The 143,840-nt window shown below is 43.1% G+C and overlaps 5 protein-coding genes across 9 annotated transcripts; 2 read left to right on the top strand and 3 right to left on the bottom strand.

Annotated features, from left to right (window-relative positions):
* Positions 1-22,379: 22,379 nt before the first annotated feature.
* On the top strand, positions 22,380-30,417 carry perm1a (PPARGC1 and ESRR induced regulator, muscle 1a). The gene is made up of 4 exons (XM_085443055.1): positions 22,380-22,628; positions 22,945-26,615; positions 28,949-29,065; positions 29,227-30,417. Exons 2-4 carry the CDS (start codon positions 22,967-22,969, stop codon positions 29,355-29,357), a joined length of 3,897 nt encoding a protein of 1,298 aa, XP_085299181.1. The 5' UTR covers positions 22,380-22,628; positions 22,945-22,966; the 3' UTR covers positions 29,358-30,417.
* A 1,098-nt stretch (positions 30,418-31,515) lies between these two features.
* plekhn1 (pleckstrin homology domain containing N1) lies at positions 31,516-45,344 on the bottom strand. The gene is made up of 16 exons (XM_085443056.1): positions 45,167-45,344; positions 43,424-43,514; positions 43,093-43,254; positions 42,214-42,294; positions 41,452-41,542; positions 39,571-39,704; positions 38,923-39,072; positions 37,724-37,804; positions 37,539-37,614; positions 37,155-37,300; positions 36,704-36,856; positions 35,808-36,050; positions 35,232-35,387; positions 34,625-34,870; positions 34,348-34,408; positions 31,516-32,399 (listed from the first exon to the last, which is right to left on the bottom strand). Exons 1-16 carry the CDS (start codon positions 45,238-45,240, stop codon positions 32,215-32,217), a joined length of 2,130 nt encoding a protein of 709 aa, XP_085299182.1. The 5' UTR covers positions 45,241-45,344; the 3' UTR covers positions 31,516-32,214.
* An 11,766-nt stretch (positions 45,345-57,110) lies between these two features.
* klhl17 (kelch-like family member 17) lies at positions 57,111-70,202 on the bottom strand. 4 transcript variants are annotated; one of them, XM_085443518.1, is made up of 12 exons: positions 70,015-70,202; positions 66,141-66,405; positions 65,319-65,440; positions 64,988-65,209; positions 62,488-62,604; positions 62,152-62,383; positions 61,579-61,723; positions 61,195-61,362; positions 61,011-61,099; positions 60,788-60,861; positions 60,467-60,648; positions 57,111-57,974 (listed from the first exon to the last, which is right to left on the bottom strand). In XM_085443518.1, exons 2-12 carry the CDS (start codon positions 66,352-66,354, stop codon positions 57,746-57,748), a joined length of 1,794 nt encoding a protein of 597 aa, XP_085299644.1. In that variant the 5' UTR covers positions 66,355-66,405; positions 70,015-70,202; the 3' UTR covers positions 57,111-57,745. The 4 variants fall into 4 exon arrangements, with proteins under 4 accessions (XP_085299644.1, XP_085299646.1, XP_085299643.1 ...); XM_085443520.1 differs by having other exon boundaries at positions 62,170-62,383; positions 70,015-70,094; XM_085443517.1 differs by lacking the exon at positions 70,015-70,202 and adding an exon at positions 69,239-69,660.
* Positions 70,203-70,351: 149 nt separating this feature from the next.
* On the top strand, positions 70,352-92,518 carry noc2l (NOC2-like nucleolar associated transcriptional repressor). Its single transcript, XM_085443597.1, has 18 exons — positions 70,352-70,526; positions 70,940-71,059; positions 71,442-71,625; positions 71,706-71,952; positions 73,695-73,785; positions 73,907-73,985; positions 74,137-74,247; positions 74,361-74,474; positions 74,590-74,778; positions 75,097-75,236; positions 76,429-76,540; positions 79,310-79,423; positions 81,231-81,332; positions 81,561-81,704; positions 87,300-87,413; positions 87,548-87,686; positions 89,562-89,651; positions 92,274-92,518. The coding sequence occupies exons 1-18, from the start codon at positions 70,507-70,509 to the stop codon at positions 92,408-92,410; spliced, it is 2,247 nt and encodes a 748-aa protein (XP_085299723.1). The 5' UTR covers positions 70,352-70,506; the 3' UTR covers positions 92,411-92,518.
* A 995-nt stretch (positions 92,519-93,513) lies between these two features.
* Positions 93,514-143,351, bottom strand: samd11 (sterile alpha motif domain containing 11). 2 transcript variants are annotated; one of them, XM_085443311.1, is made up of 13 exons: positions 142,459-143,351; positions 141,236-141,327; positions 129,106-129,281; positions 119,225-119,334; positions 112,096-112,188; positions 108,882-109,046; positions 103,616-103,769; positions 98,510-98,625; positions 98,253-98,331; positions 97,367-98,145; positions 96,774-96,907; positions 95,544-95,654; positions 93,514-95,286 (listed from the first exon to the last, which is right to left on the bottom strand). In XM_085443311.1, exons 1-13 carry the CDS (start codon positions 143,156-143,158, stop codon positions 95,011-95,013), a joined length of 2,985 nt encoding a protein of 994 aa, XP_085299437.1. In that variant the 5' UTR covers positions 143,159-143,351; the 3' UTR covers positions 93,514-95,010. The 2 variants fall into 2 exon arrangements, with proteins under 2 accessions (XP_085299437.1, XP_085299438.1); XM_085443312.1 differs by lacking the exon at positions 95,544-95,654.
* Positions 143,352-143,840: the final 489 nt, after the last annotated feature.

Below are 143,840 nucleotides of genomic sequence, written 5' to 3'. Positions count from 1 at the left end.
AACGTGCTGCTCACATGGACAGCAAAAATCTTTGAACCGTCTCTGCGTCGAGTGCATAAATGTCTGAGTTGATTTAGCCTGGGTGGGGAGGATGTGCACTCTTTAGATGATCGTTCACAATGAGGTGTCAGGTATGAGACAACTATTCCCTGGAGCAACAGCCACAGAGGGCCACGTCTTCATCCCTTTCATACTTCAGTGACTCATGAGTATTTGCTCCTTTAGAGAGAAGAGATTGGTAAATGCATGTTTGAGAAAGTTACTCTTTTCTGTTTTGCTCTGGGGGGTTTTTCACTTCCCTTGAACTCTGCCACTGGTTTCAGTAGCAGTCTGAGACAAACACGCTCTTCTTATCCTTTCTGTTTCAGCTCCAGTGCCTTTCAGATTTCAACTGACTTTTCTTTACCTTTCTGACTGCTCTTTTCCCCTCCTTTTGTTCCATGTCTTTCAGTCGTTGATTTACAGCAGGTCCACGGGGGAGAGGGACATGTTTGCTCATTCTCTCAGCAGAAGGGGCCGGCAAAAAGCTGGCAATCAGAACGAGCAAATATATTCATGCAAAGTCAACCCGACTGAAGGGAATTGTGGGATGTTTGCTGGAGTAGAAATAGGGATTAGGAGGCCATGCTGTGACCACAGGTGCCTGCCTTTTTACAACTATTGCATTTCTTTACTCGCCAAGGAGGCAGATGCCTTTTCTCGTTACTTGTATTGTAACTTTTTTTTTCTATAGAGTCTATTGAGTTACTGAAAGAGAGACGGTCTGCTCAAAGCGCATATCTTTTTGAGGCTCACTAATTGTAACGCAAAACCATTTAGGTAAGGTGAAAATATCCTGCCTAGAAACACAAGACCAGTCACACACACATGGATGAGAGTGAAATGCAAAATTTAAACACACAGCAGTTGCAAGCATAGACAACAAGGTCACAAATTCCTGTATTTCAGTAGGATTCAATGATTTTGCCTTGAATGGTGACTGATAAGACGCAGTCAAGAAGTAAACATGAGCAACTGTGTCATTGTTTCCAAAAGTCCCCACTTGCTCCCCGTCTAGACTGAAAAAATCCACATTCAATGTTATCATCTCATTGAGTGGCCTTTATCAGCTGTAATCACTCCCATACCTGTGGCCTGTATAGGAGCCCTCCCACCTAAATGCAGACCAGAAGGTGCAGTGACAAACAGAAAGCAGTCCCCATCATGTAGGGCACCTAAAGTAACCTGATAACATGGAGTTAATATTATAAACTGCAGTTAAACCCAAACTTTATTTTTCCATAACTTTCTTATTTCAGTGTTCATGAGTATATAAAATTGTATCAGGCTCAAAAAGCTTTAAAAAGAAATTGGTCCACATAAAGCTTACTTTTGTTTTTAAATATTTATATTTTTACTCAAACATGCAAAGGTTGAAATTTTTATGATGTCATCTACAGCTCAGTGCAGCAGGCTGGCATTACCCACTTCCCTGGCTCATTCTGCTTACACCTTTCCCATGAGGATAGAAAAAGCTGTGCCCATGCATCAGTGCAACAACATGAGTATGTGCAGCTTCTTTTTCTGGTGGCAGGATGAATGCCATCTTTACCATTTCAGAATTATTATTATTTTAATCACAAGCTGATGAATTTATGTCACATAAACATGAGAATCACTGCAAATGTAACCAAAGCAACCATGAAACAAGTGGATTTGCAGTGAAATGCTGCTCGTGGATTTTCCTACCTGGGCCTGTTTTAACTACTGTGCTGAAAGAGATACTGATGTGTTGTGTATGTCTAGCCCACTGTAGCAACACTGATATCAAATGTTGTGTCAAGGGCAACAAATGGAGGCAGATTATCCACTTCGGGGAAGCAGCCGGAAGAAAACGAAGAAGATAATCAATCAAGTGTGTGAAAAAAATACTTGCACTTGATAAAAAGGTTTGTTTTTGTCTGACCCTGACTTATGCATCATTTCTACCCCAGCTGGTTTAGTGACAGCTGGACTGGATGGGACAGTCTGACTGGTTTCATTGTCTTTTGCACCAGCTGAGTAGGTCTGCCACTTCTAGGTTATGTAGGGTTTCAGAGACTGAATAAAACACACAGTATATGCTTGCCTTGTCACTCATTCTGTTTTTACCCCTGTTTTTCCATCACACCTACCCTTAATAACATTTATTTCATGTAATCGGACCAACAGTTGGGTATATGAGGACTTTTATTCACCTTTCTGTGACTTTGTGATCCAAGGTGCACCTATTCACACGGACTGTATAAATGTTGTTTGCCTAAAAAGTAATGGGGCTGAGCAATCTTGTCAGACAACTTTACGGCACAATTTAGGAAGAAGTGTCAGTAAGTAGGTACATGGCATGCTTTTGCAAGCTTTGCTGATCCTTTGGTGCACAATTAGTGAAGCATGCCACTTTGCAGCAATGTGTGATTTCCCACAAATGTTTTTTCAGTATGACTGCCTGCTAAGTAATCCATTAGCAGTGGTAAAACTAAGTAGCATTTACCAAGCACAACATAAAGGTGCACATAATGCTGAACCAGCCATTTACAGATTTTTAAAAAAAAATTAAAAAAAAAACAAAACAAAACAAAAAAACAGCAATTTTTGGCAAAGAGGTATCCCTCCTTTCAGTACCTTTTCCTCTGTGCTTGCATCCTTGCACTGCTGTATGCCCACAGAGGAAGTGATGCAGTGTCACAGCAGAACAAAAGTCTATTACCTAATAAAAGAAACCACAGAGAAAACACAGAGGACAAGCGTGAGAAAATAGTGAAGGAGAACAGGTTTATGGCCCCATGTTAATTGAAGTGATTTAAAAAAAGAATCCCATATTCCCGGAAGGAGGCTTGAAAGCAACAGGAGAGCCCTGAGCAAAAGAAACAAGGGTGTACTGCTGTAAAACAGCTGTTCTTCACTGTTACCCCCATCAGCCTTTGCACAAAGACACAGGTGCGAAAGATCAATGCATACAAAGATGTCAAGAAAGCATAACACACACTCAAAAAAAGTGACAAGGGAAAACACTGATTACTCCTAAATATTCATTATGTTACTCCTGATATTTACCTTTTGAAAACACAAACCAAGAGTGGTCACAGTCAGTTTTAATCTCTCTCGTGGTTTCACATAATTCCAGTGGCATGACTTTCAGACAGAGCAGTCCCACTTTAACGGTGTCAGGTGAGATCAAAACAGTGTGCTTTCAGTATCACAGTCATTTTAAGGTCTCTCTTCAGCCCCACAGCTCAGCCATTTTTGAGTCAGACTAGACCCTCTGTCTCTGGGTTTTGTTCTACAAACCTCCTGCTGGAAGCTGAGCTCTAAGACAAAGCCCTGTTTACACTAATGGCCCACTAGGCCTTTTGCCACAGAAACAAATAGCAGTGGGGGGAAGTCAATAGAATTTAACATTTTGACATTTTTCCTCCAGCTCTCAAAACCAATATTGACCCAGCTCCCCTGCATGGCTGTCTTTAGTCCAGGACCTTGGCATACAAATCAAGCCAATGCAGTCAGAACCGCAGGCAGTCAGTCGAGGGGTGAGGCCAACAATAGCCTACCCAGGATGGGGCTCTCCCACTGGGCAGGCAGAGTGGCCACTGTCCCTGGTCTCAAGCTGGTCCGCTTAGGCCTGTTGTATGAAAGAGCTCATGCTATCCTGCCCGCTTTAATGATTCCATCTGAGAGGACCAATTGTGTCTGTACTCCAGACCCTGCTGGTGAGTGAGGTGGACAAGTACAAGGGACAGTGGGGGCGCTCACATGTGCAGAACAACCCCATAGCGGGCCAGTACTTCTCAAAGGGCAGATTACAATCAATTAGAGCCTAATGAGAGGGAAGCTGGACTTGTAACCTGTTGCAGCAGGGTAGTTGTTTAGAAAGCTCACAGTTGGCAGACACATCAATAACATTTGAAATAGCTTCGGATTGAAAGCAAGACACAGCGGGAAGCCCCTGAGTGCGTGGCCATGTATGCCTGTGCTGCTTCTGTTGCTTTACCCAAGGCGACTGAAGAGAGAAGAACAAGGATACTCTATAAAAATATACTGTGTTTTGGGCATTTTTGACTTCTGTGAATTCTTTCATTCATTCAGCCATGATAACAAGCCTTATGGCAGCGGGTGTCGTGACCCAAGAGCTCACGCAGAGAGAGCTAACAAAAAAACATTTGAGACATTCATAAACATGGCAATCAGCAGTTTAGATTCTTCTTTCAAGTGTGTGTGTGTGTGTGTGTGTGTGTGTGTGTGTGTGTGTGTGTGTGTGTGTGTGTGTGTGTGTGTGTGTGTGTGTGTGTGTGCATGTGACTGTAAAAGGAGGACTTTAGCTGTCACCAGAGAAAGGGCAGAGTGTGGGAGCTTGTGTCGCCGCCCAGCAGGAGAGCTCGTCCTCAGGCCGCTCTTACCTGTGGAGCCTCTTTCTCCACGGGGAAGGTTCTTTGCGTGGCAGGCTGGCCCACCGCAGGGGGAGCAGGGGATAGTCATATAAGGGAAGGTGAAACAGCAGGAGTAAAAGGGACATTTTGGCCTCGGGTGAAATCAGTTCAGCTGAGGGAACAAGTGAAGGTAGAAGTCTTCCAAAAGGCTTCAACCTACACAAACTGTGTGCCGACAGAAATTCTAGTTTACTTCTAGTAAAGAGCAAGGCCACTGGGGCGATAAATTATGATTACCCAGCCATCCATTCACGAGCCACACCTTCACATTTTTGTCCTTATGTGACCAGATAAAGTGTAGGTCACGCCACTGAAATTACCAAATCATTACCAAATCATCAACTGGTACTTTGTATTCCCTGAAATGAATAAGAGGTCTGTATTTTTATGTATTACTAATATCTGTCTGATTATGACTGTTCAGCCAGATGTTTCCTGCTGGCAGCGAGCAAAGATTCTTTTAAACATTACTGCCATCCTTTGTTATCTTTAACCATCTTATTGTTTTTTTTTATTTTCTTTTTTGAAGTTGCTGTCATTTATATGTAGGTGAGCTTACCAGTGTTTTAAACACAAAATGGACTTACCCCTGTTATGTTTAGTTATATTTTTATGTCATGAACCACATGGATATAAAGGAAAAAATACAAGTGGCATAAACACATACACTTCGAATAAAAAGTTTTAGCTGAGTCCGAAATCGTTCCATAATTCAATAAACCGGGGCTACATTTTAAGGCTGTTAAAATAATAATTTACATTTTACAAGTTTGCCTTTCTACAATTAAATAAACATGAACGGGCAATACTGAAAAGCTTTACCAACAGAACGCAAACCAAAAGCAAATTAGTACCTGACCACATGCCTACATGTGCAAATTAAAGCTGTTCCCTGCACCATGCAGCTTGAATTTCCCTGTAGCAGTAACACTAGGTAAAAAGACAGATTTATACTATAAAATTCAAATATCAAGAAGGCGAAGAGCTTGTCGCTTGAAGGAGGTAATTAGAAATACTTTGGCTTTAGAGCAAGTGATGCTGATAAATGATAGGAAGAGGGTTGGAGAGCTATATCTGTCACAAAGCAAGCCAACTAACGTCTTCAACCACTCGAAAGCACACCGTAAACTGCAGTATGATGAATGCATGGAAGCTGAAGAAGAACGATGCAATGGTGCTAATGTGAAACATAAAGCATCAACTCATGTATGGATGGATGGGTGGATGGATAACCACTACAAGAATGTTATCCATACATACATATATGAATAATATTGTGATGTGTATTGTAATTTTCTGGGTTTTGTCCTTTTGGTCAGCTGCCTTTCTTTGTGGAGGTTGCACATTTTGCCTGTGTCTGAGGGGATTTCCGTTGGATACAACCTCCTCTCGCAGTCTCTCACAGGCATGCGTGTTATAGATGGATATAGGTTTGAGGTCCAGAATAAAAAATACAGAGCTGCGTGAATACATGGATAAATGTTTATTCTATTCTAAAGTCCAACATTAAGTGATGTTATTCTAGAAAAGCAGCACATAAAAAAATACCATAATCATCTGACAGTTCATGATTCGTGTCATAAAAAATAATGAATGAAATGGACAGTGGGTTCAGATGATATCACATTATAATCTTGAACTTTGTCCTTTAATGGGGAATTGCATCATGTTGTAAAATTGGAAAAATAATGAACCCCAGCAGCCCATTACATCTTCTTACCTGCTGTTCTTCCATTTCTTGGACCAAACAGATCAAAACATACCGCCAGACATCAACTCGACTATATCTCACTATGGCCTGCCCACCATAAAACTTAATGCTTTGATTGAAATGTTGCAGTAACCAAGCTTTGAGCACATAAACTCACTTAAAGCTGACAGAGACCGATTCTTTCCTTTCACTGGGACAATATTAAAAATGCCTCACCCCTTTAAATCAGCTTCTCGTGCTGTGACTGATGTGGGAACACTTCCCATCCCCAACCGATCGTTGTAATATATGATGCTGTTAGTTTCCTCATGGCAAGCAGTTGGGTAGCACCGGTCACCACTGTGTTGAAACACTTTTAATCAACCAGAGCCTACTGTGAAAGCCCGAGCCCCGCCCGGCTCCCCACCTGCCAGAACCGAGCAGTTCACCTCAGCAACCTCAAAGCGATGGCGAGTATTTAGTAATATCACGCGGCGGTCCGGCAGCGTCTACTATAATGTACCAACTGACAGCACCGGCCTCGCACAGCCCTGCTACCCCCTTCTAAGGTTATATTACAACACAGTGGGAGCTCTGAGAGAGTAGAGGACGGGAAGCTGTGATTATTTGGAAGTTCTCAAGACAAGCTGGCGTGTTCCCAGGCTATGGTGGGGGTAGGCTTTCTCCCAGCATGCCATGCTCTGTGCAGTTTGATTAGAACTAAAGTAGACAGAGCTTCTCATGTATGCTGTTTCTATTGGCACATTTCTTCCAATTACCCATCAACCCCACTCCATGAGTCAGAAGTGCCCAAAAAAATACATGCATTTTGACCCTTGAGACCCTGTGTGGGTTTTCCCAGTGTTATTATTCAAAGAAGCGTGTAAACCATTCAGAGTAGAACTGTGTGCGCGGTGATAAACCACACTGCACCGTCAAACCCACGGAAATTAAAGGTGATTATTCCATGATGAAGGCAGAGATTAAAAAAAAGGAGGAGAGAAAAGAAACACAAAGCCCCAAATTTGTAACATAAAGTTATCTGACGCTGACAATAAATGTATGATTACACAGGTCTGAAAAGAGGCAGCCCAGAACATGTTTGCATAAGCATCTACCAGCATTACAGTTACATAAGAGGAGAACTTGCAGTGAACCCAGGAAGAGTAATGGCATGACCATTAGCAGTGGCAATGCCACAACTTGCTTCTTCTTCAGATCAAGAGGGCTCTGCTTTATTTTTATGGTATGCTTTACCTGCTTTCAGGCCAAAGAAATAAAAAGTCTTAGCTGCATGGTGCTGTGTGATGATGCTATTCAGCGTATGATGTAAGATGCCCAGATTACACAAAATGATTGATTCTTGCTATATGACAAATTATTATTTTTATTATTATTATTTTCTTTTTCTGAGTTTGAAGAGAATCTCTAAGTTTTAGTCCCCACTTAGAGATACTGATATGTGATGATGCAGATGAATAAAACAAAATAATGATTTATCCAGTGATTCCACCAGGTTTCAGGAACCGCCACACAACAAAAGCTAACAACTGCTAAAATCAGGCTAATTATCTGAAGCGACCCGAGAGCTAACATTACTGGGAAACCAACATAATGAGGGGGTTTCCTCTTCTTCCCATTCTGCTGTTTGAATCCAAAGACTATGGACATTTGAGAATACACACTATACGGCTGATAATTCTCTAGTGTAAAAGGATTGTAACTCTGAGAGGTTTTAGGAGCTGATGGCATTAGTATAGCTGACCCCTGACCATTTGCTTTTGTTGCCCTTTCCTTAAGTAGAGGAACACATTAGCCACTGCTTCTTATTACCCTTTCTGTTATGGCAGCACCAAGCCAAGAAGCAACCAGCTTACCTCTTGTTACCTAAGCTCTCTATTTGGCCTCGTATAAGAGTCTCTTTCCTTGGAGAGCTGCTCTCCCAGCAGACCCAGACGAGCTCAGGGAGCACTTGTCAGAGACCTGTTGTATTGCAGAATGAATGGCGAGGCCTCAGTACAAATTCTTACACGCTCTCAGGTGGCAAAGGCCAGCATTGACTGACTGGTTGTGTTAATTTAGCTGCCTTTCAGTCTACAGGCTTCTGGGCCTCAATGGCAAAAGAGCTAAAAAAACATCTGAAGTGTCAGAGCAAGAATGTGCCACTCAGCCCTGAAGAAACACATCATTAACAAATGTCTGGCAACAAACAAACACTGATAGTTAAACAAACCAGGGAGGTAAGCGCTACCACGCTGCACACTGATAACCTGCACAGTGGGTGATCCACATTAACAGGAAACAATCAAACTGGAGGAGGAACTCTGCTAAACTTTTGAACCACAAAAGAGCTGTGGTGCGACAGTTTGTGGTACGAGAGGGAAAAACTGTGCCCACTCTCTGTCATTCTTCCCAGTGATAAAGCTGCGTGGCAGCTCAGACTGAGGTTACTCGGGGGATGGCCCATACCCTCAGCGTGCCAACACCCACTCTGACCAGCAGGCTGACTCAGATGCTGAGGGCAGACAGGGCACTGCACACCGACAGACATTTGACTCAGACTTAGTTATGTGCACTCCTGGCCTGAGGCGTTGCACTGAAATGCTTTGCAGCCAAGCTTTGATTTACTGGCTGGTTTTGGCAAGGATGCATGCAACCGGTATCACACGCCTTTTCCTTACAGGAGAGAGACACCCTGAAAACTGGTTTCATCCTCATACTACAGCCCACATCTAAAGATAATACAGTCACAGAGGGCAAGGTGCCACTTATGAGTCCATTAATTCATTTTTACACACTCTCTCTAAACCATCATATATAAACTGTAACAGTGGTGGATGTTCTCATTCGTCATGTGAGTAATGAGATCAGCATATGAGCAAACAATCTCTGTGACTCAATGATTGTACTAAACGTTGTATTTCAGGCAGTTTTTTTCCTACTATTGATTATCTGATTCCCTGTGCACAGTCCAAAGACAACAATGGTGATGCCAAGTTGATCATAGGTGTGAATGGTTGTCTGTCTCTTTAACAGACTAGGGACCTATCTAAGTTGTCTACTTCTCGCCCTATGCCCTTACCCAGGTGGGATGGGGTCCAGCCCCACTGCAACCCTAAACTGGATAAGCAGAAGAAGCTAGCTGGCTGGCTGGCTGGCTGGCTGGCTGGCTGGATGGATGGATGGATAGGTATATGATGTAAGAGGGGATATCCCTATTATGTTCATTTCAGACATACAGCAGTGCTAGCCACCTAAACCACCAAATACGGATTATTGTGAACAGTAAATCATGCAAAGCTACTCTTTATGAAATTGGCTTATTAAATATCATTCAACTTAAATTAAATAAACTTTAAAGTGCTCCGAAGAGCTGGAGGGAAACTAAAAACTTGTTATCCTCTGTGGGTTTGTGAACAGACACTCCCCCATTAAAATAAAGACATTGATGAAAGTTTTAAATCCATAATAACTATTTTCTCAACCACTTGAGGACAACAAAAACATGTTGTGAGCAAGTAGACATAACCTTAGCAAATCTGGTGGCAAACAGTTATGTATTGCATATAATTTTGCTGTTGTTTTATAATGAACTTAATTTGAGCTACTGCTTATCACTGGTTCTTTTTTATCTTATTGTTCTTACCATGCATATATTTCCTGTGTCAAATCAGCAGTTTAGCCACTTCACACAGCTTCTCTTCTTTGCACATACGGCATAAAAAATAGAAGAAGAAGAATCCTTTAATTGTCCCACAAGGGGAAATTTGGTTTTAACAGCAGCCAGAAAGACACATATACAAACAAACAGTACACAGGACACAGAACAGAAACATACACAATTTTTTTTCTTACATATTTACATTAAGGGCAATGGTTACTATAAACAGAGTACTGTACAGTTATTAAATAAAATAAAATTGTAGTTCGAATCGGTTGATTAAATGAGGGACAGAGTTTGACATTTCTTTCTTTTACTCTGATTTTTTGGACCTGTTTGTGCAGCAGCTCTGACATGTCTGCAAGTCACAGCTCTCCTGTTAACACGTCGACACTTCCAGTAGTTTCGCATGCTTGTTGGCGGGTCATGTGTTCTGTGCAGATGCCGTGAAGAGAGAGTCACGACACGTCACGGCTGCTGGGAAACTTCAGGCAGTGAGAAGTAATAATATAGCTGAGGTCAAAGCCTCGTCACATTGCATGTGATGCAAGTGGCAGACCAACAGCTCCATAGCTTTGCAGAGCCGTGTGGAGACTTTCATGTGGTGAGTGATGTGCTGCAGTGTGACTGGTCGCACCACTTCCTATTGTTCCCTTGTCACTGATAACCTCTGTGACTCGGGCCAAAGGAAGGAAGGCCGTCGATTAGTTTGTGGCAGTGGGCTTGTCAGCTCTTTGTCCACCAATAACTCATTAACTTAAAGAGTCCTCTGAGAGAAGAATGAATCCTCACATGGCTCGCTGTATGGTTAACTAAGAGTAAACAGCCTTTCAGGCATCTCTGAGATGTGATATCCTCCAAGAGGAGTGAGCACAAGCCTGTCAGGAGGGAATAGATTCATTCTATCCTTTCATTTTAAATCATCAGTTATAAATAATGAGAAATGCACGTTTTTAAATGACTTTAGAGCACTTTGCTCTCATTTACACACATACGCAACAAGAAAATGGGATTGCAAACAGGTTGTGTGGAAAGTTTAGCGGAAACTAATAAAAAGGCATTTAAAATAACCTGAACATCTATGATGAACAGTATGGACAGTAAAAACGAAGCCATGTTGAAGCCAACTCTGGTAAATGTTGGTAATATTGTTCTTATCAAAAGCTGTAGCTCAGAGGTAAACAGTGTAATCTGCTTCACTGATTAACTCAGCTGATCAGGCCTGTGGGACTCTCATGCTGTCAGGACAGAGACCAGAGTCAGATGAGATAACATCACACCTCGGGTGCTGAGCTGATGTCATGTGTCTGCTGCCTTAATTGTTCACTGTTTATCTGCGTCAATGTGCTGCTCTCACTCGGCCTGCTTTACAATCATTTCAGCTGTTTCATTTGAAGTGAAAAAATGGCAAAAGTTAACCAAATTTCATGTGCAAGAAGTCAGACTGCCTTAAGCCTGGAAACTGAAAGGAGAATTAAACCCACTGTCTGAGGTCTAAAAATACCTTGACACCAGCTAATGCGTGATGATGTGGTTACACACTCAATGTAGAAGGGAGGAGCGAGCAATCAGCATGGAACCAAAAGGTTTCATCACTGTGTTTCACAGCCAAGATGGCTTTGCAACCTATGAAAGAACCATTTGTGAAGCTGCAAGTTTAGCCGTGGCGGACAGCTTTCAGCAAGTCTGCTCAGTTTCCTGGCAAAAGTACAACATAGAGAACAATTACTGGCCCACACAAATTTTAACAGTTTTAGTTTTGGATTTTATTTTATGGAGAGAAATGGTTTTGTTTGTTTATTTGTTTGGTTGGTTTTTGTTATGTTTTTTTTAAACTTGTGAACAGCCTTATCGTTCCATTCAGAGATTTAGGAAATAAAGTTAGTAAGTCTTTTAATGTTAGTACTGCTAATATAAACAACATTACAAGGGACAGACAGACAGATAGATAAAATATAATAATATTAAAAATAATAAGTAATAATAAATCAGTCACACAGGTTCTCCTATATGGATCAGTGAAGATACAAATAATATGGTTGTTTAAATAAGTTATAAAATCTGCACGAGTGACTGTTTTGTCAGCTTTGGACTAAGGATGGACTCTATACACTTGCTCACTCAGTGTAGAGAAGAGTCATCGTGCCACCAGCTGTAAGCCAGGGCTACGAGACGGCAGAAGTATACAGTCTATACTCATCCGCACACTTATTAGCAGAGACCTAACTTGGAAATTAATTGGAAATGTCTCTTAATTTCATGGTTGTATAGTGGCTAACAACAGAAGTTACAGTTAAGTACAGAGAGCTGTCTCTCTGCTGAATCCACATATTTGGCAGTTTGCTCTCTGCCACTGCTTTTATAAATAAACGCCTTTGGAAGTCTCACACTTTTGTTTTGTTTTTTGCAACTGTTACTTACCTGTAAGGTTAGCAGGTCTTAAACTCCTTTGTGCTTCAGCTCTGGTGTCAAACGGTGGTTGTTAATCGCCATCTTGTGGTGAACACGGCGCACTACATGTTGAGTCGAGGTCATCAGGGTCGGCCCATACCTGAAAAGCAGGATCTGGTATTTACATGACGAGGCATGTGCTCGTGAACACATTTGTGTGTTTCTTGTCAAAGGGAAAGCAAAAAAAAAAAAAAAAAGACAGAAAAAAAAGTCATTTCAATCACCCTAATTAATTAATGGCTATAAGCTGTCTAATCTGGGAAGCAGAGGTTCTGCAGAGGAGTATTGATGATCCCCAGTGTGCTGACACTGCCGGGTGGTGATGCTTCAGGTGAGCCAGTAATGTGTTGTTAGTGCTCCTGATCAAATCCCACCATTGTCAGGACGAATGATAATCCTCCTGAGTACCTGCAGGCAGTCCTACATCCAGCAGCAGCAACAGAAGGATACAGGTAGCAATGGCCTCTTTAGCCTAACAGCTGGACTAGAATAACCCCTGGTGCTTTGAAACGGTCCATTACCTTATTTACAGTGGGCTCGTGTTTATGGATAAACACGCAAACGCTCTGCTCTTTTTCTTCAGAAAACTACGGTTCATTTATAATTAGTTCACATTAGACTTGAAAGGCTTAGTTTAGCAAGTTTAATTAGCAGACATATAATTTCAAAATTATACCTCAAATTGAAAAGAAGGTAAGCAAGAAAGAAAGAAAGAAAGAAATCTTAACTGGTAAATTTGAACGAATGTGTCAGCAAATTCAGCCTGAGGAGGCCGTTGATGTAAATGTTTACTGAGACCACGAGATATCCAGGACAGCAAGAGACAGGTGCTTATATTTTAATAACTACTTTAAAAAAACAACGGAAATGAACAAACTCAACTAGCTGAAATTAACTAAATTCAAAGTAAAAGTATAAAACATTAAAAAAAAAAAAAAAGATAAGATAAGAGCTCAAATCAAAACTGTAGATTCAAGCCTTTTTAAAAACATGAATGTGGGGAGGGTAGGGTGGGGATTACACATTCCAGATGTTGAGCAGTGGAAGTGAGTGGGGATATGCCAGCTTATACTTCTGCATCAACATATTGTGGAAATGTCTTTGTTTCTGTAAGGTAACTGTTCAGCACAGGATGCACTGAGGCTGCCTGCTATTCTGTGATGCTTTCCTCCTTTCATCCTGTCATGCTGAGTGAGCGCAAGCACAGGTGTGGTTTACTTTTCTGTGAGGCGTGAGAGCCAGAGCTTTCAGTTTGCAGCTTTCAGGCTACTTCTGTGTTTCATGTGAGTAATCTCTTTAAACCAGCATGTGTCTGTTCAAATCAATGATAAATGATGCTATTTTAATGTACCAGCCCTTTCTGCAAGAATTCATCTGTTGTTCAACGCTTTCTGCACATTCAAAACGTATCTGTGTTTTAAAAAAAAAAAAATTCAGGAATAAAAACTGTGCAAAAGTGCAATTCTGAAAAGAAATCCATATTTTGTCAAGAGTAAAACATAGAAAACACATCAAATGTTAAAACTGAGAAAATGTACCAGTTAAAGGGAAAAAATAAGGTAATTTGGAATTTGATGGCATCACTCTAAAAAACAGTTGTGACAGGGTCGTGTTCACCACTGTAACAACAGCAGACCTGCTGCTGGATTGCTAGGAGAGGAAAGTTGTCCTGTTCTTGCCTGATAGATGATTCTAGCTGCTAAAGAGTCCTGGGTCTTCTTTGTTGCATTTTTCATTTCGCGATGCGCCAAATGTTTTTAGTTCTTTGGAGGTCTGGTCTGTAGGCAAGCCAGCTCAGCACCAGGCCTCTTCTACTATGAAGCCATGCTGTTGTAGTCAATGAAGTACTCGAAACAGAAAAAGATGTCATCTGGATGACTAAGACAAGATAAGATAACCTTTATTAGTCCCACACGTGGGAAATTTGTTTTGTCACAGCAGAAAGTGGACAGTGCAAAAGTTATATAGCAAAACTTAGAATACAATATGAATAATATACTGTACACAACTGTACAGAATAGAATAAAATCAAATACTATATAAAGTAGAATAAAATAGAATACAATATACAATAGGATATAAATAGAATACAAATTCTATATACAACTGAGTAAAAATACAACTTTGTCAGAAAGGAGTATTGCACTTAGTCTTATTGCACATGTGTGGGTTTGTGTGTGTTTGATTAGCTGCAAAAGTCTTTGTTGTGGAGTCTGACAGCAGTGGGGAGGAAAGACCTGCAAAATCTCTTCGTCCCACATCGTGGGTGCCGCAGCCACTGGAGGAGCTGCTCAGTGCTGTCAGAGTCTCCTGCATGGGGTGGGAGATGTTGTCTAACAGGGATGACAGCTAAAACCCTCTATATACCTTTCAGCATTGATGGTGGCTTTCCAGATGTGCAATCTGCCAACAATTTGGAATACCTAGATCTCAGTTTTTAAATATCTACAGTATACTGTCAGGGAGCTCCTGAGTACTTTGGAAGACTGGGAAAGGACATAAAGTGTCTTTGTGTAATTCTCAGGGAAGGTTTGCCAGTTCTCAGAAAGACATCATTGATTAGGAGTACTGAAACAAAGTCAAGGGATGTAACTCTATTTAAGATTGTATATCCTTATTATTGAATACCATTATAAAGTATCTAGACTTGAGGCTAAGAGACTTAGACTCAAGACTATAATAAATAAAATTATTCATGATATTACAAAGATTCATGTCCCATGTTTTAGGTCATGATAGAGATATATATAGTAGGAGTGGGAGATAGAGGATCCGAAGCATTTGAAATAATGTCTTAAAGACAGTTTGGAAGTCTAATAAGAGGATATATATATATCAGACATAGAGGACAGTTACAAGTACCTGGGGATCCCGCAGGCGAATGGGAACCATGAAGAGGCCGCTAGAAAAGCTGCAACCACCAAGTACCTGCAGAGGGTCAGGCAAGTCCTGAGGAGTCAGCTGAATGGTAAGAACAAGATCCGGGCCATCAACACGTACGCCCTGCCCGTGATCAGGTACCCTGCTGGGGTAATAGGCTGACCAAAGGAGGAGATAGAAGCCACTGACATAAAGACAAGAAAGCTCCTTACCATGCATGGAGGGTTTCACCCCAAGTCCAGCACCCTGAGGCTGTACGCTAAGCGGAAGGAAGGGGGCCGGGGACTGGTGAGTGTCAGCACCACAGTCCAGGATGAGACAACGAACACCCAAGAATACATTGGGAAGATGGCCCCAACTGACCGAGTGCTCAGTGAATACCTCAGGCAGCAGAAACCCAAGAAAGAGGAGGGAGACGAGGAACCATCATGGAAGGACAGGCCCCTGCACGGTATGTACCACCGGCAGATAGAGGAGGTGGCTGATATCCAGGAATCCTACCAGTGGCTGGACAAAGCTGGACTGAAAGACAGCACAGAGGCACTAATCATGGCAGCACAAGAACAAGCTCTGAGCACAAGATCCATAGAGGCTGGGGTCTATCACACCAGGCAAGACCCCAGGTGCAGGCTGTGTAAAGATGCCCCAGAGACAATCCAGCACATAACAGCAGGGTGCAAGATGCTAGCAGGCAAGGCATACATGGAACGCCATAACCAAGTGGCCGGCATAGTGTACAGGAACATCTGTGCCGAGTATAACCTGGAAGTACCGAGGTCACAATGGGAGATGCCCCCAAGGGTGGTGGAGAATGACCGAGCTAAGATCCTGTGGGACTTCCAGATACAGACGGACAAAATGGTGGTGGCTAACCAACCGGACATAGTGGTGGTAGACAAACAGAAGAAGACGGCCGTAGTGATCGATGTAGCGGTTCCGAATGACAGCAATATCAGGAAGAAGGAACACGAGAAGCTGGAGAAATACCAAGGGCTCAGAGAAGAGCTCGAGAGGATGTGGAGGGTGAAGGTAACGGTGGTCCCCGTGGTAATCGGAGCACTAGGTGCGGTGACTCCCAAGCTAGGCGAGTGGCTCCAGCAGATCCCGGGAACAACATCGGAGATCTCTGTCCAGAAGAGCGCAGTCCTGGGAACAGCTAAGATACTGCGCAGGACCCTCAAGCTCCCAGGCCTCTGGTAGAGGACCCGAGCTTGAAGGATAAACCGCCCGCAGGGGCGTGCTGGGTGTATGTGTATGTATATATATATATATATATATATATATATATATATATATATATATATATATGTGTATGTATTAAAATATTTCCTATTTTAATAGCATAATATAAAGAAATAAAGGGTCCCTTGTTTTTTACAATTACAAGCACCGTCTACTTGTTGGTAATTCATTCTTTTACGCCCACATAGTGTAAACAGTCTGTAGTTTCATACTGGTTTTAATCAGACTCTACATCAACCTGTGTGGTACAAACAGTCTGCACACTTCCTAAACAGTCTCCAGTGATGCAAAATACAAGTCTTTGTCTGCTATTTTCTGTCTTCTACCCTTTGCTGTAATTTAGGCATTGCACTCCTTTTTGACACAAAAGGTGCCACCAGCCAAGGATGCTTGGTAACGGGACCATACAGAAACTGCTCTCTGTTTAAACACCATGTCACCGAGCTGGTGATGAATGTGTTTTTTACTGGGTTTTGTTTAATTAACGCTGAATTACCGAGCCTGACATGGTAAACAATTAGGGTGAAATTCTGTCACATTAGTAGCTGTGAAACAGCCCGAGCGGATCTCAGTCTCAGCTCCATAAACGCACTCATAAGAGCTTAATCCTGTTGATGGAAACAGAATCCCACCCATGGCAAAACAGCCCCGCTGCCCCAGGTGCAGTAGCCACTCAGGCCCAGGCTTGTCTCCCTTTATTGAGGCTGATGAATTGAGAGGAGCCTCTTGGGCATGCAGCCCAGGCTGTGGTTTGGCTAATTAGAGGCTCTGTTTTCTCATAAATATCTATAGCAATGAAAATTAGGTAAATAAAGGCTGCAGTTCCACCCTGTGAAAGTGTGAGGTAAAAAAGTCTCAATGGAGAGTGACACTGTGAGGGAAACCTGGCAGGTGTGTGCTTTTACAAGAGAAATAATTGTTCTAAATTGTTACTTATAATGACAGCTTAATCTGCAATTGAGCTATGCAAACACAACCTCATTGGGGCAGCCTCACCTCTGGTGCTGGTGCCCCAATGAGGTTTATTGGTGCCTGGACCTGGGAGTATAGAGTGTGTATGGGGAGTGTGAGTGTGTGCATGGCAAACATTTCTGTGCATCTCTAAGTTGGGTGTGTGTGTGAATGTTTGTGTGCATGAGGGTGGGAATGCATCCTTGTGTCTGTGTGTATATTTTTGCCTATGTCACACAGACACACAGTATCTTGGGCTGCTGCTGCTGCCTCCAGAAATATCTTGTATTATTAGTACTGTGTGCTGTTGCATGCATATGTTGGTTGTTGCTATGGTTTCCCAGTAGGTTTTTTCCCCTCTCCCTCTATCCCTCTTCGTCTCCTCTATTTTTCTCTCAGTCTCTTTCTGTTAACTTTTTCCCCAACTTCACTGTCTTTCTTTCTGTTTTTCCTCTGTCCACCAGCCTCGTCCGTTATGTTGTAATAATCCAAAATAAAAAATCCCAATAAAGTTCTAATAGATTTTGACTAACGAAGGCCATAATACTCCACTTGTGAAAGTAAATCTGTTTGACATTTTTCGGCCTTCAGGCATCACTTCTGATTGCTACATATACAAATAAAATGATCAGGTATAACATTACAACCACTGGCAGGTGAAGTGAATAACACTTCATCATGGCACCTGTTAGTGGGTGGAATATAACAGGGAGCTATTGAACATTTTGTCCTCAAAGTTGATGTGTTAGAAGAAGAAAAAAAGTGTAAGGATTTGAATGAGTTTGACAAGGAACATGTTGGAATAGCTAAACAACTGGATCAAAACATTTCCAAAACTGCAGCTGTTGTGGGGTGTTCCCAGTCTGCAGTGTTCAGCATCTATCAAAACTGGTCCAAGGAAAGAAAAGTAGTAAAGTAGCGACAAGGTCATTGGAGGCCAAGGCTCAATGATGAACGTGGGGAGCAAAGGCCTGTGTGTCCAATCCAACAGATGAACTACTTTTGCTCAAACTGATGAAAAAAGTTTATACTGGTTCTCAAAGAAAGGTGTCAGAATACACAGAGCTGCAGACCAGTCAGGGTGTCCATGCTGACCCCTGTACATCGCTGAAAGCACCAACAATGGGCACATGAGCATTTGTGTGGGTCATTTACCTGGGGAACACCTGGCACCAGAATGCACTAAAGGATGAGTGTGACACTTTGGACAGTGTACTGCTGGGACACTTTTGGTCCTGCCGTCTATATGGATGTTACTTTGAAATAAACCACCTACCTAAGGATTGCTTAAGACCTGTTTCATAGAAATAGTATTCCCCGATGGCGTCTTTCAGCAGGATAATGCACCCAGGATAATGGCACAAATAGTTTGAGGAGCACAACAATGAGTTTGAGGCCTTGGCTTGGCCTCCAAATTCCTCAGATTTCAATCCAATCCAGATTCTGTGGAATGTGCTGGACAAGCAAGTCCGATCCACAGAGGCCCCACCTCACATCTTACAGGACTTAAAGGATCTGTTACTAATATCTTGGGGCCACAGACCCCAGCACACCTTCAGGTGTCTAGTGGACTCCATGCCTCCGCGGGTCAGGACACAACACAATATTAGACAGGTGGTCATAATGTTATGCCTGGGTGTATTGTGAAGGCTTGTTTATTCCTAACAATAGTGACAGGGAGAGAAAAATCATTTGGGAATTGTTCTTTTTCTAAATTATCAGTAATTGTCATCATTAGTCAGTACATTCAGCTGCAATAAGGTTACATTCAACATCTGATAATCTGAGATTAACAGCAGATAATGAGATCGGGCCTGATCGGTTATCTTGGTATCTTTTAGTGTTGGGAATATTTTGACAGCAAGGATGTTCCCGTAATCACGTTGTTATTACTGAGTCCTGCTGATAGCTGTAAACAAAGGCTCAAGGCCTCCTCAGGTAAGACATCCTCGCCTTTTTAGCAGTTTGGCAACAACCAAACACAAATATTTTAGAAATCTGCCAATGATGTGTGTAAATCTAAAAACGGTGCTCTTATTTTTGTTTTCATACCCAAATTTGAGCTGGCACTCTGAGAGTTTTATCAAGCACACCATTCAACCACTACAACCAAATAAATAACTGTAATTTGGCATCATAATCAAAAAATACTAATGTGCTTTGCAATTTTCTGATTTTTCTAAAACAGTATATTTAAAAATTCATGGATAACAGAAATAATTGTATTTTAGTATATAATATAATATAATTTCAGTTAGAAAGCTTGGTGGAATTTCTGAAACATAAACTTTACATTGATTTACAGTGCCTTACATTAATTAGTAAGGCACTGTAAATCAACACTATCAATAAAGTCACTTACATCCTTTCTTTTTTCTCTCACTCCCACCCTGTCCTAATCTTTTACTTATTTTGCCTTCCTCGTTCCCCCCCCCCCTTCCTTCTTTCTCTGCCATTTCCCCCTGTCTCTTCCCATTAATGACCTAAATATTTACAGTTCCAGTTGTAAAGCCCCTTTGTTGTGGAAGAAGCCTTTGTTAATGGCAAGCTAATACTAGGACTTTAATATGAACCAATAGGTGATTCCGCAGAAGGAGAGGATTCAAACACTGGACACAGAAGTCAGAAAAAATGTTCAAAAAGCAAATGTTTGGTCAGGAATCGATGTACACATGCAGACAGTAAGATAAAGATTCATGAGGAGAATAATCAAAAAGCACAAGGAAACAATAAAAGACAACAAAAAAATACAAACCTGGAAAAGATATTTGGAATGCAAACTAGGAAAGAAAACACAAGGAGTGCGAACTGGAAAGCTGTGTAAAGAGGTTGATCGTGTAAAGCAGGGGTGTAAAACATCGCTGGACTGTTTTGTAAATGTGAAAGAGGGCATAGACTTCAGACTTTAACCTTATTTTCTAATGTTTTACAACTTTTCTACCGATGAAGGCCTCCCCCACGGCCATTCATGCTACACCAACGTAACAGATAAACAGTTAAATTAGAGAAAAGTTACTGTACTAAAGTAATTCTGTTTTTGTTTGTGTGTTTGTTTTTTACAGTAGTAGATTTCAGAATTCTGTCAATTAAATAAAATGCTTTTTAATTACAGGACAGTGTGAGCAATGAGTTGCAAAAATGTTCTGTAATTTTAGACATTTATTTCTTACACCTTAAGCCCAAAGAGTCATGCTGACAGATTTCTTCTTTTTGTTACAGCAATGTTTCTTTGTTATGTAGAAAAACTGAAAATGTAAGAAAAAAAATGTATGAGAAACTGTTCATTCGCTAAAATTCCAATAAAAATTTCACTTAAATTTTTCATAGTGTCGTCCTTCCCTGTGTTATATGGTAGTAAAGCATAAGACACCAGCAAATGCCTGTTGAGCAGAATTAGGCAAAATCTTACTGACAATTAACATTCACTCAAAGTTAATCACCCTAAATCCAGCCCTAAAGACACCCTCCAAACCAAATGATAACACGATGCAAATAAGCCCATCAAAACACTGCAACGAAGAAATAGGCTTTATGTTGGAAGGAACACACAAAAAAATCACGATAAAGGAAACAGAACTTGTCTTCACTATTAGACAGGTGAGGTTAAAACAAAGATTGAAATGTAAATTATCTAATGACACAAGGACTGCTTGCAGTCTCTAATTTAACTGTATTGCTAAATTTCAATAAGCTAATTGAGGTCTCATAATTAAAAATTCTCTTATCAGAAGGAAACAGGAAATATCTGGTTACTTAACGTACACCCTCTAACATTCCTCACAGACTTTGGGTTATATTGATGTACTAGCATCATACAGCTCAGCACATCCCAAAAGTGAGCTATTGGATTGAGATGTGGTGACTGTGGAGGCCATTTGAGTCCAGTGAACTCTCTGTCATGTTCAAGGAACCAGTTTGAGATGATCTGAGCTTTATGACATGTCAGAAGATGAGTACACTGCAGTCACAAAAGGATGGACATGGTCAACAACAATACTCAGACAGGATGTTGAATTTAAAGCATGGAAGTTTCCCCCATCACTGCTGCCAGTCTAAACTGTTAACACAATGCATGATGCATCCACGCTTTCATGTTGTTTATGCCAAGCTCTGAAACCACCATCTGAATGTTGCAGCAGAAATCGAGACTCGTGAGAGCAGACAACATTTGTCCAATCTTCTCCAATTTTGGTGAACCTGTGTGAGTTGTACTCTCGGTTTCCTGTTCTTAGTTGGGAGGAGTGACACCTGGTGTGGTCTTCTGCTGCTGTAGCTCATCTGCTTCAAAGTTTGATTCAGAGATGCTCTTCTGTGTATGCTGTGTTTGCATGTTGTTGCAGTTGTTATGTCTACATGTTTGAATGCATTTCAATGCTGCCATGTGATTGGCTGATTCGATATTTACATCAGTCATCAGATGAACAGTTTATATTAACATGCCATAACCTGACAGACAATAAATGACCTGGACACACACATGTGCTTGTATGTAACACCTAATTATTTATTAAGACTATTTAAATTGAAGTTAATCAGTGTATGGATTGGTCTGTGTATTTTTCACTAAATTGTGTTTTGATCCTTTGGCATTGTTTTTAGAAACTGCCAATAAAGCACCTTTATTTATTTTCTTAAACATCTTTATATTTTTTTTTATTTCCTCAGATAAAGCAATCTTATTTTTTTCTTTGTATTTCTGATTTTCAGCCTCAGAAGAGTCACAAATGACGTCTAAGTCATTTGTGCCACTTTCTTCCGTCTGTCTTTCTGGCTCGCCTTAGCTGGAAACATTGCATGGGAAAGTTTCATATTGGCTGTCACCCCATGATGTCACAACAGTGAGGTATCAGCTGACTGACACACACCTCACATGACACCCATATCTGCTGAGGGACCTCTTTTATAGCTGCTCCCAGCCACTCCGGCTACTTGCTGAGGTTTAAGCACACTTATTTGACCAAAAGTCAGGATTAATAATAAAACATACGTAACTTTAATTAAATATGCCAAGAGTTTTTCTGCTAATTAAACAACAGTAACATTAAAGCTACTCTAAAAGCAGATTAGCAGTTTTCCAGGGGAGAATCTATTTAAAGTTCAGAAATGTTATACCTCTGTTAGAGATGGCGGCTGTGAGAACACTGCGTGTATTACGTGATCAGAAGCACCGCTCTATATTTATCAGATCATGGGGCTTGCCTTGTCGCATGCTCACATGCAAGAACACCTACCAGAGGACGTACAGTATGGTGCTGCAGAGACTTCCTTGACCTTCATCTCCTGTAGAGCAGGACAGCTTGAATCAGGACAGGTAGGAACCATGTTTGGATGTAAAAGTACAACAAAACAGCTAAAACACATAAACATTTGAATTCTATATGCTGTAATTTTAATATAAGTAAGTTGTAAGTTGTGGCATTTTAGTTTTATGATTTGCATTGCAATTTAAATTGTGGATTGAAAATGACGCGCACTTAAAATTCATATCCTTGGATTTTTCATAAGCAGCTTTATTAATGAGTTGATTTGAGATTAGAGTTTGCTAGTCATCCTGACAAGATCTGTAAATGTTAATATTACCTGATAACAAGGGTTTTACTTGACAGCTCTTTAAATTGATTTTGCAGGTTTTGTTGAAGTTGAAGCAAAATGGAAGAGTTTGAATACAGTGTGGAAATCTGTGACCGTGACTGGGAGCGCTTCTTTGCAGAGTGCGAGGAGTGTAATCTGCTTCCTCCATCGCTAGCAGGTCTCGAAGATTCGGGGATGAGTGACATTGATGACACGGGGTCTGTTCTTGCCATGAGGGCTCAGAGAGTCGATCTAACCGCAGGCTTTTCTGAGACTGACCGCCCTATCGATGGGGCGCCACACTGTGAGGGCTCTCCTGTGGAACACTACCTCAGCAAACACGGCATAGGAGGGATGGAGAGCGTCCTCTCGGGCAGCGAGGAGGATATCCACCTGCAGTCCGTCAATATGTTTTTTGAAAGGCTGAAAAGTCTGACAGAGCCTGAGCCAAGCCGAGTGAACTTTGGAAAAAACAGTGAGGCAATACAAGAGACGGAGCGGTGCAGCGAAGGGCAGCAGGCCAGTAGAGATGCACTGCCAAAAAACATCCAAAAGTTAAACTTTCTGCCTGCCAGGGGTGAAACAGCAGTTGGCAAAGAGAGCAAGAGGCCTGTCGACACCATCAGAAAGACAAACACACTGAGAAAAGTGCACTCTGACCCCAGCATTTCCTTGCAACATGCAGCCAGTAACTCAGTACTCCACACTAACAAATCAACTGAAACTGAGTTATTCATCAGAGAGGAAGCCTGCACAGAACCCAGAGTCAGCGACGTACAGCAGTGGAATCGTGACTCACTGTGCACGGCCGTCTGCTCAGTGACCACACCAAACAAGGTGCAGACATGCGCACTTCTACATGACTTTAAAGAGGAAGAATTGTTGAAACACCTCTGTAAAAAGTGTGCCACTGATTTAGCCAGTGATTTGGACATGGCAAATATTAAATGGCAGGAAGACCAAACTCCTATTGTTTCACAGTCAGACACAGCATGTTCAAACAAAGCAGTGATCCAAGAATCTCCGTCTGCTTCCATGAAGAGGAAGAGGAGAAAGAAGAGACGGCTCAGTGTGGAGCAAGGCGAAGGTGGGCACGGATACGAGAGGCAGGTTTTAGTCAAGCCGAGCGACTCGGAGGAGGAGCAGTGCCCGTCAAAAGCAGGAACAGGTCTCTGCTTTTCTGAGGATATCAAGTCGTTTTATTTAAACGAACCACAGAAAAATCTCACATCTCTTCTAACACCATATTCAATGACCAGCAGCAGTTTCCCGGTGATTATATCTTCTAATCCTCCATGTGATAGTCAGCACCAATATTTGTCAGAGAGTGTGGGCAGGCAGAGGAGGAGTACAGATACATCCGACAATAATTCAGCAAACAATAGCTCAGCGACCACACTGAGTCAAACTGATGACAGTGCAACGTCTGCACCAAACAGCAGTGCTACTGTGGCAACAAACTCAGAGGTTTGCAGCGAGTCGCAGGAAGAAAAATCAGCTGGACTGAAAATGTATCCTAAACTGCCAGTTTTAATGACAGTAGGTGAATATGGTAAACCAGACATGGGCAGAGAAAGTCAGAGCGGGGACATAAAAGTCGAGGGGCGTCACTCCGTCACTTCACCTGAAAATGAACAGAATCTCACATCTGCTGTAGAGGTCAAAGCAGTAACTCATAGTCTTTTATCGAGCTCAGAGTCAAATGCTACTTCTGTGGAAGTCGGCCAAAATGACAGACAACCCGCCGCTAAGTCAGTCCTGGCTGTGGAGGCTGGAAATTCTGGCGGGGACGAGCCCACACTGTGTCCCAGTGAGGCTGAGCCCCAACAACAGCTGGAAAAGGAGTTTCACAACACAGACCAATATAGCGGCACAATGGCAAACACCGACTATTCTCCACCTACAGCCTCGACTTTAAAAGGCTTGCTCACAAAACCTCTGCAATTAAAAACTTCTGCCTGCAAAGTTATCAGCGCTCAATTTACATCTGATAGTTTTAATCCCTCGCCCGATGAAAGCTTTCTGTCTAAAAGTTCACCCTGTATAGGTGTGAATACAGAGTGTCCTCTTGAGGTTCACACCTCACCCAAATTAGATATTTCAGAGAAAAGCACAGAAACACTAGCGGCATCACAGATAACAAGCAAGAGTCGAGCAGAAACCAAATCACCCGTGTCTGAAGATGTACTAACAAGTCTTTCAGATATCACAAATGTATCATCCTGCGGTACTCTGAACACAGAGTCACGGTCAAATGGAAATATCAGAGACATGCCAGCAAGTTTCTGTTCATCTGTCAGCGAGCAAGAGTCTGGAGGTCATGGAGGAAAAAAGGGGGACGAGAAATCTGGACTCAAGAGCCCAGACTCAGTGTGCGAGTTTTTGGGAAAAGCGGAAGATGCCATCTTGGTACCCGAAGCTGAATGTAAACCTGAACGGGTGCTGAATCCAGTGTTTGCTATGTCTTCCTTTTGGAGTGAGATGGAGAAGCTGACAATAAACGACATTCTGGGTTTGAGAATGATCAGCAAAGCTGCTCCACCCAGCTCCCTCCCACCGTTACAGGAAAACGAGGAGATGGCAGATTCAGGCTTTTTCACTCAAATAGACGAGTCCACACCCGAGCAAACGACCGAGGACGCCTCTGGTTTCCCCGATGCTGTAGAATCATGTTTTAATCCTAATAGCGCGGCCAATTTTTCCCCTTCACGAAGTGTTTTATGGGACAGTGAATCAGCCCACGTGAGCCGAAGTGCTGATATTTACCCTGAAAATGTGATGCTGACATCTGTGAGCGACACTTCTCGACCTTTCCTCTCAGAAAAGGCTGAAAAGTCCCTCCGAAAGATTTCCAAAAATATCAGCGTGCACAACTTACGTGCACTCGAGTCTGAGTCATTTAGCTACACGCAGAAATGTGAAACTTTACAAACAGTAGATGAAGGAGAATCTCAGAAAGCAGAGTATGTCTTGCCTAAGCAAGACAAAGGCACAGATCCTCTGCCTTCCTCTCTGACAGACAGTTACAGCATCTCTCTCATAGATATATTTCAGTACTTCTTTGGAGGGAAACAAACTGCTCCCAGCCAACCAGCTGCAGATAACTTAACCACCTTCTACGATGACGGGAATTCAGTCCCTGAAACGTATGATCATTTTTTCTCTGAGTTCGACACAGAAAACTTCTTCTATCCGCTCATCGCAACTGAAGATGAGACCAAAGACAAGCCAGTTCCTATCTTTTCCAGCTCTCGCTCAGCTAACAGAAAATTCCAGTTCCCGGAAGCTTATGATTATTTCTTTGCCTCATCATCCTCATCTGACGAGTCGGAATCCGATGAAGAGGATAACACCGGTCCTGTCAGGGTATTTACCAGGTTCAGCCGCAAGGCGAGCTCATCTCATATTTCTAAAGACATGTATGATGATTTCTTTGCAGAGAACAACCTCAGACAAAACTTCTTCTGGAAAACAACATTCTCCTTCAGGAACATAAATTTTTCAGCATCTACAGTCCAAAACCAGGCGTCGCACTCTCTGTCTCTCGTACCTGCGAGACAAAGGGGCGGTTCTCATGCAAGGACAGTTTCTTCTCTGAATGCACTGGGAAATGAAGACGTGATGTTTCCTGATCCACTGCTCTACCACTTTGAGGACAGGGTAGTCAGCCAACTAGCACAGCAGCCTTTCAGATACGAAGACCTGCAGACGGCCGTTTCAAATCCAAGTAAGTCCACTTTAACACAACGATGCACACAGTAACCGTGGAAATGCGTTAGGTTATGAGATTCATTGCAATGTGCAGTGGTCGAATCTTCAGTATGTATCCTGGATTTCAGACATAACAGTTTGGATTGGTTTGATTTAAAAAAGTAAAGAGATGAGATCTCAGTAGCATCTTCACTGAAATTCCAAGTAAATGATTCAATTTGCCTTTATTTTTTGTAAGAAGTTGAAAGGGAAAAAAGACAGAAAATGCATTTTCCCCTCATTCATTCTTTATATTCTCCCAGCTTAACCATCTGATTTTACAAACATGTCCACGTATCAGATAGGGGTCTAAATTTGTCATCGTTGCACAAAGCAGCACTCAGTTGCTTTCAAATCTTAAAATGACCTGTGATCAGAGATGGGCAGTAACGCGTTACTTGTAACGTGTTACTGTAATCCGATTACTTTTTTCAAGTAGCGAGTAAAGTAAGGGATTACTATTGCAAAAACAGTAAATAGATTACCGTTACTTTCCCGTAGGAACGCTGCGTTACTGCGTTACTAAAACCGTGATGTTTTTGGGAGAACGTCTCATGACAGTGATGTAAGCAAGTGTGACGTTCATGACAACAGCTGTGTGCAGATCAACAATGGATAATATATCGAGTGCGGGAGAGAGTATGAGCGTGCAGCGTTTAAAGCGTGGAAGTACTGACCTTACTTTGAGTTTGATTCCATAAAAAGTGACAAAAACATTAGCGTCTGCTGCGCGTAGGAAGAAAACTTCTTTTTACAGCGAAAAAAAACCCTAAACTTCCAAGCAAGCACCGAGTGCGCTATGACGTAATGGGAAACTCACAGAGAAACTCGCGGATTCTTCCACTGACCGCTGTGGCACACCTACACCAGGGTAAACCTCCGCCTACCCGCAGTCCTGCTTTACAGGTGAAAATAGAGCAAAAGGACCACTAGTCTTTGATTTTATTTATTTTCTGCTGTGTTTTACTTGCATCTACTTGAAAGAGTGAGTGTAAACACAAAATATATATATATATATTTTATGTGCTGGAATGTGTTTAAATATTAAACAAATTTCTTCCAGTCAGAGAATGTTGCATATAATTAAATTTTAAAGTTAAAAAATTAAAAGATTAAAACTAATAAAACAAGTTTAAAAAAGAGACTTTTCCATTTGATTACATTTTGTATGATGGATTATGCAGAAAAAGTAGAATTGGGCTGAAAGATCTGTTGCTTTATCACCTATTCAGGTTGTAAATCGTGTTTTTTAAAAGTAACTAAGTAACTAAGTAATTAATTACCTTTGAAAATAAGTAATCATTAAAGTAACGGGATTACTTTTTTGGGGAGGTAATCAGTAATTAGTTACTGATTACTTTTTTCAAGTAACTTGACCAACACTGCCTGTGATCAGCCAAAATCTCCTGAACGAGGCAGCAAACACAGCCCAGAGGAGGTGAATAGAGTCCAGTTGTCTTCTGAACACTTCACCTACAGTATGCTGGACCTGATATTGTTTTCCACTCCAGCCTCAATGGAAAAGTGAAAAAAATTCTGTATTACAGTATCTTAGAGTGACACACTTAAACTTAAAAAAGATGTTTCGAAGAGCAAGATGAAGACTGCTCTAACTGTATGAACCTGTCCAACAGATTGCATCTCTGTGAGGCCTCCAGACAAAAAACCAAAACTAATAGACTATTTTTCATTAAATCAGGTTTAGTTAAGCTCTTTTTTGTTTTCCTCACATGTGGACGACTGTAACGTTGGACATGTCCACTGCTCGGTCAGCTGTTACAGTCCTGACTGGGACAGATTCTCTTTCCTCAGCTGTCACACGATCCGTACTGGACTGCAGGCACGCAGGAGTGAAGCTAAGGGGAATGGTAGTGCGTGATAAGTTGACTTCACTCAATGAGCGTCATATCTGAGCTCTAAGCCGGCTGTAATTGTGTTTGGCTGTGAAGGAAATGAAATTACCTCATATTTATTCATGAGTCTTTATGTGTAAATCCCTCTCCTCCTCCAATGCATTTAATTAATATGCTATATGATATCTGAGCTCTTTTGCTTACCCATGAGGGTTATCTTTAAGGTCACAAATACTCACTAGATATATATATACTTATATACTCCTAGAAGTGAACTGTCTGCAGGTGTTTCGAGGTTTACTGGGGCACTGTGTGAGAGCAGAGGAAGGCCAAACTTGGTGGGATTTTATTTACAGCTGCAAAACACAAATGGATTTCTTTGTACATGGTTGTTCCATTCTTGTGTGTTGCATTTGCACGAACAGCTTACCCACTCAAAACATTTCTGTCTTTGAAGGGTTGGATGCCCCATTCCTGCCGCTCAAACAGTCAGACATGTGTCTGGTTTGCATTGCGTTTGCCTCGTGGGTGCTGAAGACTGCAAATCCTCAAGTCGGAGATGCTTGGAAGGCTGGTACGTGTGCAGCATCAGGGTGTTTAATACCACAGAAAATTTCCTTTTCCTGAAATTACAAAATGGTTCTTATTAAGTGACTGCGCTTCAAGTCCTGACACACTGAAACTTGGATTTTAGCAACAGGATTACTCACTTTTTCACTTGCATTTTCCACACAGTTCTGCTGGCCAATGTAAGTGCCCTGTCAGCCATTCGATACCTGCGTAAGTACGTCAAAGCGGAGGCGGCCGGCTGTGAAACGAAACTGCACCGCAGGGCGCTGCCTGCTCCTTCACCTCTCGGCCTCTAAATATGTCGAGGCTGAAGTGATCCATCTTTTCCAGAAAGTCCGCGGCGGATTGTTGAAACACGTTTGCACTGTGATTACTGATCTTACGTCTCACTGAGCTTTCCAGAGAAAGTGTTTATTTTAAGAGCAGTTATTTAACTTGAGTGAAACTTTAACATCCGAAAGTGTTCAGAAAAAAAATGAAACGACCAAAGGCAAGATGAGGCAAGCTCATCTGACTGAAAGAAGGCTTTAGAAAAATCAGATGCATAAGTATAACCATATCCAACTTCTTAATAGCAATGAACTGGTCTGCATTGGTGCATCATATCTTTATTCTCTTCCCCCTCCTGCCCCCCCCCCCCCCCCCCCCCTCTTTCTTAAATAGATAACTATCATATCTGATATCATATCTCACAGTACAATAATATTGAATGGGTTGCATTGTTGTATTTTGTCATGTTTCTCAGGTCTTTGTCTGAATTTCTACGAACATTATTGCTAAGGATTGTCTTATTGCATTGGAGTCACACTGGGTTAAATATGTACACTTGGGTTTTAAGGGGTATTTATTATTTTCTTCTTTTTTTTTGGGTTGTATGGAAGCCCCAAACGCAATTTCATTGTTCTTGACAATGACAATAAATAAATAAATACTAAAATACTAAATACTAAATACTATGTGTGAAGCAAGCTTGGAGGTGATGAGTGATAAGTGGATTAGTGTGAGAGACTGTAGAGATTCAGGAGAAATTTACACAAACTTGCTTCCATTACATGACTTTTGGTAGCAGATGCTTCTATTTAAATCAACCAAACTTTTAAAATATTCTTACTCACAGTTATTGTATTTTACAGATTTGCCACTGTAGCCGCTCCCATTCAGAAGCATAATTTATTTAAGGGGGACAGCATTCTGTGCCAGTATCAGTTATATGTATATTATATATTATGTGAATGGTATTTTATGTTAATGACAGAGATCTGTATACTGTTGTCATATGTTGCACTGAGCTGTGGATGTTGATGATAATGGCAGTGATGCCTTTCAGTTGAACTAAAGTAAACAGTGTAGGTTGTGTGCTGTGTGTGTTATTGAAAAAGCAGACGTGCACGCAAACCTTTCTAAACACTAGATGGCGACATAAACTCATGTAACTGGACGCAGCTGTGTGATTTACAATGTCTTTCTTCCCTAGAATAAACAAAATACTGCCGATAAATCAGTACAGAAATATAAGACTAAGCTTATATCACAATGTATTTTAATATACTGTTTAAATTTAAAGAGTTTAAAAGTTTGGTCAGTATTGTTGGTATTCAAAGAGCACTCTGTCAAGACGTTTTGTCCAGCAGGGGGCAACACTGGACCATAAACTCCAAGTGTTTCAAAGTTCTCTTGATTTTTCAAAGGAATCTTTTTGTTGTTGTTGTTTGTTGAGCCAGTTAACACTGACTTATGAATCATTTGAGCATGAAAAAGCTGCCTAATAGTGATGAATCACTGTTGTGTCTACGCGTGACAGACAACTTAGCAAATAGCTTTAAATTGTATCTTCAGGCACTTTGTTACTAGCAGAAATCTAGTTTCTCATAGCTTACAATCATTTTATTAATTGAATCCAGGAAAAATACTAAAGAAAAGACAGATATAAAATAGTATTTTTGCACCAACTAAGGTGGATTTTCATACAAAATACTGACTTTTAAAACTGGTTATAATTGTACAACTCTAACCCTGAAACTCTTGTTTTTAAATCATTTACTGTATTTCCGTGTATGCCTGCATGTTTCAGTCAATTGCACCACATTTTGCTACAAGATGTAAAGAAATTAGAGAGGTCACATGATTTTTCCAAAACACTGTACAATCTATTAATCACAGGTAAACTGTTGTTTATTATTTGCCTACATGGAAACTAAATGGTGTCTTACTAGACTTTGAAAGAGGCACCTGGTGAGCTAGTGTGTGCAGACTGCAGAAAACCTGTTTTACAACATAAGGTTTGCATAAAAAGACTTGTTTTATTCTTACACTGTTATTTTTCTCACGTTCTAATATAAACCAATCCTTCACCACTCACTATTAATTTTATTTAAAGCCAAGACACTTTGACAAATTATTACCTTTAAAGTGTTCCTATTACTATATGCAGAAGAGGACAAAACAGACACAATATACTGAAACTTTTAACACTTTTATTTCCAAATATAAATAAGCACCTCAAACAAAAATGAAAAAAAGCCACAGAGGTATCAGTACTGTGCACCTCTGATATTATTATTATTATTATTATTATTATTATTATTATTAAGTCAATATTAGTCAGTTACAGCCACATCTATTTGCCTTGACAGTATAGCACAATAAAATAAGAAGTGTACAAGATTTACAAAAATATACATATATTCTTTACTATAACAAGCCCTGATGGAATGCTTTAATAACATTACACATTACAGTATAATATGAAATGAACAGCCTGTTTGAAAAACCTATAAATATTTTTAAAAAGAAACTGGGTTTACTACAGATAAAACCAATGACAGTGCACTTACAGCATATAGCAGATTTAGAAAATATTATTCAAGCTACACAGTATATACAGCATCCTCTACTGTCTCCTTCCACAAATGCTACATATTAAACAGACAACTGAAGCCTTTGTTTGCCACCTCCATAACGTTTTGCTTCATCCCGTCATTCCTCTGCTCAACTGCCCGACGTCTAACAAAGCAGTTCCTGGGATTTGTTGGTTCCTACTGTACACAGTGGGACCAGCACGATGCTTGCTGTGCTTGCCGGCTTTTATTATCCCCCTGATAGAGATCTGTTGTTTGCACACGTCCAGACGAGCGCCGGGCCATCCTTTTTGTTTTATGACCATCTCTGTGGTGTTGCCATGGCACCAAGCCCTCTGGCCCCGAAGTCTAATCCTGTCCAGTCTGTTGAAATTCCAGCCGTTGGCTGGATCATTCCTGTATCACAGTCGAACTCCCAAATGTTGTCATAGTCTACTTCCTGGTCATCTGGTTCTGCGGGTTCGAGGTATGAATTGCGACCTATAAGAATTGAAGACGATTAACATACTTGTAGTTTCACACAGCAAAAAGCAAACCTCACCCTGTTTAAGTAAACTTGGAAACAGTCCCAAAGTAATTATGGTGTTATGTGCATTGTCCCAAAATATGGTCTTACTGTAAAAACCAGTAGAGCTGCATAATCCCTGCTGCACCACCTTCTCTTGTTATTTATGGTCAATAGTAAAAAACGTGCAGCCCGTCAAATAAAATCACCTGGTAAAATCATGTTTACTAGTTTATCTGGATAATCAGATAATCTGGACTGACCAGAGAAATCCTAGTCTTGTTTCATCAACGATAGCAGAGCCTGTGTGAGCAGTTGTGTGCTGTCAGTCACAGTGGGGTTATAAATCCAATCTGTTGAGCAGTGTTCTCTTACACTGAGCTTCACCCTGTTGGGACAACTGCACCAGCATATTTAGAGCGACACTAAGCTCTAATTCACTGCCACATTTGCACATTTCCTACACCTTCAAATCTGCAACCTTTAACCTTCCGTCTACCTGCTGACAGACCCGGGAGTTTAATCACACCAAAGTGCGCACAGTGTTGAATTTACAGTGTGGTTGGAGCGTGGCCAATGTTGTGTGTCCTTTTAGGCACACAGGCTCACAGTGCTGACTTTTATAGCTCAAACTTTGAGATTGGAGATTTCAAAGAGTCTCCATTGGTGGTGGGTCTCATTAGCAACAGGGATGAGACCGACTACAGAAGTGAGGTGAGACGCCTGGCCACGTGGTGTGCTGACAACAATCTCTCTCTGAATGTGGAGAAGACGAAGGAGATTGTTGTGGACTTCAGGAGAATGCACACCCAACATGCTCCTCTGACCATTGACGGAGCGTCTGTGGAGAGAGTGAGCAGCACCAAGTTCTTGGGTGTGCACATCACAGAGGATCTCTCCTGGACGTACAACACCACAGCACTGGCCAAGAAATCACAGCAGCGTCTCTTCTTTCTCCGCAAACTAAGAAGAGCAGGAGCTTCAGCCCCCATCATGTACACTTTCTACAGAGGCACCATCGAGAGCATCCTGTCGAGCTCCATCACTGTGTGGTTTGGAGCCTGCAATGCGTCCTGCCATAGAACCCTCCAACGCATAGTGAGAGCTGCAGAGAGGATCATTGGTGTCTCTCTCCCCTCCCTCCAGGACATTTACAGCACCCGTCTCACTAAAAAAGCCCTTTGCATAGCGGCTGATCCCACGCACCCAATGCAAAGCTTCTTCAAGCTGCTGCCGTCAGGGAGGAGACTGCGGAGTCTCCAGGCCAGGACCAGCAGACTGAAGGACAGCTTCATCCATCAGGCTGTCAGGAAGCTTAACTCCCTCCCGATTCTGCCCCCCTCTCCCCTCTTCTCCACCACGGTCTCACTGAACTCTGTCACACACACACACACACTCACTCTCTGACGCACTCACTGGCCTGCTCCAGTCACTTTGTGGAGCATTGGACTGCTTAAGCATTGGACCTCATAAGACTTTGCTGTTACACTATCTCTTACCGTACACTACTAAATCCCCATTTGCACTATTTGCCTATTTTGCACCACTATGCCTTCTTACTTGAATATTGTATATTGTATATTGCATAGCTTTTTTTTGTTATACGTAAAATTGTATTGTATTTATTTAAATTTTTACTTTTTAATTATTTTATTTGCATTTTTCTAATCACTAGGGTTTGAGAGTAACGCAATTTCTATTCTGTGTATGTCCTGTACATGTGGCAGAATTGACAAATAAAGCTGACTTGACTTGACTTGACTTGTTTCTCCACAAAGAAAAAAAGGGGCTCTGTATCTTTGTTCACAGGATGAAATGAAAACATTTCCTATCTGGGCTAGGAGCACAAAAATGACACGCAGGCGTTCTAAACATAAAAGGAATGTTTTATTTGGCTATTGATTGCATGCCTTTAATTCTTACCTGGTGAGTAACCATAATGCATCTGAGCAGGCTTTCTGGCAGAGCTCGACGGGTGAAGTATCTGTCAGCAGATGTGAAAACAGAGACAGTTACTTCCTGTGATCAGTTACAACAAACATCCTCATGGTTTCTTAAAAATGTGTGTTTCTTCTGAACCTGTTTAAATATCACCTGCAGCACACTTGCTGTGCTACCATACAGTTTATCATTTCACTCTGCACTACTGCATTCCAGAAACCGGAGTGTCCTGGGAGATGAGTATCTCTGTGCCTCTCACCTGCTCTTGCATTTGACCTGGCACAGGCAGCAGCTTTAGCCTCGACACAGCCTCTGCTCTCTGCTGCGCTTGGTTCTCAGGTGTGTCCATCTCCAGGTCCAGAGCGTGGCCCTGGGAGTTGGTCAGGACCAGGCTTCTCCTGCCGCGTCCACCCATAGGAGGGTCGTGGAGCTGGAAGGAGGAGGGCAGCATCTGGGGTTCCTGGTGGTGGTACTGCTGTTGATTCAGCTGTTGCCAGAGCCGCGGCTAAGAAACAAAGAAATAAGATGTGCATTTTTAGCACAAAAATTGCAACATTCCTCAGTTACAGTGGACAGTAAATGTATCCAATAAAATAAATGATGACTTCATAAAGAGGAATAGTGCAGTAAAACTGAATATTTTACTGCACTAGTAAATTAGGCCAAACTAAAATAATTAAATGACTGGTTGGCTAAATCACAATTTAAAACGTTTAAACTTCTATAGAAGATTTGACATGCTCTAAAAAAAGAGTTATCATATGACCAAATACTCATGTGTTTATGGGTGTTTGCACTGCTTGATATCAGACAGGCTGTGCAGGTGTAAATTGAACCTGTGGATCCAGTATCATTGGCCCACTTACCACTGGCCTGGCCTCTTCCAAGGAGTAGATTTCGGGGGTGCAGGGCTCATCGTAGAGAGGCGATAAGGGTTGTCGTGGGGCACACATATCCGAGTGGCGCTGGGAGATGTCAAGGGAGTACTTCAGGGATGTCTGAGGAGTGCTCCAGCTGTTAGACTGGAGAGGATTTAAACAGAGGCAGGAGTTAGCTTTACAGTAAGGAGAAATTTCCTTGCATTTGTAACAATAGACACAGGAAGTAGAAAAATCAACTAATCCACAATTAGTTGTAAGTGTTACAGTGTGATTGTGTCTTTGTGACTTATTCCAGATCTGCACCAGTGGAGCAGTAGAGTGCACCAGACTGGCTTAAGCTCTGTTTATAAACTCTAAGAGAGATCTCATTCCTTGCATCTTTGATTAAATTGATCTTTCAACCAGCCTAAGTGGCAGTGTTACTCCATTTGTTAACACCATATGCATGTCTCAGTCTATTGCCTGGTGTCTATTTAGGTTACTGCACACATGACACGTAAAATACGTCAGCGGTCTCAAAGGGAATATTCGGTTATCGAGTTAGACGCCAGACTGAATTACCTTGACAAGTGGAGCTTTCTCCAACCGCTGCGGGCTGGCCCGGTGCTGGGCAGAGTAGGGTATGCTGTAGAGCTGAGACAGCTTGGAGCTCTCTGCAGGCTGGAGGTAGGAGCTGTGCTGAGGGGATGAGTAGCGCACCGACAAAGGTCGTAGGTCACGCTCGGGCCTCGTGTGGGAAGATATGCTATTGCTTCTGCTGCCTAGCTGGGCAGTCTCAGTCGAAGAAGGACGGCTGGAACTGTACTGTAAGGACAACACACCCAAAGGACAAAAGTCAGCCAAGAACTGGAGCTTTAGATCACATGTGCCAGCACAGACTGTCTCTTTAGCTTCTGTTTGCTCGTGTTTTTAGCAAACAGTGTCATGTAAGTGTGAGAGAAAAATGTCTCTGTTTAATTTGTGCCTTAGATCTGAAGCTGAACACTAGCATCTGGGCGTGCAGCACGCTCTACTTTAGCTAATTGGATAGGCAGGCAGCTTACAGGACCCGCCCCCCCTTTCCTGGAGGAGTTTGGTCAAATGTCCTGATAATGCAGAATGATTAGGAAACTGCTGAAGCAGAAGCTAAAGGTCTCTTATGACTCCAAATCTATAGTTTTCGCAGATAGGCATCATTTCAGTGAAAATGACTTTGTTCTGTCTTTCCTTTTCTTTGCTGAAGGCCTGAGGATCAGCACCGGAGCCTTTGTAACAGGAGCACTTTGGTCTCTACACCTTGCTTAATAATTAACTTTGTGAAAGAAAGCATCTGGTTGCTCAGCTCCAACAAAACAAACACAGGCTTTTTTTTCACAACTCTGACCATATTTATATCTGTGCAAATATTGGTGCGTGCGATTAAGTCTATTAGATCACTTGAACACTCATGATTGAGAAGTAGCACACAGCCGACTTACACAACGAGGCTCGGAGTACCCAGGGGTGAGAGGGTTCTCGTCAAGAATTGGGAACTGAAGGTTTCGGGATCCTCGTCCACTTGGGGGCTGGCTAGACTTAACAGACTCCATTCTTCCTTGGCTGTGTCCACTCCACCTGTCAAACTGAGGGGCCTGGAGATTAAAGGGCACAAAGCACGCATTAAATATGTAAAGCAAGCGACTGTGAATAAATCTTTCAGACTTTGGTCATGTCTAGACCTACAGTAAATTGTTAAATTGGTAACACAGTAGCAAAAATAGAGGAAGTCAAGTATATAATCATGCTGAGTGTTAGTTTACAAAAGAGGCAAGGCCAGACTCATACTTTAATTCACTCCACCCATATTTTCACAAGAGATAGCTCTCTTAATAGCAGCTGTGGTCAGTTTAATTATGTTTGTCCCCTGAAAGCAAGGAAAGCAGGCCTCACCTCTGTCTTCGTCGGGGTGTAGATGATGTCATAGACGGGAGGCGGGGGGCTGAGAACAGGCACGTCAGCAGCTTTGAACTGCTGGATCCAGTCGCAGAACTCGGTCCTGTCCAGACAGGACACCACTATGGGGTTGATCATCTTGCCTGGGAAGAGAGGAGGGGAGGACAAAGCCTGTCATTCGGTCCACTTGCTCACTGGAATGTGCTATAGCAAGATTGTCATTCAGCAGGGATAAAACCAGCTCATTCATATGGGGGGGGGGGTTACACTCTGTGACGCTAGCAGATTCATGGAAAAGGGCACTTAGCACAAAAACATGCATAAGAATGCAGGCTCATTAAAATCTCTTTAACATGGATATGACTAAAGAGCAGTGTTTACCTTCAATCATGAAGGTGTTGGGCTTGACGTCTTGACAGGGCGTGGTCACTGTAATCATGTTGAGCGGAAGTTTTCCCTGCAATTGTATAGCAACAGGTTAACACAACTTTCTCGTGCACACTCTTAATATGTCGGATGCATTTAGCCTGTGACTCATTTGAACATCAGAAAGGGGTCAACCTCACCTTATAGAAGAGCCCGTCGTTCTCCTCTGATAGGATGATCAGGGTCGATGGGTACATCACCAGCAGCCTGTCATTCTGCTCCTGAGGACAGAGAGATTTATGAAGCGTGTGGTTTTCTTTTGCTGAGAATTTATATTATTTTTCAACCAGAAGCAACATTTTTGCATAGTTTCCCAATTTTGTATATCTTGTTTACATATTTTACCATGTGTGCCTTTCACTTGATTTGTATGTATGCCTCCTGTTTGTATATATTTCCCCTGTGTACTGTTTATTCCTGGTGTTTTAATATTTACATTTTATTCCTGCACTTGATTGTTGGGTTTTCTCTGTATTGTTCTCCATTGGGTCTTTTACCTTACTTCTGAAGGTAAGAAGGCAAGCCCTGATAACTCAAGCAGTGATAAGATACGAATAACCTCCGGTGCAAACACAACCATAAGACCTGTGCGAACGTTAACAAAACCAGCGACATTATCTTTTAATACGGCGCTGTGAGAGGTACACTTTAAATCTCAGTAGGATCTCCACTCAGAACCAGTTAGTGGGGGGATTTAAAGGTGCGGCAGAGGGACGGTTTATGTTTCCACTCTCTCTCTCACTCTCTCTCTCTCTCGGAGGGCGTGTCTGGATAGACAGCTGACATTCCAGCTGTGAGGTGAGTCGAGTCACTGCGTGAGCCCAGCAAATGCCTCTCACACACCCAGGCCCTAAATCTCAAGCACTTCAATGGGACTGCCGATTTTTTTCCCACAGAAAATAAACTGCAGAGATCCACGCAAGTTGTGTCATGACTACTGTTTTTTTTTTTATTGGCTGCTAAACGAAGCCCTGTTTGCGGTACTTTTTTTTTGTCTTCTTGTATGTTTTTCAGGAGCAACCAGGTTGCAGGTGTCTCGCACTGCTGGTGCACCATGACAGGAAACAAAAAGGAGCTGAAGGACATTATATACACATATAGACTCCACCCTTTTCATTCACTCCTTACATTTTGTTGAGCTGATGTTTGTGTTTGTGTTGCGCAATGTGAAAACTATGTGAGTCACCTAGATTAAGGGCTGATGTTATCCTGACTATAATCATGGGAAAAATTCTCAGAGTTTGAAAACATGAATGTATCATTTGTTACCGTCTGTACAGTATTAGGCAAGTGACCCATAGCAGTGATTCAGTCTTGATAAGAAGCAGAGGTGACGTACCAGGCAGGGCAGGTGCTGCAGTCGCACCTTAGTGACATAGGTGATGGTGCCCAGGCTGTCTCGCTGTGAGCCTTCCCACTCGTGGATTGGCTCTCTGTTGATGGAATTTCTCAGCTCCTCTCTTCCCTCGAGAGAGTTGTCCTTGTTGAGCTACACGAGTGAGTAAACAAGAGATGAGTTAGGTGAGTCGGATCATCACCTGAGTAAATATAAGAAAAGCTCGGCTTTTCCTGAAACATAATCGTGTTCGTCTGCCTTCCTTCCCCGGCTTGTACGCCAACACCGTTTTAAAGAACTCATGACTCTGTTTCTTTTCTCTTTTTTTTCGTGATACATCCACATTCACGTGTTTTATCAACTAATTCCCCACCTGTGGGTGTAGAGTCAGCACTTTACCCCTGCACAGATGTGAGGGTTAGTTTGATGTAGGCCATGATGCGGTCAAGGCCACTCCCTAGTATCGAAGCCTCAGGGAGAGCCAGCAGTGAGTGACCCACTTGACTCACCTACATCTACACGCACGCACCCATCCTGTTTTATGAGCCAGGACTGAAGCCAAAGTATTTTCTGGCTAATTCAATGTGTGACTTAAGAACACACACACACATACAGAGGCCAAAAAACCACAGGCGAGGCTGATGAACTTACTCTCACTCTAGTGTAGTTTTCTGGTGACGTTGCATTTCCTCCATTAGCTTCAATGTTTTCTCTGAGCAGCCCAAACCACATGTCCATTTCTTCTTGGTTGGCGAAGTAGACGATGATGGGATTCAAGCTGACGCCTGCAGGATGTAAAAGGTCACAGGTCAAAAATGTAAACCGCTTCCTCTTTCTAAGCCCTTTTTTTTTTATCTCACAGTGGCAGATTATTCATGTCCACAGTCTGCCTGCTTTGATGTTGTGAGGCGTTATGCAATAAGGGCCATAAATGTGAACACATGTTCAGGACAGTCAACCACATGTAAGACCTATGTTGGAAAAACCCCTCTGACCTGCTGTGTTTGGTATTTAAGGATTGTAGGAGATTTTCCTTCCCACACAGTGCTTATCCAGAAGGAATGAACAGGACCTGGGATGAATAGATCTGGAATCTCCCTCTACCTATCAGTCCCACACATACCACAGATAACCAGCACAGATAGGTAGTCTATTTCATTCCCGTCCACTGGCTTTTTACTGTAATCGTCTGGAACCGTGAACCTGTTGACTGCTCCCTTAATAAGCAGCTCGTCTGGAGTCTTGTGTTGACTTTCTTTTCACTGCAGGTCTTAATTTTAGACCGTGACCACAGCACTCCCTAAAACTTAAAGTTATCTTTTTCACTCCCTCAAATCTTTCCTCTTTTTTTTTTAAGTTCAAGCAACGCAAACATTACGAAAACGTCTCTCCCGGCTTTCAGTCAGTCAGGTCATTGACTGTTGTTGAAAATGTGCCACAATAAACATCTTGTGTTCACAGCTACATGTGTAAAAGCTTCCAGGAATTTTTACACATCCTCTTGTGTTGCTTTTGCACAGTCACCCCTCTAAGTCATCGACAGCGCATTTTCGACTCAGTGAGAGGAAGACGTCGGCCTCCCTCAGAGAACCGATGTACATCAGCTCTCCCTTTTTGACTCAGAACTTCCTCATGCTTCCTCCAAATGTTTCCGGGCAGCTGTGCCCTGGGGAAGGTTAACGAAGTTTAAAACCAACCAATAAAAAACAACAGTGTTGAATAACAGGCTTGATCTGGGAAATTGCAAAACCAAAAGCGTGAAAGAGCAACACCGGAGAATGTCAATATTCTGGCAGCAGATATAAAAGTCCAGTCCACTTCTCTCGTTTTTATTTCCTGTGCTATTACAAAAGCTACGTAGCCACAACAGCTTTTTGTGATTTTAATTTAAGAAACTTTCGGATACTTTTTTTTTTCTTGCCCATTCAAAGTTCAAAAGCTAAGTGGCATTTCAGCAAGCCTTAACCTGAGCAGTTTTTGGAAAGTGGCACCATAGATTATAGGCGGTGACAAGGTTAAGAGCGGTAGCTGGGCTTTTCTGCTCAACAGCTGGGCCGGCTGAAGTGCACCTGTTGTCTAACAAGCAGGGTATTTAAGGCCAGTTTGGCCCTCCCTGACCGAAGGCGGAGGGGGCTCAGCTCTGGTTCATCTCGGTTTTGAGAGGAGGTGAAGAGGTGAGAGGGATTGCGGGACCTTTGAATCCCCAGAATGTGATAACAGTGGAAATGCTGCAGTCTGGAAATAGTGGGGGGTTTTCTTTTCTAAAGAGAGGAGAATTTTTACTTTGATCTATAACTGATGAGGCGGTTCGACACAGCTGACCACACAACAGAAGATTAAAACAATAAATAAAAATTGTGTCAGTCTGTCTCATCATCAAAAAGAGCTATCCACAGCTCTACGTCATACATTTTCAGTCTAAGTGATCAATTACCTAAATTCCACAAAGCCAAAGAAACAAAACAGCATTATTGGATACCACGGCACAATGCCAGCAACCACTTGTGTCCTTTCTACTGAAGTCAAACATACCATTTATTTGAAAGGCGAATTCCTGGGGTTGGCTGTGATTGCAGTTCTGCTGCAGGCTGCAGATAGTGAGCTCTTTCAACGGAAGAGTCCCCTGCACATAAACAGTAAAACAACTTCAGTCATGGCGCTTTTCACTCATTTCACTTTGCAACTTGTTCTCTAATGTGTGCCTTTCTCTTATTTTTATAGCATATATTTCTTTCGTTTTGTGTTTATTCCTGCTGTGTACTATTGATATTGACCCACAATTTCGTTGTGCATGCACAATGACACTAAAGAGCTATTCTATTCTCTTCACTTGCACACAAACATTCATAAACTACAAACCGTTCACTGCATCATCATCAGAGCTGCTATATGATCTGTTTGAGCCATCTGTTCAGCTCTAGTTCTTAACCAAAAATTATTCACCATGACAGTGAGGTCAGTCTTGGAAGCCAATGATGTATTCATGTCTGACTTCCATTTTCCGTCCTCTATAAGCCTGACTAATACTGCACACAGGTGCTTAGCTGTCTCTTTTAGAGAAGGGGTTTAATTGGCGGTAGCTACTGATGATTAATGGCTGCTCACGTTTTATGAGGCAGGTGAAGACACGTAATCATACCTTCTGTTTACCAACAAAGTGCTGGTTGACAGGGGGATCTATGTCAGAGCGTATGATGAAATGACAATCTTTTTTTTTTTTTACATCTAACCTGAAATCGTGAGGATTTAAAGGAAGGGATTGTTGATAATGTTGCTTGAATTTTGAAAACTCACCTGGTATGTCAGTCCGGTTGTGTTGTTGGAAACAAAATGAAGGTGTGTCTGGAACAGATCCAGGTAGCAGTCGTGTATATCCTGAAGAGACAGTAAGAGAAGATGAGCCAAATGTGCCGTGTAGTAAAATCTATCCCACCTGTGAGGATTACTGTTCTGCATTAAAACTGCAATCTCCGGTTGCAGGTAAATGAAGCTGTGTATGCATAAAGGCCCGTGCGGAGGCGCACGTTATTACTGTTTATTTTGTATCACACCATCTTACTCAAGCGTTTTCCTCTGATTCACTGAGTGCCCACCGTCTTGTTACAGTATTATTTTGCTCTTTACTGCACAGTATGTTCTTTTCCCACCGTGACGTCATTCCTTCAATTAATTTTTTTTACGCTTATTGACAGAGCTGTTGTGTCACAACTTTGACAAATTGCAGTTCCCACCAGCAAGTCCTCTATCTGTGCCTGGGATCAGACACACTCTCTCTGTACCCTGAGGTTTTCTCATGAAGCTGTTGCACAACCACAGCCTATGCAAGCATGTCCAAACACAGGCTGCGGTTCTCTTTTTGGAAAACGTATTGGATCTTTCGCAGCCAACCAGTGCGTCAAAGCCGGCAGCGAGTTTCATTGTGTTTGGTGGCTGCAGCCACATCCTGTTAATCTCCACCTGTTTTGTTTTTTTGTTTTTTCGGCTTCTGACACTCACTGGGTTCGCACAGGGATGACTGGCATGATGTGTCACCATAGGCTTGGCCATTGTTGGACATGACTTTAACCGCAACGAGGTAGTTGCAGTATAATCTTTGTTTTCTTTTACAGCTGTGTTCCTGACATTGCGACACATGGTCATTAAAAAAAAAAAAAGGTGCTTTGCTGCGCTCACCTGACAGTGGAGGAAGCGGAAACGAACTTTGGAGCTGTGAATCATCCGTCCATAATTCTTCACATTGATGCTGCTCTTCTTCCAGCCGCTGATCGGGTCGTAAGCAAACGGAGGATCCCATTTGATGTTTTCTATCGTCTGCAGATCTTTAGGGGACATTTCCTGCAACCAACAAGTCACAATATTAGTTCGGGCATGTCAGCAGTAAAGCAGTCAGACCTGAATTTAAAGTCAGAAAGATTGGCACAGGGCTTGAAAACCACAGCCGAGCAGTTCTGTTTGGCATGTAGATGAATGACGTTATGTTTTCAGAGCTGATGGAGGTACGTACCTTCCTCGGGGTGACAGTGCAGAGGATATTTATGATGCTGTTGGACTTCTCCTGTCCCTCCTGGGGATTATACTTGCGAAACAAGCGACTGCTGTCATGAGAAAGGAAAACTATGTGTTAATACTCACTCTCCAGTGTTTACCGCCTAATCCATGTTTAGCTGTTTGGTTTATTTCCCAATCAACTTCACGCCTATAAGGATTCCAATATAGTCTCCTATGTACAGTTAGTGAAATAACCTAAATCTAATGTTTGTTATAGCAAAGCTTTTCCTTCCAAAGTCACACTTTAGTTTAAATCACGTTGTCTGTCTCCTAAATCAATCAGCATCCACATGCCTGGCTCCCACTCTGTCAGTGCCAGCCCTTTAAATGATAAGAACAACTGAGTCTTGTGTTTGTGATAGCGAGGATATCCACAGGGAAAAATCAGCATTCAATGTCTCTCTTTGTTTTGCATGACCCTCATCTATTACCATTTGTGTCACATCTTCACGAGGAAGCTCCCACACTGCAAAGATAAGGCTTTAGAGACTGCTTTTACAGCTTCCGCTTGTAGTTTATCTGCTTATCTGTACATATGTGTGCCAGTGTCCTCAGTTTAACAACGCAGGCTTTTGTTTTTATGCTGGGAATCAAGGGTTGTCCGTCCAGGACGTCCATGTGCAGAATTAATTATTTATTAGTGCCTATTGAACAATAAAAAAATAAAACTTTCTAAAATGCATTTATGCGCAGTGAATAAATATAATGGTCCTACATTGTGATGTAATCTGCATCTGCAAGGTGGCAGAGGAATGTGTTGTAGATAATAGACAGGTAGTGGATTTGCACACCCAACATTCTCCAAGTCACTGCTGTGGCATTCAGCACCATTCACTCCCCTTTTCTTCAGGGAATACCTGAGCCTGGCCTGATTCTCCAACACAAAGAGGTTGTACGGTAACAGAAAAATGGAACACTGACTGTATTGTTCATCCTGATCCAGTGATCCTGCCTGGAAGGTGTATCACTGTCCAAGTTTGAGCCGCTGAGCTTTTAAAACCAACGGTCTTTTTAGGGTCGCAATGCTCATCTTTTTATTTAAAAAAAACTTTAAAGCTACATGAGATGTTTAACCAAACTACATCCTGAATCGTTAGTCAGAAGATGAAGAATAGAAGCAGTGGTGAATTAGAACCAGATGTGATGGTCTAGCAAGGCTGAATCAAGGGTAACATGCCCAGGCATATAATCCTGGGGGATTAAAAGAAAACCAGGTAGAAAACCAAGTGTAAGCCAGCAATCTCCATAGTCACGTAGTCATGTACTAACTTAGCAGACTAAACCTTATCATTTAAGAATAACAGCTCAAAATTAATCACGTTAATACTCAAGTCTGGATTGGTTTTTGTGTGTGTGTTCATCTTTTGGAGGGAAAACAGAGTAATCGACAGCTGGCAGATCATCTTCACAGAGATGCAAAGAGGAGGCAAATGGTAACTGGATCATTGACACCGTTGGCCAGACGGACAGGCTGCTCAGGCACGACTCCGGGACTATTCTGTATTATGATCCTGAACCTGGCCCCACAAAATGCACAACCTCTGTGTAACCCCACTTCTCAAACCCTCAAGAAATACCAAGAATACCTTCCGGGTGAAAGCCAGTGTCTAAAATAACAATCTGCTGTCAAGGGCATGACTCTGTTTACACACCGACACAAGTACAGTATGAACACCCGGAGAGATTGAATAGTTCTTACCTGTTTCTGCGTATGAAACTCTTGCTGGAGAATCTGAAGTTGTGCTGGGGGACACATGACATACTGCTCCCCATGCTGCTTTCCTGTGTCGGGCTCTGCGCCTCTGTGTAGATACGCTGTAAACTCCCTGTGTGATGGATGAGTCTAATCCAGACGTGTGGTGCGCTCACTGCTGAAGTCAGACTTGTACTGAGGCAGAAGTAGGGAGGGTGAAGAGTCACTACTGTGTGTGAGTAAAAGGGGGTGGAGTTTGGGGCTGTGTCACAACAGGTTGTGTGTGTGTGTGTGTGTGTGTGTGTGTGTGTGTGTGTGTGTGTGTGTGTGCGTGCGTGCGTGCGTGCGTGCGTGCGCGCTCGGTGAATAAGGACACACACTCCCCTGACCTGCCCTGTCTGCTAAATCAATCCCGACAACAAAGCCAACAGGAGGGGGTTCAAGGAGAAGTGTGCCATTTCACACCTTCCTGGAGCCAAATGGAGCTCATTGTTGGCTCACCGCTGCAATAACTGGCCACTAAACACGCTGGATGGTGTGTGTCAATCACACGGGAAGATGGGAACTTCTGCTGGCATGTCCAGACATGAAAATGCCTCCACACTTAAGTATTCTATTTATTACTGCAAGGTAAGTATCTGTGAGCTTTTGGTTAGTAGACTGGATAAAAAAAAACACAGCACAGGGCTTAAAAAGGGTCAAAACATCTGTTAACCCCAAAGAGGGGAAATGTCTGGCGTCACATTGTTTTCAGAGCAAGGATATATGAAATGTGATATTTTCTTATCCATGTTTGCAACAGAGGGAACAGGATGCTTGTGAATTCAACCACTGAAATTTTCATAAGCCAAGAGGTGTATGCAAACACATCTTGTTTGCATTTTAGGAGGATGTTCCCAAATTAAATATCCACTACCTAAAAGTGAGAGTCACTCTAAGAAGTTAGGTCTTAACACCCATATCTGGTTAAAGGTGTCAATTCCCAGGTTTCCAACTTCCTTCATAGAACACGCGGTCTTATCGGTCAGACAACAAAGCCCAAAACTCATGATCACGCTCTGTTTGCTCATTGATTAGATCATTGTCTGTGCTGAGCTGCTGCACTAGTGTCATAAATTTTAAGCGCACGCTGCGGTCTGTCAGTTGTAGTGATGGGTCGTTCGCGAACGAAATGGCTCTTAGAGCCGGCTCTTTGACGTGAACGACGCGAGCCGGCTCCTTATCGCGAGCCGTCACGTGGGTTTTTTTTTTTCTTTCTCTCAGCCTCTCTCTCGCACTTTTTTTCCGTTTCACTCTGCACGCCAGCCTTGTGCTTTACGCTGGGCAGAGGGGGGAGGGGCGGTAGTTACACTCAGTAGCACAGGAACAGAGCCAGAGAGAGAGAAAGAGAGGCAGGGACAACAACATTAGAAAGGTATAGTAATCATCCACAACTATTTTCGGTTGCAGATGATAAAGGATTGAGAAAGTTTATTCATGCAGGTCCATATGACAGAGAATATGCATGTTCTTTTAGTTTTCATATTATAATTTATATTTAATTGTGTTGTGGTTTGCAGTGTTTTGTGTTCTTTTCACTTTAAATTTGTGAAAGGAAAAAGCTGAAAATTTAAATAGTTAAAAGTTGAAATGTGAATAGTTGATTTTTGTATTATATGATTTATTTATTACATTTTATGTGGAGTGAATAAATAAAAGTATATTTACGGTGGCCCCTAGAGACAAAGCACATACAAACTTCAAATCACGTACGAACTCTGAAGCATGTACAAACTCCAAAACACGTAAAAACTCCAAAACACGTAAAAACACGTACAAACTCCGAAGCACGTAAAAACTCCAAAACACGTAAAAACACGTACAAACTCCGAAGCACGTAAAAACTCAGAAGCATATAAAAACTCAGAAGCACATAAAAACTCAAAACACGTACAAAAGACAACAGAAGTGCTCCAGGATGCTGGGCGCAGTGTTGAGCCTTTGTTATCTTGTGGCTACACAAGCCAGCAAGTACCAACGACCGGATTTGGTGTGTGGTAATAACAGGTAAATGAACTTTTTTTTAAATTATTTGAATATATATATGAGTGCCTGTGTATAAATACACAAACAATACACACATGCTTTCAATTGTGTAATTTAAGTGATCTAGTAGCTCTGCTTTGGAAGTTCAGTTAATGCTAGAAATGTGTTTTGGAGTTTGTACGTGTTTTGTCTCTAGGGGCCACCGCATATATTTATATATAAACATATATAAATAAAACCACTTGTTTTTACATTAGTAATTCCTTTTGTGCATAATTTTATATTATTGTTAATAATAAATTAATTAAAGCAACAAAACAACCTGAAGAGCCGGTTCGGAGCCGAAAGAGCCGGCTCTTTTTAGTGAGCCGAACCGAAAGAGCCGGATCTCTAAAAAGAGCCGGAAATCCCATCACTAGTCAGTTGATCCCAGCCTGTTCAACCAGTTGTTTAAACAGATACACCTGAGGCGCTAACAGTCATCAGCCTCCAAACTATGCCATCTTTCTGACTGCGTTATAATGTTCTCTGAAACCCCGTTTGGGGGGCTCGAGTAATTTAATCAGCAGTGGAAGTGAATATAAAGCGTCTCGGTAAGCGGCAGACGATAGAATTGAGACCAGATAAGAGGTGGGATCGAGATAAGCAAACACCCAAGCAAAAAGAGGGGGAGAAAGACTGAATGTGGCTGTTGCCAGGCAAATTTTGCTTAAGAGTATCATGAAATAATAATAATAACTTCAACTATAATGATATGTAAGGTTTATAATAAAGATTTGATTCCTTTTAGCATATATCTAACCTTTAAAATTTAAAATAATGCTAGTGAGCAAATGATTATGTACCGGTAGCAGTATGTATATATTAGCAGTGGGGGGGTTTGTGACACACAGCCCATGGACCCATGTATTTGGTTTTGTTTTTACTCCGAATCCCCTTCCTGACAAATCTCAGGGATTTTTGTCTCCCCTGGTTTCAGCACCGGAGACCTTTCACGTGTTGCTACATTTTTACTTTCAGTTCAATCAAAACAAAAGATCACCAAAGACAGGGTCTGAAGATGTCACAGATATTTTACTGAGTAATCAAACAGACTGGTTTTAAACATTTATTTTTACTTTTCAGGTCTGGCTGTGCATCATCATGGAAAAGCGGGAAGATGAACCAGATAATTCACACATGCAGCCAGAAGTGACTCACACTCATAGTCATAATATTACAGGAAAAATGAAACAGGGAATTTTTCCTGTGAGATAAATCCACTTTAAGTTGCTTTGGTCAGTCAGGTGCCTCATCAGGCACGCCCTTTATCAATAATACGTTTTCCAGATATTTCACCATCTAGCACAGAAACAGGTTGTATGAGACAGAACCCAAGTTTGACCTGATAATTCAGGTCAAACTTACATTTCATGGCATAAATACTATTTGTAGTATTTCTAAATCTCACCATGACTTTCCTGGAAAAATGGAGGTAAAAAGATATTCAAGCTTCCTAATCTTGGCCTCTCGAAGTACTGGCAAAATTGATGCTTAACTGTGGAAGCCTGAATATAGTTACTAAATATACAAGTTTTTGAAAAGGTTGGAAGCACAAAAGTCAAATATGTGAATATCCATATTTACAGTTTAACTCGAGTAGTTAGGCCACCTTTTAAAGATGCCTAATGCTCTGCCTTGGATCAAAGCTGTGGCCATACTTTTCCCCCCATTAGCAATAAAGCGAACAAGCCACACATTAGCTGGAGTGAAAATTCCTGTTTCTGGTGTGTTTTGCAATCCTATGTGGTCACTAAAAGTACCTACACCTTTTCAACAGGGGCGGGCCACATCTCATTTGCAACAGACACCAGCGATCCATGAACGGCTCATTATGCATCGTTTGGTCAGGCATTATACAGCGCTACTTTCCTTTGTGTGACATCATGAATACCTTTAGGCAACTGCTGTCCCAAAATGTGAGCTGTTATATTAATTGTAATGCTTATTGTCTCAGTAAAGGTGGCGTTTTAAACTCGTGTGTTATCCTTGAACAACCTATGTGACCAGGAAGCTTTTAGTAACACAGGACTTTCCTGGGCCTACAGCACAGAGACTACAGCAGACGTAGTGTTTTGTGGGAGAAACGTTTCATCACGTCACGTCTCCTACAGGTAGTTTAACATTACTCAACAGGAAGAGGAAATACTTGGAACTATGTCAAAAACAAGTCCTTATCTGGAAGTCAGTTTCTTTGTTCTGACTCATGTAGGAAGGATCACATTTTCCAAACAAATCCGCTATACACAATAATTTCCAAACAGTTTCTATTGAAATTAACGACTTTGTTTCCATTTTCCAAATATAGTGCAGTCAAAAGCTATTTGACAGCACTCTTTCCTGATTTCTTTTTTTATGCTTATTTGTCACACTTACATGTATCATCACACAAAACAAAGCAAAAAAAACCCGAGTAAACACAAAATGCTCTCTTAATGAATGAAATTACAATTTCATTCATTAAGAGGGAAACGTTATCCAAACCTACCCAGCCATGTGTGAAAAGCTAAATCGTGATTTTAAAAAGTTAAATCACGAAGCTGAGTTTAATTTCACTAAACACACTCAGGCCTGATTACTGCCAGAGTTACCGAATCGAGAAATCACTTAAATAGAAGCTGTCTGACAAAGTAAAGTATCCTAAAAGACCTCAAAAAGCAACATATAACAGCATGAGCTAAAGAAACAGCTGAGAGACAAAGTCACTGATATCTATCAGTCCAGAAAGGGTTACAAAGCCATTTCTAAGGCTTTGAGACTCCAGCGAACCACAGTGGGACTCATTAGCCACAAATGGAGAAAACATGGCACAGTGGTGAGAAAGAGACCAGGCAAAAATGGCATCCATGGAGAAAATCACTGCTGCCTAAGAAGAACACAAAGGCTCGTCTTAGATTTACATAACAATATCGTGATGAAAATATCCAAGACTTCACACTTTTTGGAAGGTTTAAATTCTGTTACATGTGACATAAAACTAACACAGCTTCTCATAAAAAGACCATCACACCGATGGTCAAACATGGTGGTGGCAGTGTGGTCGTCTGGGGCTGCTTTGCTGCTTTAGGACGACCTGCTGTAATTGATGGAGCCATGAATTCTGCTCTCTACCAGAAAATCCTGAAGGAGGATGTCCAACCATCAGTTCATGTCCTGAACCTCATTTGAGTTATGCAGAAGTGCAATGATCCAAAACAACAGCAAGCCTACCTACACAAAAAATAAATAAAGAAAATAAATAAGGTGGTTTTGGAGTAGCCTATTCAATGGCCGGACTTATATTAGACTGAGATTTTTTTGGCAGGATCTTAAACAGGCCATTCATGCTCCAACACCCTCCATTGTGGCTGAATTAAAACAATTCTGCAAAGAAGAGTGAGCCAAAATTCCTCCACAGTGATGTGAAAGATTCACTGGCAGTCGTGACAAACGCTTGATTGTAGTTCTTGCTGCCAAGTTTGGCACAACCTGTTATTAGGTTTTAGGGGGAAATAACTTTTTTACATATGAATTTCAAATGAATGAAGTCATCATTTTAAATATTCATTTTGCATTTACTTGGGTTTTTGATTTTTAATATTAAATTTTGTTCAATAACCTGAAACATATACATGTGACAAATATGCCAAAATAAAACTCAGGAAGGGAGCAAATACTTTTTCACGACACTGTATATCACGCTACCTCCATCGGTGGTAGGTTGAACTGTGTTTCTCCCACAGAAGTCACTTGTTGGTGTTTACCCAGGCTCAGCGGGTGAGAGCAGCAGTGCTAAAGTCACACCTCAGGCCACTAAAACGGAGCCTGGATGTGAGGCCCCCAACATCAGGTGTCCAACAGAGAATGAGACGTGCCAAAGTTCTCACACAAGGCGACCGTCAAGGAATCTTAATTAGACCGTGGCCTCCTTTGAAGGGAAGATCTGTCATAGTCAGATTAATAGTGTCTTACTTCAGTAGGTTCCTGTCTTTAAGTCACACACTCCACATTCATTTGTGACTGGGTTATAAAAGTGTGGTGATAAAACAGAAGAGTGCTTTCACTCTGCACTTTAAAATGTGCACACAGACCTAATTACATCCAGTATGGGAACCAGACAACACCTTTTGATGTGATCTTTTATGATTTACGTACTTTCACTTCTCTGGAAAACAATTGAGTCAAAGGGACGTATTGTGCCAGCGTGTTAGACAGGTTGTATCATTTCCTTGGAACTGTTGGTTCTGATAACTGCGAAAAATGAAGTGGGGAAAGAAATCTGAGTGAAACTGCTATAGTATCATTATCCCATCATCTGTGTCATATCTACCAAAGCACTTAACTCACAAATTTTAGTATTTTTATGTTATTTTATTTTTTTATTTGAATGCACAATAGGCTTTTCAGAAACTGCTGATCCTAGTGGTGGTTGTGTGGGATTTTCCCACACAACCACCACTAGGATTTACAGAGAATGATACTAAAAGAAATTAACGAAAATATCCTAGAAAAACAGACTCTTTCCTTGTGAGCATTGAGAGGGGAATCCCCAGATTTTTACCAGCTGATTAGAATGTAACAGTAAATAAATAACCACACCTTCCAACCAAGGTTTGCAGAAGAGCACCTCTGAATGCACAAGAAACATACAGCCGCAGGAAGACCACTCCGGCTGCTGCTGTCAGATAACAACAGGAAACTGAGGCTATTGGCACAGTTCTCCACAAATGGGCAGTAAAATGATTATGGAGGATTATCTCTTATGATTTTGGGTTGTTTTTATTATTTTTTATATTGTTTACGTGGATGATTTCTTGAAAGCTTGTCTGTAAATCAGGTTTTCCTGTAGGCACATGGAAACACATGACAACACATGACAACAAAAAACATGACAACAAAAAATGACAATGAAAGTTAAATAAAAGAATCCATCCTGCCTCGTATCAACAGGACCATGTAACAAATCTCCAATCATCTCAAACTGGTTCGTTGAACAGGATGATTCGTTCACTGTGCTCAGATGACCTCCACAGTTACCAGATCTTAATCCAGTAGAGCACCTTTGGGTGGAACAAGAGATTGTCATCACGCATGTGCAAACGATAAATCTGCAGCACCCGTGTGAAGCTCAATATGGACCAAAATGTGAGTGAGGAATGTTTCCAGCACCTTGTTGAATCCACCCAATAATTGGGATAATTAAGGCGTTTCTGAGGAAAACAGGGGTCCTAGTACTGGTGCGTGTACCTAAAGAAGTGGCCAGTGAGTGTATAATCAAATGAGAATCTAAAAGCAAATCTAAAGCATTTGCATTTACGATATGAACTGCAGCTTTATCTTGCTCTCCTGTTTCTCTTTCAAATCGTTTAAATCTACGTCTTCATTACTTTTGCTTTTGGGGCTTCACACACAATAATTTTCCTGTTTTGCTATCGGACATCTTTGTCCTTGACTTTGATTTATCGTAAAAATACTGTAAATATCATTAGTTGGTACTCTGATTTGTGCCATGTGTTCCTGTTGTTTGAATTGTGATATATGGCAGCTTCACATGACAGCACTTGACTTTAAAAGCTTAATAAAAAATCAGCTAGCAACTAGCTCCAAAGCAAAAGTAGCAGTTTGTTATGGTCAATTTCTCAGATTTTACTCACTTGCTTAATTTAAGAACTTTTTGTGTTTTTTAAGTTAAAACACACACAAAAGAATTTTTCCCATGAACAATCAGCAAGTGTTTAAAAAAACTGATTACATTGAAGCATCATGTTTTGGATTTCATATGATTTTAAATATATATATATATATAAAAGTGACTTCCAGATAACAGAAAGCCTTATAGAGATGTTCTATGGTTTAGTTCTCCAGCTTAAATGATTATTTAGGTAGCAGTTAAATGCTAGCTAACTCAAACGGCCTTACTCTCAGTGCTGAAAGAAAAGAAGAGTTTTTACAGTGAACTTTATGTCTCCAACTGAGCACACAATTTGTTCTTGGATTTAAGGATTTAAGACCTTCCACATCATTTCTTTGGATTGCCATGGGCTATAAGTCAGTCTTTGATGCGGCTGAAAGAGTCAAAAAGTGTATCAGCCCCCTCACAGTAGGTGCAGTAATCCAAGTTGACACTGCAGCCCTTTCAGAGAAGGTGACAGCATCTCTGTGGCTTGTTAAAGGCTGTGCGGAGGCTGACACCAGGGGAAAAGGAGATGCTGCAGTGGTAGGAATGCTGGGAGGACAGACGGCCCCCCAGATCAGCTGTAGCAGCTCTTCCAGAGTGAGCACATTCGACCAGACAGACTGTAAAGTCGTTAGCGTCCTGATAGCAGCAGAGCTGACAGAACTTTCCATCTACCGTTGACTTCTGAACTACAAGTTAAGCTCAACATTACTGAATAATGTTAACAGTATAGCTGAGGTTTGCAACCCCCCCCCAACAATACCCACCAGTATTTGTAGTGTTGCGTATACATGATGGTGCCACGCAGTGAGCATGTGTGTTACAATCTGGGCCCACATTTTTTAGCTTGTGCTTGTTTATTTCTTGGTAAATTGTCTCTATTAGAAAGAAGGTGGCAACCATCAGCAGATCATGTTGAAATTAAAGACAAACATGAAGCAGGTTGTAGACTTAAAACGAGCAACGCCCATCTCTGATGGTTTTTAGGTTTCTTTGTGGAAATTTATATATTAGAGATCAGTCATTGCACTGAATAAAAAACGCATTGTGTGTTCAGATATGACTGAGTTTAGACTGACAACAAACTTTCCAGGTCATGCTTCTCATGTCTCCTTCCATACTCATCTTCATATGTACTTCCTCAGAAGTGCACCCTGGTTTGGAAAGCAGTACCCCACAATTCAGATTTTCTTGGCTACCTGGCTAATGCGTACTGTCCAAAGAATAAGAATGGTTTTATTTTAAAAAACAAAAGACCAACCCATAATATATAATCAGTATGATTTGATACTGTTCTTTGCAAAGACAGGAACAAAAAAACCCCCAACATATTTTTAAATTCACCTTTCTAAAGTTCAGGTGTTTGATTGAGGTGAAATGTCCCTTTAATATCAGTACCAGTATGTACAATTTCAAATGTATCTATTTAACAGTCATCAGTAACAAAAAGCAGCCTGCAGCATCACCCACAATAAACCTGCAGTCATTTTCAAATTTATTAACGTGCTTAAATTAGTCTAAGACCTTTTTGTCATTTCTGATAGGTAGACTTTGTTATTTTCAGAAAAAGGTTATTATAGTGAACATACATGAGGTTATGTTATATATCATCAAGCAAGCACAGAGATCTCCATCTCATCCTACTGTGGTTATAAGACAGCCGTAGGCGTTTTACATCTTATTCTGAATGTGTTTTGGAAGAGTACGAGTTTATGGGGCCGTGTGTGTGCAGACGCAGTCACAGGTGTTAATGCCATGTGACTGAGGTCAAGACGGGTAAAGTGAGAGTGCTCAGCTGTCCACGTAGATCACTGTGAAAGAGCAGTATGTTGGGAATGGACCAGAGAACTGTGTAGAGTGATCCTAGCAACAAACTGTTAGAAACACAACTGTTACTCTGTGTGTGTGTCAGTCAGTTTTTATTAGGAAACAACATACACCTACTATTCCGAGTGTCACAGTGCTCCCAGCGCCATAAACGTCATGCCTTTTTTTGTTGTTGTTTGTCTTTGATAAATGGAGAGCTGCATTGTTTACATGTGATGGTATCGAGTACACCGTTGCTAAAGAATAAATATGTGCATGCAATTAGGTTTCATAATTTCCTGGACAAAGACAATTTTTGCATTTCTGCTTCTGCACACCACCACAGTGGACTTTTAAAATGAAGTGCAGTACACGAGCTGTATAAACAAGTTTTAATATGAATCATATTTGCTGCCTTATTTTATTTTTGATGATGTAGAACTCTCAAAAACTCCTGTATCAAATATGATTACCTGTTTAGGAATTACAGACATTTTTTGACAAACTAACATAATTTTAACATAATTAAATATTTATTATTTAATTATAAGGATAGTTTTTAAATACTCCTGTTTAATAATGCTTTGCGGTCACTGAAAGCCTGAAGTCTAGGACCCATGGACATCACCACATGCAGATGGTCTGTCAGGCCTTTAAGCTTTAAACCCCTTGAATTAAAGCTGAGAGTCTGCACGTCAGTCACATGTTTAATTAAAAATGCACGGTGGTGAACTATCCAATAATTTATGGACACAACTGTAGGGACCATTTATACATGGACGGGTAAACCTTTGCTCTTCAGTTACAACTTTTCATTTTGTATGTCACTTGCAACCAGTTGTTTCTGTGTGTGTTTGAAATCACCAGAAAAATTTTCACCTTTGAAAACATGTTTATTCATTTTTTAAAGTGTATAGTATTGCTCCATTTGGCAACAGTGCAAAATCCAACATTTTAAAGTCCATCATAAATAAGAAACATACCATAAATAAATATCACCACATTTAACACAAACTTTAAAAAAAAGAAGAAGCTACAGTCACATAAAATTGCACAAATAGATGTAAGATATCTTAAGCAATCTTTGTATGTACATTTGGATCCACAGAATGGAGGCTAAAGTCTTGTGTGGTTTTGTGCACCTTTTGTCTTTAAAGTCTGTCCCTGCCTTGTATCGACTTCATCACAGCGTCTCTATAAGGCCATCACGACTCCAACTCTACGAGCGTCCGCACTTACACAGAAATTAAAACGCAAGGTTGTTTTAGATAAACAGAAAAGGTTCAACAAAAATCCTTCAAAATAAGGAAAAAAGGCAACTTCTCAGAAGTTTGGAAAGGTTAACACTGCACGACACGTGAAATGAACCCAGGTCCCATTTACTTTAGACATGCAGGTGAGATTCCCAAATCACCCACAACAGGTTCAGTGACATTATATTTGTGGTTAATCATACGGCATATATGATGAGGTAATAAAAAAGGGAATATGACAGCACCAAGTGTCAACAACATTACTGATTAGTGTCAAGTGTTGGCATACTGAAGCTAAACTAGACCTTTCTGCTTTGACTGAATTCCAGGATGATATCCACTTCCACATTTTTGGAAAAAACTGATCAAGAAGCAGGATTAAAAACAGTATAGATTTCTTTCATTGAGTGGTCAGCAGGTTTGCGAGCGATTAAAGCCTTTGTCACAAATGCAGTGTCAAATGCGGTCATGCTTATGGCAGTGAAGAAATATTTAGAAATGCAAAACGAAGGCCGCATTTCGAGATGCAACAGGAGAAACTCTACCCCTCTCATGCTTTAGACATTCTTTGTCATATCCACTGATGATATGCACATCACACATCTAAATAAATATATTAAAAACACTCTGAAGTAGGCATAGGTCGGATCTCCTTTCCTCCCTAAGCATATTTAAAACAGAATATATATTATACATTTTTATAAATACATATACTTTATCATCTCTGTTTTATATCTTTAAAAAAAGAAAAAAAGAAAATGGATCCAAACTCATTTACAGTTTTGAGGGCCTAGCTTTTCTATGCTGTTGGTGTCCATGCGCTCTTGCAGTGAGGGTTTACAACATTGCCTGTTACTGCCACCTAGTGTGGCAAAGCAGCACTACAATATATATATTTTTTCCTATCTTGTTGGTGCCAGTACATAAACATGCATGGTACAACCAGTAAAAATCTACATTCCAAAATAAATCATTCAGCTTTTCTCTCTCTCTCTTTTGTTTTTTTTAAATACATTATTGCAAAACCTCTGGGTGTCAAAGAAAAACCTTGCAGCGAGACCGCAACATCAAACCAAATACATTTACATCACACACGACAGAATTAAGGGGCCACCGTGTTTTTAGGTGTGTCAAACACCAGAGCGGTGGGAAATTTTTTTATTTTTATTTATTTATTTATTTTTAAAAGTGGAGCTTTGAAGAACGATTGGTCAATGTTCACATATGGGAGGGAGCCGGTATCTTTATGGCTATACAGTGGAGGTACTAAGGCCAGATATAGTGTAGTCCAGAATTAAGGGGAATATTGAAAACAGCCAGATTGTTAGAGGAAATTTAGAACATGCAATGCAGTAAGCCCAGTTTTTGTTCATTCAACCTCAAATTAATATAATCAATGAGGCTAAGAATGTATCTGAAGCTGCAAATGCACAAAACTGAAAGTTTTGTTGATTTTTTAAAAGGACTTTTTGTTGATATAATAAAAAATTTACTTGTGAAATACTGTACATTACAGTTTCCTATAATCAGTGAAAACAACATAGATCTTTAAATCCATTACCAGCATGTTTGTTTGTATTTTAATTCTGGTGCACTAATCTTCACCAAAACTGCCACTAATTCTGAAGCACACTACACCGAGGCCTCAGCCCATCTGTTCCCCTCGCCTCCACACATTTACCTGTCCAACCACCAGCGCTCTTCCTCCTCATCTTCTTTGTTTCAAACAGAGCAGTTGCGTCTCTTCCCAGAGCCAGTCTGGGCTGTAGCAGCAGAGGCTGAGGTCAGCCAAACAATGACCCCGTGTCAAAGGCTGGTGGAAGAAACCGAGAGGGTGGGCGAGGAAGGTGGCGGGAAGTTCAGGAGCTCCAGCACAGCCACACCCACGCTGCTGCGCCGTGTGAACATGCAGGAGGCTGCGACCCATTTATTGCTGCGTGGGTTGTACTTTTCAATGGAGTTGAGACTGGAGCTGCCATCATTGCCTCCCACTGCGTATAACCAGCCATCCATTGCCACCAGGTCATGAGTGCTCCTGGAAGGGAAAAAGACTATTTAAATGTGTAAGTTCTCACATATATTTAATATGATGTGTGCAAGTCGCTACTGCTGAAACGGACAAAGAAACAAATAGCAAATTCATGTGGTCTGAAACCACAGCTAAAAGCTGCAGTGTTCAAAGAGAAGAGAAGCAATTGGGACACCCAATGACCAGTGTACTGGCTTAGCCTTTGGATGAAACTGTCAATTTTGGGGACTTGTGGTGTTGCCAATTTTCTCTCCATCGTTTCTTTTTAAAAGTAAAATAGAAGGATAATGAAAATGAATCAGCGTCAGACAATGTCCAATAGTTATCAGATGAAATTTGGCATCTAGCATTTCTCATTTGCTCTCCACACAGACATGCAACCAAAGCCTCCTCAAAGGCCATTAGTCAATGCCACTCAAATTTTAAGATAAAAGTGGAAACCAGAAAGTTTCTGCTGTCTCTTACCTATAGATGTTATATAATCATATACACAAGCTGTTTACAGAGCTTTTCACACGACTCTGTGCAGTCCTATGGTTAAGCACTCCCTTACTGCTTCCACAGGAAATAAGCTAAGCAGCAGCCAGGTGCTGATGATGAATTGCACTTTGATCATCAGCAAGTTTGCGCACCTCTATAAAAGCAGCAACGTTTGGCAGTTTGCTGCCTGAAGCATTCAGGTGTTTGTTAACACATTGCCACAATTGCCCAAGTGAAGATGTCCCAGCAAATTCACATAAAAGTCAGGCCGTGAAAAAAAATAAATAAAAAATACAAGAACTTTGTCTCAGATGCTGCAGGCCTCAGCATGTTAAATGTTAAAGTTTATGACAGTAAAATTTAAAAATGTGAACACGTGCGGCTTGTTTGGAACGATTTTCTCTAAAAAGAACCAGGTGACATGGCTTTGGTTTGCAAAGACGAACCTAAACAAACTACAAGACTTCAGGAACAATGAACTTTGGACAGACAAAATTACTGCCGTAAACACGGTATATCCATTCAAACATCTCACGCCACAGTCAAGCATGGTAGTGGAGGGGTGGTGATTGGGGCTCGTTTTGCAACCACAGGACCTGGACACCTTGCAGTTATTGAGTCAAACATGAACTTTTACAAAAAACAACTACAAGAGGGTTTCAAAAACCACACAGGACTGTCGCTACCAAAAACCTTAATGTAACATAATGTGTATATGAGCCTGTTGCAGTGCTCGGGTAACACAACTCTGTTTAATATTTAGCTTTGGGGATTAAAGCAACCTGACATGGCACAGACCTTTAAAAAGCAGTACTTTTTGAACATCTATACTTAATTCTTAATCAAAGCAAATGATCGGTGTAAAAAATAAATAATTTAAAAAAGAAACATTTTCTGCGCTTAAAGAGGACTTGGAACAAATTTGGTTTTAATGTTCATTTCAAATATCCCCGTCGTGACCGTAACACAATGAGATGATTTTGGACAAGACTATTATTCTACAATGTCTCCCACACCAGCACACGTTAGAAGTGGCTATAGCGTGTGACACATTAGTAGCCAGTACAGTGTGATTGTTTTGGACTGTGGAAATGGAGCCTCTCAGCAACTGGATAAGAAAAGAACTCCAAGGCACACAGCTGATTAATGCCATGGGTTATTCATGGAGCTGCACAGTCAACTGTTGTCAGGTTTTTCTGCTCCTACAACACACTGACTCATACATAACCAAGTGTGCATGTGCGGATGCATAAGTGTGTCTGCCCTGGGAAAGAGCAAATCTGCCGATGCTATCACAAATCCTCAACAGCTACATCTCCAAATCTTCCTCCGTGCTGCAGATCCTGTGACAATACAAAGCTGCGAGCGTGCTTGCATGTATGCCTTTGTTGATAATCACTTGCAAGATGAGTTTCAGCTTTCATCTTCTAAGAAAATTAAAACATAAAAACTCTGTTGTGGAAAATAGGCCACTTGATGTTTATGCCTTAAGAAGGTTTTGGCAGCACAAGGGGGAAAAAAATCCTCCAAATGCCCCGACACCCGAGCCTTTTGCACACAGCGAACTAATTGCAGCCGAGATACTATTCTGACAAGCTACATACAGACAGAGCTACAGATATTTTTTCAGCTTTTCAAAGAAGATGGTTTTATCTCTTTATTTAGGTTAGAGTAAAACTGAGGCTTGGCCTGTGGTGCTTCTCAAATCCTTTCAGCAAGGTGTCGTGCTTGTTAGAAGCACAAAAATAAGGATAAAAGCTGGACAGCGCTAAAAAAACCAAAACAAAAAAAACCCACAGAGGCTGTTTCCATATTCTTCACTCCCAGCTGAAGTTATGCAGGCGTAAAGGGAGAACTGGGTCATCCTGCTGGCTCAGTTGGCTAAAGGTGTGTTTAATTAATTACCTAGAATTCATCCCAGATTTTTTTCTCATCTCTTCTCTTTCTGCCTCTTACGGTGCAGCATAATGTAAAAAAAACAAACCATAACCTCTGTTCTCTTTGTAAATGTGGCTAACCTGCGTATATTCATGGCGGCAACTCCTTCCCAGGTGTTGGTCTTGGGGTTGAAGCGCTCCACTGAGTTCAGGCAGCTGGTGCCATCATTGCCTCCTGCGACGTAAAGCATGCCGTCGAGCACGGCCACCCCGGCACTGCTGCGTCGGCTCAACATGTTGGCGATGGCGGTCCACGTGTTGCTCTATTCAGCCAATCAAGAGACCGAGCACATAGTCACACAGCAGATTCATTTGTACCGTTTCACTCTGTCTACAGCATCCAGTCTAGGTAAACCTGGCAACAGACGAGTTTTTCTAATGATAAATTTAACAGCTGTATACCTGGGGGTCATATTTCTCCACTGTTGCGAGATGTGAGGAGCTGTCATAACCTCCCACCGCATACAAGCTGCCATCTGGAGGGGAAAAGGGAGTAAATACTGAGAATGTAAATATTAGCGGTCGCATACCGAGATGGCAACTCCCTCTTGATGTGAGTTATTAAAATACAAACAGTGAAAAGTAAATAGAGGAGCACAGCTTGGTTTTTTTTGCCAGTACCTACCCAGAGTTGCTACTCGAACATATCTCCTACGAGTGCTCATAGCAGCGATTGAGGTCCATGTGCTGGTCAGAGGGTCGTACCTCTCCGCACTAAAAGAAGAGGTGAAAAAAGACAGATGCTCACGTGTATTTAATTCAGCTTAAAATGATCAGTAATCATCAGCATAATAACAGGCTGTGCATACCTATTGAGACAGGAAGCTCCATCATAACCCCCCGCAGCGTACAGCAGGCCATGCAGGACAGCTACGCCTAGACAGCTCCGTCGTGTTCCCATGGAAACCTCAGGTTGCCAGGAGTTAGTGATAGGGTCATAGGACTCCACGGTTGCAAGGTCAGAGGTGCCGTCATAGCTAAAGAGAGCGACACGGATATAAATGAATGCACAACTTTGCAACAAACGGTGAACATACAAGATAAAAAGTTGCTTTGCATGGAAGAAAGCTCTCACCAGCTTATCGAGCAAATGCAAATTATCCACAAATTCTGCTTCCCCTCAAATCACACAATGTAATGTTTGAGTAACAAATAACTTTTTAGGGTCAAACGCTGCGATTATTATCACCTACCCTCCAACAGCGTATAGTCTGTTCCCAATTGCTGCCACGCCCACCCGTGCCCGCCGAGTGGACATGGACGCCACCATGTGCCAACGGTCTGTTCTGGTGTCGTACGCCTCGCAGTCTCCGTGGATAGCAAACAAGCTGCCACCACCTGGGAAAGAACAAACATACACTAAAAAAAATGAGGAAAAATGCTTTGAGCAAAAACGCAAATGTCATCAGGAGGATGGTGACATGAGAAAACGAGGACTTCAACTTCGGGTTTTTAAAAGGAGTGAAAATGAAATGTGTTTACAGTCATTCCAAACAGCAACGCTAGAAGTTAAAAATGAGGGAGGAGAAGTATTAGAGCCTCACAGCCTCCAATCATAGTGGGTGTAAAGGTCAGATTGTTCATTTTGGAAACAGTCGATGGAGACACATCTGACGTGTGTGTGTGAGTGTGTGTGTACACAGGCGCACTATTCAAGTTCCAACATGCAGTTCACACAGAATAAAAAAATGCTGGCATTTGTAAAAATCATGAGTGACTGGTGAGCTAGAGATGTGTGTGTGGTCCAAGTGTACCCTAATGGGTACCTTCAGATGCACACTGACCAACGGCGAAGAGCACAGGGCTGGCGCCTTCACAGCGTCGTGGGCGCGTCCGGCTGTTGCTTAAGACACCCCTCTGCTCCGGCATCAGGTGATACTTTAGGGCCTCGATTAGCAGGTCTTTGCACTCCGAGTGGTGACGCACCAGCAGCTCCGTGTCTACGTTGCTCATCAGAAAGTCTCGCCTCAACAATGGCAGCCGCACGCACTTCATCAGCTAGCGAAGACAGTGGGAGAGTGGGTGATGAGCGGGTGGCGCTACATAGAGTTAAACAACAAAAAGGGGAATGGTTTCCATGTTACCCACCCCAAACGACTTACCCAAGGTACATGTTGCCTGCGTCCATCTATATCATGTTTTACCCAACTCAACACGGCTCGGTACACTTCTTCCTCAGATGGCACATTGAGATTGTCACTGGAGATCAAATCTAGGACCTGGATCGCAAAGACAAAGCATATAGGAAGAGTGAAATTATACTATCGCTTACAACTTTATATTATTCTTTTATTTTTTATTTTTTTTAAATCATAATGTATCAACTTGGACCGTTGAAAAGCATTTGCAGAATACTTTCTTGTGGTTGTAGAAATCGGCACACAGGAAGTAATTTGCATGGGTCACAGACCGTGTTAGTTCCTGTATATAGTGACTTCAGCTGAAGTCTTGCATCTCCTTTTGTTTTGTTGTCTCAATTCAAAATGAAAGAAAGGATGACTCAATAAAGCACGACTCTGACATCGTGCACACTTCGCTTGTGCATTATATTACAGCCTGTGTGTGTGCACGTGAGCCGTGATACAGTTTAAGTAATAGTTTAAGCTACCACTTCTTCAATTGTGCATCTGTGGCACAACGAATGCTGGACTCTGAGTGGCTGGCTGGCAGTGTTCCCAGCCCAAGCCTAAGCTGGCAGGGCTGGGTGGGACCAAGGAAGCCAGCTGCTGCTGCTGCTGTCTTGCCTGGCCAGATCAGAGCAAAACCCTCCCAGGAACAGCCTCCTCTAATCCAGAGTCACACACAGAAATACTGCTGATGCCACTGCCCCACCCTGCAGTCCCTCCTACCACTGCATGCACATAGTGCATCAAATTAACTCCAGAATGTGTGGGTGCATATGGAGAAAAACGCCTTTACTGCCTTTTCATAGCATGGCAGCACGATTGAGGGACATATGAGCGCCACTGTGTCAAAGTACTCATGTCTTCATAAGCTAAACGCAGTAATTAGGAGGAATCTGTCGACTGTTGTCTTCAAAATGTCACGCATACGACTCTACATCACCAAATTTGGCAAGTCACAATCCTGTCGTGCCTTGCCACTTCCTCCAGAGAACATCAGAAGAAATATGGGGCATATTTCACAGCTCTGTGAGCTTGGAGTCCTGTAGAGCAGCCAGTACATAAATCCTGATCTGGTGCAGATTTATGACAGTCACAGAACAGCTGCAGACACGACAGTGGAGTAAGCCAAGAGAAAGAGAGAGACAGAAGAACAGGAATGAAGAAAATGGCCTATTTTTAATCTGCTTTTATGCAGCTTAAGTTTCAGTGTTTTAATGGACTGTGCCCACACACTGCAGATTCAGTCTCTGGGCTTTGAAGGCCAGATACAGAGGGATGCTTAGTGTGTTACTCTGGTGGAACAACATCGCTTTAGGACTGTGGGAATTGTTATTTAAAGAGTGAGAAAATAACAGGAAAGGGATGGTAGTAGCAGTTTGTTAATTTTCTTCAACTTCCTTTTAATTTGCTGTTACCTTCTTAAACATTTCATCTAAGAGAATATATATTTTCTCAATTCTTTAGATGTTACAGTGAGCCCCTGCCTGAAACAAAAACATGATGTGCCTCTGTGGGCTTTTAGAAGCTGTCTGATATCATGAACACCAATTTTTTAAAAAAACCACGAATTGCTCTAAAAGTTTAAAAATAAAAACATGTAAACTTTGTACTCAGGTAGGTGTGTTTAAACTGCAGGAAACAGGAAGTTTAAATAACCCAACAGCAGCACTACTTTATTCTTTAGCATGCCAGGAATAGACTAATACCAACACATAAATGTCAAATACAATATGCCAGGATGTCCCGCTGGATTTTGTATCACTTTGCAGTAAGAAGCTAGCGTATGTTTCTGCCTTTTCTGCTACAATTTTGGGCAACAACTTTTTAAAAAATATTTTCACTCCTTCGGGATCTACTCCAAAAAGGACTTTGCAGTTCTTGTTAGCCAAACATTGCCCTCTTCACAGGTAACTGATAGCAGTGTTTGGCTGCTGAGCAGCTCATTTGACCAGGGTTATATTCTTTCCCAAGGCCCAGCATTCCTTACATCGCTCTAAAATAATAAATGGGTACACCTACAAGATGCATTTCTCTTAAAACGTTGGTTAAAACAAGCAAAAGAAAATTGAACCAAAATAGAAACCATTATTGTTACGTCAGAGGAGCAAACACTGCTGTTAGCTCTCTAAACAGCACAGCAGCTGTGGAAATGTCACTGGCTTTGCCTAATTACCACTTCCCAGACAGGAACCAGAGTGCTGCCACCGCTGAGCCCTGCTAATGAATAAGTGATAGTTTGGCTTAGCCGACTTGCCAGATGACAAAACTGCAGAAGACAGTGAAAACAGGCAGGAGAAAAAGTTTCTCTAGTGAATGTCAAAAGCACACAACTTCCCCGTGGCATGTTGATGCGGTTTAAAAAAGAAAAAGCTGTGCTTGTGTACACATTATGCTGGGGAAAAATTATAGATGTAAGCATTGCTGCGTGTCCTTTGTGCTTTGGCATTATTCATGATAGATTAATCATCACCCCTACCTGTTTCAGTGGCAGCAGCATGAACTCCTCAGTCTTGGACACCTCCACAAAGTGCTGCAGGACATACTTGTGTGCTGACTTGAGCAGGTCGCTGCAGGAGTGTGTGTCAGCGAAGCCTCGGATGCCCAGGCAGTTTGAGGGGTCCAGCTGGCTGAGGAGGAACTTACAGCAGGCGTCCCGCACCCCATTGAGCTGCAACAGGCTCGCTGCTGGGAGCAGTGTCTACAACAGGTGGAAACGCAAAGTCTGTTAATTTTTTTGTGCCATATGAAAAAGAAAGAAAAAAGTGGTTTAGCAGTTGTGTATGTGAATCTTAAAACGTCAAGCCTACCTGCACATTTCCTTCCCCGACCACAATCTCTGCTGTGTAGGCATACTGGACCAGCTGCTCCAAAGCCTGAGGGTCAATGTCGTGAAGGGTCACGTGGGTCTGACGGCTCTCAGACATCTCATCTGCGTGGCCGCACAGAATGAGATCAGATTAATTTTAACAAATTACACCGAGTAAAGCTCCAGCTGATAGCAAAACTCCTCCCTCTTCAATCATACTGACACATGGCATCTCATAGCATTTACAGCACTGCTGCAAAATGTCAGCACAGCTCATTTGTTACCGTTTATTAAATCAGTCGTTTCAAGTGTGTGAGATTTTTGAAATTCCTGGATATAAACACTCTCTCCCACAGAACTAAGCCTGGAGCTTCTACAGTAACAGTCACGAGCTTCATCGACTCATAGTTAGACAACCTCACAAACACCTCTGCTGAGGTTTTCTGTTAAAATAGCTTAATTAGGGACTCTGTCAGATGACATGAAGTCTAGCAGCTGAGTCTCCAGGCAAATGACTGTCTGGAGACACACAGCATCCTCACAAAGGGCTAGTGTTTGGGAGGAAATCTGACTTACACACACCTCACATGACCACCTGTGCCCCAGACAGGAATAGGTGGAAGGAAGCGATGATGCTGAAAGGATGGAACAGCCATAACGGCACGCACCCACGCAAAAACAAGTTCTAATGTAAACAAACTCAAACAACAGAGAAAAATAGTTTGCAGTTTGAGTTTGTCATGCCACTTGCTCATCTTTGTTAACTTCAGGGAGAGTATACAGTATATGCATCATCAAGGTCCATAACACAGACTGAACTTACTGGTAAACATAGCGTGGAAGTATGGACTGCAGGACGCCAGCACCACTTTGTGCGCCTTGATTTCTTTGTTGGAGACATGAAGGACGATGTCACATAGCAAGCCACGCTGTCGCATCCGGTTCATGGACACGAAGGAGTCGTGGTAGTGGCGCTTTGAGTTGTGCGAGATGCTGTGGCCATCACGGTTGAGCAGCTGCATGCCCCCCTCCATCATGGTGCCTGACGTTGCGGTCGTGGGCTCGTGCCTGGGCCACACTCTTGGCAACTGAAACGTCAAGAAAAGCTTTTTAATGTCGGCCAATACTAATATCATCATCATAATAAAATCCTTTTTTTGGGGGGTAGACAAAAGTCTTGGCTTTGCTTATCTATAGGGAGTGAGCCGTTATGACAGGTGTCCTGGGCAATCATTATACAGTTATAGCACCCATCCTGTCGGCTATGACAGGAAGTCCTGCCAGCATGACAGAAATCTGAGTACAATCACAAAGTGTAGTAGGATGGATGGCCTGATTATTTCACATTCAGTCTCAGGAATGATTAGATCTCACTATGACACACCAGAGAGTTTCAAAAGATGGACATTATGGATGAGCCTGCCATCAAATCAGTGTGATCCATCCTGACTTGCAATTTAATTGGACCACATTTAGCTGTGAACTCCCCCACTCTGCTCTTGAATGGAAGAACACACTTCTGCATGTTGCATAACTGTCATCACGCAGCATCTTAGAAGTTGTTGTCTGATGAATATGTAGTCACCAGATGAGGAAACCAGATTGAAGCAAGAGTAGAAAACCACAGGCCAAGAACAGACTGATTCTTAAACAAAACAAAATATAATGCACTAACTCCGATGCAGTGATACCTTAAAAGTGTGAAAGGCTTATAAGCAGAAGCTGACTATGGGGTTGGGGAGGCCACGCTATCAAAAATATAACCTTCATACTCATTTGCAGCTCCACATTTGTAACCTTTGAAGAATAGCTTTCAAATAATTCTTATTTATCTAATGCAGCTAAAAAAAGGATTATTTATCTGGGATGAACAGGACCCTGGAGCCCACAATTCATCCCATAAACTGTATATAACACATACACAGACTAACGCATACACACACATAATGCCTTTAATTTAAAAAAAAAAAAAAAAAAAAGGGGGGGGGGGGGGGGGCAGGGATAGCTCAGTAGGTAGAGTGGTTGCCCCATGACCGGAAGGTCGGGGGTTCGACTCCACTGAACAACTACCCTGAGGTACCCCTGAGCAAGGTACCGTCCCCATAGCATTGGTGGCTGCCCACTGCTTCACTGGGTGAATGGGTTAAATGCAGAGGAGTAATTTCCCTACGGGGACTAACACATGCATATATACACACACACACACACACACATATGAAAGATGGACACAGCCAGCACAACATCACTACCATCTTTTCCATTTGAAACCTGACCTGACAAGCGAGGAGTGGATGTGAGTGTGAAACAGAGGAACACTGAATTCTTGCTGGCAAGTGATTTGCAAGTATTTAGCCACTGAGCAGACGCTGGTTCGCCCTGCGTTCAGACGAATAATTAAAATGTGGCTACAAGGGGCTCTCCCTCAAGCTCCTTCCCTTGCCTGGGAACCCTTCAATGTTCCCCTGGATAAGATCGTAGGATGTGGCTTAAGAGACCAACTTCTCGGCTTAGACTGCTGCCCCTACGACCCAGCCCCAGATAAACACCGAAACACTATTTTACATGCTCTTCTTTTAAATCAATTGATCTGACTGGCCTTCTGATTGGACTGCTCTTCGCAAAACATACGGTCTGAACAGCCGGTTTGGTGGGGCTGCTCTTCTCACAGCCAGAGGTGCTGTGTCAGAGATGACAATATTTAGAATATCAGCCAAAAGTGAAAAAGAAATCACAGTAACCACACATTTAGACTTTTTTTTTTTTTTTTTGCTTAAATATATTAGCTGTACTTAGACTGATGTCATTATTTTAAACTTTGCTGTTATTTAATGTGAGCATTCACAGGTGTAGAAGAACTTATATGATTGAAAATAAAGGAATATATGTGATATATGTTTAAACTTTAATGATAAAGAAGGATTCTTAAACTACAGGACCCCTGATAAGTGTGGTCATTGCCTGCAGGACCTTACAGCCACACACATTAAACAAATAAATAAAAATCACACATACCTTAGGATATCTATTTAATACACCAAGCTGGAACATTCCCTTTGAACCACCACATACAAACAGCCTCTGTATGCTTTATTTAGACATATGACAGGAGGTTTACAATCTTGAGTTAATCAGAGCAATTATGCAACAAGCAGAATCTCATCAGGAGAGAATATTGACCAGTTTGAAGTCCAAGAAGTGCAATGCTCAATGCTGAAACCCATTGTACCATTTTTCCTGATTATGTTAAGTTTCACATGACTGTCAAATAAGCAGTTCCCTGTTATGATCAGTACATCCTAATAACGGCTCTGTCGCTTTCAATTCAACACTCTTCCCCCATCCCACCGAGCACCATCTCAAATGTCATCACAGCTGCCTGGCTACTACCCCTGGGTCCCATTTTCCAAAACACAATAGCCCATTAAAAAAAACAAAAACACGCACACCAGCCATGTTCCTCTATGAGGGAACAATCTGCTCTCATGCCCAAGGGAATAGTAAGAGACAATGCTGGAAAATGAGACATGGAAACACGGGATGTTGTGGTAGATGTGAAAACAACTGTCACAGTTAAACTAACAAACTGAAACACTTGTCCTGTTCATCTGAGGCTTGTTTCTCCCTTTATCGTCTCTACCCCCAAACCCTGGCTGGTATCCACACAGAGGCTGAGTTGCTCCTTGATAAATAGTGCCTGCACAATCCTGCTGAATGCACAATTTCATTGGGGGACACAGGGATGTTCCTATCCAAATATCACTATGTGATATACGGAATCAGAATCAGAATACTTTATTGATCCCTGGGGGAAATTATTTCCCTGGGGGAAACCCCAACCCCCACTCCATCAGCACTGAATAAGAGCATATGTCAGCTGCAGCAGCGGCAATAGGAAAGAAAATGAATGTATAATGGCTTTACCGGTGGTTGTTTTGCAGTTATCCTTGAAGACAGTGTGTTCCAGGAGGTAAGGGGAGATGAATGAAGAGCTGTCGCAGTCAGAAGGCTCTAAAATCCTATCACCGTCTACTTATCGGTCCATATTGTGACTCGAGCATAGGAAATATGAAGAAAGCCTCTGTTTTGTGCTGTATGTGCTTGACGTCAATGCAAAAAAGAGCTGCCTGAAAGCTGACATCGGTCTGTTAAGGTGACGCTGTAATTGTCGAAGCCGAAGGTAGCAAGGCTTGCTCATGCTGTTAAATTTTAATACGTTAAAAAGGAAGACATGGTTGAAAAACACCGGTATGTCATTTCAAATGACCAACCGGCAAACTAATGCAGTGAATGTTCAGTTTACGAGCCCACAGACACACGCGACCTTAAGCCACCACTTTTGTCTTGTCGGAACACGGAAGTGTGTTCGACGTATCCGTCTGTGCTACTGTGAAAGGCGGAGTTTTCAGTGACGCGCTGTGATTGGCCACAATATGAAACATACCCCGTTTTGGTTAGCCCGGAAAATAAAATGAAACATAACTACAAACGTGTTCAATAATGCACAGCTTCTGTAATTTTTTCCTCGTTATTTACGTGCAAATTATACACTTATCACCCTACTACTGACGTAAAATAAGCACCCTGTCTTTATTATCTCTACGTGAGATAGCCAGTGATTCTAAATAAGCTGTCTATGAAGCTAGCCGCTAAGGTAACGTTAGCTAACCTGAAAAAACATTAAAGCACAGGGTACTCACGACCAGCCGTCGTCGGTGTCGATGCGATGACAGCAGTGACTTCCTTCGGTTTGTAAGCTTGCCCAGCTTTGAGGCCGTGCAAAGTAACGTTTAAAAAATACTGTACTCCTCTCTGGATATTTGGCTTCCTGTGTCTGGTAAATGCAGCTGAACATTTTATTTAAACCTCACGTGTTGCATCAAAACAGTGTCCGATCTTGCACGCGCAAGAAAATTTCGAGGTTTCCGTGAACGCACTACCGTATATTTGTTTTAAATAATCAGTTGATTATTTGTTCACTGTATTTGTGCCGACTTTACTTTCATCAGAAACTAAACAAATAAAGTTCGTTAGCATTTTATCAAAAATAATAATGTTTCGGTTAGTCGGTGTAATTATAAACGCAAGTACCGTCATACGATCAGTATCCGCGAAACATAAAACCAATTCCATCGCTTTGCACCAGAGGATTGTGGGTATTGCGGTTTGGCGTCACGTTTTTTAGATCCAGCATGGCAGCGAAACAGAAAAGGTTTGTTAATATTTTCTTTATTATGCTATGAATACAATGAGATTTACCCAGTATTTTATGTTGATGTTGAAAGTTAAAGTCTGGCCAGTTAGTCGTGAAAGTCATTCTAACTCTTTACGACTGTATGTTAGTAACTAAAGTGCTAGCATAAAGTCGTCATGCTAACTCGAATACGACTGCTGTATTCTAAGTGTGGTTTCGCTTCATGAAAATATTAATAATAATAATGATAATAATAATAATAATAATAATACAAGGTTCCTGAGTGTTTTAGGGAGATATTTGCATCTGACTGACAAGTGAACAGCTAACCAACAAAAATGCTTACACGTGAACTTAAAAACTGTAGGACAGTTAGACCACACACACATTTTGATCGACTTGCTTCTTATGGATTGTTTTCTTTCTTGTAGGAAATTAGAAGACTTGAGTGTGGATGAGTTCCTGCTGACAGGCTTTGAATCGGACGAAGAGCCTCCCAAACAGAATGGGCTCAAGAAGAAGACAGATCAGAACTCTCCAAGCCCTAAGAAGTGAGTCCTTATATTTAGAGACCTTTAGGGGGTGAAACATAATCTTAAATGTGGGCACGCTCTGATACTGGTATACACACGTGCAGCATTTTCCAGTGTAAAATATTTGGATATTGTATTCTGTTCAATTGGGGTCATATCTATTTACTTTTCAGACTCACCAACTGACTTCACACCCCTTTAGCTATGGTACTATTCTGCTATATGTGCTGCCTGGCCTAATCAAAGTCAAAGTCCTAACCCGACTGAGATGCTTTGGCAGGGGCGTAATTTCCAGGGGGCCTGATTATTCTTTTCTGTATGATGTACTGTTAGAAAAGTGCAAATGCAGAAAATGTCTCAAAGTTCTGTAACTCGTTTTGTACATACTCTGTATTTGTAGAGATCAAAAGTCTAAAGGTAAGGCCTCTCAGCACAAGGAGCAGCTGTCCAGGTTAAAGAGCAAAGATCCCGAGTTCTACAAGTTTCTGCAGGAAAACGACCAGGCACTTTTAAATTTTGACGACACCGACAGCTCAGACGATGAAGACGAGAGAGGGTACCACAAACTACCATCTAAACTGGAGGTAAGAGGGCTACTTACTTTCTGGTGTGAGTTCTTTTGGAAATTAGGAGATCCTCATGCTGCCTTTTTACATGTTTGTAGGATGCCAGCTCTGGGGATGAAGAAGATGATGACGATGAATATGCAGCAAAAAGTTCAAAGAAAGCCAAGAAGGGAGCAGATACTATCAAAGTCACAGACAAAATGATAGACGACTGGAAAGTGGCCATGAAGAAAGAACCCACAGCTCATCTCTTCAGAGAAGTCACGCAGGCCTTCAAGGCTGCTGTCGCCACAACGAAGGGTGAAGAGGGCGGTCAGTGCCGCTACAAAGTAGCTGACAGCTCAGGTGGGTCCTCATATCTGTATTCATGTATATATGGGTATATAACAGTTTAATTTGAAATTAAAACACCAGTCACACAGGCCTAGAGGCCTGTCAGCAACCATTTACCATCCAACAGTCACAAAGGAAAAATGTGTGTTCTCCAACCGGTAAGCAAGTGATTGTTGAAAGCACTATTTATGCAGTCCTAGAGAGGGGGGTCTGTGACCCCTGGCAACCACTGATTGCTATGTGAAAGTTTTAATTCTGTGACTGGTTGGTGAGTAGTTGGTCTTAAATAGCCCTTTTCCATTAGCACCTCTTCGGATCAGATCGACTTGGTTTTTGGGGTTTTTCATTATGTGGTAGTACCTGGTACCACGTACTTTTGTAGTATCTACTCGGCCGGGGTTTCAAGCGATCTGAAAATGTGACGACAACAGACTGCATCCCACTGGTTGGCTAGTCATTGGTCATGAGAGCATCTCCTTCATGAAAATCCAGCCAGTTTTGAAACCAGGCAACAAGGAAACACAGTGGTCCTCAAGTCTGATTAAAAAGCCATACACCGAGCAGCAGGTATACCATCGGTGTAACGTCCACGGGACATTTGGACCCACTGCTATCACGACCCTATAGACAATAGATGGGGCGACTGGAAAACGAGTCGCCCCATCTGGATGATGAAAATGGCTAAAGGACCTCCTTTTAAAAGAGGTATACGGTGATGCAGTGGAGACAGTTCAGCATCTTCCATACAAACTGCTGTCGACTGCTGTGATCTGCTAGCAACCGGCAACCAATCACCAACCAGTAAGGGAATACCTAGCGAATTTAATAATTTAACCATAATTTGTTGTCAGTCCTTAATGACTTGTCACATGCTGTTGGAAGCGTTCATGCTTTTGTGTGATATTTTACTCATTAATTAGCTTGTAGTCGTGTCCCTACGGTTGTTTATGCAGTGCCAGCCACGATAGAAATATATAAAATGCTTGGACTTGTTGTTATTGTTGTCAGGTGGGGTTTTATTTTTTGTTTTGTTTTGGGGTTTTTTTGTTTTTTTGTGGGGGGGCTTTTGTTTTTCACTTTTTTGAACATTCGTTCATCTCCGTTCTGATACTTCTGGGAAGCTGCAGTTAGAAATTTGCTGACATCTCTGAGTCCTCATGTTGAGGTGGTCATTTTTATTCTCTGACTGATAAATTAAAAAAAGTGTAGTCAACAAATAAAAAAAAAAAAAAAAAAAAAGGTAAATGCACAGGAGGAATTGAGAGTATCGAACAGGCCAATCACAGTAGCGGTTATATTTGTAGTTACAAATGTAACTGCAAAATGTAGTTACATTTGCACATCAGGTTACATTGTAGTGTTTCAGAGGGTTTCTGTTACGATGTATCTACAGTGCAGATTTAATGTTTATTTTAACGTTTTAAGCACTCCGTAAGAAGCTCATAAGATTCACAAACATCAAAAATGAGCTAGGATAAACAAGCTACATTATATAAATAAAAAGAAGCGAAGAATAAAAGAAGCGCAGCTTATTTAGAGACAAACATGCCGATCTCTGTCACAGAGAAGAAATTGAAAACACAGTTTATCAGTTACAAAAAGTCCTCTGGCAGTTCTTCAAGCTTTCCTTTAAAGATCGATTGTTTCTAGAATTGTATTATTGTGATGACATAAGCACATTAATATTCAGTCCTTGTGCTATTTATGAAAGATACAACACTTAAGCATGCATGATGTTCTTTTTCTGTCTGCAGTGTTCAATGCTTTGGTCCTGTTCTGCATCAAAGATATCCACGGAGCTCTGCAGAGGATGCTTAACCTGAAGCCAGATAAAGACCAAAAAAAGTACAAAATCCACAATATTCACACTCGTCTCATTTCTCATCGATTGTCTCGGTGTAGCTGAGAAGAGGGAAAAGAGAACCTGTTCACTCATTTCTTTGTTTGTCTTGCGGTTTGTTCGCAGGTCAGTGCTTCCTTCGTCTAGTCCAAGATGGCAGAAGAATCAGATGGACATAAAGATGTATCTCAGTGGAGTGGTTCAGGTTTGCTCTTTACTTCATGTGTCTCTTTGTTTTTCACCACTTAGATTTCAGGCCTGTGTGTTCCTGTGAGGCGGATACATGAAATACAGAATACAGGGATTCATTTTTGTGAATATTTGCTTTAAAATTATTTCTTGTTTCCCAACTGCAGCTGTTATCCAGCCTAACGGAGGCTACGGTCATCTGCGCGGTCCTGAAGCACACCAACCAGCTCGTACCGTATTACTTGTGTCTACCCAAACAGTGTCGCCACCTGATTAAGGTGAGACCTCCACCTTAGCTTGATGACACGGAGTAAAATATGTCAGTATTTATTGACAAATGATGTCTTAATGTGTCTCTGTTTTTGTTTCCTTTTCCTGTTTCTGACTCCAGCAACTAATGAAGCAGTGGAGCACGGGGGAAGAGACGAGTCGGGTTCTTGCCTTCCTGGCCCTCAATAAAATCTGCCGCCAGAAACAGGAAACGTACCTCAACCCGATTCTTAAGGTGAGCTGCAGGAATTGAGGTGTTCACAACAAACCTGGATCTTTACTGAGGCAAAAGGGGGGGAAAAGCAAATCCAGCCTGGGCTTCTTAAGAATAACCGTCTTCCTCTTTGCAGCAAATGTACATTTCTTATGTACAAAACTGCAAGTTCACATCTCCCAACGTGCTGCCCATGATCAACTTCATGCAGAGAACTCTGACAGAGATGTATGCCCTGGACACGCAGGTCACTTACCAGCACGCCTTCATCTATATCCGACAGCTGGCCATTCACCTCAGAAACGCCATGACCATGAAGAAGAAGGTTGTTTGGCTTCTTTTTGCTGTTTGTGCTCACATAAAACAGTATTTATAGAGACTGACAAGTATACATCTGCCTTGAGTCATTTAGGGCTTCAATTTAAGGATTGGTTTTTGTAATTATATAAAATTCAAATCTATATTTGCTTTTGAAATGCTCATGCGCAAAAACGGGGATGTATGATTGGAGCTTAGTCCAGTTTACAAAAGTAATTTAAAGCTATATACTGACTGAGCAACCACGCGCAGTGACACAGAGCTATTCTCTGCTATATAGATGCTCACCCTCATTCACATTTGACCCCTTTTTTTTCTTTAATAGGAAACGTATCAATCAGTTTATAACTGGCAGTATATTCACTGTCTGTTCCTGTGGTGTCGGGTCCTGAGCACACTCCACCCCAGTGAGGTACTGCAGCCTCTGATCTATCCACTCTGCCAAGTCATAATTGGCACCATGAAGTAAGTATACATAAATATGTTAGGGAAAAAAAGCTTTTAAAAGATTAAAAACTCAACCCCAGAGTCTGATGTATAAATAAAGCCACGACTTGGCTTCAAATACACACTAAACAGCCACTTATATTATATCATACACTTATGTTACACCTCGCTAGCACCTCCATTTGCTTTTAGAACTAGCTTAATTCGTTGTGGCATAAATTCAACAAGCTGCTGGAAACATTCCTGCTTTGGTCCATATTGACATGATGACATCACACAGTTGTTGCCAATTTGTTGGGTGTAAATCCATGATGTCACTTTCTCGTTCCACCACATCCCAAAGATGCTGTGATGGATTGAGATCTGATGAATGTTTGAGTACATCGTCATGTTCAAGGAACCAGTTTGAGATTTGAGCTTTGTGACATGGTGCGTTATCCTGCTGGAAGCAGCCATCAGAAGATGGGTGCAGTCTGAGATGGACGTGATTCAGTATTCAAGTAGAAGTAGCGTTTAAATGATGCTCAGTTGGTACTGAGGGTCCCAAAGTGAGCCGAGGAAATTTGATTGAAGGCAGGATGGATCCAAGCTTTCATGTAGTTCTGACCTTAACATCTGAATGTTGCAGCAGAAACTGAGACTCCTTGGACCAGGGAACATTTTAAAAAAATTTGTCAGTCTGTGTGAATTGTAGCCTCAGCTTCCTGTTGGGATGGGAGTGGTCTTCAGAGATGCTCTTCTGCATACCTTGGCTATAATGACTTACTGTGATTTGACTTACTGTTGTCTTCCTTAAAGCATCCAAGCTCCTCTGATCCTTAAAAGTAGCAAGTGATTTCTGCCCAAAGATCTGCCTCGTGTAGGATATTTTCTCTTTTTGGGAATGTTCCCTGTAAACCTTAGAATGATTGCACAGGAAAATCGCAGTAGATTAACAGTTTCTGAAATACTCTGTCAGAAGGCACGTGTATGCCTTTGGGTTGGCTGATTAGATCTTTGCATTAAGAAACATGAACAGGTTTACCTAATGAGATGAACCGTTGTTTGTACTCCTGCAATCTGCATTTTTTTAAAATGTATTGTGGTTCTTTCACCCAAAATTTTTGTAACTGTGTTGCTTTCAAAATCTTGGAAGAGAATTATTTTTATTTATTTTTTGTACACGTTGCCAACAGCAGGTGGAGACATTGATCACTATTTTCTCTTTCAGACTGGTTCCCACAGCGAGATATTACCCTCTGAGGATGCACTGTTGCAGAGCGCTCACTCTGCTGTCTGGCAGCACCAACACGTTTGTGCCCGTTCTGCCTTTCCTCTTGGAGGTAAGGCTTCACGTCATCTCAAGTAACCAGCGTGCAGAGCTAACAGCGTATCAGTGAGGGGTCAGGTTTCCAGTGGCTCGAGTCTCTCGCACCGACACACAACTTGAGGCCCTCGGATAGTTTGAGATAATCTACAATAAACAGCCCGTTGGCTGACTTTGGTGAAATGGAAACAATGAAAAGGTAGATGTGATGAAATGTTCCGTCGGTGGTTTGCTGCGGAAAAACATCAGTGGCATACGAAATGCACTTTGGTCTCAACGGCCACAACTGTAGAAGCTTAGGAGGAAACATTCAAAGGGTAGAGCTGTGAGAGACACCTTTGTTATCAGACCAATCACGGGTCACCAACTGACAACATCTTCTCTGGATCAGGTGCTAGTCACGTGACCGCGTAGTGTGCCTTTGTGCGCAAGTTTTTATGCACGCTGTGCGGCTTTGTTGTGGTTTGCTGGAGGAGAGACATGTGCTGGCGACTGGCTCGGCCCGCTGGGAGTGGTCAGCGCACGTCTGTCTGTATGTGTTTGTGTGCATGCAGCAGTTTGACCGAAGCGATAAAGACACGGTTGTGGTTTACACTCTGGTCCTAACATGCTGTGCAGACCACATCCTCTCTGCCTATGGCCCACTCCCCACTTCTCTCCCCGTCATACACACAGATACACTCCGACCCCCGCCTCCCTCGCTCCATCTAACCCCCAACAGCAAGCTGTGTTTATTTGTGACGCACAATGCTTCCTGTGTTTTTTCTCCTTTACTGTTCCCCTTGTTAAAGTCAGGCTGAGGTACGCTGCTACTGTTTTAATTAGAACAGCAAAAGCAGCCCCTTCCTCCTGTGTGTCTGTGCCTGTGTGTGTGTGTTCTCGTATCTCCGAGGGGGGTGTATGATTTGGAGCTTCCTGCTTGTGTAGCTGTGTGCATGCGTGTGCGTGTGTGTGTGTGTGAGAGAGAGGGAGAGAGAGAGTGCACCAGGGTTGGCCCATGCCTTCCCACTTCCCCTGGCTCCCCCGCAGACCGCCACCACATCCTATGTTTGTACAGACAGCACCGGCCAGGAGCGTTGCTCTGCTTCGCGCACAGCGAGCATTAACGACCACACACACACACACACACATGCACAGAGATACAGGGAGTCAGAAATAGCTTGATACACAAATACAAGACAGAAATTCACTTGCGCACTGTGGGCAGATGTGAAAGCTAAAGCTTGTAGACAAATAGCCCACACGTTGGCTAGAATGTACTTTCACAGACTAAGATAGAAATGTGTCATCTCAGTAACACTGCAGTATTTAAAATGAGCTGCGCTGACTGATAATTGTCAAAACACTTTCAGCATCCCGCAGAATAAATGTTTTCTTTAGCTGCGTTGTCTTTGAAGAATAGCAAGTTGAATGCGGATTTACTCAAGACAGAGACGGTCGCGGCTTTTATTAACGCGTAGAAGCAGTTCCAAATATCAACCTACAGCCAGGAGATAAAGTTTCCGCTGGACTTGAAAAACTAAGCACACCATACGATTCAGTTGCTTGTAGAACCACTTTTAACTTGAAGCAATTGTTTTCTATATGACTTTCTCTTAAGGTCCTGCCACTGCATTTCAGTCTGGTTGAGGTCTGGACTTTTACTTGACCTTTGCAACACCGTCGTTTTCCTTTTTTAGCCATTCTGCTGTAGATCTCCTGCGGTGCTTGGGATGATTGTCCCGTTAAATTACCCAGTTTCAGCCAGCTGTCAGACAGACGGTCTCACATTTGACTCAAGCATTTGGTGCACAGTGGGGGTTCATGTTTGACTCAATGACTGCAAAGTCTTGTGGCTGCAAAACAACCCAGATCATCACTCCTCCACTACCGTGCATGACAGTTAACCTGAAGTGTTTGAGCTGATATGCTGGATTTGATTTTCCTTTTTCATACATGGCACTGGGCATCGTTGCAGCCAAACATCTTCACTTTGGTCTCATCTGTCCAAAGGACATCGTTCCAGAAATCTTGTGGTTTGTTCAAATGCAGCTTAACTTAAGCCGTGCTGCCGTGTTCTTTTAAGAGAGAAGACACCCCCTCTTGTCAACAAGCACCACACTTGTTCAGTCTTTTTCTATCTGTACTGTCATTAACTTTGACATTTAACATGCTAACTACAGCCTGCAGAGCATTGCATGGTCTGATCCTGGGGTGAATTTACTGGAACATCCAGTCCTGGGAAGATTGGCAACGGTCTTGTTTTTCACTTAACAGTAGATCCCATCCCAGTTTGATGGGCAGCAACAATTGGTTCTCTAAGATCACTGTTGATGTCTTTTATTCTTGGGATTATGTTAACACACGTCTAAATACTGCGGACCAGCAAAGCTTCTGCTTTTAGAGAGGTGCTCACACTCGCTGATGATCAATAATTCAAGTGCATTTGATTAGCAGCACCTGGCTGCTACTTACCCTCTTAAGTCCTATGCAAGCGGTAGCTGTGGACTTGGTTTCTCACAGATAAAACAGATTTATTAGCTAATTGGTTTAATAAATAGTGATGTTAATTATGACATTTGTAGGCCCAACCTGCATTATTGATTCCTTCATTAAGGGATGTGTCTGGATTGGATAGTTGAGAAAACAGGTGGATGTTACTCATACCAAAATCTGCATCCTTTTTAAAAAATGCAAACAAAGAGACTGACAGATTGATTAAAAAGAGCATGTTTTATATTTGAGATGGTATGCACTACACTGTTGTATGAGTAGATCAGAGTTTACTGTTTGTCTCCTCTTACAGATCTTCCAGCAAGTTGATTTCAACAAGAAACCCGGACGAATAAGTAAGAAACCCATCAACTTTGCAGTCATCCTGAAGCTTAACAAGGTCAACCTAATCGAGAAAGCCTACAAGGTAAGTGTTACTGTGACCGCTAGTGTTAAGAGTGTTAGACCAGGTACTTCTTTATAGCTGGTATACAGCGGTTCCTGCTGATTCTGTCTTTAGTGTGCTGAGATGGAGCAGCTCCTGGAGTCTTAGTTATTTTAGTGCTACTCTGTGACAGAGTGGGTGTGGATTGAGGACAACGCTGAAAGTCAGAGCTCTCAGACTGACCCTGAGTCACCTCGCTCAGTGCTGCAGCCAAGAGGATTGCAGCTCTGTGGGATTATCCCCCGCACTCCGCTCGCTAGGTCTGTTCTCACCGCTGTCACCCAGGCAACTGCCGTGAACCCCCGTCTCGTAAACACACAGCAGACCTGACCGAACAAACAGATCGGTCTGAATCAGAGCACCTCTCAGTCCACACAGGCTTCAGATGTTTTATTTCACAGAAAGGCAGCTTAACTTCTAGCCCTGTAGATGGCATCTTTACGTATTCAGCTTTTACTAAAGGCTAAATAATAATAATAGTAACAACAACAATAATAATAGTTGTTGTTGTTGTTGTATAAAGTAGGTCCTCATTTGACCTGAAACTTTAAAAGGTTTAGGGGCTACAGGGAGCTCTGAGTAACACAATTGGTAATCTCAGGTTGCTTTTCTGTGGTTTCCTATTTGTTTTTAGTCTGTGTTGATAGAGAATATAGCTGTTATGAAGTGCTAAAGTTTGTACACTGTTACCGTCACATAGTGGCTCTGTGGTGTAGCGGTTAACAAAGTTAGCATTACGTGCAAAAAGATTGTCGGTTCAAGACCAGGAGGAGAACCAAATCCTGCCTCTGGGGTCAAGCTAGTGTACTGGTACCCAGTGCCTTTCCCAGTCTTTGCCGTATCGACATGTAGATGCAGCTGCTGTGGAAACCTGGCTGCTCTTCAGCCTTCAAGCTGTTGATGCTACACTGTAATTATTTTCAATGCATTCGGTTTTCCTGGGGCGGCATCTCGGCTAGTCATGTTACTTTTTGGTATATTACCTAAATGGTAACCATTTGATCTCCTGTTTATAAGCCGGAGGTGACTTCATGTCCCAGGGACACACACATCCACAGCTGTGATGGATCTGTGTGCTAGCACTATACATTGCAAACAGAGTATATTGATTAGCACAACATTGTGATAATGTGCTGGCCAGTAATCGCATTTTGCTTGCTTATTGTTGCCAGTGTAGACTTGCGCAGTTTGTCGTTCATATAGACTCCTTTCTGCTTTTCAGTGAAAATACAGTCGTTCAGTATTGGCTCCAGTGTTAGCCACTCATCACTGCATCACTCCTAATGGCAGGGTGATGCAGACACATCAGCTCGCACTGTTTGAGTGATTTAGTGAGTTCATATAAAATAAAACTTTAGCTTATGTGAATGTTGCACTTTGTTTCTGTTCACTGGTATAGACGTCATGCTAAGCGAGATGTGATTGGTTTGGAGACTTATTTTAAGTTAGCCCCGACCAATAAGCAGGAAGTATATTGTCTGTCCCAAAAATGCCAATATCCATGAACACAAACACTGCATACTAGAAGTTCAACATTAAATCTTCCCAAAATAGATCTGGATAGAGACACAGATCAATTAAAACAGCTTGTAATGCATTATTGATTCTTGGTTAGTAAACATTTAAATGTTAATACCAGGCTGGGAAAAGCTATTGGCGTGATTAATTTGCAGCGAGGAAGATGCTTCCATAGATCCACTCGAGTTAGTTTCACATGAAATAGGAAAATGATGTCATTTTGTAAATTGTGAACATTGTTTATGATCGTTGCTGTCCTGTTGTGTTTTAGGACGGGATGATTGACCAGCTGTACGACCTGATACTAGATTACTTCCACACTCAGGCCAGCTCCATCGGGTTCCCTGAGCTCGCCTTGCCCACCATCATTCAGGTGAGGCATACTTCAAAGTGATCTTAAAGCAGACTAGAATTGATTTATTTTTTTGACTTAGCAATTGTCTAAAAAAGTGACAATGACACTGAATGCTATTCCCAAAGTTTTTCACCTGAATATATGATTCAGGATCTGCTGAACCGAATCAGCTTCCTTTAGGGGAAACAATAATCATCCTTTGTGCTTGTTCTTACCTTCTCATGCACCTCCTCCATGTCCCTGCAGCTGAAAGCGTTCCTGAAGGAATGCAGAGTGGCCAATTACTCTAAGCCGGTGCGTCAGCTGTTGGAGAAGATACAGGAAAACAGCAGCCACATCACAGGACGGAGACAGAAGGCCACATTTGGAGTGGCCGATGCCTCCGCTGTGGTGAGTGGGTCTGGTTTGTGCGATGATTGTTTGGCCCTTCTGCTTTTGAAAACCTTTAACATAGAAATGAGTTGCAAATACAGAGCAATGCTCTTCCATTGATCCACATAATAAGGGCAAATAAATAATATGTTGAAAATGGCACTAAATAGGTTTAAATTTTAAAACTACTCAAGGCCAGTTAAACGTAAAGGTCATCAACAAAATGCAAGATGGGCAACAGGAAAAAACATTTTACTGTTATTTTTGCTTCCAAGCTAGACTTTATTTCATTTTAAAAGCAGTCTTGAGCAACAGTTCTCCAGACTTTATGAATATCTTTTCAAACGTTTCTTTGGACATGAAAAGGTATGTAACTCAATGCATGAGCCAGTGTTCTGTCTACACATGACTCATCTACATGTAATGTACCATTTGCCACTTTGTTACTAGTAGCCTGTCACAAAAACAGTTCCCATTTCTTTAGTTGAATCTATAAATAACTGCCAAAGATAACACACTTTGAAAAATACTATCTTTGCACCAACAAGGTGATTCCCAAAGAGCTATTAGATTAAAAAAATTGGCATTCCTTGAAATGGTGTACTGTGTGTTGAGGACAAACAGTATCTGAAAGTCATGTCCTGGAAAAATATGGGAAAGCATCCTGCAAACACCTGACACAGAACTTGAGAGATGCATCTGACTCCTTAACTGATCCATACGGTTCCCTGAAGCCTCATCACACACTCTTAGTGGAGGGCTGGTTGTCAAAAAGCCGTTCTTATGGAAGGGAAACATAAAGAAAGGGCCAAATTACACAAGAACTAGACTGAAAATCAGTAGCAGCACGTATGATGGAGCGATAGATCCACATTTTCAAATCATCAACATCAAGGACGTTTGGAGAGGGGTACAACAGTGAGTATTTACAGTCATCTGTAAATAAATTACAGCCCTTATGGGTAATAATTATTGGTTCGTGTAACTATATGTTCAACAATCATATTCCAGTATTTCTAATAAGAGCACCAGAGAAATCCAGTTGCAGGGAAAAATAGCTTTTTATATTCCTTTGGGATAGTTTCCAGTTGAGCTACGTGCTGCAGGCCATCTAACAACAGATCATCTAATGCCACAGGCAGAAGCTGGTAATGGAGAACACCTCTCTATATAAACCTTAAACTCAGGTAAGAATGACCCTGTGCTTACTCTGGCTGTAGACCCCGGGAGGTCTCAAAGGGCCAGTTATACACAAGATGCAGTTACCAGTAGTGCTTCACTGAGTTACTGTCCAGTTTTCAACCTAATGAACTGTATCTCCCATATTCATACTGGATAGTTTTCCTATAAATAGACTCATCAATAGCTATAAGGTTTGAACTAAGGGTGGTGCCTGATGCAAGTCCTTGGCTGTGCAGACAGTGGGACGGTGGCTTTACTCCATCCAGTAAAGGTTAAAAAGTGAAAACATAAGCTCTGAAAAGTAAGTAAGAAACTACAAATTAGATCTTTGAAGGACATTTCTACCAGCAGTTTTTGTGCAACACTATCTGAACCTCATGCTGTATTAACATAATAATAAAATTATATTATCTATATTATATTAGCAGTAGGGAGTATAAACTTGATTTTAGAACTTACCTTCACAGCTAAAAAGAAAATTCAAGAGTTTTAATAGGATTTTAATGGAGGGAACTCTGAGATCAGTTATAGTAATCATTTCTACTGAGACAGTGGATTTGTCTTTGTTTACATGTTATAATCAGCTGACCTGATGCTGCTGCTCTGAGCTTTACTGCTCTTTGTACATTTACAACTGAATTCAACTAGATGTAAGCAGATGCTTCATAGACTGTCTTGATTTCCATCCTCTACACTGACAGCACCCTGTTTATACTGTCTTTATGCTAGAAAGTATACAGTTGGTGTAAAGGCCGAATTCAATGAACGAGTCTCAGCATCATTAGCTTAAATTCAAATTCATCTCTGCTGTATGTAACCTAACACTGGCCATGAGCACCACAGCCACTGTGCACCAGTCCAACACAGCGCTTTACTGTACATTTACCACAGTACTGCAAGCTAACCTGTTTATCCTGAACTTAACTGCCAGGTATTTTCATACAAACCCTGGACCATGCAAAGTTATTATACTGAAGTATAACTTACCCCCAAAGTGTAGCGCTTCAATCAATTACATGTTTTTGCCTCTTTCATCTCTTTGTATGTGATAAGCCCTCTTGATGGATAAACCAGTAGGTGTTACTGTTCCCTCCATTTAGGCTCAAATCAGTTTCATGTTTGAATCTCCCAGACTCGTTAAACCTAAAGTCACGAGCCTGTTTTGCAAACATAAGGAGTAGAAATTAGAGGCATCTGTGTGAAAATGTAGGAAGTAAAAGTAAAAAGTTGCCAGAGAAATAAATACCCAAATAAAGTACAGATACCTGAAAATCCTACTTAAGTACACCAGTACTTCATAGGGTTAGGTTTATAGGGTTTTCTATAAACCGAAGCACTTTATCACCCATCTTCCTCGAATCCACGACCAGTTTCACTCAACATGCGTGTCTTTGGACTGGATTTTGAAGTTCACCACAGACACTTCACTACAAAGAGCGACCTGCAATACTGGTTGTTCCACAAATCTCTCTAGAACATGCAGACACAGTCTCTTTAGAGCTTGCAGCGTCTGTAGATCACCAGTGCACTACTATGCGATGACGATGGTGGATCTGCTGTAAGATTAAAGAATTTGCATCACAAAGAGCAGTGCTGGCAACATAGTGGGCTGTCCAGGGCTAACAGATGTAGTTTGTCCAGGGCAAAGAACGTTGACTTTGTTAGCTTGTAGTACTGGTGCTACAAAGCTTGCTAGTTTTGTTAAAATCCCTAATAACCAAAAGCAGTGCAGTTCTTTACTTAAACACACTGACAGTAATGTGTAATATGAACACACAATAACTAGAAATCTTTTCAGACAAACGTGTTTGTCGGTAAAAATGCAAACACAATAACTAGTATTAGTGTGTATAACACATAGGTGTACAAGTATACGTACTGCATGTGTGTATGTGTGTATATGTATATGTGTGTGTGTTTTAGTGACATACATGTGTGATATTTGAATGTGTCTGTATGCAACACCTCTATAATTACAGGTGTCAGGTGTGTCAAAGCGGTGGATGTCTAGGTGACATCCACAGTAACAACTTGCCCTTTCAGCTCCATGCCCTTAAAATCATATTAACAACAAAATAAACACCAGTACGGTAACTGAAGAACGTATTCAGGAAATATTTCTCTGATATGATACGACACCTGAAAGGTACCTTTCTCTCCCTCAGACTGCATGCTCGGGAACTTCTCTAACATTCCTCCTGCCTTCAGCCATTTAATGGCAGCGAACTCGGCACGCTCCATTCGATGCTTGATCTGAAGAGCAATTTAGAGTTGCGGCAAATGGCATAATTTTATGGAACAGTATTGTTAGAACAGGACAGAGCAACTTGAAACAAGCATTTCCTTTTTTTTAAAATTGTATTTCTTTTTTTTTTTTTTAACGTCGTCTCTTTTAAATATCTTGTTTTCCACGACGTAACGATTGTCTGGTTTACTCTTTTTCACTGCTTCTGAGCAGTGCTGACAAAAAGTTGCGCCTTAGCTTCATAGTTCGGCCACGGAAAGTCCTTTTCCCACTCGCTGTTGTACTTCTAAACTTTCCCTTTATTGTCAGACGTTCCTTAAGTTGCTGCAGGTTGTGTGTTTGTTTCATCCTGATGGCTCGTTTTCTTCCATTTTCTTTTAAACGTTTAAAACATCGCTCCATTTATTCAGCGAAAAAAACGCTTCCAATTTCCATTAAACTCTCTGAGCCGCCTGCGCATACCATCTACCAATGGACTGGCGGCAAACACAAAGGAATTGTGGGAATTGTTGTAGAATTTAAGGCTAATCGTATTGATACGCTAACAGTCTATTATCACAGCAGATTACAACTACTCTGTAGCATCGTGATGTAGCATGGTTTCACAAAAAAAAAAAAGTGGCTTGCAAAGCTCTCGCATTAGTGCTCCGTATGCAAAATAATTTGCTGTCTCTTTCTTTCACCGTCTCGTTAAACACTAAATCTGGAGTTCGCCCGTCTGAAGGTGTGTCTGGGCGCATAAGTGCATCTGCACACTCTGGTGTTTGGAAGTTTGGAAAGAAAAGCGTCTGGAATTCTTTAAGTTTCTTGAAGATGTTTCATTCTGATTCAGAGCTGAAGAAGCTTCCTAGATGAGAGCTGAAACGTCTTCAAGCTCCTTAGATTACCATGACCTGGATGACTGAGAATCTACGCAGACACGTATGGCAAGGTTTGCTGTCGGTGAAGTGAGCGCTCGCATGATTGGAAAGCTTCACAGTGACGTCTGATCACTTCATGGGACAAACGTCCTCCAGCCTAGAAAGCTATGGCTGAAATGTCCAGTGTGTCAGCAGAGGCAGGGTTCAGGCGGGGGAAAGATTGCCTCTGTGTGGATGCGTTTAATTATACCCAAGGAGATTCAGAGCTGAAGTCATGGTTCAAGTTCGTGGTGTGTTAGCGCTTCTGCTATAACCGAAGGAGGAAAAACAAAATCACTTGTGCTTTTTATGTTCTCGTGGGAAGTGGCTGCATGTCCACACCCTCAGAAATGCATCATTTTGTCTGTTTGTTACTGTGATGTTTTTATAAATGTCGTCTAAAGCGTTTAAAGATGAAATGGAAGCGGATGGTCTTCGTCTGTAATCTAGCTGATGAAAGTGTGTGTGTGTGTGTGTCTGTGTGTGTGTTTACATAGTATGGCAGACGACGCGGCACGGTGCCAGCGCCTGTCGCCACGGCTCTGTGCTCAGCGGAGGCTGTCGCCATGGCATTGACTCCCTGGCACGGAGGCAGCCGTAGAGGTGTCACCGCGGGCGAAGGAGAGGGGACAGCCCTGCTGCTGTCGCTGTGGAAAGGCCACGGCCCCCCTCCGGCCACCAGCCCCCCTGCTGACATGTCACCCAAACTGAGAGCTAGCCTAATTAACGACGCCCTGCGTCCATCCTGGTCACACTCTGCCATCGCTCGTCTTTCTCTCATCTGAAATTATTTAGTTGTTTGTCTGACCGAATTCAGAAGTAACGTTTTCTTTCTCTCGTCCCGTCTTCCGGTGCACACGTGTCACTCTGTCTTAATAGCGGCACTGAAAATTGTGATAAACATGTTAGGCCAACGGGTACAAGAGGCCACGGTCTGTTCGCACTATTGGATTTGTCGGTCAGATAATGTGATTGGGCCTAATCAATATTGTCCAGAAAGACCTTTAGGGGCTGAAGAAGATCTCCTCTTTCAGGCATCTTCAACCCGTCTGTTTTCTCTGACTTTCATCACACTCGTCTGTCTCTTTTTCCCGGTCAGCTGGAGGTGGAGGTGTAATATGAACCTGCTGAAAGGCTTGTCTAAACAGATCCTGGAAAAGAAAGGGAGAGAACCCACCTGTGTATTTATGCTTATTAGGATGGAGATTTGCATTTCCTTTCACATACACATACCTGTCCTGTCCACACCTGTGTGCATTCTCCATCTAAATATCTGTTCTCTGTCAGGCGGCTTGGGAGAAGCAAATCCAGGAGGAGGGGACCCCCCTGAGCAAATATTACAGCCAGTGGAAGAAGCTGCGAGAGAAGGAGATCCAGCTGGAGATTTCTGGCAAGGAAAGGGTAATTATCAAACCAAAGAAACCTGCCAGTAGTCGCCTTACTCAGTCATTATGAGTCACTTCTACTGTTTTTCATTCATGAATGTTCATGTGTACAAGCACTGCAGTTTGTTTTTGTGTGTGTGTCACATAAAGATGGAGGATCTGAACCTTCCTGAGATCAAACGGAAGAAGATTGAAGAGAAGAAGGCCGAGGACAAAAAGGAGTTCAAGGGTCTGTTCCAGTCTGACAGCGACTCCGATGAAGATGACGATGCAGGACTCAAAATCAAATGTGAGCTAACCCCCTCATATCTGGTTTCCCCCACTTATCTGAATCCGGCCCTGCAAAGGATGCAATTTGTGGACTGGTGCAGGTTATGGTATATTTCCCAACTTGGCCTCTAGGGGGCTGCATTTTGTTACAGCAGTGTAAAAGCTTGAGAGGTGATGACAGTTCACTGTGATTTTGTTTTTTTTTTCCCTGCCGTTATCCGTTTGTGTGACGTCTCCTAGATTTGACTACACGAAGCAGATCACCTGCAGAGCAGTTTGCCGTAAGGCTCCGAGATATGAAAGCATCCACAGAGGCCGTTTCCGTGGAAATTAAAATTAAATCCCAAATCAAACTGAAGAGAAAATCTCTCGCTTATCAGAGAGTGTGGTTCTCTCTTACTCTCTCCGCCAAAAGCGCCGTCAGCTCATTCATCCTTTAACACCCCCCCGCCCCGTTTGTCTCTCGTCCTCTGCGGGTCGTCCACAGGTCAACCTCGATTTTATAGCTTTACACTCGGACACGCTCCAAACAGAAAAAAAAACCCTCGGCAAGGTCACTGAGGAACAGAGCAGGCGGCAGGGTTTTTTTTTTTTTTTAAATGCATCTGGACTTCATTGTGGGGAGAGTCCCCACAAACGGATGGGCAGCTGCCGGCAAGCATCCCCTCCACTCCTCCCTCACCCCTCTTTCGTTCAACCTTCCTCAGCTCCTCCACACTCACGAACCTGCCCTCCCCACCTCCACCCCAACAGGAAGTACAGGCTTGGATCCCAGCGGGGGTTCCTAATTCAAACCAGCCCACTGGAACAGCCAGCGGTGGCCTCTCTCCCTTTTTTTTTCTCCCTCTCTCTCTCTTTTTCTGGCTCTGTAGACTCCAACCAGCTGCCCCCGCATGTCCTCGCAACACGTGCGCAGACACACACACACACACACAGACACATCTCGATGATAGCACACAAATGCACACCCACCGCCTCGCCGTCCAGTCTCGAAGAGCCAAAAGCTTTCAGGCAGCTCACCAAAGCTCTCTGCGGTCTCACACACTCCCGGAAAGAGGGGGAGTGCGAGAAGGGGCTGATGATTAAGATTGGTGTGTGTGTGCGTGTGTGTATTTTTGTGTGCGTGGTGGTAATAAGTCATCCAGGTCATTTGGGGGCAACCTCAAAGGTACAACTGAAATCTGCAAGCACCATGTGAGCAACAAAGAGTTAGAGAGGGCGAGAGCGCGTTTGCGATCTTAAATTCAGATGGGAAGTACCTGATGTTTTAATAGACGTTGTTTATGTGTGTGTGCGTGTGCGCGTGTGCTCGTGTCATAAAGGAAACAGCTCTGTTTTCCTTCTCTCTCCCCTATGCCGTCAGCTTCTCATCACACCTCAACTTCAAAGCATGTGGACCCCAGTTGTCCCTTTGGCTAGACAACACACACACACACACACACACACACACACACACACACACACACACACACACACACACACACACAGAGCACTCTGAGAGTAGCACACCTTAAATTTCAAAAAGAAAAAAACCCAACATCTCTCCAACACACACCAACTCTGCCATTATCGTGGAAGCTGTGGAACCTGCCTGCTATCTCCATTTGCTATATTTAGGCCGTGAGCATAAGATGTCTGAAATTGCCAGTAGTAAACTGTCATGGGTGTTTGTGCACCAGCAGCAGCAGCGGCGGCGGCGCCTGTAATCGACTCTCAGTTCCATCTCAGGAGGAAATAGACACTTCCAGCTGCCTGTGATACCTGGCCCACATATCCACGTCTCCAAAGTCGTCAGACGTCAGCGATGCACCGGTGCAAACTTAGGAACGTCTGAAGAAAGTAGGACTAGACAAATTTCAGCGCGCTGTAATGTTTTTCCACCATCTCCCCTCAGGTAAGAAGAGCAGCCGTGCGTCAGATGACGAGGATGACGATGATTTTGAAGACCTGTCTGACCTGAGCGATGATGAGGGAGAAGACTTAGGTCGGTATTCACAATTAACAGTTTTGACACATTTTAAGGTCCTAATTTGTCTGTTTTGGTTAATTTGCTGTGTAGAGGCGTCTGCGTTACCCTTTTCTATCAGTGCAGGGCCAGAAATATGGAGGCTGGCTGGTAACAAGGGTAAAACTTAAAATTACTGTTTGCCTCTAGAGCGGGGATGTCAAACTCGTTTTACACTGTGGGCCACATACAGTCCACTTTAATCTTAAGTGGGCCAGCCCAGTGAAACAGTGCTTCCTGAAGTTTATCTGCACATTTAATCCTGGTTGTATATTAACTAGAGATGGACCGATCCGATATTACGTATGGGTATCAGTCCGATACTGACCTAAATTACTGGATCGGATATCGGAGAGAAATAAAAAATGAAATCCGATCCATTAAATATCAAACAAGCACCTCACAAAACTTGCGACATGGCGTAACTCTGCTCATAACCGTAGCACGTGGGAACAGTATGCATCACGTGATAGAGCAGCTGTGGCGTGCGGGACCTGTCAGCGGTCTGGTTGAGTATTTGTAGCCTCGCTACCAAACCGGCATTTCATCTCCGAGGAAGTTATCCCAGAGAGAAGTAAAGCAAGTGTGTAAGTTCATCTCTGAGTGTTTGTAAAGCATTCCCACGTTAAGCTTAACAACCGATATATGGAGCGACTGCCTCTTCTCTCTCCCTCCCTCTCCTGTTGCTACTTCAATCGTGAAACTGATCAATGATCAGCTGATCGGCTTTTCTGTCGCGAGTCCGTCTCTCTTGCTTGTTTTTGGCCCACTTTGCACCAGAAAGAGGAAACCAGCGGCTGAACAACAGCAGCACGTTTAAGCTTGATCAGCTGTTGTTAGAATTTATTTAATATTACTTTCTACACCAGGATCTTTTTCTACGCAGCTGACGCTGGTAACTGTGCAGGGGCGGATCTAGCAAAGTTTAGCCAGGGGGGCCCGATAGGGCATGAACAGGGAAAAGGGGGCACAAAGACATACATTTCTTTCTTATTCTCATTTAAAATATCTAGTGTTTAATAAATAAATATCTGAATCTTACACCCAAAGTTTTAATCTGATGTAAAATGTATAGAAGTCCATTAATGTATATAGAAACTATACCCTAGTAAGCTATAGTACTTTTTCCTTTGGGAAGGTACGATCTGTGCAGTCTGCAGTTCTGTTGAAGAAAGACGTTGAATCTATTTAATTATTCTTGAAAAATAATTGATTTCTGTGCATTTTTTTTCACACTGCATCAAATTAAAGTTGATTACGTCGATTAAGCATCATGAGGTGGGGGGTGGTTCTCTTTTCTTTCTTTTTTTTTTGCTGGGAGATTGCAACCCTATTGGTTAGGTTGCTTACTCTTTAAAATACCAGAATAGGGAGGATGGAGCAGGTTTAAGTTTATTAGATTGATCAGTATCGCTGAACTATGAAATATTTTGGGTGCAGTGTATTTTTTGCATACAGGTATAACAGAATAGCTTTAGTGTTTGTTTTGTTTTTTAAACTTCAGTATAAACTTACACAAAATGCAGCAAGATATTTAACCCTGGAGAACCAATGGGGTCAGAGCCGACCCCATTGGTTTTCTATTGGTTTTCTCCAGGGTTAAAAAACAGTTTTATTGATTAAAAACACACTATATCGGATTCATATCGGCATTGGCTGATATCCAAATTTATGATAACGGTAATAAAAAAGTGGTATCGTGCCATCTCTAATATTAACAAAAGAAGAAGTAGAATTATAACAATATGTTTTTCTGCACGATATAGAAATGCAGCTGTAGCAAATGAAAGACAGACCGGAAAGTTTTTGTTCATTAAAAGCAAATGTTAGTTTTTTTCACTGTGGACATAGTTTATGAATTCATTACTTTAGTGTAGTGTGGCCGTGGAAAAGCTCTTTATCAGTAAGAGAAGCTGTGAAATTTATGTTCTTCATATTTTCCAAAACAGTCCAGCGGCCAGATTGGAGTCTGTCGGGTTGCGTCTGGCCCCCGGGCCTTAAGTTTGATATCCCTGCTCTAGATAATGCAAATATAGTCAAGTACAAAAAATTGAATTTTAATAAATATTTAATTGTTTTTGTAGCAGGTTTTCAGGCATAAACTGCCACATAATGCCAGATTTGGGTCTCGACAGTCTGAACTTTTAAGCTAAAACATCTCTGGGTTCGGCTGCTGGTTTGGAGGGAAGAGCGATTTTAGAATTTAGACTAAGCATTTGCACTGAAATAGTTAAATTGTCCCCAGAAATTAATTCAGTCTCTTAAATGAATTTATTATGTATAAATGAACAGAAATGGAATTTAAGGAGCGCAACTCTAAATTTATGCTTTTCAGTTATGCTTTTATCATCCGTGTGTAACTTTTGAGAGATGGTTTACATCACATTTTAACATGGTGGTCTCACAGCTGGTAGCAACTCCTGTGGCCACTCATTAGCAGAGCCTGGAGAGTAAACAACATTGTAGAAATGTGTCAGATTAGAAGAGGTTTGTTAAAAATGCCGTTCTACTCTAACGTGTGTGCACGTAAACTACTCGATACCTGAGAGGTTTCTGATGTGGCTGAGCGTGAAGTTTAAGTACTTCTTGTCTATATTCCAGATGATGATGCTGATGAAGAGGAAGGAGATAAAAAGGCTTCCAAGACTCCTCAGCCGCTGTCCTCCTCTGCTCTGATAAAGCTGGCTGAGGGAGAGGAGGATGTAATCGAAGACCTGGAACTGTCTGATGACGACTGAGGGTCTATAGGAGCGGTCAATATTTCCAGTATTTCCTCTCTTTGCTATTGTTGTTTTAATTTTCTGTCTATGTACAGTACAGAGAAGTTTAATTTTATTAAACACTGAGCCTGATACAAAAAAAAAAAATCCTCTCCTTGAATTTTTTTAAGATGCTAATTGAAGCGTGTATGTGCATGTTAATGCACAAGTGCACCTGAAACGAGTAATTTGTGTACATGTGCACACCTGTAGGCACCCCCAGGCTTTGTAAGAACGGGCTATTTGGAAGGAGCTATGAGGCTGGCTGAGCCGGGCCCAGCCAGGCAGGGCCGGCCAAGAGGAGCGGGTACAGAGAGGCGGGTGTTCAGCCCCGAGGCAGCAGTGCGGTGCCAGGCTGGCAGGGTGGTGTCTGATGCTGCGCCAAGACTCTCTGCCCAGGTGGTAGAGCAGCAACACAGGCTGGTCTGTTTCCGTGCCAACTCCTCACCCACCCCCTGCCCGGACCGCTGTCTTTTCTGTCTGTCTATCGCACATGCTCAAACACGGCTGTCCTACTCCCCCCCCCCAGCTTGCCAGAATCCACAGCCAAACCGATGGCGATTCTGACCTTTATCACGAGGCACATTTACGGCACGTATTCACTGGTGTAGGAAGGACACAAGTGAACTACGTGTGGTGTGAATCCTTCAACTGCAGAGCAACTCTTGTGTGTCGTCACGTTTCCTCTGCTGTGGTTTTCAGTGAATTCTGAACCTCCTGGTGCAGAGGCCCGCCTAAAGCGAGGGGGAAGTCCCAGCAGAGTGAAGAGCGCACCGCTTTGAAGGAGGAAGGCGAGTGTGAGCGAGGGTTGCTCCTGGTTCTGTTGCTGTGTGCGTGTGTGGGTATATGAGGAGGGTCAGGTTTACCCCCACAGGCAGGGAGGCCTTGGCCTGCGGCTGAACCTCACACTCCGACAGCTGGTGTTGACCCGAACTGTGCCCCCCATGGGTCACCTCCCCTTTATAAAACACACACACACACACACCCCGCCTCCTGCATGTTCTTTTTTAACGAAAGTACCACAAACACCTGAGGAGGAAAGAGCATTTCTGATATTTGAAGCAAACACGAGAGAAAGAAGAGAGGCTTTCTTTAGCATTTATTTCACCTGTGTGGTGAATAGAAAAATAGGATGAAGACAAACTTTTGAAGGGAAATCTAGAGACCATTTTTAATTTGTTTGCGTAGTAAAAAACAAAAAAACAAACAAATTCAAAACATTTGCATTAAGAGCTTGTGCCTTTCTTTTCCCTGCAACCAAGAGAGAAAGTAAAAGTATCTTTGGAATTCCATCTTGAGGGCTAATTTTAATACATATCACCATCTGTTTTATCTACTACATTAAAAGTCCTATAAATATTTTTGTCCTCATATTTATATGCTGAAGTAGCATTCAAGATTGGAGCATACGTTTTTGTTGTTTGTTTTTTTTAATATTACACTTTTTTTTAAAAAAGGGCAAAACAAAAACTCATGAACAAAAAGTACCACCAAAGTTCAGCAAGTCACTTTTTTTTTTCCAGTAAAGAAAACCTTAATCGTGCAACTACATTTAACAAAAAGTAAAAGTACCACGTATGTAATCTTCAGGATATTTTCATCTTAAGCATGATTCTGTACAATTTTGCATGTTTTTCCTACCTCCCACAGTAGTCAACACAAGCGTACAATGACATAAGGGGTACAAACCACAGCTGCTATTGAGGCTTCTCCATTTCTTAGCATTTTTAATCCTTTGTTTGTCAGTAAACGACGGCTCTACCTGTGTCATCTCAAATAAGAGTCCCACTGAGTGAGGCACTAAGCCTAGCATTCCCCTGTTTGACCGTTAATGCAAAAAGAAGCGCAGACACGTTGTGAAACATGGTTTCAATTCCACATATCCGGTCATCTTTGGTATCGGGACAGCGGAATGCATAGTTGCAGTGATAAGAGAGGAAGCTGGTCAGATCTGGTGCTGCTCAGCATATACGTTTCAACTCCAGCCTCTAGAAGAAGAAAAAAAAGAAAAACAAACCAACATACAGCACCACGCTGCTGTTTGGCCTCAGGGAAAGGGGCGAGGAAGAGGGGAGGGAGGGAGAAATGTCTCTTTTTTTAAATTCCTGGGCTTTGCAGGGTTCTGGGTGAGAGCAGTCAGAGATGCAGAGACTAGAGAAAGAGAGTGAGCGAGTGAGCAGAGCTTCCTCCAGCCCAGGAAGGAAGGAAGAGTTTCCGCTAGCGTCTGACTGTCTGACTTGCAAGAATGTCGCATTTGTGGCAGGGCTTTGCTCCATTTTTTTGGCAGGCTTGCTGTGACCAGCTGTCTCCTTTTTCTCTGTCGCTTCACGTCTCTTCCTTCCAACCCAGTTTCTTTGGATTCTGCTCGGCTACAGCCCCTGCAGAGGAACTCAGCTGATTGGTTTGTCGGATACGGTCCATACTGTCCAGTTGTCTTTTTTTTTAATTCAAGTCTGTTATTGTCCCGTAAATTTCAGCTCAAAAGGTGAAGGTATTGAGAGGTCAGTCTGCTTCAAGTTACACTCCCCCATCCCCATTCATGAGACTAGTCTTCCATTCTCACCCCTTCCCTTACACTCCTATGAGGGGGTTTTGGCCTCGTATCGTCCTACCACATTGCCGTTTTCCTGTTTGGGGGAGGAGCAACCTGGGGTGGGGCCGCTGTAAGGGGAGGAACTGCTGCTGGTGGAAGTGGGTCGGTGTGGCACAGAGAGAGAGAGGGGCAAGGGTGTGTCAGATGGCGCAGTCAGGGGGTCCCGATCGCGCTCTGGGGGTCGCAGGGCAGCAGAAGGTGGAAACGGGAATGCCAGCGGGAATCCTGTCATGTAGAAAAGCCTGCCAACGCGGCGAGCCACCTGAGGAGACGAGAGGAGATCACATGACTGTCAGTACAGCCTGTTGAGCATCGGGTTATGGACTAATGTGTACTGAATTTAGAGAGAGAAGAAGAGAGGCTGAGAATGTGGGGCAGGCTAGTTTAAGGGAATCAGCTATACTATTCTAGCAGTTTGTCTCGGTCCTACAGACGGGAACGCACACTCAGACAAACATGGGTCCACTTGATCATACACAAACACACACACTCTCACACGCGCAGGTCTGTGAGGTGTACCTGTGAGCGGATCTTGAGTGCGGGCCCCAGCTTTAATCCCATGGTGTTGAGCAGGTGCTCCTCAGTGAGCAGTGGCAATGTCTCTCCATCAATGGCCTGCTCCCGAAACACCTGGCGGAGACACAGCCTCTTCAGCCACAGCCCCGACACACACAGAAACACACACGACCCTACACATTCGCTCACACGAACACTACAGAACAGTGGGCTCTATTCCAAAATGTTTCATACTCATTTTGAGAACGCAATTGGAGATTATCAGGAAACATTTTTGCAATATGGATGATTCAAATTGTAGAGACTGTAGTCTTTTATCATTTTAAACATCGTAATGTTGGGATTGGGATGTTTTCTATGCCATATGTATATACGGTTATCATTTATTGTGCAAAAATGACTCCAAAGGTTCATCTAAATCTCCGAGTCTAAGACAGCTGAAGCCTAATTATGGTGTCTACTTTGTTCCTTATCAGTTCCCTTGGAGTCAGGACAGCAGCAAATCCCTCCCCATACACGTCTCTGACTCCAGAAATGTTCCTCTGGCCCTCTTCCACAAGATGTCTTTTGTCTCGTCTCCTTTCCATCACCCCCAACTGGTCACAGCACATGCTGCTCTTCCCTGAGCCTGGATCTGCTGGAGGAATCTTCCTGTTAAAAGGAGGTTTTTCCTTTCCACTGTTGCCAAAGTGCTCACTCATAGGTTGTCATTTGATTGTTGGGGTTTCTCTGGGTTATTGTAGGGGTCTTTACCTTACAATATTAAGCGCCTTGAGGTGACTGTTGTTGTAATTTGGCGCTATATAAAATAAGTTGAATTGAATACCTAGTCCTAATATTTTACTCGTTTCCATTTTCCAATGATGAGAACTTTCTCTGGATAGTTCATTTTGGAACGTCGCACAGCCTGGATTAACACACAAATGCACGTTTCATTCACACAAGCTACACCTACATGCACTTTAAACTCACCGTCATTCACACAAACGTGGCTCAAACCATTAAACATGACCATGCTCTCTCATGCATCCACACACATTCACAAAAACCTTGAAAAAGCTGCAGGTTTACTGCTTCTACCTAAATATAATGAGACGCCTTTGACAGTACTGCAGTGGTTTTGGGGTTTGAATTATATCTTAGTACACTGTTTTTCCTCTATGGTTAATAATCAGCCTGCCCCTGGCCTCAGTCCCCTTCTCTCTCTCTCTTTCCTGCTCTCTACGTTCTCACCTGTGTGTATTCAGCACATCCTGCCAGGCTGCTTATGAAGCCGCACACATCCTCCACACTCCACTTGCTGATGTCCTCCGCAGGGTTTGCTGTGGCCGAGTCCTCCCCATCCATGAAAAGACCTCCCAAAGAGCCTGAAAAAGCAGCAGTGGGTGAAAATGATGTGTCAATATATACACACACCAGGTACAAAGGTGCTATTTGTTTTCAAATGTGTATTTTTTTGGTTTGGTTTTAAGTGTCTGTGTTAAGTAAACTAATAGATATCTTAAACTCATTTAATAAATGACTGTTACAGTTTCCTTCAGGTGCTCATTACCAGTCTTTTCTTATGCTTTCATAAAGTAAACGTGCCGCTTGCTGCTATGTCATCCCACTTTATGCCTGCAAACCAACAACCCCCTCAATCCCTCCCTTCTGCCCACGTGGCTGTGCTGTTGGTGGCGTGCATGTGGGTCACCCTGGGGTCAGAGGAAGAGGCCCTAACAGGGAGAGGCCTCCACACTAGAGACACGCACAGAGAGTGATTCTAATGGATTTCACGTGTCAGCTCTGAGCTCTGTGTGTCGTGTGTGCGCGTCTGAGTCTCTCACCCGTGTGAAAATAAGGGTTGGCGTAGGGGAATCCGAAGGGAAATGACTGGGCATGAAGAGCAGGTAGCGGTGGCAGGAACCCTGGTGGCAGGTGGTACTTCAGATCGGTTTTGCCCAGTCCAGTGGTAAAAAGGTGGCGACTGGGGGACTCTGTACCTGTAGAACTACAAGGGGCGCTCAGCCTGCCTGAGCGCTCTACAGTCTCCTTGGCACTGTCACACACTCCCTTGCTGCCAGTGTCTTTACCCCTGTCCTTGGGTTTACTGCTGGACTTGGCACCGACTCTCTCCAGCCTCTCATCGCACATCTCTGTCTCGCTGTCTGAGTCCTTCATTTCCTCTTCGTGCACTTCCATGTCTTCCTCCCTTCCTCTGTCCTCCCTTCCTTCTCTGTGATCCCCACTATGGATTTGCGTCTGGGGGACCCTGCGGGCCATCTTTCTGGATTCGGCATCTGTGCCAGCAGTGGAGCTCTGCGGCTGGGTGTCTTTGGGTGTGGACGACGCCCCCGGTTGTTGCTGTTGTTGGTGGTTGAGTGTTAGGAGGGGCGTGGTAGCCCCGTGTCGAAGCACCAGCATTGCGTTCGTGCGGCGGGCCAGTTCCTCGCGGAGAGGATGGCCCTCTGGGATGTCATGGAGGCTCCGCAATGCTGGATGGTCGAGAGGAATTCCAGGAGGTAGAGCCCCCAGAGGGTCAGAGCCCAACAGACGTTGCTGTTGCTGTCGCTGGTGGAGATTTTCCAACTCTTTCTGTCTCAGCAGCTCGGCTGACATCTCAAGTCTGCGGCAGCGAAACACAGAGAGGTTTACCACACAGTCCAAAAGCTTCCTAAACCCATATCTTAATACTTTTGATGTAGGCTTTCATCATCACTTTATTAAACACACCTGGCCAGGTTCTGCTTTCTCAAGAGCTCCTGTTGGCGGGCAAAGAGCTCTGCTTGAGCTGGCTGAAGGAAACCGTAACCTGTAACAAAAACAGCACAAATGTAACAATGCAATGTCCCAAGTTTTGGAGGAATCTTTGAGTTAACATGTTACAAACTAAATCAAAGTGCCAAAAAGAAATACTAGGGTGAAAATTTGATTTTCTTTGTGTGTTGTGCAAAAGTATCCATCTGGCCTTAGAATTACTTATGACTCACCGGGGGCTTGGCAAAGAGCAGAGGGCATGCCAAGGAAAGGAGGCCGCAAGTGAGGTCCTAAGGCGATGTGAGGAGCAGTTGGAGGGGACAGTAGGGGTGGAGGATGGGACATTTCTCTGTGGACACAAATCTCAATTTTAATTTTACTAAATAGGTTGAAATAACACGAATGTTCAGCACACGCGACTTCCTACGTCAGTGGAACAGTTTTCACTTCACATTTTGATTTTTTTCCCCTCTCTCTTCTCAGAAAATTTCAGCTGCTGCTCTGTGTGTCTGTGTGTGTGCGTGCGCGAATGGTGCCACACTGCCAATGTATGCAGTGTATTTTTATCAGTGGTGCTCCAGAGGCCCTCATGTCGCCCCAGCGCCTCATCAGTCTTGTCACGCCGCAGCAAGCGCCGCTGGCCATTGCTGTACCCTGGACTGCAGCCTTTCCTTCCCCTGCCGCCTCACACATACACGCCACAACTCCAGACCCACACACATAATGAGGGCTGAATGCACAATGCCAGTGTGTCATGCTCCGACAGCTGGGGCGGCCCCTGCGTCTTGACCGGGGCCACGGGCTGAAGGACCTTCTAATTAACACTCATCCCTCCTCTCTTCTCCTCCTCTCCCCTTTTTTCTGTGTGCTCTTCTCCCTGCTTCCCTCCCTCTCTCCAGGCTGCATTGAAGCCAGTGAAAAGATGGAGCATCCTACAACCCCTGTTTCTGAAAAGGCCTCTCCATTATTGGCTTAGTCTTTTGTCCTCTTTGAGGGGGAAAGGTGCCTCTCACCTTTCCCCCTCTTTCTCCATCTCTCCCTCTGTATTACCCACCTTTTTTCTGTTCTTTACTCCCTTCTCTCTCCTTCTCTATGACCTCTGAAAAATCTGTCTGCTCTCTACTGTTATTCCTTTTGCCTGTGTATTTTTATCTCTCCTCATCCCTTCATCTTATCCTGTTTTCGCCTTGTGCATCACTTCCCTTTTTCCCCTCCCTTCTGTCATTCTGTCCCTCTTTCAGTTTGGCGTGCATCCTTGGGGGCGCGGGAATATGGCTTCTGAAGCAGCACGTAATGTGTGAAAAGTGAGGCATGTGCACTTTGACCCACTGAAGGCGTCAGAGTGTGCGAGGCTTTGATCCCAGAGTGGATGATGATGCCGCCCGCCCGCTCTGTCTCTCTACCCTCTCTCGAGCCTTTTCCAGGGCCTTTTCCTGAGCTCAAGCTCGAGCTTCTTTTACCCACACGTCTCCACTTCACTCCCCTCTCTGCTCCCCGAGCTGCTGCAATCACACCAATCAGAGCTCAGCTGTGCGCGACTGCCGCCGCACAAAAGCATACACGGGAAACAAGCTGAGGAAAACAACAGAGTCAAAACCAACACTGGGACACATGCGACCGCAAATATTGTTTTGCAACCGTGTTCAAATTAGCCAGCGCCTGCATGTCTCCCGCCTCACTAAATGGTGAGGGAAAAGAGAGAGAGAGAGAGAGAGAGAGAGGGGAACTGTGAAGAGGGAGGGCACATCTACGAGAGCTGGTGGATGAGATGGGGTGGTGTGGGAGGTGTGAGGTGGCAGAGGCAGCACTGAGAGGGTGGGTGGGTGTGTGTGCTGGAGAGGGGAGGGAATGGGGGGGCGGCAGCATTCATCGATCGCCTCCGCCGCTGAAATGTTAATGCTAATCGTATAACCGCTCTCTCCGGCGGTGCCTCGCACTCCAGTGGCAGCTCCAATTAATCTTGGGTGAGGGCTGTGGCGCGTGACCCTGGAGCCGCGAGCCGGGGCCCCGCTAGCCGCTGCTTATGTAATTACACCGCCCAGTGTGTAATCACCTGGCCTAATCCCTCAGGGCTAGCAATTAGCCTTCCGACGCGCAGTTCCACTAGGCTACGTTAAGGCGCCCCCCAAGCCTCCCCCCCCCCCCGCGCCGCCCGACCATGGCTCCCGCATGCCAAATTCCCATCACCCCCCCCCCCCACACCCCTCTGATATTCCCCCTTTCTTCTTCCCTCTTCTTGTACCGCCTACCCTTGCCTAGCGTTAGCCCTCAAATGAATAACGGTCAATTAAAGCTGCATGACTGGGGCTGCCAGGCGTCTGCGCCACCATAATTAGGCCTAATCACGGGGAGTGAGAGAGAGAGAGAAAGAGGAGAGAGAGAGAAGAGAAGGAGTGTTTGTCTGACACTCCCCTCCACTCCCTTCCTTCATCTCTCCCTCTCTTCCTCTTTTTATAGGAGGCAATTTTGAGGGAGGAGTGGCAGACATTAGTCGTTTTGCTCTGGCGCTGTGTGTGTGTGTGTTGGGTGCTCCTACATGTGTTTGTGTGTACTTGTCTGTTTTTCTCTGTGTGGTTTTATTTTCTCTTTTTTTTTGCACCATCTTTGCATTTTGTTGGCAAACCACTGACATGCTATAAAAAGATGAGGCAAAAAAACTCAGAGACTGAAAATAGGCAGACTCACAAATGCAAGGTGGACTCATAATCAAGCAAAACTGTATCGCTGGATTCTCTCTTTCAGCCTGTGTGTCTCCTGCCTGCAGTGAGGCCAGGGGCTCCTGGGGAATTCACTGGTGTGTGGCGACCTGTCAGAGTGGCGACAGCGGCCCCGTCCCACAGCAGCCCAGGCAGTGTGTGTGTGTGCATAAGTGCGTCTGTGTAAGTGTGTGTGACAGGGCTGCCCTTAATGACTGGAGCGTGGGGGGATTAGGAGCGCCGCGCGGCCGCCTTCGGCTCCTTCTCCGCAGGAACACATTTACACAGGAAGCTCATTAAAATGGATGAGGCTCCCTCCACGCTTGCGCTCTCTCTCCCTCTCCCACCCTCCCCTTATCTCACACTCTCCCGATCTCCTCACTCCCTATTTTTGTTCATCTCTCTCTCGCTCTCTCTGTTACTCCGTCATCTCGCCATCTCCCATCTCCTCTCTTCCTTTTTTGCTTCCCTTTCTTCATTCCCGCTTTATGCTCCAATGTTCCCCCCCCACACACACACACACACTCTCTTTACTTGTCTCTACCCCTCCCCTATTTGCCTTGCAGATGCTTGGTGAGCTTAGTGCCATTTAAGGCCAGACAAATGGAACGCCAGGCTCTAAGCCCATCGAGCGGCCCTAATGATTTGTTTTTAACAATGGGCCCTAATGGGCCCCAGGTAATCAATGATGAGGGGTCGATGGAAAGGTGAGCCACGGAGAGAGTTAGGGAGGAAGAGAGGGGAGCGCTTCCATCTCTAACTCACTCCCTCAGCCTTCATTCTTCATTTTATTGCTGTTATTATTTTTTTTTCAATACACCAATTATCTCCATATTAATTTTCTCCTCACTTTTGCACTCATTCTCTCTGTCCCCCCCCCCACCTCTCTCTCTCTTCTTTTTACTAGTTCTGTTTATCGTTATTTATCTATTTCTATCGTCCGATAACGATATAAATCACAAAAATGTAACATTTTCTGTAAATTCTGTGAATCTCGGGCAGCTCGACTTGCGTGAAGTGTTTCCAGCTGCGCGTCGTGTAGCTGGAGTCGAGTGTTTTAACCGATGCATGAAACGATACATTTTTAGACATAAGTTGTAACGGCCGCCGTTTTCTTTGTGCGTATTTATTACACGGCGTGCTGCGGGGAAAAGCCTGTTCTAACGTTTGAGTCTAAGGTTTATTTTTTAGCACCTGGCCGCTCTTTTCTACTTCTCATCCGTAAATAATCTGCTCTTTCACGTGATTCAGTTTATTTTGAAAAGTCTCAACAGGATCTTGAGCTTTATTGCGAAAGGTTTATGTGGAACATAAACAAGCGGACACGTGATGGTTTTACCGTTATTGTTGCTAACGACAACGCATAAAAACAGGCGCTTGTCCGTCCGTAGTGTGGTTATATTAAATATAAGAGAAAGAGAGAACTTTAAGAAATTAATATAGCCACTACAGTGACCATCAAAACCATGAAAAAATATTGCTGTAAACAGTTTATTTTGCGACACCACAAAACAAACAATAGCGTAAAATGAAACGATAGACGTTTTTATATCGTCATCCGATATATATCGTTATATCGAGCAGCCTTAGGTCCATTTGTCTTTTCTTCCTGTACTACTGCTTGGACAATAGCACAAGTGATAGACAGATTAAACTGTTTCACTGAGGGTTAAACAGAACGCACAAGCAGGGAAGAATGAGGTAGAGACAGACGGACGGACGGACGGATGGAGGTAGGGTGAGGCCTAGTTAACTCTCCCCGGTCCTGTGTGGCTAATTACTTTGTGTGCTGTCGGAGAACAGCCGCGGCTCACTGAGTACATTCACACTGCACCACTGGCCTCTCTCACACACGCGCACGCACACACAAATTAGCAGACATATTCACACAAACAAACCCAGATTCAATCCGCATAGATGAGTATGCATGCAGACCGCCAGCTTGAAAAATGGAACAAACACATGAACACTCAGCCCCCCCCCCCCCCAATCTTGCCACAACACACACACACTATATACACCCCCACAGTCTCCCAGAGCTGCACCACACAGCGCCTGGCCGCTCTGCTTCCTGCTTATTTCCCCCTCCTGCCCCTCACCAACCCCTCTCTGCCTCTCTCTCTCTCATGCACACACAAGCGCACACACAAGCGCACACACCCTGCTGCCGCACCGCCGGCCCATTATCGATCCCCCGCCTCTCCCCGCGCCACATAAATAATCGACAAGCAATTACCCGCCCACTCCCGCTGCCCCTGGCTTTGTTTGGGAGGCGCAGGGGCCAGCGCTTTGGGGGGGAGGGAGGAAGAGCTGGCGTGCAGGCGTGCAACTCCACAGTGGTAGCCAAGAGGTTATTGGATCCTCAGTTTAGCCATGTATGTGGAAATGCACACGCTCACACCAACTCTGCAGCACACAGGAAAAGCCAAATATGAGATCAGATCTCGCTGAGGAAGGTGGGGGTGCTATACAGTGCTGTGCTGATGCAAACTGGCAGGTGATTAACTCCAACTCTTATGGTATGAAGTTATATACATGTGCCAGGTGGATGCAGGTGTTAGGGTTTCTTTTTTCCTAATAATGAATAATGCCGGTATTTGCTTCAACAGCTACAGCTGGTTACGGCAGCGCTGATGTTTTTACCTGTCGGTATAATGTGCGTCCCGATGCTGCGGCAGGCCCTGCTTACGTCTCTGGCTGGATGAAGAAGAGCTTCCCGCCGAGGGCAGGTGAGCTTCTAAGGCCACTGGATTCCTCACCGCCGCAGCCAGCGCTTCCTGGCGAGCTCGCAGCATGTCTGCATTACGGAGCAAAGGGGCAAAACAGGGGAAAGCACGGCAGGAGGAAAAGAAATGAGATGATAGTGTTGATGTGACAAAGATGGGATAAATATGAAAGAAAAGATGGATCAGAAAAGAAAGAGGATGTAAAGGGAGAAAGGGTGATGAAGTTTAGCATCCAGTTGTATTTTACTGAACATTTGTAAAAACACAATTCAACTAATTATACATTTAGCTGCTGATATTTGGCTTTTAATATGTGATACAAGTTATTAGAACAAAAAACAGAAGTGGCACATGCTCTCAAAAGTTATTTATTATCCTGTAGTGATGGATTTAAGGGTCAAGTATGCAGGCAGCTTATAAAAACACCCAATAAATCATTAAGAACTCCACTCGGCCTCATTCCATCTTTACACTGAAATGATGGATTTTCTTATCCATTCATCTACATATACAGATATCCACACAGAGTTTAAAGCCATGTGTCTTGCTTTGGAACTGAGCTGACCCCATTTAAGTGAATGAAAAGTAAAATTTCTGCTATTATTTTTTCTGATATTTATTTTAAAAAAAGCCTGCTGTGCAAAAAGCAGCACAGTATGTGCAGAGTGTTTTTACCCCTCACAACCACCACCACCGTGCCTTCTCCCTCCATCTCTACCTGCCCTCTCCCCTGCACCTTATGCCCTCCACCTCTTGCCTCATTCCATCTCTTTCTTCTCTTATCCCCCTCTCCCTCTCTTTCTTTTCCTCCCTCTCCCCGATTCTCTCTCGCCCTCGAAGGAGAAGAGGACTCATCATTATCAAGCCAGGCCAGGCCACACCAGGAGACATGGCTTCTAATGAGAGAAAAATCCATCCTGCTCTCTCTCCTCCCTCTCACTCTCTGCCTCAATCTATCCATCCCCCCAACCCTCCCCCAACTTTTTTTTTTTTTTTTTTAATTAGACAGATCCCTCGGGAGCTAGGGGCCATTTCCGCCGCCGGTACGGGTGTGATGTGTGTTTCTGTGTGTCTGCGTGATTTAGGTGCTTACGTTTATGTGCCCGGCTGTGTGTGTGTGTGTGTACACGCGTGTGTGCGTGTGTTGAAGCAGTTGAGCGGGCGCCGAGGTGGGGGGGTGAAGCGACAGATATTAATGCGGCCTAGCTCCGGTGTATCGATCTGTTTGCTGCGCCAGGCCGCGAGGGACTCTGCTGGCGGCAGACAAGGGTGTGTGTGTGTGTGTGTGTAAATGGGGGGGAGGAGGATAGGGAGGGTTGTGAGAGATAAGGGAAGGATCAGAGGGAACTGAAGCCCCAAAGCGCACGCGCACACACATACACACACACACACACACACACACACACACACACACACACACACACACACTCTGTTGAGCACTTGCATACAAGGTGCAGTGAAGACAGGGTAGGATAGTTGACCTCTATAAGTTTCCTTTGGTCGCAGTCCCACCTCCACCAATTATTTTGTATGTCTGGCTCAGTTAAAGGGTTTACTTTAGCAGTTTTGTTAGTCTTTAGGAGCACCAAGCACCCAACTGAGAAAGAATGGTCACAATAAAAGCTGCAGAGACAAACAATCTCACCATGCTGGAGACCAAGGAGCAAACACACCAACTTTTAGTTGATGTTTAAAATAACAGTTTGGCTGAGGCAGATGACACTGAGCCATAAATGTTTCCAGGGGATTCTGAAAAGTTAAGAGGCCATGAAACACTTGCCGTTCATTAAAGTTCATTAAATTACTAATGTTCTAAGTATTTGTTATTTATTTATTTACTGATGAGCAGCAGACCAGCGTTTTGGTTTCACTGTCATGTTTTCATTTCTAAATGCGACATACGTCCTAACATTAATAAATTTCCAGACACATTGTTTGTGTTTTTGAGATCCTACACTTCCCATCATGCTTCTCATTAGACTTTTAAAGGAGTCCAGCCAGCCGGACATTTATTTTTAAAATATGAAAATCAATCTTAAAACCCCCAAATATGATTTCCCAAAAGTAACTAAGACCTTGAATTTGACAGGTGTAACAGGTGATATACTCCCTTAAATCGACACAGTACAAGCCTTATGACCTTTGCTTCTCCGTCTATTATTTCTTCCTGTTATTCTCTACATGTTCACTCCATGGAAACGATGCATCACTTCAATATTGGGTCCATATTTTCTCTCTCCCTCCCTCTCTCTTGAATTCTCTTTCATGTGAACTGAGAGCAGCATAGTCACCTGGGGCTCTAACCCTCTCTTTTTCTCTTTGTGTGTGTGTGTGTGTGTGTGTGTGTGTGTGTGTGTGTGTGTGTGTGTGGGGGGGGGGGGACAGATTAGGTGCTCGGACTCAGAATGTTCCCCTCTAAAACTCTTGTCTCATGTTGCAGCTGCTGGCACACAAGAGGAGAGCCCCTCTGACTACAAATTAGAGTCCTAATTGCAGATGGACACACACACGCATACACCTCTTTCTTTGCATGAGTTATTTTGGGAAGTCCCAGTTTGTCATTCGGACCCATTCCACTTATCCCTCTTTTGTGCCATCCCATTTTTCTCCCCACCACCATTCCGGGAGTTGGGCCTAAATCCCCTCAGTTAAGCCGGGCTTTCCTCAGCACGAGAATACAGGGGAGCGCTGCGCTGATGCAGCTTGGCCGGCCCCGTGATGGATTTGGTGGACTGGCAGGTACACAAAAGCCAGCATCTATCCGCTAAAGCGCACCATACACCAGAAAATTAAGCATCTTTTCAGGAAGAAGCATTTATCAGCATTTAGCCAGTATCATAGGCTTATGCAGCTGTAAATATGCGGCATGTGTGCTCATGCTGAACGTCCTCGTCCTTTGACCAAACGCACTGCTTGATTTTTTCACTTTTTTGGGATGGTGCTAGAGGTGTTACGCACAGCTCCACATTTCGACGCTGACTGAACTCCAAGAGACAAAACAGGAGAAGACGCCCCCCCATCCCACCCCTCCTTTCACTTTCATCTGGATCTCTACCCCCACCTCTCATTTTCTTTTCTCTCTTCTTTACTCTCCTTTCATCATATGAAGAGGGAGGGAAAGTCCTCCTGGCCATTTCTACATCCCTTCCTCCCCTCCACCTCCACCCCCAATTTCAACCCTCCACCCCCCCCACCCCCACCCCTCACACCCACACCCCCAATCACTTCTTTTGGTACTCTTCTTTTGCCCATCAGGTCCAGAGAGAGAGCCTCTCACACAACACGTTGCAACTACACATTTGCGTGCACACACATCTAGACGCATGCAAGGAGACTTGCTCTTCACCCCCACCTCTCCACGCACGCACACTTTCATTTTCTGTGCCCCACACTTCAAACACATGAAAGGATGCTCTGCGGGGACCAAGGCTAAAGGGAGAGTTGGCGGTAAGGAAAAAGGAGGAGGAAGAGGGGAGGTGGTATAAAAGCAAGCATGAGAGGCAAATGTATAGGAGAGATGAGGGCCCCGGGGGGGTGGGGGTGGCGTAGGTGGTTAAAGAAGAGGGTCATGGGGGCCTCATTGGAGACCAGGTCAATGTCAAGGGGCTCGCTCTCGCTGAAATGATTCACATCGGCCTCTCAAGAGACAAAACAGCCATCCCTCTGTCCTACATCCTAAACTGTTCACAGTGTGGTTCCTAACAAGCGCCACCTGTTAATTGGAGAAAGGGAGGATGTGGAAGCAGTGTTGTGTTTGGCAAATAAACCTGTAAACAGCCAGTGGATTTATAGAGAAATATGGAAGGGTGGCTGTCAGCACTAGCAAAGCCTGCACTGCCCGTGGCTCCTCAGCCACTGACAGCATCTAACACATATAAACAGGAGTGTGCTATGTCACAAGGAAATTATCTTTAAGTGATGGGTTCATTTAGTGTGTGGCAACTGTAACTTGTTTTATATTTCTTCCTCGAGGAGAAGTTATTTATTTGTTCTTCCCTCATTTGTGTTCCTTCTTCATTTCCTCTCCATAGATATAAATTTTTTCCCCTCTTTACCCGTGCCTCTTCTTCTCTGCACAAGTGCTGGTCGCACAAAGAAAGCATATTTGCAGAATAAAGGATAATGTGGAAACTATCAAATGATTTGGAATGTGGAAGTGAAGAAAAGGAAGCGAGTATGTCAGCATCGCGCCAGAGCGCCTGCCTCAAAACCGACAGAGCTTCTGGGAAAGGAAGCCGGTGATCAGACTTAGCCCAGGGCCATAAAACCCCCAGAATTTTGCCTCTAAACTCTAGAGGGAGGGGGGGGGGGGGGGGGGGTGCAATTAAAGCTTTTATAGGCTTCGCCCCTAGATTTGCAACCGGCAATTAAAAATCATTACTAATCAAATAAAAATAAAAGCTGCTCAAACTACAATTTGGCCCAAGCACTGATTGGATTTATACTACTGCAAGAAAGACTCGTGTAAAAAAAAAAAAAAAAAAAAGGACACTGGCCGGAGTCAATGTTACATCCTGTAGAAAAAATGTGAGAAAAATATTAACATTTCACGCTCAGCGACAAGAACAAGAAGCCAGCTTATCAATCTGTAACAACTTTTCTCATTTTCTCTCCTCCCCACCCATCAAACTCCAGTTTCCTCAAGATAAAACTGGGGGATTTTATGTCTATAGAAACTCAGTGAATATGTGACACACTAGAGGTTTCCTGGGTGAGACTTAGAGGGTTGGCAGGCAGCCAATGAGAGCTCCTGGATCAATCATGGCGTTGATGCATGTGAAGGCTTGTGGGTGTTGTTAACAACGGAGAGTCGGGGTGGTCAGAAATCACCCTGAGAGACACTTTGACACTGGGTGGGCAAGCACCGCAAATAGAAATGTCAGCCGTCTCAGTGGCCGGGGTTTCACAATGGCAGCGGCGTGGCACGGTGCTACATGGTAGTGTGAACACAGAGCTGTACTCCAGGGTTACCAGGTAGCACTGCACCTCAGTGACTTAGCGACAGGTGATGGAGGAGGGTTATTTTGTTTTGTTTCTTAAAAGATGCTTGAATTAAAGTGAACAAAAAGAAACCTCTAGATCTTTTATGTAAGAATTTCTAAATATATATTACTATTAAGAATTTAAAAATCTGTGGAGTGGGGAAAGATTAGAAATAGCAAGACAGAGCTTTGTGTACTGACCGTGACCGGGCAGACCCATGCTGCTTGCTAGCTGGTAGAGGCGTTGCTGCTGCTCCTCGTAGGACCCTTGCTCGCTGAGCGCTGACATCATGCGCCTGTAATGTTCCTCAGGGCTCATGTGGCCGTGGCTGCCGCCTGCCTCCACCCCTGGGCTCTGGGAGTTTTCTGCAGAAAGGAGGGGAGGGATTAGCGATTGTCAGTAGCAAACTGATCGGGAAATTTCTTTTAACTTGATCTCCAGGCTCTGAAGCTCTCCCCATAAATTTCTATCACCTCAGTGGCACACGAGATATTTATAGGAAGAACAGTCCACATTCATTTGCATGTCACGATTGTGCAGAGCACGCCACAAGCAAGAGGTTGCATGAAATGTAATACTGTTAGCAGCCTCAAAGCATTAGTGGCTCTAAATGGTAACCAGAGGTCACAGATTTGTGAAATTTTGCAGTTCAACAGCTAAAAAGCCGATTCAACATCAGACACATGAAGCACTGTGCTTTAACATTACTGCGAACTTTATTGTCAGATAGTGATTCAAACTTTTTCTAGTTAAGATTTGATTTCAGTTCTTAAAGGTACTAGACCCTTTGAGAAATACCTAAATATTAAGCATTTTTTGGTCATATTTTCTCATTTTACCTAATAAAACAAGTATAAGTTTTATGCATATGTTAAATATGAGTCAGAACATGTGCTTTCAAAGATCATGAAGGTCCAGTGGACTGGAAGCCTCTTCACATGAAGCTACATGCGTAGAGCCATGCATTGTTAATGTTCAGAGCCTGACCCCATCATGAACTCACAATTTCTCTTACACAAAGCGCATCAGTAGCTCCGGTAACACTGCAGTGATGAAACTTACTGTATATAATGCAGAAAACTCAACAGTACAAAACAACTCTCAGCTTCGACCACTGTTAGTGTGGGTACGTGTGTGTGTAACACCTCTCTGTTGTGTTTAGGGTGTTGCGAAGACAATGCGGTGTATGATGTCTATCTAGCCGTCAGTCCCCCATACTTAATCTCCCTGCCTTTGACCTCCCTCTTCCCCCTCCCTGTCAATAGTAACATGATCTAAGGTAAGAACGGAGGGGGATATAGGAAGGTGGTTAGGGAGTTAGAAAAGGGAGACAGAGGATGAGGTGGAGGAGGGAGAAGCAGAGGAAAGAAGCAGGGGTTATTTTTACCACCCTCCTCCTTATTGAAACCTGAGTCTGGCCCCGGGCAGGCGAGCAGGAGTGGCGCTGAGGAGCGGAGGTGGGGTGGAGGTGGTGAGGGAGGAAGCGAACACGCAAGCATCTCTGTCTCCACCGACAAGCTCCAGCTAATCCACCCAAGGTCCTCGAGTGTTTGTGTGTGCGTCCGTGTGTGCGTCCGTGTGTGCGTGCGCAACTAGTCTGTGCCTGTCTAAAGTTTTCCTGCTCTCTAAACACAGCAGGGGGTGCCGACTTTGCAACTGAAAGAAAAACAGACATCATTTACACAGTGGTATCCAATCTCTCTGGCTCCATCCACACACTACCCTCACAGTCTGTCTCTTTTAGTCTGTTCTCCACCTGCATTAGTCATTAAAGGATCTCTTGTGTCACCACACTTGGAGGCAAAAAGATGTAACTTAGCATAGATAACACACAAATACTAACCCACGTACAGGTGCCGCGTCAGGCTTTGGGTGTGGACGGAGCTCAAGGTTAAGACACAGGATCAGCAATGTTTTGACAAGGCTTAAATGCACTTTTCTGGACAGCTGGCTGCACACACACACACACACACACACACACACACACACACACAGAAACAGAGTCTGCTTTATCAGTTTCTCTTGTTTCAGTTTCAGTTTGTGCATGTACAGCAGAGGAAGAATGCATGTATGTATATATGCAAAGCATATACAGAGATTGTGTTTTTAAAACCAGAAACCTAACCATACACACTGTGAGAGGCACAAAAACACAAACTCAAAACACACAAACCTCCATTTGCCTTAAAAGGAAACCGAGCCAGAATACACAAACACCCACACACACTATTCTCAACCAATAACAAACCCATGCATCTTTCAGAGGCAGGGTTGTGTCTAAGTAAGACGATAATGGCCACGAATGAGTGCTTCTGTACACAGAGAAAGAGGAAAGAGGCTCCAGGCAGGACTGCAGTCGGTCAAAGGTCACCTGGTGGCCAAAGGTCAAAACAGGGATCACGCCGAGCTCGACACAGCTCAGTCTTACATCCGAATCACACACAACTGCTTTCACTCATCTAAATTTTAATCCATACTTTAACCCTCAGAAAGAAGATTTTATTAGTTTGTCAAATAAGAAGTGCAGTGTGTGCACAGCGCTTGTGAGTCTGCAAAGATAAGATGTGTGGTGAGCTGCCCTTGGGTTTTGCCTGCTGTATAATGCATCAGTCAGGAAGTCTTCGTCAGGAGCCCAGAGGGACAGACTCGGTGGCCGTGCCAGCTCCACGCCGGGCGCCTGGTTTCACACCACACGAGGGAGATATGAATAATAGAGGACAGCGCCCGGATTGCAGCACTACAGAGGAGCACCGTCTTACCAAGGTGTGCCTTGTCAAGGTCCGTCATTTACGCTGTGCTAATTTCACCTAGAGAGCAAATGCTTATGCTCATATGAGTGTGTCTGCCTGAGGATATTACTGTACACATGTGTTTGTTTGGAAGATGACAGACGGGACAGGCGCCCATGCCCTCAAATCACAGTTTTCATTCATTTTTTGTGGAACACACACATATATAGAGGTGATCAATGTTTGATCTTTTTCAGGGCTAAAAATGAAACTCCTAAATGGTTTTCATTTATTGATATTAAATCACTTTGTAAGTAAGAACTTTGTTTTTTATTTAACTATTTATTCGTTTTTGGTGGCACCCTCTAATGTGTGCATATGTAGGAAGAAAGGGGAACGAGATAGCTGCTTCTACATGCTCCTATCTCAACCAGGAGCATGTGACAAACTGAGATCTGGCACATCGTTTGCTCTGTGGGCCTCTGTGACCTGTAGTCACCCATAACACCTTTCTCTGCAGGGATGTTTGCATGTATATTTGGAGAAACATGATTTGGGGTCAACATTCTGACATTCACCAGCGGCCGAGTCAACTTCCATCTTTTCTCTTTAGTCATTCCGTCTTTTTTCCCCTCAAACAGTTTCACACATCTGTAACATCACAACACACAAATACACTGCCTACCTTTGGGGGATACACTGCGTAACTTCTTGCTTTCAGAGGGACACTCGCTGCTGCTGTTGGGAGAGAAGCTTCTCCTCTTGCCTAGAAGGTCATCTGTAAACACACACGGAAACCAATCAGAAACAAAAACCAGAGTAAAGACTCAATATTGTGTCTCTACCTGTGTGCATGGTGGCTGCTTTGGAAATGGTAGAAGAGAGAGAGAAGTGCGAGTGAAAAATAACCAAGGAGGAGGAGAGAAAGATGAAAAACAGAATGAGTGAAACAAGGCACGGGCGTCTGGAGAGGTGCATATTCTGTCAGAGAAAAGAGAGGCCCTGCACTGCCGTGGATGACGGATCTGCCCCCCTTAGTCACGTGTTTGTTTGTCTATCTAAAGCAGGGAGGGGGGCTCTGTCTCTCTGTGCCATAATCTCTTTCCAACAGTCTGTCCTCAAGTGTTATCACCATCCTTCCTCTCTCTTTCTTCCTTTTTTCCAGATGTTGAAGCAAAACCCTCTGACTGAACTAAAGTGCACGAGATCCTCTCAGAAATACCGCTCAGCTGACATCATGTCTGCCTCACGTGTTTTTATTTTAATTTTCGTTTTTGTACCTCTACAACAACTTTTGGTGACCTCCCATAAACCCTCATGTCTCTTCATTTCTCCATCCCCTTCCTTCTCTCGTTAGTGTCATTTGGGTGTGTTTGAACCTCAGGAGCATCTCACTCTCACATTAACACCTCTCTGGCTCCTCTTCTTCCTCCCTGTTGTCCCCACCCCTGCCACTAGAGCTGCTCCCCCCCCCCACCCCTTACCTCTCCTCCCCTCTCATCTCTCTCTTCCTTCCTTTCCCATCCCATCACCTCCCACCCCCCCGCCACCTCCCCTACAAACACACCTCAAATCAATACAGGCCTTATCAGAGAAGGAGGAGATACAGAGCACATCGCACGCAGCGCCGGCAGGAAGGAAAGAGGCGTTTGTCATTGCGCTCTCTCTCTCTCTCTTTATTTCTACTTCCTGCATCTCTGATTTTTCTCCAACTCTGTTTCTTCCTCCACACAGACAGCCAAACCCATCGCAGTGACTTCTTCTTCCCTTCGTTCCACTTTCTCTCTTTCCCATCTCAATGCATAGTTTTCAGGGTGAGGCGAGTTCCCCCCCCCTCCCTCAAGGAGAATGGTTCATCTCTCTCTCTCTGCTTTTTCAGCAAAGCAATTTTTCATCATTTGCACAGCAGGTGTAAACAGTGCGGAGAAAGAACGAACACAGAGTAGAAATAAAACACGTCGTCATCATCATCGCAACACCCACGCAAATATAGTTAGCTCCGCCTCTTTCCTGTGTCCAGCATTAATATTGCTGGTGGTACGTGAGAGTAAAGCTGATATGGTGTCTGAGCTCTGACCTATTAGCCAAACGTGTGCCTGTTCCTGTCTGCAAGGGGAAACAGAGGAGGGAAAAAAAACGGATTTAGACAGGACTCTGAGGACTTTGCTGTGCTGCTAAAGGAGTGCCGGTGTTGATGAGAGGGCGAGCGAGCAAGCGGGAAAGGATGAGAGGGAGGAGGTTCACTAATGATCCGGTGTTTGATGTTACCTCTCAGGTCCTGAGGAGATCCACTCCCTATACCATCCAAAAGAAACAGCAGGAGGAGGCGGGGGGCACAGGGAGTAACGCTAATGGACAAGTGCATGCATACACACAAACTGGATGCTTTTTACCATTTCTACTTTTTCTCCAATCTCTTTTATGATCTCTCTTTCCGTTTTTCTTTCTCGTTTTCAAATCTCGCTTGGTACTTTTCTTTCACTGGTCCTTTCAGGTGAAAAAAAAAACGAAGGTCTCCATCTATCCTATTAGTGAAATATTAACAAAGAGAGAGAGAACCCCCATTAGTTAAAGCCCCTCTTCTACCAAACACACACGCGCTTAGACCCACACCCACAGCCTCTCATGATCAAACACACTTGAGTCGTCTCTTGAGCCGACCTCACTCAAGACACTGCGTCTCCTGAGCGAGTGCCCGGAGGGCCCGAGATTTGAGGGCGGAAAGCTTTTAAAGCCAATTAAATGGGGCTTCTTAGAGCACCGGCGCTCCCTTTTAATGCCAAACCCTGAGCTCTGCTAGCATCTATACTAACCCTTTTACTCCCACTAACACAGCTTACAGTCAAGTTTGCTACCTTAGGCCTTTCCCTATCACCTGCTTGTTAATATTGCTAAGGAATTAGTGGTCGTGGAGTCAAGAGTTTTAGTCCGCCTTCAAGGCTGCTATTTTAACTGTCAAAATACAGCAATTATTAAGTGCAGACAGCGTTTGCTTCTAATGATATAACCCCATGTTTTAGCTTTTCTTGGTCAACAGACAATCTGCAGTCTTGCCTTTTTTTCAGACGTGTATGTGAACACACCATGTTCCAGCCTCTTCCTCAGTTCCTCCTTGCTAGTTAACCTCCTCCTTATCTGCTGTTCCTCCCACTGAGAGAAAAGATAGATGAGAGCTGAGGGATAGAAAGAGAAAGAGGAAACAGCAGGACCTAAACGACTTCTCTTTCATGTGACACCAGCAGGGCGAATCATCAGCCAGGAGAACGTTCCCCTTCCTCTCCTACTCTTTTTTTTTTTTTTTACCCCTCTTCTTCCTCAAACTTTAGCCCTCCTCCTCTCTTCTCTCCATCCTGTGGAGCGCGTTGACAGCTCAGACAGCCATACTCCTTAATTCCTCTCTTACTCCGTTAATCTGTCATCTTTATCAGGCCGAGGAAGGGGAGGGGGAGGCGGCTGAGTGGAGGGAGCAGCTTGGGGGGGTGGGGTGACAGGCGGGGACGTGGGGTGAGCCGCCAGCCGCAGCCCCCCGATCAATCTCCACATTACAGCTGACAGAATGGTGCTAATAACTTATTGATCCCTCCTCCGTGCGCCGGGGCCTCCGCCGGCCCTGAAAGCCCTGGCATTGATTGGCTTACGGGCCGATGCAGCTGGGAAAGGGCGGTGTGGTGGTGGTGGGGGTGTATGAGAGAGGGTTGGGGGTGGTTGATGGAGTTGGCACGAGTGGAGGATGCACCACAACAACATGTGCAAATGTTCACCAATAGGAAAACTGCCACAAAAAGTGCTCGTCTTTCTTATATGATGGAAGAAACTGAAAGACGGACAAACAGAGCCAGAAAAAAATCCCAAAAGGAATGGAACAAAAAAACCCCCAAAAATCTGACCTTAAAATGAAAATCTGTGAGTGTGATATTTTCAAGAGATCATAATTATGTAACCAAATAAAACCAAAAGTAGGTTTTGTCTTTGTCGTCCTCACTGCCTTCAGCCGGATACAGTCAGTCCCTTCTCGTAGGAATCCTCTGAACAGATGGCGTTACACGAGAAGTTTCCATCAGCAGTACCAGTGGTTTGTTTATAATGTCGGTTATGACAACCACTGTGACTACTATGACAGTCACCCAGAAAAAAGTTTTTTAAAATTACTAATATGTAGGCATCGGTACACCTCACTAGGTTGAGTAGGCTACCCATCTAGCAAAAGACCACTGCAGAGTGCTTTGTTGTCTACTCTATTTCCCAAAATAACGGCTACAAAACTAATCTGACAACTGTCTGTCCTAATTCTATGGAAATACCATTTATTTTTGAATTTCCTTTTAAAAAGTCAAAAGAAAAAAAACATGAAAGAAGTAACTAATTAGAATTAAAAATAAGTTTGATTAATAAATAAAATACTTCATCATCCTGAATCAAGAAACACAACATATAAAAGAAAGGGAAAAAAACCATCAAGAAACATTTGTATATAATATTGCATAAGTAGATTAAATATCTGAAAAAAAAATCTGTAAATGGAAAATTTCTCAATTAAACTTTTCCAATAAGGTTGTTCTGAATCCAAAAATGATGTCTAATATCTTCTGTCAGTCTTAAATGTATTGCTTTCTTTGTCAGATCTTTCCGTCTTCCCAGCATTCATCCGTCTTCTTCTGCTTACAGAGACTGTTCCTAGGCAACAGTTCATGCCCAAATATGCAAGCTAATATTCCCATTCAAACAACGCGCAATTCGCAGGTTATTAAAGGCAATTAAAGATTTAAAAGTGCCAAGAAATATTTCTGTGACGCACAACTCGACCGACTGCTGATTCTGCTCAAGTGTAACTTTGCACAAGTACAAGCAGAAAAGAAAGAAACAATACAACTACAGAAACTACAGGGTTTCTTTTAAGCGCCCAGGCATGAAGGACAAAACTATTTTCACTATTAATTCAACTATTTATTTTGTCATCTTGAATTTCACATCTTGACAGAACCATCAGCATGTCTGTTTGAGAAACCATGAGAAAGCGTTTTGTTATGGCAGTGCAATTACATCCCTGTTAAGCTGTGGGATGTTTTAAAATATTTACTATCCACATTTCCCCTTTTTAGCCGCTGTATGACAGAGCTATATAAGCACACATCCTGGAATGTTTACTTTGGGGGCAGAATTGCCTTTCTATGCTAATCATGTAATAACTAGCTGGTAATACTTTAGAAGCAATCAGTTTGAAAGAAAAAGGCCTTGCACAAACACGCTGGGCTGCAGATTCACACGCAAGCAAACATTTAAAACCAGGCCTTTCGAAACCGCACACGGAAAGGTGCGCATGCACAAACACACACAAAAATGTGCTCAAGCCCCAAACCGCTGCTGCAACCCCCAACCACACACACGCCGACAGGCTGTAACTGCTTTTGAGAGCCTGAGTGTTGGGAGCAAAGAGAGAGAGGAAGAGAGAGAGCGGCGGCCCAAAAACACCTTATCTGCCTGTTTGAGTCTCCGGTCTGACCGCAGAGCCACGGTTTACAGTCTCCACAGGCAGCCAGACTCTCAGCATCGGCGCCCCTGCCCCTCCTGCCTCCTACCCCTCCTTCCCCTCCACCCTCCTCTCCGCCTCTAACAGAGCCTCTGAATAGCCAGTGGCTGGGGATTGAGAGAGCGAAGCAGGGGAGGGACGGATGGAGATGGGAAGAGAAGGGAGGGAGGCAACCTTCCTGTCTGTCTCTCAGATTTAATTAACGGCCCACTCCGGCACAGAGACGACCCGGCAAGCCTGCTTCCCTTTCCTCCTGACCCACACACACACACGCACGCACACACACAAACACACACACACACACACACACACGGAGCAGTCCGCCGCCATAGTTGCTGCTTACCCTCCCTTGATACCACTACCGCACTCATTCATCTCATTTTCTTCTGGCTCCCTATTTCCAAATGTTTCCTCCATCACAGCATCGCCGTCTCTCGCTGCTGCAGACTTTTTCTTCACCTCCTCCTGGCTGCCTTTCTCCCTTCTTTCCCTCCACTGTTCACTGGTACACATTAAATACCTCTGGAGGAGTCGAACAGCAGAGGTGACTGATGCAACAGCATAAACACATAAACACAAGCATTTATGCTGCGCCAATCCCAAAGCCAAATAATCCACTGCTTTAAAACTTCATGTACATTTCACCCACCTAAGTATGTGGACGCAAATTCGAACTTGAGTTGATATTGCGTAGGCACGCAGATGTATAACTACATGTTATTTGTGTGTAATTGTGTGTTTGAGAACGAGTGTGTGTCTAATTTCACTGGCAGACAGAATTAGAGCCAGTGGCTGATCGGATTGGACTCGTTTACAGACACGAAGCGAGCCGCTTAGGCAGCCTGTTAAATCTCCCTTTAATGCTCAAGCGGACAGATTTTAGGGTCTTGGACCCCCTACGTGTAGGCCACACTGTGCGCGCACCATCCCCCATTGCTGCCCCACACCCACCTCCATCCCCTCTTGTCTTCCCCCATTAGGAAAATCATTCATGGCTCTGATTTCTCCATTAAGTTTAACAGCTGATTAGACTGGTGTATTGGTGGAAATCTGTCCCAAACAGGGACCCAAAGACACCGGCTGAGCTGGCTGTTTAGCAATCTAATACTCTCCCCACCTTGCACCCACTCTACCTTATATCGCAGGCACCGTATGGACAATTAATCTGGCAGACAGAGTATATGAGCACACGGAGAGACAGTATGGAAGTGTTGGGTCTGGGGTGATTATGCCACTTGCTGTGCCTCCTACTAATGGGATAAGAAGGGACAGGGGTTGAACTCCGGGTAACAGCAAAGCAAAGGTATGGTCTTTACTGATAAAAAAGGCACCCAATTATTTAATTAAGGGTAACTGCATTTATTTAAAAGTGTTTGGATTATCTGATAGAAGTTTATAATCCAGGGTTATTCATGTGTCATGATCAATATTTTCACCTGCAGGCAAAAAATCAAAAAAAAGAAAAAAAAATTAGCAGGGATAAGAAAAAATAAAACTCTTGAGATTAATTAGTTCAACATGAAAGGCCTTCCAACTGTTTTAAGTCTTCAACAACCCTAAAATTATAGTTAGTGAACTTCTTATATTACTGTGATAATGTGAAGATTTTGCAAGTGTACCATCAAAAACTACATAAACATACTTGTACGCCACTAAAGTGCAACTTACAAAATGTGAGCGAAACATACAGTACAATGGACTTGTTTCTAAACAGTGACTTACACAGAGGCTTTCTGAACACCCATATGTCTTTGATGGCTGCACAATATCCTCATACAGTCTACTTGACAAATAGCTGTGATTAAATGTGGTCTGTGTTCTGTGTTTAAGCTGGAAGCAAAGCTCTTAGCTTAGCACATGCACACCATGGTTCCTCTGCTCACATGAAACTGGATTAATGGCAAACAAAGCTATTTATTCAGAGGTAATTTAAAACAGGGGGTTTAGCCAAAAAAAAAAAAAAATCCTGGAGTGCGGCAGAGAATGTGGGAAGAACATTAAGTAATCAACATGAGCGACCTTTAGGAATTACTAATACGCTTATGTTAAATTCCCTCAATCACATAAATTACAGTAAATTAAATGGTTAATGGAACGTTTACATGTGTTTTAGGAGGTGTAAAGGGGCATGTATCATCTGCCTACATGCAAAGGAAGAAAGAGAAAGACAAATGTAAGAAAGAGAAAGAAAGAAGCCACCTTACATTTTGCATACATTACAAATGCGTACTGTTAAAACACACACACACACACACACACACACACAGAGGCATCATCATGATCCTACCTGTGTGTCCAGTACTGGTGCTGTGGTCAGAGGCGGACTGGCCTTCGGGCATGCCGTGCTGTCTGGTGTGGTGCAGGTTGGAGATAATTGTAGAGAGGTCAGTGTCACGACTGCAACACACAAAATACACACACACAAACACACATAGAGGAAAGAGAGCACAATTAAAAGTAATGAACAAAAGAAATGAACTAGTAGTAAACCCAAATCAGTGTGTAAGCAGCAGCATTCAGCATTCATACTGTTTCACATAAGACTTACCACCGAAATCCTCCATACAGACAGACCTGCGCTCTATAAAATGCACATCTTCACACAGACTCAGCAGCAACAAGTGGCTGTCCTGTCAACTGGCTCTTAGCTCTGAGGTGTGTAATACACTCTGACAGACTACCGCATCCAGCACTTTCAGGTCTCATCCCTACTCATCTTCCACACTAAGATGTATTAATGAACATATTCACAACCCATAAGCAGTTTAACAGCTTAAAACCCGCTCTAATAATATGCAAAGACAGGTAAAGAATAGTTAAGATAAATAAACGATTCGATCGCGCTTGGGAGTGGTTTTATTTAATAAGAATGTATAAAATCCTCAAGTATAAGCCACCATTGATTGCGCTAACAATTAAAAAAAGGAGCTGCAAGTCTTCTCTAGTCTTGTGCCTACACTAATGTTAAGTTCCTCACATGATTAAAAAAAAAAATTAGAAAGAAAATTATTATTCACAAGAATTTCTCAAACACCCTGTCCTGCCCTTCAGCACCCAGAGGAGGAGCAGGAGGAGGGTTAACAGATTAGACCCAGATTTGGTTGGAGCCGCTCTGTCCTTTCAAATTCTCCACCAGCTGCCTTTCTAAACTCCCCACACCAGCGGACCCACACAACTGTGTCATGGAGGCATTTCATTTGCAATCTGATTACCATCCTGATCGCATTAAATGGCATAATGATGGGAAATAGGCGCTTAGCGTTTGAGGGTAGCGTGGCCGCGCGGTGTGTGGAGTGTAGTCAGTGTAATGGCAAACAGCTTGTGCGGCAGGAGAGGTACAGGGCTGAGTGTGTTTTTTAGTTACAGTCTACATATCTTCTGTCATAGTTATGCGATATACCTGCTGCACACAGCTGTCCCAAAGCCCATGAGGATTTAGAGATTTTTGCACATACATGCTGTGTTGTTTTCACAGTAACCCTAACACGTCATTTCACAGCATCAGCAACCTCTCGTGTGAGCAGCAATCTCATTTACAGCCTTAACTGGCAACTTTATTGAAAGCAGAAACATCTATGAAGGGGGTCTGGTATGACACGGCAAGCACAGTTTATGGGACAGAGGCGGTGAATGGTTCTTAGCTGCCACCACTATGACGAGGCCACACTGTTTGCGGCTGCTGGATTTGGGTTTTTACAGTCCCATGATTACAGGCTCCTTCTGTAATGTCAGGCTGTCGGTCGCCAAGCTGTTTTCCACACGCTAACAGAAAAGATGAAGGGTAGTGCTGAGGACCTCATGCTGGCCCTGCTGGCCTCACCAGTCACCTCTCAGGCACAGAGAACCAATGACTCAGAAAATAGTCGCAGACAAAACAGTCACCATCGGTTGCTAAGCAAGGAGACGCTTGATTGGTCTGTGACTGCAAACTTTTTACACTAATGACAGACTTCTTTTTTAGAGTGCAACTTACTAAAATTGGTAGCTCTAAGCGTCTGTGAGGGCAATGATTTTCTTCAAAAACGAAAATGAGGTCCAAAGAAGGTTTTTTAAAGGTCATTATTGTGCGTTTGTGTCACCCACTGACTCCAAACCATGCCATCCGTGCACAATGCAGTTAGATGCTCTACTGTGGGAAGCTGCAGCCAAATCCATCAATCAGTTAGCTGCATTATAACACCACCCTCTGTCCATCATTTAAAGTGATCGTGATAATGCCATCGTGAACTTCTCAGAGAGGTGACGGGGTTATTATCCCGTGGTGAAGTGGCCGCTCAAAGCCGTGCACGGCAAGGACATTGTTAGTTGGGTAATTAGCGCACTTCTCCTGAGCCGTCCCGCCTCAGCTCGGGCTAATGAGGGCCTAGCCTTATCCCCACCCACCTATGCCCTCCCTCAGCCCCCTCCTTCGCTCAGTCTGCGAGCGGAGGCAAGGTCACTCTCAAGCCGTGGAAGACGGAGAGGGGGGCTGGGGATGCTGTTTAAAACCCAGTCACCTGAGTCAGCGCTCCCTAAGGAGCTCCTAAGGCCAGGGTTAGCTGGGAAGGACGGAGGCCTTGGAAACGATGGAGGGAGGGGGTTATATAGCGGTTGTTGAGCCCGATTGCTAAGAAGGACATGAGCCAACTTCTCATCACCCACGTGCACCAGAGACAGTCACCTCCTGCTTATCTCTAAACTGGTCAGTAGTGTTCCTTTGTTACTGGACACAGTGAACCAGACACTGGGTTAGCCAGAGTGTGTCATTAATTAAATACCACTATCTACTAACATTGATTATGACAGTTTTATGTCATCAGTAAACTTCCACAAAGGCTGAATTTAAATTTCAATACAATCCATCTCCAGCTATGATACTTATTTTTTTTAGCCTGTATAAAGCAGAACATTGCAGTTCTCAGAGTAACCACTTGAGGCTGGCTTCAAAAGTGAGTCACTCTCATGTGAAACTGTTAAATAAAAAGCATTTAAAGCCATGTTCAGTAGTTTTGGGCTCCATAGTTTTCCTTTTCATATGCATTTTCATAAAAAAAAAAAAAGGATGCTGGTAAAGCTCAAAGTTAGGGGAACGGGTTCCACCTTTGTGCTTTTTGGAACATTTTTAATGTCTAAAGTATCTGACAAATAAGATCTGCTGTGTGGTGCAACACATAACATATTGGAAAATGCATTATTTAGCATTATTATTATTATTTAGCAGATAACTTTGTATGTGCATTATAGTATATACCATGGGTCGGCAACCCTAGGCACGCGTGCCAACTGTGGCACGCGAAGGGTTAACTGATGGCACGACCATAGCTGGACTGGCCATCGGGCATACCGGGCATTTGCTCGGTGGCCCGGTGACTTTTTTTTTCTTTGTAACGGTATAAACAATGAAAGGTGTTGGATTGGCCAGATGCTGGTCGGTGTGTAAAAATAACTCAGTTGTTTGGTGGTGGCTATGGCGGAGCTTCCACAGATTCAGTAACATTAGCAAGTGGTGGAGGCCAGCAGGTGGATGAGGGAAAGGGGAGGCAGGAGGGGAGGCAGGAGGAGAGACCCGAGGCGGCCGCCGGTCCGAGTGTCAGGTGAACTGAACTTCAGTTAAGAATTTATGACCTGCAGTCTATCTGGGTCAGATATAAACCAAGTTTAGGTGGAGTTTATTCTCATTGTGCTGACTTTTTACAATCAGTTACAGTAACTCGTACTGCGTACTAGCTAGCATGACGGAGTTTCTATACAGCTGGGTGGGTGCTATGATGTTACTGATAGTGAACTTTATTTTATTCATAAGGTCAGCTAGTAGAGTTCCTATCGTCCCGTAAAAAGACGGAATCGTCCCGTATTGAGAGAAAATATTACGTTTCGTGTTGAGGTGAAAAGGAGCACAGTTTGTCTCGTACTTCAGCTAGAATGGAAAAAGACACAAAGCTGGAGTTATTCTGTGTCTTTACGCTGCACAGCTGCCTCTTCTTCTCTCATTCTCTCCCCTCCATCTCCTGTTGCTACTTCAATCATGAAACTGATCAATGATCAGCTGATCGGCTCTCTTGTTTATTTATCGCCCACTTTGCGCCAGAAAGAGGAAACCGCCGGATGTCGCGCTAAACAACAGCAGCGCGTTTAAGCTTGATCAGCTGTTGTTAGAATGTATTTAATATTACTTTCTAGTATCAGCTGATGTTTGCTGGAGCCACAGCTGTAAAGCTGCTGGTCATGATGTCAGTTTGGTTATCTGGTGAGAGGGAAACATGAAGAGGAAACCAGGAGATGTCCTTACTGAACCATCAGAGCTGAGCAGGTGATGGAGAAACAGGTTTACCTTTTAGGTGACATGAATGAGTTGAAGGGAAGTTATGAACAGTTTCTGAGAGACAAATAACACCAGGATCCTTTTCTAAGTAGCTGACAGCTGGTAACTGTGCAGGGGCGGGTCTAGCAAAGTTTTGCCAGGGGGGCAGGTAGGGCACTAACAGGGAGAGGGGGGCACAAGGAAATACTTTCTTATTCTCATTTAAAATGTCTGTTATTAAATAATTATCTGAAGCTCACAACCAAAGTTTTTATCTGACGTAAAATGTTAGAAATCATACATATAACATCGAAGCAGCTGGAATCCACAGCTGTGCGTGTTCATGGAGCTGCATTTTCACCTGCTGGACATCACTACCTGACAGGTTTAACTGTCTTCAGAACATTGCAGAGGCCTTATTGACAGTATTTGACTCTACATATCTGTGTGAGCGGATTTTCTCTCACATGAGTCCTCAGGCAGCCGTCTGAATGCTGGACACTCTGAGACCTGTGTCTCTGAGTGGGAGACCAGAGATCACATTAACATGTGTGTCTCTGTATTAACAGACATGCCATATTGGCCCAGTTTATTGTTCTTATCATTGTTGTGAGGAGACCATAAATAGCATTTGCATTTTCTGTTGTACAGTTCATTTGCTGTCATGGATAAAAAGTCTTTTTTTTGTTTCAAAATAGCTGATAACTATTCACTGATAGCTGCCAACATCTGCGAACAAATATAATTCTATAAAGTGGTTCTATATAGTGTGTAACTGTTCATGTAGAGCGTTATTAAATTTATTGCTAATGGAATCATATGGCACACTGACTTCTGAGGAAATTTTAAATGGCACTCGTCATCAGAAAGGTTGCCTACCCCTGGTATATACTATGTATGTATACTATGTGTAGTAGTGTGCTCTGTATTACAATTTTCTGTGAATATTGTTTAGATAGTATTTAAAATATGTATTTATAGCTTAACAAGAGAAATGATTTGTATTAGAATAAAAGTTTATCTTTTGTTAAGAAATGCTTGTGCTCTCTTCTACCAATTCAGTACTATTCAAAATAACCCAAACAACATGAAAAGACTTCTGCTGGCACCGGGAGTCAACTCAGTATAAATGCCCAGTAGTGCCCTGCTGTGGCATTGGCACGTGGAGCTGAGGTGGCAGGGCTGGAGGTCACAGTGTGAGCTGGCAGAAGCTGGCAGCCCAGGAACCCTGACGCCATGTCTCACACCACCGCTGGGAAAGTGCTGACAGACAGACAGCAGGGATGTGAAGGAGGAGGAGTAGGAGGAGGAGAAAGAGCAAGAGAGACAGAGACGGGAGAGAAAGGCAGGGTGCAACTGCTATGAAACATCTGGTACGCGCAGGTTTACTACCCTCATCTACTCAAGACAATAGCCCAAACATACAGCCTGCTCCAACCTGCGCAGGTGGCCCCATAGCAAAATTCAAATACTACCAGACAGTATGTAATATTCAACAACCAGAGAGAAGAAAGGCATGCACATGAGTATTATGATGAAAAAATTAAGGAATTAAAAAGAGTTTATAAAAACAGACTTCCTTTCAGACCCATCAAGTCTAAATCAGGATTCTTGCTGGTTTATTGTGAGCAGCAGAAGCACAATTGTCAGGCTTCCACAGTTGAATCCAAAGGTAACATGCAAGTGGGAACCCTGCAAGTGGAGGGGGTAATGAATAAATACAGAAACAGATACATGAATAAGTCAGAGTAGCCCAGCTTCATTTCTCCTGGTTGTGCGCCCGCTGTACACGCTGACATGAGGTCGATAAAGCAGCCAAGTGAGGGAAGACAATGGAAACAGGATATACAGCAAGTCTGCCATGCTACATTTCCTTGAGAAAACTGCTGGTTTTATTTACTCTTGATTTCTCATCTGTAATGCAAATCTCTCCTCACTTGGAGAGAGATTTTTGTTTTTAGTTTTAAGGAAAAATTGGACTAAATAAAATTTATATATGCAGTTTGAGTGGTAATTCTCAAGAGAGGACACTTTCATTCTGTGTATTAATTTCACCTGATTGGCACTGATATAACAGCACAATCACTTTGATCTTTACACGTGGAAAAGCTGAACATATCTCAAGCCACATCTGAGCCTAACAGCTGAAACACTGCTGACCATCTTTCTGTCCATCCTGTGTTATGACAGCAAGTTAACAGTGAGAAAACACTCTTCTGTGTGGAAACAATGAATGCCTTGCTGCTAGCCAACGCCCAATCAACTACTAAATTGCTGCGACTATGTCGCCATGGCAAAGGCATGTAAACAAGACCATTTTTTTTCCTTCCTTTTTTAAGGCGGAAAGCTCCTCTAAAAAGCTATAAAACCTCCAAGCTCATTAATTAGTGCTTTAGGGGAGAGCCATTTCCAGTAATTTCACACTGTCTCTGACCCCTTACTGGCATAAGGCAATGACACGGTTGTTCAATGAAGCCAGAGGACAAAATGTCAATTGCAACAGACATACAGTAGCTAACTCAGCATCAGTGTCTTTCTCCATTGGCCAGATTAAGTAAAGCTCTCCTGTTAACAAATGAGCCAATGATGCTTCCCAAAAAGGGGCCACAAAGTTATGTGAGAATTTTTTTAATTTTCATAAATGTAAGCACCTGCCTGCTGCTTTTTTCATACCAGCCTGTTATCACCCACAGCCTGTAACAAACAGTAACAAAGGTACTTCAAACTCATGCCAGCTCTTCTACATTTTGACTTAAAATAAAATGTTGCCTCCATGACGAGGAGGATATTAGCATGCTCTAATATGACCAGACAGGAAAAGATGACCCTTTTATGAAGTATGTTTGCTGATTTTGTTACAAACACCTCCCTGTCATTACTTTAACGTCTCTTTTCTAGAAGGGAGAATTTGCATATACAATTAATTGCCGTGGATGACTGAGAAACTGTTAAAGCGTCTTTTGTGTTTGTTTTGGCAAAGGCTAATAATGGGTATGAAGAAGTTTGTCTTCCAGAGGTTGCAGGTTGGAAGGCAGACGTCAGCAGGTGTAACTTACAAAATCTACGGTGGCTGCCAAGTAATTATCCAGACTCTCAGTCAGCACTTTTCAATCAACCCTTGTTATCTATAGCCAAGATAAACAAATGCTAAGATAGGCTTTGTTTTGCCCTCGAGTAAGACGCTAAAAATCTTAAAATTTCCCTGCCATTAAAAAAACAGAAAAATTATGAAAAATGACTCCATAGGTTGATGGTGTAAAAAGCTTTTTTAACCGGAGCTACATTACAACACGACGGCGGCAGTAGTAATTATGACGGGAGCAGACGAGGAAGTGAGGTGGCGTAATTACAGAGCCATAAAGCCTGCATAGGTAGGATGCTGCAGAGGATGAATAGTTTGAAAAATCACTGAGCTGACCTCCATTTGCACTCCTTTTACCAACCAAAAAGTCAATCTTTTCCCCCCCAAGATGAAATTCATCAATCAGTGTGTAAATAATCCTAACAATCTGTAGCGCAGACACCACAATAAGAGCTTTGGCTACATTCTGATATCCAGGAAACGTCCATATGCGTTCTATTGCGATAACGATTATTGGGTTAGTTCTGTGGTTTGGCTGCACTTCAGTCTGTAGTTGGTCTATGCTTATTCAGCAGGATGAATGCAGATCTATAGAGTGCCAAGAAAAACAATTGTCTGTTAAGACAGAGACTGCTACCATTAATCAGATTAAGGTGGAGTGTCTGATAATGAATTCTGGAAATGAGAAGGTCAGAAACTTTCTGACATTGGTATGCAAAATCATTTTAGTGAAAAATGTGACACTTTATACAAGTTCCATGCAACTCTGCAGTGAAAAACTTGAACTGAGTCAAAAAAAAAAAGAAAAAAAGGGGAGAATCTCCCAACGTAATCCTTCTGGAAGTTAATTTCTGGATGAAGCATTATGCAAGGATCAAACGGTTAAATACCACATGGCACATCTGATGTGCTCTTTTAGATTAAAGTACAGTTACAGTAGGCAAGTTGCTGCAACCGAGTGGGTGTGACGGTGCTGCCGCCAGCTCTGATGATGTGAGGATGAGACAGCACAGATACACTCACGTGTATACAGAGGCCCTGTATTTTTCACATCCATCGGACAAATCCAATTTGTTAAGACCCTTCTACGACTCACTTACGAAGCTGCGGTCAATGGAAATCACATTTCCATGATTGGACATCCCATTATCCTGTTCGTCCAGACCCACATTGGGGGATAAAGCAAGGCTGAGACGGATACCCACGACAGACCGGAGCTGCGGCTCCAGCGAGTCCGTCGCCTTTCAAAGGGTAAAAGCCTGACATATTAGTCATAAGTGTTCTTTAAATTCATTATCATCTTAACACGCCAGCGGCACAAGTGTCAGGGGGAGGGGAAGCCCTCTTAAATGAGGTTAGTGGATCCATTTAAAGCTTCACAGTTGCTGCGCTGTCCGCCGTGTCACGCGTAAATCTCACGACATGAAAAACATCCCTTTCTTTAATGAGGTTGCACAAGCTCCTTTAATGCAGCTGGGGACTTTCTGGGTTTAATCAATGAACAGGCTCTGCCTTAAATCAATAATCTGTCTGATTTCTAAATATCACAATCAGTTTACGTACATACTGAGCAATCACAAAATTCCACGGTGGCAATTAAAACAAAAAACAAACACACACACGAGAAAAATTATAATTCCATCTCAGTTTAGTTTTTGTTCCTAACCCCATCGACTATACGCCACCAGTGGCGGTGTATGACATCATTGTAGCCTTGCACGTCTTTGTTTGCATGTATGAAAATGGAGACGTGATTATTCACTTGTATCCAGAGCAGTTCGCACTTTATGACAAACCAAAAATCCTGCACAGAAATCCTCTTCATTTTGAAAATAACTCTTTAATATTTTTGTTTATTTAACACATAAACTTGCTCAATGTAAAGAATAAACACCCCCAATCATTATGAAAGCATTTGAGATGTATGCCTAAAACATACTCCAGGGGGATTATTATTATGATGTGATACCAGCTACTTCTTAAAAATAAAAATGGCACAACTCAAAAAACTCCTGCTTTCCTTCCAGATCTGACAAAAATAAAATACTAGTCATGTGAATGATGAGGACCCAGGGAGGCTTTATAGAAGCACTGCATGTTTTTACCACTGCCAAAGTGTCTTTGAGGCAACATATGCTACTTCTTTCTTTAATCTAACTCGAGTTGTTCATAAACACTTCATAAGCGTTTTGAAACAATCTTTAGATCAGCTGAACACCATAAAGACGGCAAATTTATCTTTTCTATTATGAGCGAGCTGCTACAGTATAGGATGAAACAGGCAGCAGTGACTCAGGTGATTCAGTCATTCGATATCAACTCAAGACAGACACACCGAGACTTGGCAGCAGCAGGATAACGCAAACTAACAAACCAATTAACGCCGTGAAAGCTCAACAGCTTCCATTAGACATCCCAAAGCAAAAACCATGCATATATATTTTTGAAATGCGGCTCTTTGTTTGTCTAAAAGTGAGCCTTTAACAGCAAAATTATCCTGAAGCCACTTCTGATAAAAATACTAAACACGCCTGAGGTGCTATTAGTTTATTAAAGCTACATCCATCTGCCATTAAACACAATCTGAGAGGCAAAAACAAAAACAAGAAAACAAAGACTAGTTTAATGTTTTTCTTCATGAGGTGACTAAAGTACTTTTTTTTGAAGACATAATAAAAGCCTGAGTAAAAATATATGACTTACAACAATAAAAAAAAAAAATTCTGGGTAATTACCTGTTAATTTTGTAAAAGAGCATAACAACCGACCGCATGCAAGTCATAGCTACAAGTCAGAGGTGACTGACCTTTTTCTCATGATATTGTAATGGAGCTCATCCTCCTGTTTGATGTGAGCATGATCCCCACTGGCCCGGTCACTGCCTTCACTGTCGTCACTGCTGAAAATGGAGGCCAGCTCCTTCTTGGGCACCCGGTTAGGTGGCAGGGGGATGGTGCGCTTCTCTGCCAAGCGCCCGCGGTTCTACAAAACACAGAAAAGGCGAGACTTTAAAAACAGGATTCAGTAATTCCAGACAGACAAAGTACTAAAATGTGAGTTATTTAAAGTTGCCACTCTTTGAGATGAAAACACAAGTAGATACTCAAAGTAGAAAATCAAAGTCAAAAAATAAATAAATAAAAAAACCAGACCTGAACACCAGATTTCTTTCAGTTTGCGATCCATGGGTTTCTATCTGCAAGTCTGGCTGTATATAAAAAAAAGAATTGGCAGAAATTTTGGAAAGTCTGATTGTCAGACTGCACAGGAAATGATAGACTAAAGATCAGCCGAAACTGAGTTACTGCAGTAATCAGAACGCACAGAATGAGCTAGTGCCGCTAATCAGAGCCTTTCTGGCTGTTGCCCTAAAATCACCGCAGAGAGTGTGCGATTAGCACACAGAGGTAAAGGCTTCCCACTTGGAATAGGCGTTATCAATGAAAATCCAACTCTCTGTTATATCTCAGATACTGCAAAGGACATTACATAACGTTAGCCTCTGTGGGCAACGTGCAAGAAAAACCCCTTCCCTGCTCTTTGGCACAAATCTGCAAGATTAGGCTTTGAAAAAACGACATGAAAAGAAACCCAATAAAAGCTGGGAACACCTGCTTTGGTCAGATGAGACCAAGATAAATGCGTTCGGCTCAGACGGGGTTCAGCCTGCGAGGAGTGCCACAGTAAAGCACGGAGGTGGGAGCGTGATGATACGGGGTTGCGTGAGTGAAAAGCATGTTGGGGAGATGACATTTACAGATATCAGTGAGCCAGATGTAACGTGCGCGCGCGCCTATCCCAGCTGTCATATGTTGAAAGGGGGGGTATATAATATAATAAAAGATAAAGGTTACATGTTGCCTATTACATGAGTTTTTATTTCAAAAGCAAATCTATGGGAAGAAAATAACTCTGTCGGTGAACCGTGTATTTATTTTGTTCCAAAACTTCCTGGAGTTAGCAGAGCAAAGTAGGGATTAAGACAAGAGTATGGCCGTAGGGATATCGGGAAGTGAAGCTGGGCGACCTTTAATGTGACCTGAAGAGGTCACTGCAGATTAACACGACCCTATCACAGAGCAATGGGAGAAGGGTGAGAAAGAGGAGGGGAGGAATAACCTAGATAGGAGGATTGAGAGATGCATAGAGTAAAAGAGACTGAGTCAGGGAAGAAAATTGGAGAACGAGCAAGGGAACGATAGGGCAGAGAAGAAAAGTTAACAAGGAAGAGAGGAAGAGCAGATGTGGGTTTTGCACAGGAGAGAAAAAGGTGAGAGAAAACACAGAAATAAAAGAGAATGTGGTGAGTCAAAACATGAAAGGGAGAAAGCTCCACAGAGGGAAGGTCTGTCCAGTGTGGGAGAATGGACTTGGATGTGAAACTATATTCCCCTCTCTCTCTCTTACTCTCTGTGCGTGCCTACATCTCTGCTCTTACTCCTTCAAGCCCTCCAGCTATCCCTTCCACGGCATGCAACCCCACACTCCACCACTCCTCCCTATATTTCCCTTCTTCCCTCACTCCATCCATCCCAGGAGGTGCTGTAGCATGAGTGGCAGGCGGGGGCAGAAGGAGGGATTTGGGGGCTCCTAGCCAAAAGGCAAACAGGTGCAGCCCCTCTGGAGTCTCTCAAATGGCACACATTAAAAAGAGTTGGGAGGGGACAGAGAAAGATGAAAACATCCCCCAGGATGAGCAGGCCACAGATTTCTGAAAATTTCTCGCCTTTCTGCTTTTCTGTGTCTTGCTTTAAAAAAAAAAAAAAAAAAAAGATTTTTCATCTGTTTCCTGTCCTGTCAGACCTTTCTACAAGTTGTGCACCATTATTTCAGGACAGTTGATCACTTTCTGGTACTTCTGCTTCTTCTAGTCCAGAATGCTGGAGCTCTAATATATAATCAAGAGGAGTGGAGGGGCCAAGAGTGAACCCCTCCCCCAAAAAGGAATAAAAATAAATAAATCACTCCTTTATGGATCCAACCACATCCATCTGTCTCTCTTACACACAAACATCTGGCAAATACAAATTCTCCACCTCCAGGTCTATTTATTGCTGTCTTCACATTGTCAGGGAAAACACATGTGCACTACACCCGCGCCGTGACACACATAAACGCATGCATGCTCTCACAGTCAGGCACACCTGTTAATATTCCTTAGAATTCCCCTCCAAAGTGGGGGATTTTACTCGGAGCAAGCCAGCAATAGAGTGTACACAAGAATAGTTTGTCTAAGAGCAGTCGTGACTGTGACTGTGTGTGTGTGCGTGTGTGCGTGACAACCACCCACATGGCCGTGACATACCCAGCCTGACAGCCCCCCTCCCTTCCTCCCTCTTCTCTCCTCCCGGAAAGCCCCAATCCTTTCTTTAGTGGCACTGACGCAGAACTGGGGGTGAGCTCCCACTGCTTCCGGCAACACTTCCGCAGGACGGGGGAGGGCTCTCTGAAACAAAACATGAAGCCAAACACACCCCTGGCAGCCCACGTAGGAGCGCTCAAAGGAAGGGCGCCTGAGCGCTCATGCTCGTACATGCACGCACAAACATGCGTGTGTGCAGAGCTGAGGCAACCTTACTGTGTGTGGTCAACCTCCTTTCAGCCATGGAAAAAAGTCTCTCATAAAAGTCCCACTAAAAGCACCTCTATGAATATCACCTCCCACGCTTTCTATCTAACAGTCAGCCAGCCAAGAAATATATCTGGGCTTCACATTTACACACACACACACACACACACACACACGCGCGCGCGCGCGCGCGCATAAGGACATAACGATGAACTGATTGCACAATATAGACAATTACAATTATAATGACTACAAACATCCAGAAACACGCAGACACTCTGCCAATCACTCACAATATGCAGTGAAGCCGACACTAACTGAACCTGAACTGAAATTTCTCAGTGATTCAGACAGATCGCTGCATGTTTGATACTTTGGGGGCAAACAGCAGTGCAGGTGTTCATTATGCTATTACAGGTCAGAGATAATAAGAGATGAAGTTTGATGCAAGAGCATCCTTCAGAATCTACTATATATGGCATTCACTTATTGAAGCCTACATAACACAAAAGCACTCACTTCCATTCATTGAAGGAATTATAAATATTTGGCATTAATCAATATCTTCTGGTTTAACTTAATGTACACAAATCATTTCAAGGTTAAAATATAAAGTTTTTATTCTCAGAGATTTTTCAAAATAGAAAACACGAGTTTTTCTAGCCCTTCATACATGTTAAATTAAGTTAGCGCTGTCTATTAAACTCAGGATTAAATCAAGCTTTTGTGATTGTAACACATTTTTAAATGCAGTAACTAGTTAGCTTCTTTCAAACTAAGCAAATTATATGAGAAGCGGATCTAAGACTAATAGTTTACATTTATTGAATCTCTTCGGTTAACCCTGCTAGGATTACATCATAAAAGCTGTAAGATGACTGGGGGAGTCCCGCATATTTAAGGCATTGGGGTAACTTAAATATCTAGGTTAAGTACGATTACAATCATTTACAGTCCATTTTTTTTCAATGAATGATATATATATATATAAAAAATAATTTATTATTCCATTACATATTAATTTAAAAGGTGGCCACAACTGCTTTAGCCAGTGAAACAACATGTTACCTTTGCATTACGTATTGTAATAATGATGTATGAGCTTTAAAAACAAATTTTCGAGAGACGTTAAAAGTTTTAGTGTCTTTAGGTTTTATTTTTAACTATTTCGGTCTTCTTTGTTCACTCGGTTTGTGACGTCATCCAATGGTTTCTGAAGTCCCATTTTAAAGCCTAAAATGTAGCATTACCGTCATCGAGATATTAGTGTTTTGAAACCGGATGAGACCGCAGGTGATGGTTCTGTCTGTGAAACTGCACACTGATGCAGTATCAACTAGCCAATGACCATATCCTGGATAATTCCTCTTTTTGACCCCTAGAATGACCAAAATGCTTTTTTTTTTTGTTTTGTTTGTTTGTTTTAATTGAGTGCAACCCGAAATGAGTGACTGAGGTCATACACTCAGCAGGAAAGTATTTACTGGCGTGGCGTAGACTTCTATGCGTGGAAGTCTTGCAACCACAGCTTCGCCCCCCTAGTGGTGTTTACTAAGAATGCAGGTTCAAGGCATTTCTGCATTATCTTTACTTTTCACACCAACACGCCCATCTGTAACACTCTCAACGGATTCATTGTAAGTGATTATCTTAATTCTATGAATGCTAACGCAATTTCCATGGCAAAATTTGAAAGACATGAATAGCACCAACTGCCACTTAAGCCCACTTGCAATCCTTTCGGCCAATACTGTGTAGGCTTCAAGTTTGGATGCACAGCCTGAATGCTTTTCTGCAAACACTGGGACTACAATTTTACTACCTGGCAACATTTACATATGGCTTGCAACATGGAACAAGTCTGAACTGCATGCATTATGTAGTTTCGCTGATGGGTAGGCACACGCACAAAGCCACCGATACAACAACCAGAGACAAAAGTCTAGAAGACCCGCACTGTTTAGTTTCTTTTTTCCTTTACTACATATAGAGATTTTAATGAAAGAGGCTTTCCACATTCAGGACCAAAAGGAATATAAGGACAGGGTTCACAGAGAGACAAATATGAGAGGAATGGGCAATGTGAATTGCACTGGAGAAGAAGAAGATGGGCACTCTCAGAAAAACTTCTGATCCTCCTCAAAATATGCCAAATATAGAGCACATAGTTTCTCTGTTACTGTTGGGGGCTTGTCCGAAGTCGTGAGGAGCATTAACCTAAGAGTGACCTACGTCTAATGACATAACGCCGTCACTTTAAAAGACTGATGAAGCCAGCACTGACTTCCTGTGTCTCATATGGTCTTTAGTGTGGTGGGAAGACATTTACTGAAGTACTGAAATATATGCTACTGGGCTCACTAAAATGATTTAAAATTTAATGAAGAGGCAGGAAATCAACTCATATTTTAACATATAGGAATAATACATTTTTAATATTTCAGTGAGTAATGCTGTTGCATTTGCAGCCATAAACGCTCATAAATTCATGGCCAGTGCATGGCTTAAAAGCAAGTCTTGGTGAAAAACAACGCAGACTAACATCCACAGCTAAAGCACAGCTTGGACAGCAAAAGCATTCAAATTAAAGCAGAAATTATAAGGCAATCTAATGTTTTCTCTCTAAATTCATTTTAGACTTTTAAATAAGCACTTGGTGGAAAAAGAGGACTAATAAGTATGTTTTTTCCCCCTTTTTTCCTCCCCTTTCTCCTTGCGTTATTTCCTGAAAGGTGCAGTGCCCCGCCGCTGGCTCCAACCAGCATTAGCAAGCACACACACACACACACACACACACACACAGAGCAGAAGCCGCCCGTGACATTCCTGCAGCTGCGGCGCTCTCTCTCCCTCGCACGCGCCCCCCCAGCGATCTCCCTGGGGGACGAATGCCTAATGAGTCACGCGCCTGTCTGCCGTTACCTCGCAGCGTGTGTGTGTGTGTGTGTGTGTGTGTGTGTGTGGAGGCGGGATGGCGGGCCGACTTGGCGCGAGCACTAGGGGAAAGGGGGAGGGGGGAATGAGGAGACGACAGCGAGGGGAGTGGGCGGGGATGAGCATGAGCATGGTGGGTTTGGCGGGGGGGGGGGCGCGAAGCGGTCATTACCGCGCTAGCATAAGAGCTCTGAAACAAGGCCAAAACAAACAATTTGTCTGTTGTGTGTTTACGCGAGACTGAAAAACAATTCGTCACAAAATGCAAAATCTACTTTGTTTAGTCTCATCTCCTCGCCTCCGATTCCAGTGGACGGTACGGCCGTTATGACATTTTCACAGGTGCACCTTCGAAAAAGGTGATTAACTACAAATCTGTCAGCTTTGGTCAACCTGAGGTCGCTCAGTGTGCAAACACGACCAGCATAACCTAACTACTGTGAATAATCAGATTAAGGTAATGGTTTGATTAAAGTGTTTACATGGTTCAGTTAATCTGATTTCCCCCACTAACCTAATAATAAAGTTTATGTGATTTCTTTGCTAGTCAGGATAAAGTCTGTAAGAATTTCTACTGATCTGTAAAATCTCTTAATGGAGTCACAAGTCATCAAAAAACGGAGTTGGTGGAGTTGCTTTTGCTTTGGTGAATTCACGGAAAACATTCATTGCCAGGCTCTGTTACTTTTCGTTACGTTCGTTCCATGAAAGATATTTAACTGTCGTCCCCACGTTATTTCGGTGTTTTTTCGTTCTTCGACACACCCCATACGTTTGTAGAAGAAAAAAACATTTCGTACTTCGTGACCTTTCAGCAAGTTTAGAAACAAAACTGAAAGAAATCAGACAAAGGCACAGTATACTGTGCAGGGACAATGACAAAATCTCTATTTGCCTCGTGGGGTTATAATTGTATGACTAGTGTGAGCTTCACATTAAGAAACTTAACAGACAATTTTTTTTTTTAAATGACAGCTGAAACTCACAGCTTTACACAAGTGGAGTAAAACATAGTTATGCTTCAACACAAGTGCACAAAAGCGACACAGTTTCATCACTTTTATTTTATATACATATATTTTACTAGTAACAGTTACAGTAACTTGTTACTGCTCTTCTGTTAAAAGATAAGACTTAGCTACATGTTCCTGAGAACTATACTAACATTTAGCATGTTTGTCGGCCTAACCATTACCCTATTCTTTAAAGCAAATCCTATCAATACTTCAAAATTTTATTTGTAGATGAAGCTCCTATCCAGTCTGTTCAGGTTAGAGTCTAAAGTGCTCGTTTTATTTTTTCCGTCCATACACGGCTACAATTGTGGATGCTAACAAAGTTTCAAATAATGATGTCAGTATACGCATCAGTGATCACTGGTAGCAACAAGCTCTGTTTCAGATATTTTTTTCCCCCCTTTCTAATTTTGTCTCTGTATGATGTCAGAGAGTGGGGACATTAACGATGCTTTTCACCTCGTGCGCACAGCTTTTTGTCGTGAGTAGTGAAGACCTACGCGGCTCCTGTTCAGACGTTTACGAAGAGTAGCCAACCAAAAGAAGGCTAGCTTCAAGGGAAGGCGCAAGGAAGCTAAAGCTGTTTGGTTTCAGAGCGTGGATTAACTGAGGCACAGAATCAAGGAAAAGTTGCAACTGATGCAAATGAGTATCACAGGTTCCATTTGAAATTTGTAGATGGTTTTAGACCCGATTTCCATCGCACCAAAATAACATCAAATAATACCAAATAACAAACATACTTATATACATAACACAGCAGCATCGGGCTTGCAGACAGAACAAGAGCAATGATCTAAAAGCAAGTATGGAGAGCACGAGTAAATATGGGATTTGAGTTTTCCAACATATTCTGGTATAGTGTTAGAGATGGTTCACTAAAGATTTTGTTGTTACATCATCTTCCAAGCTTTTGGAATAATTTTGGTAAGAACATGTTTGTGCTGACAGAGGTATTAGCATGGGGTTTCTTTAAAGGTCAATATTTTGGTTAATAATAAATAAATAAATATTGTTTGAGTGGCTCCTCGTGGTGTTCACTCCTTCACACATATCGTACTGAAAACGTGTGATAATAGCAAAAAGAACTATCAATCTCCAATGAGATCATGCACAAAAGCACCAACTCCTTATGAGTTCAAATGCACTTTGAAAAATAGATCTGATTGTGGATGGCAGTGTGTGCGAGTGTGCGTCTGTGGTTTATGTGCAGTCTTTAGGCAACACTTGGTTGTTCAAGGCCATGTGAGAGAAAGAGGAAAAAAAAAAAAGTGAGAAAGCACTGTAGGACAGACCGGCATGCGACCAAGACCCACGCCTTCCCGACACACACACACAGAGATATATTTACACACATGCACACATGCTCTCCTGCACACTCGGCCCCCACGCGCTGAGCCAAGCGGGCAGTTGCAGCCCAGTGGAGCGGCACAAGGCAAAAGGGGAGGGGGTGGATGGGTTGGGGGAATAGTGGAGGAGGGGCTGAGGTGCACAGAGGGCGAGAGGCGGCGAGGTGGAGGGGAGGCTGCAGGCTCGGCGCTGGGAGGTCAGTGCCGGTGCAGCCAGGCGTGCAAGCGTGCCTCTCACGCCCCCCCACCCGCCTTTCTTTCCTCCTTCCTCACTTATTCTCTCTCTCTCTCTCTGCCTTTCCATCGCCCTCTCTCTCTCCAACTCTTTCTATGTGTTTGTACGCCGACTGAGGTCACCACAGGGGAGCTTTACAGACAGGTAACGACCGTGGCTTTCCTTCCCCCGACAAATATGGGGGGGAAGAAGAGGGGAAAATATAAATAAAATTGAATTGTTACATCTGTAACATTAAAAAATACATACACATTCTATGCGTTTACATTAAGTATACAGCTAACAACCAAATTCATTATTAAAGTCAATATTAATAACCAGAAACTCATTAGACCATCACAAACTGGTGAATGTTCTTTCTTTGGTTGAATACAGGTATGAGTTCTTTTCAGTGTACTGAAAGACGTATGATAGCAACACAATAGTGTCTACAAAGGTCTGCTGTGGCAGATCAGGCCTACAATTATCAGAGGAAATCGCACGTCAGAACGCAAGCACAAACACTTTACTCCACACACACACAGATATCGAGGAGGAGGGTTTTTCAAGAAATATCACCATTGTCTTCACTGTCACAAACCACATTTGGTTGACAGACAGCTGTTCCAACTTATTTTAGGGGCATCTTAACAGTGTCCGCACCCACCACAGAGCAGCACAGAGCTCGTTCACACAAACTGCCAGACACATTCAGCTCTCAGTCTTTGGCATCTCTGCTGAACAGGACACTAACGGAAGCTAATGGGTAATTTGCTAAATTAAACAGTTTATTTTAACTGAATTATTCATAGATGGAAAGACAACAAGAGCCACAAAAATGGTTTTAAGTGTGTGTGTATATGACTAGGATTGCATTTCTGTATGTCATACCCACATTACGGTTTTAATGTCTCTATCAGTAAGACTGATGCACATATTGGAGGCTCCATATCTAATTGGTCGCAGAGACACAGAGAGAGACGCGCACCAAAGTTATGCACTTGGCACAACTGCAGTTTCTGCACACTTCTGAGCTGATGACCTATTCCATTGTTACCATAGCAACGTAGCATCAGCAACATGCGTGCGTGCGTGTGCACAAACACAGAACACGTCACGCAGTAGATACGGTCTAGCCATCACACAAACACATCGTCCTCCTATATTTCACTCAACATGGAGCACTTTATTTAATTATCTTCTCCATTCTTACCCAACTGAAAATGGGTGTTATGAACATAATGAGAAAGAAGTTATACGGAAAAAAGTGTGTGTGTACGTGCTTGTACAGATATGCGTGGCTGCGTGTTTAATTCCACTTTGCAAAAGAAGCCCTTGATTGGAGGAGGTCTTTACGAGCCGGAGGAGGGGAGTGTAATTTCCTCCCGGCCTCCGCCAGTTCCGCTGAAATAACAGAGCAGAGGAAGCCCAGCTCTCCCGGGAAGAGACACACACACACACGAACCCAAACACACTCGTACGTGCACACACAGCAAGCTGACAAGTCAGCCGGTATCAGGCAAAGAGAAACACAAATACAAATCAACACAAACATACGCAAAGACAAAAAGACAAATACACAGAGCTAAGATAAAGTATTATATAGACACTCAATAAACAGCATCTGAAAACCTCAATGAATAACCGTAACAAAAGCAAACGCTAATAAAGAGGAATCCTTTAAGCAACTTGCCGTTATTACATAATGGAAAAGTAAGACACCTCGACAGCGAGTCGTAAAGGAATTAATTTCATACACCAACATTAAGAACATATTTAATCCATAAACTTTCCAGTGTAGCGGACCAATTTGTGTCGTGGTGTTATTAAAACAGCTCGTGCCCAGGCAGACGCAGCAAATTACCTTCCCTGATTTCTGTGCAGGCAGGTGAGACGTCTTCCCACCAGCTGCTGCACTTTTTTATGATGGCTTGCCTCATGCCTATAGCGAAACAAGATCACTCAAAGTTCAGCCGTCAAACTTTCAAAACAAATGTCGGCATGAGGTAATTTGTGTCAGTAGGCAGGCATATAGTGCGCGCGCGCGTGTGTGTGTGTGTGTGTAAAAGTGCGAGAGAGCGAGAGCTCATCAGTGAGGGAGTGCTGGCTGCCATGCCCTGAGGGGAGTCAGTGGGGAGAAAGGGAGACGCCAGTACAGGCCATACAAGTCCCGCTGCCTTCCCTCCTCCGCCTAACCCTCACTGCTCCACATAGAACTGCCAACATACTCAGCCTGTGTGTCTATGTGTGTGTGTGTGTGTGTCTGTGCGTGTGTCATAGAGGTATTCACTTGGTGGGTTTGACTTTAGGCTTCACCACCAACCCAAGGAAAGGGGAAAGAGGCAGAAAAGGCTACAACAACAACCTTAAGGCTCTCATATCTCTGCTTACGTCAATAACAAAGTTTTCTCCGTCACAGCTGTAATTGAAGTGGAACTGTACAAGCCATAGCAAGCCAAGAGCCAATGATATCAGTAATGAGCCTCAGCGCAAGCAAACGCTCACATTTTCAAATCCTTCGTTAAAAAATAAGACGTGTATTTTTCCTGCCCCCAACCTCCCTCAGGTAATTTGTTTTGGCTGAACTCAATGTGTCAGGGTGCAGGTCTTCATCCTTGGCTGTAAAAAATGTCACCAGTTTACCTGTATCACTCAAACACCTCCGGCTTATCAAACCCGCCTTTGCCTTGCGTGCCTCGCACACAATAATCAGCAGTAGCCACGCTCAGTAGCTCGCTAAGCCTCTTACACCCTTCCCTCAAGATTAGAGCTTGGGAGCGACAACAGATGCGCTCCGCGGTGATAAAAAAAAAAGAAAAAAAAAGAAAGAAAGAAAACACAGACACACACGCAAAGACACACACTCACGCTCAAAACCCTCTGCACCTGTGTGAACAGATTTGGCGGCAGCGAGCCCGCAGTGTGCTTGCTCAAAGCTGACACACACACACACACACACACACACAGAGCGGTGATGCTATAATCGTGACACACCTGCAAGGCCTCAAGGTTTGGCACCGTGCCCTTGGCCGAGCCCTGAGGGAGGCACTAGGCAAACAAAAGTTCAACAGCCAGGTGAGGAAACTGACTCGGCGAGACAGAAGAACCTGACCACTGATACCCAACGTCAGGCATTAGACCTGGACAGCTCAATGCCTCCGAATAAAAGGCTGTTTGATACGCCACATCTGTGAAAGGCTGAAAGTGGATTTGATATTCATGCTGAGGAAAATTACCATCAAAGCTGACATGTGTGCCTGTAGGGTCTCTTCCATCAAGGTTACAAAGACTGCTTCACAATATACTCTTACAGACTACCCCCACTGGTAGAATAAAAGCTGACAACAAAAATACCAATAAATGCTGGTATGTCTTTTCCAGCTCTGACCCACGCCAAACTCAACTATAGGCTAAGAGGAAAAAATATATAATAAACAAAAAGGAGTACAGACTCCAAAGCCCTTAAATAAGATTTTGCGATTTAAGAAATACAGAAATAAACTGATGTGCCAGCCGAGAAAGAGCAAACTGTCCTCTTTGATTTAACTGAGCAGAAAAACAAACAATTATATTGCCTATCTGCAAAAGAAAATGACAAAACCTTTGACACAAATGTTTTTTATACCACGACTGTGCTCTTTGACCAGTTATAACCTTCACCACCAATGAGATAATTCTTCACCACTACAGTAACCCTACACACTAAAAAAAAAGAAGTTACCTTTAAGACAAATAAGCTATACCTCAGCAAGTAGTGTTCCCATACCCAACATAAAACATACAGAAAGCCACAGCAGCCACCAGTATACATATATATACATATATATATATATATAAAAAAGAAATATTCTTACCACTGGGGATGAAATTCGACAACCAGGGCAATCGCAGATGGGTGGATGCACCTGTAAGATTCCTTTGGACATAAGAGTCTTGAGACTTTTTCCTGGAAACAAACAAGAGAGACACTTTCAGAGAACACCTATCATATCCTCCATCAACTAAACTTATCTCCTGTAGCATGGGAGAAGCTCCCCACTAACATGGCATCTGTCTTCAGCTCTTCACCTCAGAATTTTAAAAACAAATAATGTTAAATAACAAAAATAAATAATAATAACCAGATAATTAACACAACACAGACCTGAAAGAGTCGGTACCTGTAAAGATTTGCCTATTCTCTGTTTAATTTTATCACTGTGTCCAGCTGTAGCCACTGTTCAGGGCTGCGAGCCAGTCAGGAGCTTACTGACATCTGTCTATAGGAATCGCTATATTAAACTATAAGACTATCAGTTTTGACCTGTGGGCGACCCCCCCCACACCCCCACCCACACACTTCTTAATGCGTGTCAGTTTTGCCTGAGTAGCCCTGCATGCGCCTGAGTGTGAGGCGAAAGGGCGCGCACCAAGCCTAGTTACTGCATAAGAATACTTTGCTGTAAATGCCAAGCTAAAAAAAAATCACTGGCAACGGTTTCTTGCTTTTTTTTGTTTTGTTGCTATTTTGTTCTTCTTGGGTTTTTTTAATGAAAACAAAAACATTCAAAATGAGTCAACAGCTTTAATGAGAAACACTGGATACAAATAAGTCGCATTAAACGAACTGTGATGCTAAATTGACGCAAAATATCGGCTCATAAAGTCTCCTCAAATCTAACATGCAATGCGTAAACGTGAACACCCATGCACAAGTGCAGCTGCACCTAGCGGAATGATTTATCTCATAATGTGGAAGAAAACAATATATCTGAACTGTCACGTATTTCAGTAAACTACGTCTAACTTTTCACCTCGGTCCAGTGCAGCCAACTCCTAGTGCAGCCCCGGCTCGGTGTGTGTGAGAGCAGCCCAAACTCTGTGTCAAAGGCTCGGAGGGTATGTGGAGGATATGCGCCCTTTCTCATCTGTCTCCTTACGCACCGACTGCTGTAACCCTTTCACTCCAAAACTCAGTACCGAACCACAGGATTCAAGTTAGTAGCCACACTATGCGGCGTCTATAAAGCTCCTAATTTACAGTGTCGTGTCCTCCTTTGCCCGTGAACCTTCAGAAAAGTGAAGATACAGCTCTTACCTTTGTGTCTGATACTCCGTTTCCAATCTTTGGCAGTCTCACGTCCACTGACAAACTGGAACTCGTTGGGGGTGAGCCACTCGCCCCTGTATTTAATTGAGGGTCCCTTACTGCCTTGACACAGTTTATTGATATAAAGCAAAGCCTTGTTTTCCCCGCACTCCACCTCAATGCAAGGCTCCCCGTTGTCGAAGAAGGGCTGAAAGTCGGGGATGGAGGAGAACCTCTCTACCATTAAGTCGTCCGTGTGATGGTGGAGGTGCTGGTGATGCAGCGCCGAGTCGTGGAGCCCCAAGTACGCGCGATGATGGGCGAAAATGTGGTCGTAGGGCGGCGGATGCGGGGTCACCACGGGGATAGCGGTGGCATTTAAAGGGGCCAAGTATTCAGAGGGGTTGAACGCAGTCAATGCCATGTCGTCTCCATCCAGCCTCTCCTTCTTGATGGCAGGCATGTTAGTGGGAGCCGAGCGCCGGTAACAAGTGAAAAGCTGCTGCTCGCCCGATCCAACTTGAGCGTCCTCTTCGTCTGCGAGTTGGGCTGACCCAGACTTGGAGACGCGCCGCTTGGTTTTACGCAGTCCCGTGTCGCCGAGAGACAGCGGTCTGATGAAGTTGCCGGATAGATTCCCATTCAGTAGTTTCCAGCTCGCAGCGGCAGCAGCGCTCTCCGCCAGCCTCACAGCTCCTACCTCCCACATTTAATCACACTCGCTCTGTTAATACCTGACATGCTGGGCAGCCCTGAGCCCCTCACACTCTCCTACCTGCTCTAATCAGTAGCGGCCACGTTTTACCTCGCACTTCTTAGCGTTTGAGAATTTTAAAAGTGGGAGTTTTCTTTTCTTTTTTAATATCCACCGAGTAGAGGTAAACCAATCGCCAGTGCAATCTTAAAAAAAAAAAAAAAAAAAAAAGCGATTCTGTTGTGGAAACTTGGGGGAGATGTAACGAGCCCAAATGTTACAGCCAATAATAAGAAGCCGATAAGAGTGCGTGTTTTATTTCAATTAAACCACAGTTATATGTGCCACTGATCAGAAACGCGCCCCAATATTATTATTAGTAATAATAATAAAATATGAGACTTAATAATCCTTAGTGTCTGCGCAAACGTTGGTGCGGTTTAAAGTTTGGTAAGAGTTGTTAGTTTTTAACCCCTGTGTATGTCGCTGAAGTCACGCTGAAGTTCACAGACCCAGACCAAACAAGATTTGCACTCTCCGCCGCTTCTCAACTTGGCCCATTTAAACAGCGGAGGCTAGGCGAGACCCACACAGAGGGAGGGGGGTACCGCGAGGGACGGCACTTCAGTGCGTAAAATGGAGGAACCACCACGAGGAAGTAAACTGTCTCCACCTATTTAACTAACTCTTAAACTTC

The sequence above is a fragment of the Copadichromis virginalis genome, linkage group LG20 (genome assembly GCF_057382275.1).
Source record: "Copadichromis virginalis isolate Kocher_CV1m ecotype Utaka linkage group LG20, C_Virginalis_male_GT1.1, whole genome shotgun sequence".
NCBI lineage: Eukaryota > Metazoa > Chordata > Actinopteri > Cichliformes > Cichlidae > Copadichromis > Copadichromis virginalis.
This window is presented reverse-complemented; position numbering and strand designations above follow the sequence as displayed.

Bases quoted from the DNA above. Each gene is read 5' to 3' on its own strand.
- klhl17 (XM_085443518.1), bottom strand. From the start codon at position 66,354: ATGATGGAGGGGGGCATGCAGCTGCTCAACCGTGATGGCCACAGCATC. The intron at 61,100-61,194 runs GTATGCACAGCC...CTCTTCTTTTAG, and splicing joins GGAGCTTCCTGTCTCAATAG to TGCGGAGAGGTACGACCCTC. The intron at 60,649-60,787 runs GTATACAGCTGT...TTGGCTGAATAG, and splicing joins TGGAGAAATATGACCCCCAG to AGCAACACGTGGACCGCCAT.
- samd11 (XM_085443311.1), bottom strand. From the start codon at position 143,158: ATGTGGGAGGTAGGAGCTGTGAGGCTGGCGGAGAGCGCTGCTGCCGCT. The intron at 98,626-103,615 runs GTAAAAACATCA...TTGTGTCCACAG, and splicing joins GACGCACATTATACCGACAG to AGAAATGTCCCATCCTCCAC. The intron at 98,332-98,509 runs GTGAGTCATAAG...TTTTTGTTACAG, and splicing joins TGCTCTTTGCCAAGCCCCCG to GTTACGGTTTCCTTCAGCCA.
- noc2l (XM_085443597.1), top strand. From the start codon at position 70,507: ATGGCAGCGAAACAGAAAAG. The intron at 87,687-89,561 runs GTGAGCTAACCC...ATCTCCCCTCAG, and splicing joins TGCAGGACTCAAAATCAAAT to GTAAGAAGAGCAGCCGTGCG. The intron at 89,652-92,273 runs GTCGGTATTCAC...TCTATATTCCAG, and splicing joins TGATGAGGGAGAAGACTTAG to ATGATGATGCTGATGAAGAG.
- plekhn1 (XM_085443056.1), bottom strand. From the start codon at position 45,240: ATGGGGAGCAGTATGTCATGTGTCCCCCAGCACAACTTCAGATTCTCC. The intron at 43,255-43,423 runs GTACGTACCTCC...TGTTGGTTGCAG, and splicing joins GCACTGTCACCCCGAGGAAG to GAAATGTCCCCTAAAGATCT. The intron at 37,301-37,538 runs GTAAACACTGCT...CTCTCTTCCCAG, and splicing joins CAACACCTTCATGATTGAAG to GCAAGATGATCAACCCCATA.
- perm1a (XM_085443055.1), top strand. From the start codon at position 22,967: ATGGAAGAGTTTGAATACAGTGTGGAAATCTGTGACCGTGACTGGGAG. The intron at 26,616-28,948 runs GTAAGTCCACTT...CTGTCTTTGAAG, and splicing joins GACGGCCGTTTCAAATCCAA to GGTTGGATGCCCCATTCCTG. The intron at 29,066-29,226 runs GTACGTGTGCAG...TTTTCCACACAG, and splicing joins CGGAGATGCTTGGAAGGCTG to TTCTGCTGGCCAATGTAAGT.